This window comes from Aspergillus alliaceus (genome assembly GCF_009176365.1).
Source record: "Aspergillus alliaceus strain CBS 536.65 unplaced genomic scaffold BDW43scaffold_10, whole genome shotgun sequence".
Lineage (NCBI taxonomy): Eukaryota > Fungi > Ascomycota > Eurotiomycetes > Eurotiales > Aspergillaceae > Aspergillus > Aspergillus alliaceus.
Window position 1 is genome coordinate 685,291 of NW_022474693.1, and position 123,137 is coordinate 808,427.

Below are 123,137 nucleotides of genomic sequence, written 5' to 3' on the forward strand. Positions count from 1 at the left end.
ATGAATGAGAGACACTATAATGTCACCTCCATCATTCCACTTGCTTGTAGTACGAAGAAAGGCGAAGGCCATCACTAGTACCGGCGACGACACGGTGCGGTGACGGATGAATTCAATGGAGGTGCAACGTGGGCGATTGAGCTCATATCTTTTATAGAGGGAAAGAAACAGGTAGGAACGCCAAACGAACTATCAGAAGGTAAGACGTTCCGCTGCTCCCCTTCGAGATGGGAAGGAGCACAAAGACGGGGTGAGGAGGAAGGGGAAAAGAGAAACGAGAACGGAAAGAAACGTCCGGAAAAGTCCAGAAAACGAAGCAAAGAAAAAACGACCGGACAGGGAGTTCAAAAGAGGGACGTTGAGGGGAAGTTGTGTTATTACTGAAGAAGGTAATTGCTTAAGCAGTCACGGGGGTTCACTTCCTACCTTACTTTGGAGATTCTCGGGAATCTCGACCGTGGACTCCCGTACCTTTTAGTAACGATTATAATAACAATAATAATAATAATAACAACAATAATAATGTTGGCTAATAATAGGAGGGAGGAGAAAACCAATCAATCACTTCCTAGCGCTTGGGCCGCAAAGAGTCCCTGGCGAAGGGAAAGTAGTGAGGCTTGTCACTGAGAACAACCCGATTTAACGGTCAAAAGGAACGAGAGACAATTATGAGCATTGGGGAAGAGAAGTCGGCGAGAATCGCCTCATTTCGATGGCGCATGCAGTGTTGACTTGTCAGCGTGTGTTATGCATGTTAACCAACGGAGCTAATTTAAAATCGTAGCTAGTCTCTGACACTATCTATCGTAGGCCAGGCAAGTCTCCGTACCCTCGGAGGAAGTGCACGGACTCTTTCTAGAATCCCAATCGATAGACGGACAAGATGGATATAATTACTCGAAGAATGTGTATATTTGAAGATTTAGAAGGCTAGGGATGGTCCACCCCATCACCGAGTAGTACTACTAGTAACCATGCCTGATGCTCTGCGGTAGGGCAACAATCCCGAACCAATTCCTCGATTCACCTGATCCAACCTTACCAAACTTTGGCTTTCCACGAGTAACATCAGATATGAAAAGTTCATATATATCATAGCAATGACGATAGTAACAATAAATATAAAACCAAGGTAAAGAAATCATTAGATCGATTCAAGCATATTTATATGGGCCGCAAAATGGGCTCGGCCTATGACTGACGGGAGAAGAGAAGCTTCAATTCATATGTAGTGGTATGTCCGTTCCGGAAAGCAGCCCATGCTCATGTTGCGAAAACCAGCTTGCTAGCGGGTGCAAGGCCAACACGAATGAGGATAGCAACACACAAACGGATATATACATGTAGCCCGCAGTTGGCGCACGTGGCAACTAGCGAGATTGCAACTGAATCTCCAAATATTAAACCCTTCTTTACTCCATGTAATGTCGGATTGATTAACCTACATTTACAACTTAGCATTGATGCACAAATCGCAAGAAAGATCCAGAGTCGTGCACTCAAGGAAAAAGCTTAACCATTCTAGTCAAACATGATATAAACATCGAACAGTGTGATGAGTTGTGTCCTAACATGAGACATGAACCCCCCTAGAACATGATAAATCAGCGCGTAGATGCCCGCTCAAAGAAGCTCAGACAGGAGATCAATAGACGAACATGCGCTTTCCAAAACAAAGAGAAAGTACCGACGAAGGAATGTTAAAAACAAGCCAAAAGAAAAAGCCATCAAGACGTAACGTGACTTAGGAAACCAGACTCGCGCCGAGTGATACTACTCGAAGGGTATCAAAGATAATTTTTCTCGCGACAGAAGGGCGAGGAACCATGAAAAACCAAAAAGAGAAGAAAGAAAGCGTTACACAGGAAGGCTCCATCCAGATCACAGTAGGATCAAATAGTTTGATGGAGCAATACCGGTATCTCCATTGGATTTCCTGGCCTGCCACCACCTGCCGCTAACATCCGACACTTCTAATATCTCATGCTTGCTGAAGCTGATCTCGTTGGCGTCCTCCGGATTTGCATCATAAGAATAGATTGCTTTCGCCCGGTATGGGTATTCAGTCGGTTGGGGAACCTCGTCGCCATTGGGATTGGTAGGCAGATTGGCGTTCGACGGGTTGCCGAAGCGTGGTTGTGATGAGCTGCGATTTTCCGAGCCAGGGGCACCGCCTGGGTAACCCGACACGGGTGATGATGTCTCGAAGCCATTGAGTTGTGCCGATGTGTACATTTGGGGTGCTTGGCTGGAAGTGGTCTCTGGTCGATTTCCGAACGCGGTAGACATAGGCCTGCCATTTGCATACGCTCCAGGGTGCTCCTTTTGAAGAGCGAAAGAATCAATGAACCCACGATGTGAGGCTTGCGGCGTCGATCCGAAGTAGAACATCCAGATGACCTAAACAACTCTTAAGTCACGAACGAGCCCCCAGAAGACCAAACCGAGACTTACTATCACCATCGACATGAGGATAAAACCGGCACCTGCAGCTTGTGACGCTGAATCAGGGCGATATACCAACGAATTCACGCCAAGTGTCGTAATTACCATACCCGCGGAAAGATATCCCACAATCTGCGGCTCATCAGCTTTGGTTTTGATATGGACAAAGGGTGCCAATGGAGCCATACCGCCACACCGTAGACAAGGCCAGTGTCCGTGCCAAATACGAATGTCATTCCAATAATAAGGCACAATGAATAGGCGATTCCCCACCATGAATAGGTGGGATAACCCCGGACGTTAATAGCGGAGACGATTGAAGATATGATTGTAATGACCCATGCTAGCTGGAAATGAGGCTCCATTAGCAACATTCATCAGCGGGGGATCACTCCGCGGCCTGAGACACGTACTATCGAGATGGAGATGGTGGCGAGCGCGAACGGGTCGCCGAGGATATTGCTTGCACGGAATCTCGCCATTCTTCGAGTCTCGCGATAAGGGCTCGGTTTATGAAGCGATGGGGAATGTGCAGAGTATGCGACCATGAATGTGGTATGACAAAGGCGAAAGAGGATATATGAGGCGTCGACTTTGGTCGTTTGCTGTTGGTATACCCAACTTCACCATATGACCTAAGATGTATATTCCGCGCTGGCCCGTATGACGGCGGTGAATTTATATAGTTGTTCCTTTCTCGCACTCAGGCAAATCCAAAGGTCGATCCGATAGTTTTTCGAGATACCAGTTGCCGCTTCGGACAATATAAGCCGGTTAACGATCTAGTCAGCGTCGAACTACCAGAGAGTTAGTTGTATTGTTTTGGTCACGGACGCGAAGGACGGAGAACATGTAGACCAATTGGTAGTGGGTCAAGAACATTGTGAATGACAACAACACGAACCATCAACTCGTGTTTAAAAAAGTAAAATAAAATTGGAAAACAGAGGCGGTCAGTCAGCGTAGATGCAGCATACCTTGGGAGGTAAAACAAGAGTATTGACAAGGAGGTTGGTCAAGGTAAAGCTAAAAAATAAAAGATAAAACAAATAAATAATAAAGATAAAAAAAAATTATCTCCAAGGACCACTATATTCTGAGACAGCGATCAAGAGATGAAAAAGCGCGTCCCTTGAGAGGTTGGGGTTGATGGAAGTTTTAGAAACAAGAAGGCCCCTTGCAGGCAACAAATGGTAAACAACAGCACCTGGCTGGAGGAAGGAAAGACCAAGATGAAACGTTAGAAGGATGACAGAAAAGGAGAGAGGGGAAAAAGAGCGGAAACGAGCGAAAAGCCGATGGCGTAAAATCGGCTGAAGAGTGAATGAGTGATAGAAAGGAAACAAAGATGGGGAAAGTGAAGCCCAAAACGTGAACAAGTCGACTTACTTCGTCCAGTCGGGAAAAGGAGAGAAGATGGGCGGGAGGGGAAAGAGTGAGGACTAACTGAGGCAGCAAGGCAGACATAAGAGGACCACTTGGCAGGTTTCACACCCACTGGTGTTGGAACGTCCACGCGAACCCCGTTTCCACAAACACACAGACGTCGGCTTATTGGTTGGATAACCGGGTTTGGCCCCTGGCCTAGAAGATCGAGAACGGGAAGCGACTGGTCCTCGACGTAACTTGAGTTTCTGGTCGTTACTATTCTTATGCAATATTTTGTCGAATTTTTATTTTTATTTTTTTCCGTCTCAAAATTTGTTGATTTTGTACCTTAATACTGTATGTTATGATTCTAGTCACACAGAAAGGGGATTCTTGTTCACTGTTATGAATCTTATGAATATTTTCGGGCAATTAAATGACGCTACCTATCATTCATTATGACTGGAGACCCATGGGACTCCAAGATTGAACGAGAGATCTTTCTAATTAAAACTGCCCGAATGGATCCTCTCTTCTCCGCTCGCGACACGCAACTCGGTCTTTGCTTTAATTACTGCTAGTGCGGATAGTGGATTCTTCTCATTAAATTCTGGCCAGGGCTGAGGCTGAGAGGTGTGGCATGAGTGGCTTGACGGGATCATAAAAGAGTAAAGGATCAACACAGTATCCAATTCTCGTTTCCACACATGGATCCTGATTTACGGAACATTGCTTGTAAACCTGCACGAGTAGATTTTAGAGAAATTACCGTACTAGTACTGATCCCTTTGGTGCAACGTGCGAATTAATGGGGAAAGAAAAAAAATAGGGCTATTCACATGAATATCGAGACTTTGAGGTACATAGAGTAATATCCATGGTTAATAATTGAGCATCCATCAATATCGACGCCCTGGAGCCAAGAAACCCTCTTTCAAATGATCGCCACTTCAGGTTTCATCTTCAACAACGGAGCCAATGGAGTCTATCTTTTTGGTTGTTATCAAGCAACGTTCCGAAAACTGTAATGTGGACGCAGATACACTGCCTTATACTCGATGATAACCTATTTTTCTGTCGAAATCTAGACCCGCAGATCTATAAAGACCCTTTTACACTCTCCTGGCCGGATAGACAATCCATGCAGTCTTCATTTGCGGAGAACCTGGTTAAATTGGCGATAATAATAATGCTGCATGATGCCCATCAGCCAAGGAATTTTACAAATTAGCGCTGAGGCGAAATATATTATTATTATGAAATCCTATTCAATCCATATCTCCCCAGAACGGCATTTTCGGCAACACCCCAACTTCTCGGAGCCCCGGAGGTATGCAAGGGTCTATAAAGAGGTCGTAGACCTTTTTATGTACGTGCCTTGCACCGTCATTTTTGCTTTCTCTCGCTCCGACTGATTATGCATGCTTACTATGGACATGAGTAACTGAGCGGTCATGCACGAACGGACCCCTGTCTTGTTTCGTCGTGAGCCGTCTTTCATTCTAAGTAATTCCTTTAGTCTAGCACGGTGCGCGGATGACTACCCCCGGGATATTGGAATCGTCGCATCTATTACGGAGCACTATGTCTTGTACCTTGCGCTTTCTGCAGGGGTTGCAATCGCCTTCTAGGCCCGAAGAGCTCCATATCGTAATTTCGGTCATAACATGCACATATGTAGGCTGTAATTTTATTGCTCTAAGATCCCGGAGATTATGTGATAACCCACAACAGTATGTACAAGTAAAATGACGCGCTGCATCAGGGCCACAGCGCGAAAAGTCCTAACTCCAATGTATCATAAATCATAATGCACACGTCCAAGAGCCACCCCTCCACTAAGTTGCTCATAATTCCTTCGCCCTTCGTTCCCTCACTACTTCCTTCCTCTTTACTTCCCGCTCCACGTCCTCCAGGCGCCCTTCCCATTCCGCCCAGCATTCACCACCGCCAACCAATGCAATCTCGTACCACCGCTGTAAAGCCCGCGCTGTTCGTACTCGTAGCTCCGAGACCTGCTTTGCCTGTTCCTCTTGTACATGCGCTAATTGGTCCAATCGCGGCTGAAGCTGGATGAGGGAGGCCGATGTCTGCGCATCCGGAATCGGCAGGTCATTTAAGGATGTAAGTCGGGAAGCGGTCTCTGGAAAAGCGGAGGCATACGCTAAGACAATTGAGGCGAGGTTCTGGGTAGTCAGGTTTTCTGGGAGGGTTTGAGATGGTGTTGGGCGAAAGAGGTCAGGGAAGCGGTCATCTGGAACGGCATGTCAGTGGTGTGTGCGTACGATTGTACTCATAAAAAATGTCTCGTACGAAGGAGAAGCACATCCCGCACTGCGGGGATATTTCGACTTAGATTCTCGAGTTCTTGTTCTAACTGAAGAAGACGGCGCGAGACGCTTTCATCTAATGAAGCTGGTTTTGCGGGTGCGGTGGGAACGCCGGTCCAGTTTGCATCTCCTGTGAGAAGATAGGTAAGTCGCCGGAGGCGAGACTCGAGCAATTCAATTGTCGCACCGGCTACTGTGTCATTTTCGAGGGCCATTGTGTAAGTGTAGTGGTTATCAATGAAGAGTGAACTTGGTTTGTTCAATCGAACCCATGTTGGGGGGGTCGGATGCAAACATGACATACAAACATACCGCGTTGATAGAATTGATGACATTGCACCTCACTGCTATCTTGCCAAATAACAGGAGGACATCAGGCTGGAGTTTTCTTATCTACTTAACCAGTTAAACTGAAGCTGTTTACACGACCTATACCTAAGTATGTATTGCTTTGTATGTATACGATCACACGATCACACCCAATATATACATCTGGTTGAAGCAGCCGCATTGTCCGATTCTTTACTGCTCCCATGTGGGATTAGTGCTCGGCGGATATTGCACAGGACCTGCTGTACTACTCTGACCGAGTAAAGTCCGCCCACTCCGTTCTTGCATTTCCAGACCGGATTCCACTGCCTCATCAAAATTGGAAACTTGATAGTCGAATACGTTCACGTTTGAAGCGGCCAAGGTAGCCTTTTGCTGATAATCTGGGGCCAGTTCATTTGTCTCTGTGCCCTCGCTGGGGAGGGCAGCAGAGCTTGAATCCTCATTCTGACTGTCAGACACATTCTCCTTCTGTTCTTGTTCTTTGAACTCGGCAGCAAACGCCATATTGTCTGCATTGACAAATTCCTGTCATGGAGTTAGCACAAGGCGTCACATTTATACATATTGTATATACCTGAAGTGGTGAGGGGGCTGGCTCCTCTCCAAATTCCATAGCATTGCCATTAGCGTAGATAAGCAGAACATTCTTGGATTCTTCACGAGCCGCTTTAAGGACTTCAACTTCTCGAACTTTGCGTGCCGTGTATCCAATTACATCGGCATTCTTGGTAGAAGATGTATCACCCTGCTGCGACTCTGCCGACTCTGCTTGTCGAGCTTTTGCATCGTCCGTCGAAAAGCTGATACGCCACCACTGCCACTCATTGGTGGTCGTAGAGTTGTTGTCCACTATCTCTTCTTTGTGGGCGCGAGGTCGTAGTACATAAATTACATGTGGCTCGGTGCAAACGCCTCGTAGTGTGTATTTATAATGAGGCACTTTCCCTGAGGGGTTCGACGGTTCTGTTAGGATTTTGGTGTAGCTACGGAGAGTTTCAATAGCGTTCTCTCGCCTTTGCACCAGCTCTGATGGAATATTAATGTGGAGATACCATTGCGGATAGAATGAGGGGCTTACCTCGTAGCTTATCCTCAATTTTACTAGAGACTTCTCGCAGCTCATCTGCTAAACGTCTTGCCTCCTCGTTCGCCGCCTCTGGACTCAAAGACATCCCACTGGCGCCATTTGCAAGGCTCTTGGGTAACGTTAAAGAGACGGCAGCAGCGGTCTTATCTAGTGTTTCCTTAAGAGTCATCCCTTTGTGCATGGCCGACTTCGACGCCGAGAAGCGGTTGATTAGGTTTTCTAATTTGGAGATACCGTCATAGTCCTGAAGTCTTTGGGCACGAAAATCACGCGAGAAGTCCCGTGCGTCAGCAAGATAGCGATCGGGGTAAAATACCACAGGGATTTTGACGCCAACGGGCTTTGTACTATCGGTGCTTTCCAATCTGATCGTAAATATTTCACCTACATGCTCCAACCATACGTCGTCGAGCTCCTCACCAGGTCTGTCTGACCAAATGGCGCGATCCAAAACTTCATAGAGCGTTTGACCAGGCTCGGGATCCACGAATGACTCAAGGATGAAGAAATCTTTATGAATCGGCGTGTCATAAACCGCAAGAGGTCGTTTATATGCCTGGGATGAGAAAATAGTCGCCAACTGATTTCCGGGATCCGCTCGGATAGCGGCATCTTGCCACGTTTCTAGAAATCTGCCTATGCTGCCTTCCGAGTCGTACGTAGACATGCTCTTCAAGTTTACAAGAGCATCCACACTACCAAAAGAGCGCTCTGTGTGGTCGAGAAAGGCGACTAGCCTCTGCGTCTCGGATATGATGTCATCCCAGTCTGTGTCACCGTCTTGTGCATCCTTGATCGTTACTATTTTTGGCAGGTTGATGGGCTGTCCGTTCCACCACTGAGGGTCGTGCCCATAGTTCGACAGGATCCTATTCCTCTGTAGGAGAGCTTCCCTTGCTAGGGGTATAGAATGGAGAATAGTCAACAGCCCGCCTAGATATAGGCTGTCTTCTGATGGACGAAGAAATGCGGGTTCACCTTCCACTCTCTTACGGTCTCCCGGGTCAGGACTAATAACGATCTCGCGAGCACTGGAATTGAATAAGGTCATCGCCCATGCACCTTCATCGTAGTAGTCACGAGTGGCCCGGCCGAAGTTTGGCTGCTTTGAAGTTGTAACACCTGTCTCTTGCTGTCCAAGATTTTGATTCAGTGACATAGCTACTGCTTGTTGTAGCTCACGCTCCTCCTGTTCAGCAAGCGACAATCCTTTGTTGGAATCTATCATTGTCCGGAGAGGTCGAAGTTAGCGAGATTGGTACAAGTTCGTAGTGAGGTGGTCTCACCCGCAGTGTTCTGTGAAGGCGGAGGGTTTGTCTGTTGATACTCAGGCGTTTGTGCTCGCTCGCTCAATGTAGTCGGTGGGCGCGAAGGGGGAACTGAGTTGGGAACTGGATCGGAGTGCTCTATATGAAACGCTACGAAGGGACACTGGTCAGTAAGCAGACCTATGTGTTATGGTCAATCGGACATGGACGGACAGGGTATGTTCGGGTCGTTCAAGTAACTGGTAGTCTATAAAAGCACAGAACCTGGTCAGCCAAGAAGCCAAAGTAAGAAGGTGCACAAAAAAGACGCGAGGATATTACCTGTGTCTGCGGACCCGTGGGATCTTCGAAGTAGGCATTGATGGCTTTGTTTGAGTTGAGGTCATTGGCCTAGAGTAGGTGATACGGTACTTAGTACACAAAGTATAGTAAGGATCGAGGCTGTGGTCGGGTGAGGATGGATACGCGACTTATAACTGACTTTAAGAAAGCTGATCGCCTGTTCTCGACTTGTGCTTGTGAAGCTCACAAAGTTCGCAATTGCTTCCTCTGTCGGTTCGGAAGCCATGGCGGAGCTTGACACTATTAACAAGTAGGACAAAGATGACGGCTCACACAGGTGGAAAGTGAGAGTTGTTTGAATTGGTAACGGAGACAGGCACAGCCTTTCTCTTCAAGTACAAGGGGTAACAAGACCGCAAAGCATCCGAGTTATTGTTTGAAAGCGCTGAGCTTCCCCACCACATGACATGCGGCCGCCAAGACCTGAGAACGTCACTTTTCCATTTGCAGATAAACTATCAACAGTAAGGGTTTATTTAGTAAATGACTGGAAAATTGATAACTATACATATGATGAATCAAATCATTACGGAAGATGATTATTAATTATAAAAATGGAAACATATATATGTTATGGGCCTCTTTCTAGAAATGAACCAGACTTTTCTAAATTGGAATTGCAAGTCTCAATCATTCTTAAACTGGTCACGAGGACTGGTGGATTTGTTCTCGAAAAGCCCTAGATGCTAATATTAGCATGATTGATTTACTTGATTATACTCCGTAATCTATCCAGACTAGGTATGAGATCTACTCTTCCGATAAGGTGTTGGTCGATATGTGAGTAATGCGAAATATTAGGAATAACCTAGAAACAAGAAAGAACTACCATGATCCATAAAAAAATAGGGGATTTATGTTGCTCTGGATACAAAGAATTCAAGTACGGCGGTTCTAGACTATAGACTCCATCCGGTACTATTGCTTTTTCTAGGTTCATAGCTTCTCCCAAATTATCCGGCAGATTAATGCCTAATAACCCAGGCTATCCCCATTGTACTCACGACTCCTCATTTCTCGCAATTCCACCAATTCCTTTCGGTTCTCTCTATCCTACTATTGATTTTTTTCCCCTTTGATCCACGAAACGACTGAATTCGAATTCAAATATAATTGTTTACAGCATCCGACTTCGCTCCCGTGTCTATGTCACAGACCTTCCACCCCTCCATCAGCCCCGCCAGAGGTCAGGTTCTTTCTGCGTTGTCGGCTCTCTCCAGCGCGCTCCACTCTCACCAACCCTGAGCTCTGCTGTGGGGGAGAAACTGCTCTCTGTCCGTTCCGTTTCGATTTTGTTTCTAATTGGCGTCTATCGAACCTGACTTAATTGTACCTGGGCCCCGCGGCGAATCATTTGACAATTTTGAATTTTCTGCCATTTCGCTTTCCCTCAAGAATCTCATACGGTCGGAGTTCACCCCCGAGAACCACTCAAAATCCATCACGTCACGTTGTTCTCCCCGACCCTGCCGAACCGCTGCTGTCCGTAAGGATGGCCGCCGCTTTCGACGACGAAGATCTCTCCGTTCCTCTTCCATCATTCGACCGCGATCGCCGTCGTGAACGTGCTCCTGGAACGACTCCCCCGAATTCGACTTTCCCTGGTGTGACCATGCCCCCGCCGTCACGGCCGATCGGAAGGGGCGGCGATCCTTCGATGCAGTCCCCTGCGACCACGAGGGATATGCAGCGCCTCGATCAGTACCAAACCGTGAAGATTTTAGGAGAGGGATCCTTCGGAAAGGTGAAGTTAGCTATTCACCAGCCTAGTGGTCGCCAGGTTGCCCTGAAGATCATATCTCGGCGCAAGCTGCTCTCGAGGGATATGGTTGGACGTGTTGAGCGTGAAATCCAGTACCTTCAACTGCTCCGTCATCCTCACATTATCAAACTGTATGATGCATGACCTCCACCTGCCCTCGCCTCCCTGAATTGACGAGTGCGCATCAAGGACTGACAGACCCATGTCTATGATAGGTACACCGTCATTGCAACTAAAACCGACATTGTTATGGTCCTAGAATATGCCGAACGGGAACTTTTCGATTACCTGGTGAAGAGAGGCAGATGCAACGACGCCGAAGCTCGCAAGTTCTTTCAACAAATAATCTGTGCTGTAGAATACTGTCATCGCCATAAGATTGTCCACCGTGATCTGAAGCCAGAGAACTTGCTTATTGATAGCGAGAAGAACGTCAAAATTGCTGATTTTGGACTGAGTAACATTATGACAGATGGTAACTTCCTCAAAACCAGCTGTGGTAGCCCGAACTATGCAGCACCCGAGGTCATCTCAGGGAAGCTTTACGCGGGGCCTGAGGTGGACGTCTGGAGCTGCGGAGTCATTCTCTATGTGCTTTTAGTGGGTCGGCTGCCTTTTGACGATGACTACATCCCAGCCCTTTTCAAGAAAATCGCCGCTGGCAATTTCCATATGCCTCCTTATATATCTTCCGGAGCCGCTCGGTTAATTAGGTCAATGCTACAGGTGCACCCTGTTCATAGGCTTACAATCCCTGAAATTCGCCAGGACCCATGGTTCCTTCAAGGTCTCCCTAAGTATCTTCAGCCTCCTCCGGAGGAATTTATCGCGCCGGGCGTGGACCCAAATAAGGCCATTGATCCACGCAAGATTGCGCCAGGGAAGCCCATCTCTGTTCAACAAAAGATCCACCAGGTTGCCATTGCAAAGCTAGAAAGGAACATGGGATATGGCCGCGAAGATATTGAAGATGCATTGAGAAATCCCGAACCGAGTGCGATCAAAGATGCCTTCTTTATTATTGTTGAGAATGAGATGATGCAAACAAACTGTGAGTCTCGAGGAACATTACTTATCTCCCTTCTCACTCCTAAAACTCGGACATGATCAGGCCTTTTTTTGCATGAGATTTGTATATTAATCATATGCCTTAGCGCCCACTGATGAGAATCTGATGCCTCCTGCGTCTCCGCCACCTTCGGATCGGAAATCACTCTTGTCAGCAGCAGCTGGCCGGACCGCTGCTGCTCATTCACAAGGAGTTCCTCCTGGGCCTCCTACTAGAACTCGGAGCGGCTCACAACGTCAGCCTTTCCAACTACATCAGCCGAGTGGTTCAGATGACTTAGGAGAGGCACGCGTCAGCCATGTTAGGATCTTGCCCACGAGTTTACCTTATGTTCATGATCAATTGATGGAACAGCGTGAGCGGGAACAAAGGGCTCGCGCTGCGGATCGCTTAGCAGAAGAGCGGGCTCGGTCAGGCTTGGATGCCCATGAAGATCCGCATCGACCTGGTCATGATGGCAGCTCTTTAGATGAACAGGAGGCAACGGCGAAGGCCCTGAAGCCTCATGCTCGTAGCATTGTCGATTTGGATAAACTGCGCCTTGAGCCGCCCGAAGCCCGCAATGCCCCTCACCAGCCTAGGAGAACTCGGAAATGGCAGTTTGGGATCCGATCTCGTAATCAACCTTACGAGGCAATGCTTTATCTTTACAAAGCTATCGCCGCACAGGGAGGGCGATGGGAAATACAACCAGCCGAGTCAGGTAATTGTCTACAGCTAGAGCCCTTGGTTTTTCGAAGTTAACCATTCTGTCTGCTAGGCAATCCAATAGGTGACCAGACTGCAGATGAACCCACACCGCTCCAAAGTAAATATCCTGACCTGCCCTCGGACTACTATATTCCAAAGGATCCGTGGTTTATACGGGCTCGCCTTCTCAAAGAAGGCGTCAAAGCTCCTGGCTCGTCTGCCAGCGTGCAAAGCAGCAGGAGTGATATTAGTGAACTTCGTCGGCGATTCCACTTGAATGCTGGGCCATCCTCAGTAGATGAGAAAAGCCACAGTCCTAACGAATACTCAAGTACATCAGGGCCGTCTTCTGCTTCACAGCATCATTCAATCCAGCGTGTGTCTTACGGTGTCTGGGTTTTTGTTGATATCCAGTTATATCAATTGGAGGTAAATAACTACATGGTGGACTTTAAGTGTGATGGGTACCAAAATGTGATCCGCGCAGAAGGTGATACCGAATGGCACCCGATTAGCAAAAGGTTCCGCGACCAGGAAAAGGACATCACTAGCCCTTACCCATTCCTCGATGTTGCCTCGGACCTTGTGGCACAATTAGCGGTCGCAAGCTAGACTTATGGCGATCTGGTATGAGAATTGATTGATCGGCGTACTGGGGGAAAATCGGTGCATCAGGCTTGGCGTCTTCATTCTTTAGCTTTTTATATTTTCACTACCTTTGCTTGCTATGTTAACGGACGAAAGCGCGCTTCTGTCTTCTCGACCCACAAAAGAAGTTGCAGGTTCTTGGGTATATTAGCAACCAATTTCACTGTTCATAATATTATTATCTATTTGTCATACATGCCTGCCGTTGGAAATCAAACTATCCCCGGACCCTGGGGACCTAGGATATCTCACTTCGTCCACTTGTATTCTCCCACTTTTAGGTGTTGAATTCCTCCAGGGTGTATACGCACCGCCGGCTCCTGATAGGTAAGATTAGGAATTCTCTGGAATAATTTGCGTCTAACAAATTCAGGGGTAAGCAGTAAGCTTAACCCCTAGTTATATACCAAGATCGGCAAAGAAACGAAAACGGCCACTCATCTATCCCGGAAATTGAATAATGCCTACAAGCTTTCCTCTCAAACTGGTAATAATATTAACCTAGTGAGCATCTTCACGATTAGCTCCGATGCTGCGGATAGTATTGACGTCTAACCCGGACTGACGACATAGCTCGAGTGATCTAGGAGAGAGTGAGTGGGCCTTCGGTGCGCCCAGCCTGGTTGGACAGCGTTCGATGATCAATGTCCGAACTACATTAGGAAGGTCAGTCATCCCAAGCCTAGAATGATAGCAGGCACTTACGGGGACATTACCCCCGAGCCGTGCGAGCATGAAAGCGAGCAGTAGGTCGCAAGGACTCCCTCCTATGATCAGAATAGGTACGGTAGGCTTCCCTATGAGCAGATGGATGCCGAGGTTCACAACGCATCTCGGTATCAATTTTCGTTCCATAACGCACGGGTGCTGACCGAGATAGACGATACACAATATTCCCCAACCGGAGGTTTGAAAAACTGATTGCTCGAGAGTTGCCGAATGATGGCCTCGTGGTGGTGCGAAAAAAATCACTCTTTCGTTGGGTTGGTCGATATAAGTATATGAAGATGACCCTCTCCCTGCTCCTCAACTGAGGGAACTGACTTGAAGGCTTGTGGGGTTCAAACACGGTGACTGTGTTCTGGTTAGTATCGAGGATCGCTACACACAGCGGGTATATACGGTGAGACATACTTACTTAGTGGGATGCGACGGTGCTAAGAGTGCCGTTAGAAGGTATTTAGGTATAGAGAGTGAGGGAGAAGTCTACCGAGCAAGGGGAAGGTTGGCAGCGTTCTACCAAAGGGGATCGTCTGAATCCTGCATTTGAAGTCCTCGGTCATGGATCATAGAAGGGACTAGCTCGATAGATGGCTTTAGCAATCTTCCGGCAGCTGCACTATTAGAATACTCAATATATGCTAGAATAGTTCTCCAAGACCGTCAACAGCTCTTTCTCCTTGTTAGTACCCCACGGGGTTAGCGGATCACGACTTACTCCCGCCCAGTGCGGGGGAACTTGTTCTGTTCTCTCGAGTCTCAACCAACATCTCCTTATTATCTCCTAGTACTGCTCCCCAAGGCACTATTGCTCTTCCTTATAATATTGACTGACCATTTACCTTGCCACGAAACCTTGGAGCCGAATGACGCGCATCCTTGAGAGTACGGGATTAGAACCAACTCTCGGTGGCCGACGATGATCGACGCCAGGCGCAAGGCAAAGAAGCGCATGCGTACTTGTACACCAGGGATCGGGCAGCTCGTCGAGACATTGAGAAGGCGAGAAGGGAAGCATTCAAGCATTCAATGACCAGCTTATGGTGTGCTACAAAGCTGAGAGGCCAATTAATCCTCAAGAATTTAATTCAGTAGGCAATGACCTTGCTCTAAGAAACGATATGACATCGTCCGTCAATATTCAACCACAGCTCCCAGAGCAAAAGTTCACTGTCCACAGAAACTGCAACTTATTCTCTCATGGACATTGGTTCAAATGAACGTCGACATCAGCATATACTCAACGAGCCCGGATTTTCCACGCTACGTCCCGTAAATAACAATTCCATATATTGATGCTATATCTCAAAAGTACGGAATAAACAAGTACCTCTCAGAGCAAGGAGCAGAATACTTAAGCCAACTGTGTCAGCACGTTCTCGATTTTGGCTCGACTTCTATTCTCTCCGCCAATGAACAGCTCAAGCGTATCCTTCAAACTTGTGGCAGCAATAGGGTCTGACTTGATGGCGTTTTCCAGTTCCGCCCCATCATTGGCCAGGTAGTCGACCCCGGTCCTAGCTAATTTGCCATCCCATTTTGCGGCGGCGAGTGGATCCGTTGCCGCGAGCCTTTTCAGTCGGACTGGGGTCGGAACTGAGTTCTGATGATTTGGATGTATGGGCTTTGGCACACCTCCACCCGGCTGCTTAGTACATTGTATGGTAGCTTGGAAAGCTCATCTAAAACCTGCGATGAGATAGTGGCTGAATAGCAACCCATTTCGCCCGCAGCCATGGCCTCCTTTGCACTGATAAAGTTGTTTTCACTCCATCATTAGCGGGGAAAGCAACCCCTCTAGGTATGGAAGCTTTGCTTAGCGTTCTTTATCAATGGTTGTTGCTTTCCAGTTTCCTTGGGCAGACGGCGGTACATCTCCAGCATCTGCAAAATACGAGCTGACATGGTGTGCTCGATGGCTGGATCCTCGACATCAGGCCACAGGCTGAGGTCATCGCGTGCACATACCTCTCGGCACATTGCCAGTGAATGAAGGGTGTTTTCTTGCCGTTGTAGTAAGGGCTGATATACAGGCAACTTGTCTGGCTGGCAGCAATAGCTTGTAGCAGACTGAAAAGTGCAGTCCCTAGCGTCGCGATTCCCTCTGTCTTTCAAATAGGGCCCACTCTCAAGGTAGGACCAGTACTGGGAATTTTGATACAGAATCTATCTTTAGGAATGCCGAATTTCTCGAAATCCCTCGCGTATAGGCGGGAGTGTTCTAGCATTTTTGACGATGGTATGCGTTGGATGGAAGGTCTTGCAAAAGAACGCGGCCTTTGGTATTTCCAATATTCCCTTTGCTCATGAGACAAGCCTAAGGGGTTTTGTACTCCTCGAGCTTTTCGAGTCAGGTGGGGATGCTGGTGTCAGCCATGTTTTTCCGTGCTTATCTTCTAAAGTCGACTTCAAGAGATGAGAATAAATTGTGAGCACCAAGGAGCGCAGTCAAGCCATCCTATATAAATGGACGAAGAATGCCCCTCACGGATATTAATCATCTGTTCAACACCTTGGGTGGTACATAGACAGTTCAACGGGTTATTCAGATGTAGAGGCCAGCTGTACTGGTGCACCTGCACAGTACGTTGGTCCCCGAGTCCAAAATGGATCGTGTCTGAGAGTTCCGCCAATTATGTGACTCTTCTCGGAGAAGAGCTGCATCGACTACACAATCGTCATACTAGAAACATACAGGACGTATGATGCCTGTACAGGGCCATATGGAAGCCGCGCCTCAGACATCCCCAGCAGACGCCGTTGAGTCGGCATTATACAACGGGCCATTGGACAGAGCTATTCCCGAAGATGATGTACACGAGGGAGTGACGCACAGGGCATTCTTGGCTCCAATAAGCGTCCATGGTCGGCCTTCTAGCCAAAAATGAGAGACCCAACGTTATTGGCCCTCTACGGTTTCGGCCTACAGAGAACGTAGTAGGCTCAGCCCTGGGAACTTCCCCGGATTCCTGTATCCCGTGGGGAAAGCCCTAATTGGACAATGAACAATGGAACGGAAGGGGAGCCGTGCTCACTGGATAGAAGTTAAACGTTGCAAACGCTGAAATTGAATGTTTCCACAGCCGTTTCGAAATCCTGTATCATTGAAATTTGTAGAGAATGCAGAATTTGCTTAGAATGAATAGAAGCCCTAAGGACATATATCTTAAAGGCTAGGAAACGTCTCTATCAACATATGTGGGAATTCTCTTTTGGGCCGGGGTTTGGGGAGAGGGGGGCGCTACAATTACAAAGGAATGTATCGATCTATACTAGCCTACACTGATTGGCGGAAATCAGAAACTAAATGAGCCTGACTAATTTCCCTACCATGGAACTCGAAATTTTTTATACTCCTGCAGTATTCAGACCTGCATGCATGGCTCACTTGACCCCACAGTCTAGCGGGCTGGTCAGGCCCGGGTTTGAAATCACTGAGCTTTCAGATGGGTGTATAAATACGTGTGACCTTACTACCAAGTGAGAAATACGTCTATGCTCAGACGTCCAACTCGTTGAGCTGAATGTATTGGCGAAGCTGATCTTCTCGTCTGCTCTTATTACCACATTGAAACCAAGAATGACGGGAGGCAATGTAAGTACGACCAAGAAACTATCAAGGCGAAACAGAACACAGACATTGAGGATATCGAGCAAGCAAAAGAGCCTAGAGTCAGATCTGCAAGCCATGGGCGCAACGTTTATGCGAGGTATGTACCTAGCGACCCATACACTTGAATAACGAAGAGGGTTTGACTTAAAACTACACAGAATCTACAACCGCTAGTTGGAATCCCCAAGGAGATATTGTTTCACAATGTAACCAATTACTTGTGAACTGCATGGTCTGGATGACAAGATACCCATCTTCAAGAAGGCGGTCTTAGCGGCCCAAAGACCGCATGAGATTGAGAACATCGAAGAGCTAGATGAGGATGATAAGTACCATCAGGAGGGAGAGCACGCGTATGACCTTCATCTACTTTGCAGGTTGGGCAAACAGTGCTAATATGTCTTTTACCAGACGGATGGCATTTATCGAGAAATCTATATTTCACCATTGCATTACGCTCACTTGGGTCTGCTATTCAAGGATGGGACAGTACCGGCGCCAATGGAGCCCAACCTCTCGCATCTAGAAGAGTTTGGAATTGCTGACAACCAATGGCTGATTGGGGTTATCAGTTCTGGGTAAGTCATTTCCACGTATAGCTTCTGTATCTTGGCTGGCTTTATTTGATTTCGAGGCCAACTCTGTTCGGTCTTCTCACGTATGTCTGTGAAGCAAGTGGTCGACATCATTCTGTGCTAACAGCCCCTAGAGTGCATGGGCCGCTGACCCGCTGAATAACTGGCTCGGCAGACGAGGGACTAACTTCGTAACTGGGTTATTGTACGTTGCGAGCTTTCCAGCTAAGAGACCAAACAGTGCTAACCATGGTGGAAAACCGTGTATTCCCCGTTCTGGCGCAGGCTTTTACCCAGAACAGCTGGGGACGCATGCTATGCCGTTTGTATATGGGCTTTACGTAAGTGTTACCGTACCGGTTCTTTCGATATCACGGCTCTTCACTAAAGGAAATTACCCGGCAATGGGTGCTAAGATCTCGACTACCCCGGTCTTTAGTGCGGAAGTTAGTCCAGCCTCAATTCGTGGAGGTCTTGTCACTGACTTCTAACTGTGGGTGGCGTTTGGTATTTTGTGTAAGGTTTACTTATCTTGTGGCATAAATAGACATATCCTGAAGAGAGAAGTGGGTTTTGTTCCAACCTGATCTTCTACCGTATCGGACGGTTGGCATGGCGTTTTTTAGCTTGTAGCGGCATTTCCTCCCGCAATTCCGATTTTCGTCTTGGTATGGTTCTGTCCTTGTACGTTGTACTTAAGGATGTCTATTGTTATTTAGGACTGGCTAAGGCAAACTATACAGAGACTCCACGATAGTTGATGAAAAAGGCCGCCGCAGAGAGGCATACCGATCCTTTTGCCAGCTGCGAAACAGCGAGCTCATTGCCACGAGAGAACTGGTATAAATTCCTCTCCCAGACGAGAGCACGCACATCAGCAGCTAATACGTCCTACCATAGTATTACGCATATTACCAGGTATTAGAGGAGAAAAATGCGTTTGAGGGAAAGGCCATCTCTACCCGCGCTTGGGGATTGTCACTATACCCCGGCTGCGGCGAGCGATGATCCCCAAGCGCAACCGTTGTAACTAGCCAACAGTTCTCAGGCGTGATGAACACCATGGCCTTCTACTCCTCCACAATTTTCTCGGAAGCCGGATACTCCGCTAAAGTCAGTCTGTTGGCCTTAATGGGATACAGACTCGTCATGTTCATCTTCGCCTTTCCAGCAGTATGGACGATGGACACATATGGTCGATGCAATCTACTCCTATTCACATTCCCATACATGGCGTGGTGCTTACTTGGCGCCGGTCTATCCTTCCTCATCCCCTTTGAGACCAACGCTCGAGTCCCACTCATCACATTTTTTCATTTACCTATTCACTGAATTCTATGGACCCGCTAAATTAACCTCCCACCCCACATTATGAAGCAGAAGTACTGATCTATTGCAGGAATCGGCCCAATCCGTTCAATATAACTTAGCGAAGCGTTCCTCCTATCCCATCGTGAGCTTGGTGCGGCTTTCTCCGTCTGTATCAATAACGCGGTCGAGAGCGCGCCTAGCCTAACATTCCCTCCTCTTCTGAAGGGTTTAAGCCCAACTGGAGGTTTGCCACCGTGACCCACGAACCACCCTTGCAAATGCTAATACGCTCAAATTAGTATTCAGTTTCCGCGTCGGACTGAACGCATTCGCTTTCTTCGTCATCTTCCTCATTGTCCCGGAAACGAAGTATACTACTATATATGCTAGTTCCTGATAGCCTCAACCGCTGAAAAAAACGAAACTAGACAGCGTACTCTGAAAAAGCTAGATTATGTTTTCGGCGTGCCGACCAGGAGACATATCTCGTATCACGTTAGGGCCTGGCTGCCGTAGGTGATCAAGAAGCGGGTGCTATTTCGGAGAAAGGAGAGGTTTACCCGCTCTATCAGCCGGGAAACTGGGGGCGAAAATGGGCGGTGAAGTTGAGGGCGGGTTCTGTTACGGAGGTATATAGGAGTAAATGAATGTTCGGAGCCAGGAAGAGAAAAAGGAGGTATGGCGCGCTGCTACGAGAGGTGAGTTTCTGGGATGAGGTCTTGTTTGAGTTATGTGCTATAGGTAGTATGCGGCAAGGATTATATCGATGCATGTATGTACGTGCTAGGTGTATGCATAGACCCTGCAGCGCGATTGTGGAGAAATATGATGTATCACTGTTACCTTGCAAGGATGTTCGTGGTGGAGATCTTAGTCCATGGTTGTTCTAGAATGAACATCAGTGCGCACCTCTCGTTATAGTGCTGGCTAGGTTGTGTCATGGTATCTACGTGGTGCCTCTTTTGTATACTTTTGCCAGGCTCTAAACATGGATGTATCCTTTGCTAGAGAAGGTGGAAGAAGCCCCTGATTATATTGTAATGAACCTTTGTATTTCCTTCTATATATAATGCAAAACCCTATTCAGAGTCCGTTGGTTACATCAAGCGATGTAATACATGCAATAATGGAGAAAGTAGTTGGACTACGACCGTCAAGCAGCCATCCTGAACAATACAAACATTTTAGTTCCGGACAGATCTAGCTTTCGCTCTGATGGGAAGTCCCAGCTGCCTTAGGCAGCATTACTATATGCGACTATTCTGAGAGGAGCCTTTTTAAAGGAGGAGCGCGATACATGTGTACTTACAATTTAATTCCCTCATCGGGCGGCCATCCACAGCTAGGTCTATAGGCGCCTTCTAGACCTTCCGAGCCAGGTATACTGAGACTAGCTGTCGCAGAGTGATCTTTGCAGTTACGTGAACGTGTTTACCAGGGCCGATAACACGGTAAATGGGCGGCAAGCAAGTAAACGCCTGGTTCGATGATGCTTTACTTGATACAGGTAACCGATGTCCAGGTTCCATCCTCAAGGGAGCCTTGGTAGGAGAACGCGACACATCGCAGGATGGATGTGTTCGTACCTCTAGGCCAAGGATGAGTCCCTTGTAGTCACAAAAAGAAAGGTTAGGTGGATACACGCTTCCGGTTAGGGTTGTCAGGATTAGACCTATCTTGGCTTGTACGCTGACCTGGAGTTTCCAAATCACTGGCTGAGGGAGGATAAGCATGAAGAAGTCGAAGGATTACGTTGGGGAGCGTTTCCCATTGGAAGAAGAGTGCTAGGTCAGGGCAGTGTCCTAGGATGCTCTTGTCTTTTTGAGGTTCTCGAGGGCGATGTAGTCGAGAGCGCCGGTAAGCATGTGGACCACATCCAAGGCGGCAATTAGGCCAAGTCAGACGGAACAGACGATTCGGTGAGATATCTTGTGGAAAATACGAGGACATGGGGAGAGAATGATGACCCGAGGGAACAGGCGACCGAGTACAATACGGGGAATACGGGCAAACCTTTCGCCTATGGAACTAGAGGTTGCGCGTCGATCACTCTGACAACTTGAGATGCCACCCGCCGTGTCCTTACTGCACAACTGCACTCCTACTGATCCCTCATCCACCAGCGGAATCCTTTGACCCTCGTGCATGAAAAGTGGACTCACGTAAGACAAACAGTAAGTCTCGGCAACATCAGAAACTCATCATCTATGCCGAAGGATTTCTCACTCAGATACACCTGGGGAGGAAGAGCCATTGAGAACTTTAGGGGGATTGAATCTGTTAAGCCGTATCGGATTTATATATATGGTAGGCCTGACGGCCGTGGCCCCGGCCCTTCTGCAGAAGATTAACATTTGTACACTGCTGTCTTAGCAAGTCCACGAAAATGTCAGAGCCATTGGTGCGTGGTTCAAAGAACGACACTTGGTGGCATTATTTGTCGAAGAACAATAATTCTCCGGGGAGTCCACTAAATCTGCATACTAAAGCAAGCTAAGCGGGGATCTTCATGCGCCACCCTAATGTACTGACAGGGAATTTCCTCGGATCATGATGGGGCAAGATTCCTGCAGTCAGCACCAAGTGGGCTTCTACTTTGGATGTAACCTTCCAGATCCCCTCGCCGGACCCGCAGGGTCATGAAGCGTTGAAGCGAAAGCAAATAACTGACGCCGGATAATACACAAGTGACCTAAAATTGCCCCATCCTGCGCAGCAATGGCATCTCTAGTAAGACCACCAATTGCCCCAATGGTGAGCGTCAGGCCAACACGAACCCCCACCTCTCTTATGGGACTTAAAATGGCGATTAGGACGGGGCCTAGACCGGCTCCGCCTCCAGAACCGACACCTAAGGTAACCGCGAAAGTCAAGATTGCACCGTTGCATGAGCTGGGGAGCCATGGCGCCAGGACGAGGGCGGCAGTGAAGATTGTCATAACTGTCATGATATTAAATGCACCAACCCGATCAGCGATGTACTTTGGGGACTACGCATCCCACGAAACTAACGGATATTAGCTGAGGACTTTAAAATGATCCCACGGATAATACAGGTCTCGTTACCTAGCGCCATTCAGTATTGGAATGAGACTTAGCGCGAGGCTCGGAGACATGCCGTGGTGAATAGACGCTACTGCCATATAGTTGAGAGGAACGAACATAACCCTTGCATATACGTCAACATATATGCAAGGGGTACGTGGAAGGTCCACTTATAGTAGAGGAAATAACAGGCTGCGGCTAAGACACAAAAGTTTTACCTCACATAGAGGTCGGACATAATCCTCAATTTCGAAAGGCCACGGCCGATGCACGCAGTGACGAGGAGATTGTTAGATTAGCGAAGATTAACACGGCTAGTATGAGAAATACGCAGATTCTCATGCTCTAGTTAAAGCTTATTTGGGGAATAAGGTGCTCGACCATGAGAGGGGAAACAACTCAACCAAGACAAGACCCCCTCGCAGTCAGTTCAGAGGCAATGGCTTGCTTTCGCGAACTACGTATAAGACTGCGCGCGGCCCCCGTGAACCAGCTTCTGGTAAGTCTTTCTCCATCGTAAAAGAAAAATCTGGACAGGAGGAGCCGTGCTTACAGCGGCCATCGAAGGGATGAGTGAATATTAAGGTGTAACTGAGGCCCGAGCCGGCCGACCGACCGACTTGACTGAGCATGAATCGGTAGTGTTCGTGTGACAGGCCGCCCATCATGAGGCCAAAACAGCGAACAAAGGGTTACCAAGCGCAATGGGGATGAACAGGTTGGCCATAGTTGCCGAAAGGCTTGCCCGCTATGGGGGACGGTAACATCATAAAGAAAACTATATCGTTAGTACGGATTATTATGAGTTCATAGAGAAAGAGAGAAAAAATGAATGCCAGGGAGCACCAGCCAAAGGAGGCGAAAAGAGCCGCCAATGGCCCTGAAACAACCAGTCATGCTTTTGGCGCTGCGTTCGGGGTTCTGCTCTGTTAGGAGGAGCATCTGAATGTTCGGTTTCCGTAGGAGGGAAGCCGAACGGGATTCCGGACTTCTTGTGGTGGTGGAAGAGGTCTTCGAGAATAACGATAACGATCTCCTAGGCTTTGGACGAAAACAGAGAGATCTTTGTTTATATAAAGCTATATTTCCAACTAACTTACTTAAGGCAAATAGTACATGCTGAAGGTCACATGCTCTCGTATCAGTCAAACTTTTGAGTACAGTCGACCTGCGCGCCCTACGGTTCCTTCAAGTCCCAACCCCTCAAAGTCAGCAAACGATAATAACAATGTCTGTGAATAACTTCCAGGTGATCGAGCATACAGTTCCTGGTTGTCATATCCGAGAATATGCGGGCAGCACAGCTGGTCGGCAGGAAGAAGTACTGCACTTACATGTAAAGCAATATACACCACTCGATCAACCAAAGCCGCCCTCTCCCGATGCGGTTACAATCATTGCTGCACATGGTATTGGTCTTGCCAAAGTATACACCTATATTTTGTCTTCATCCCATGTCGGCTGGGTAGAGTACTGACCCCGATGTAGGAGCTATATGAACCGCTGTGGGACGAGGTCTTGCAACGCTCCAAGCAGAACGGCTTCCAGATTCGCAGCATCTGGGTGGCGGACGTAGCAAATATGGGCATGAGCGGTGTTATCAACGAAGATAAGCTTAGCACTGACTGTACGTCCCACCGCTTCATCTATAACGAACCATTCCCTCAGGAATCCCTCCTTTTATCCTTGTAGGCTCCTGGTTGGACCATCCGCGCGATCTCCTCTTAATGATCAATCATTTCCGGGATCAGATGCCCCGGCCTCTGGTAGGGTTAGGCCACAGCTTTGGCGGAACCATCATGTACGTTTTATCTAGCACCTTGCCCCTCCAATTGACCTTTGAGGTTCTGATATAGTTTTGATTTTCCTAGGACCAATCTTGCCTATTTACATCCGCGTCTCTTTACCACACTCATTCTTCTAGATCCAGCCATCCAGCTGAATCCACCACCCATGGGTTTTGTTTCCGACCCGCCAGGACCTATTAATTTCACTTTATACCGCCCGGATGTCTGGCCAAGCCGCCAAGCGGCCACGGCAGCTTATAGAAAAATGTTCCCTAAGATGGACCGCCGCTGTGTGGATCGCATGGAGAAGTTTGGATTTCGCGATCTCCCCACAGCGTTACATCCCGAGCTTTTGGAAGGCAGCGACCCTTCCAATCCACCTGTGACTCTCACCACCTCTAAATACCAGGATCTGCTAGGACAGGCCCGCGCGAACTTCTCCGCACGCACGCCAGATGGTCGAATCCAGGTCGACCGTTCCACTCATGCGGATATGGATCCTCTTGCCGCTTTTATACCTGTGTATCGCCCGGAACCACGCAGCACATTCCTTCGACTCCCAACCCTCCGACCATCGGTGTTGTGGGTTTTGGGCGAGAAAAGTTACCTGCGGCTTGATGAGATCCGTGAAGGAATCAAGACATGTGGCGACGGCGTTGGAGGCAGCGGCGGAGCCTCGCAAGGGAAGGTAAAGGAAGTAGAGATATTAAGGGGGAGCCACTTTTTCCCATTTGAAAATGTGGCCGAGACCGCCGAGTTTTGTGCTTCATGGCTGGGCCAAGAATTGCTGAAGTTTGTTATCGCGGAGAAGGAATGGGCCAGGCAGAGACATGAAATGAGCAAGCGCGCCCATCTTGTCCTTGGTGAGGATTGGTTCAAGACTATTAAACCTATGAGCGCATTTCGCCCCGCTAACAAGCCAAGAAAAGAGCGACTGTAACTGTATCATCATTGGCTTGAGATGAGGACATTTTCCGTGCGGTGTTTATCGTAAATAGAGATGAATATATAAGTCCCCTCTTCTTTACGTTGCCGTTAATAAATACGTGGCTGATATATTATTATAGCCGATGTATCTCGAGTCATAGTATAGAGTAGGAAGTACTTCATGCATGTACACTGTAGACTGAATTGGATGCATGAAGGATGCGTGATTTTAACACAGTTACATGATACCTTAAACTACTCCTATTTATACATAACCCTTATAGCCTGCTCCGGAATTGTACTACTGGCCCTTCCTTACCTACCATGAAGTCATCTTTAATCTTGTATTCGCCGTGAGGACCAACCCCAATCTGCTCCATTCCTGGTGCAAGCCTGAGATCATAAAGCCACAACGCCCTGGCAAGACCCACCTCAAGTTCCATGAGCGCGACACTTCTCCCGATGCATGCCCGTGGCCCAATGCTAAAAGGTGCAAATGCGTCTCTCTGCCGGGCGAGAACCTCCGCGCAAACACCCTCACCCTCACGGTCTGCACTGCCCCGAAGATACCACCTACTGGGATCATAGACGAAAGGATCATCAAAATAGGCGTCATTGTGGTGTAGAGAGTAAGTGGGTACTCCGACTATGGTCCCAGCGGGGAAATAGTGGTCTATGACACGCAGTCCACCAGGCAAGACCTCTCGTGGAAGGTCCATTGGGACTGGAGGGCATAACCGCATGCTCTCATTGAGACAGGCGCGTAGGTAGGTCATCTTTTGCATCGAGGGTCCGGATACAATGGATTCCACATCTGGGAACGCATCCCGAATTTCAGATGTCAATCGTGCGAGGACCTCTGGGTGTTTACACAGAAAGTAAAATGTGGCCGCTAATGCAGTGTTGGCCGTATCAAATCCTTCGCGGGTTAGCAAATCTACATAGAGAGTATCGTGCACGAATGTCTTTCTATCATACCGGCCCCGAGGAGTAGGTTTGCTTCTCCAAGCATCTCCATCTGCGAGTAACCTTCCCCAGTTTCGGGATCCCGCGCCTGCTGCAAGTAGTATATGATATCCCTGCGTTTGCTAGTTTCTTTATTCACCGCAAGTCTGTCCGTTAATTGTTTGCGGGAAAAGGCAAGCTGCTTCTGGCGATCCGCTGAAGTGCCACGTCTAAGGAACCACTCCACTCCAATGTGTCGCAGCACTGGCATCTGCCCGCAAATATTCAGAGTCCGAACATTCAACCCCATCAACGGAATAAAAAAGTGGTTTTTATCGCTGGAGGAGGCCTCGAAGCTTTTTCCGAAGCAGACCTCTCCCAACACGTCAAAGACCATACATGCGCTCCAGTGCGCCATGTCCTTTGGCGTCGACCAACCGTGAGACTTCTCCTTGGCATTGTCGCCCAGACCTTTGCACCATTCTCGAATCGCTGAAAGGACGTGTGGTTCCATACCGCGCAGGGCTTGGTCGGAGAATGCCTGCGACATGACGCGCTTTTTCCGGGCATGCACTGACTTGTCCACGGCGTTGAAAATACTCACGCTGTAAAAGGAACTGTACCACCTGGTTTTCTGGACGTTGGCCTGATGGCCGTAGATCGCTTCTAGGGCTTGCGCATCGTTGATGGAAATGTGGTTTGGGCCGTATCGGACAATCCGTCCGTGTCGTTTGTGCAGCCTGTATAAATCGGCATGACGGTTGCTCTTAAAGGCTTGATAGATTGTATACAAGTGGGTGAACTTTGCAAGCAGGGGGCCAGGGTATTTAGCTAGTGGATGAAACCATATTTGATGGACTATATAGCCAGCGACCTGGATTGGCTCTATTTAGTACGAAGTTTAGCGGGAGAGGGAACAACTTACCAAGGTGGCTATGATACCAAGGATGCTGGCGCTAGGGTTACTGAAAATTGACATCCTGATATTGGGTTTCAGACCTGGCTTAGGAAATCAGCGCAAAGAGGAAGAATACTAGCAATAATATAAGTAATATTTGTGCTAACGATCGAATAAGGAATATCGGTATTGGACTTTAATATACTTCGCGTGACGATGAGATGCGAACAGGCGCTGGCGTTATTTCCACGGAGCGCCATGCATTAGCACCGTTGACGGATTCTATTTGGTTTGGGGGCCAACTATGACTTTCAGTCTGCTGGAATAGCCCTTCATGAAGAGGATCCACTGACATGCCCGTCATTCCTCACTCCAACTGCTAGGAATTCTAGATTCGCCGAATTATATAGTATCTATAAAGAGAGACGAGAGCATTTGGCTTTCCAAACTTGCTTATTGGATTCATATTCATCTACCCCGTACAACAAACAAAATGCATTTTCTGTGTTTACATGGCCTTGGGACCAACACCCAGGTAGCCCTCCGCCTCTCCGATTGATTAGTGACCAGAACTAACAACTACGATTCCATTCCTTTCTAGATCCTTGAGGCGCAAACTGGTAAGACTCTCTCCTCCCGCGGGATGAAGCTCCTGGCTGAACAGGGCGAACAGCTGCTCTCCGCTATGAACTGGGCGATTCGCACACTTATGATTATGCCGAGGGAACGATTCCACATGCTATGGACCCTGGTAAGGATTCGGCAACGCTAATACTGGATGGCCTATGCTCACGGACCGTTAGAAATTGCAACATATTTCCCCACCCACGATGACTGCTTCGTGTATTTTGATCCGGGCAAGCCTGAGTCTTTCACTGCGGCTCTGAATAACCTCCAAAGTTTTATTCAGCAAGAGGGTCCATTCGATGGCATTCTGGCCTTTTCTCACGGCGCCCAGCTGGCCGCAGCGTGGCTCGCGAGCCAGAATCATGCTGACCACCCTATCCGCTGCGCCATATTTCTCTCAGGTGGGATCCCTTACGAACTCGTCTCCAGTCCGAATAGTGGGACGCCTGTCATGCAGCCCATGGATCCCGATAAGACGGGGACTGTTGTGAATATTCCCACGGCTCACATTTGGGGTCTGAATGATAGGCAGTACCCGGGAATGAGCGAGGTACTCAGCAAGCTGTGCAAATCGGAATGGCGCGAAATCTTCATTCATCCTGGAGGACACGAGGTGCCAGGGGCAAGCGCAAGAGAATCTCTGGTTGGGGCGGCGCAGGCGATACGGAAAACCATTGGATTGGTGGTGACCTTGCAGTAGCTGCAGTAGTGCGGGTAAGCGAGTGATGGATCTGAGGTAATGAAATCTCGTTCGCTTAATTAATATCCGATCCTTTCGAGCACCCAATCAAGGGCGTGCCCCATATGCATGCACATGTAGCTTTATTACTCTGAAATTGAACTTTCCCTTTTCTCTGTCCCTATGGGAACGTTTGCTACGGGGTATATCAACCTCCGACTCGCAAATGAAGCTGGAACCGTGTGGCCTTCGGGCTTGTTTGGTAACTCATGCATATTAGTCTACCTGGGCCCAATAATTCCATCAACGGCATCACGTATAGTCCCCAACTGGCATACGCAGTCCTGACCCACGTCTGCACCAATGTGACCCTCTTGCATTATCTAGCACCTCAAGTTCTCCATAAGACGTGCTCAGCGACTAACCAGGTTGCATCTAGCGATGATAGTCTCACCGGGACCTCTTCTCGACAAGAAGAGTCACTATCATTTGATTGCGGAGTCGTCGTTGGAAGGATTGTGGAGTAAGACAATTTGAATGCCGTAGAGGTCAGCTTGGGGGGTGGGACCCTCAGATGTCATGTATATATGGATAGAAAATCTTTGCCTCGCCTTTGGAATTCAATTACAGTGTGGGTGTGTACTTGTTGCCCCTACAAGGCTTTACTGGAGCCGAAGATATTATCAGCCAGCGCATTACCTACTCTAGGTGTTACCTTGTCACACAATAGCCATGGCACCCGTCCGTCTGGCCATGGGCTTGTCCATGGAAGAAGACATCCTGGATCCCATCGCAATTGTTGGATTATCCCTTCAGTTCCCCGGAGATGCTACGACTCTCGATGACTATTGGGAGTTAATGATGCGAAATCGTTGCGTCTGTCAGGAATTCCCCCCAAACCGGATCAATGGAGAGAGTGTGAGTTACTCTATTTGATTTAGCATGTATGTAGGAGCTTATAATAACGAATTTGGGCCCAAATAGATGCCAGTAAAGAAAGCCCACTTTCTAACAGAGGATGTAACGGCATTTGATGCGTCGTTCTTCTCCGTGTCTGGAACAGAAGCAGCTTCGATGGATCCACAACAACGGCTGCTACTGGAAACAACCTACCGAGCTTTTGAAAACGGTATTACACACCATAGTAAGATCAGCCAGTACGGGCTTCCGAGCTAACCACCTCTGTACCAGCTGGAATTACAATGTCACAAGTCAATGGATCGAACACGTCTGTTTACGTCGGCTGTTTCACAGATGATTATAAGACATTATATGAGAAAGACGTGGGTGACAAAGCCCCATATGCGGCAACCGGCATCATGCCAACTTTGAATGCCAACCGACTAAGCTGGTACTTCAACTTACTCGGACCAAGTGTCAATGTCGATACGGCGTGCTCCAGCAGCCTTGTTGCGCTGGACCTTGCCTGCCAAAGTATCTGGTCCGGTACTTGCGATACGGTACGTATAATGTACCATATGTGCGCTGATGTGAGATGGGAAGAGAGAAGCTGATATCCTGCAGAGCGTTGTTGGTGGCGTGAACCTTCTTCTTGCCCCTGATCTCTTCCACACTCTTTCGGGGATGAATATGTTGTCCCCGGAAGGTCGCTGTAGGAGCTTTGATGTGCGTGGAAACGGGTATGGTAGAGGGGAAGGAGCCGGGGTGCTAATAATCAAGCGCCTTCAGACTGCCATCCAGGACGGAGATACTATCCGAGCTGTCATTCGATCTACAGCTTCTAATCAGGATGGACATACTCTCGGGTTGACCCAGCCGAGTCAATCCTCGCAAGAGCAGCTGATTAATTACTGTTACAGCAAAGCAGGATTGGAAAAGAGTCGGACAGGATATGTCGAAGCACACGGCACAGGGACTCCGGTAGGAGACCCAATTGAGGCCAGAGCGCTGGGGTCTGCATTCCGTGAGGGTCGAGACCCACGCAACCCACTCTACGTGTATGTGATTCATGCATTACTATTGACTAGATCATTCCTGACTGTGTGTAGAGGATCGGTCAAGTCAAATATTGGTCACTTAGAAGGCGCTAGCGGCATAGCTGGAGTCATCAAAGCAATTGCGATGCTTGAGAGGGGTATTATTCCTGCTATCGCAGACCTCGATACAGTGAATCCGCAGATTGATGAAGAATACCTCAGAATTCGGGTAAAGAACCAATCGCCACATTGAGTCATTGGACGCTTCATTAATAATGATCAGTTTCCTAGAACGGCTACAGTGTGGCCTAAGGATGGCCTGCGCCGTATATCAGTGAATTCATTTGGATTCGGCGGATCCAATGCTCATGTTATTCTAGATGATGCTTATAACTTTCTGGCTGAACGCGGGCTTGAAGGAATCGCGTATTCCTCACCAGCAGAGCCACCACCACTGCAGCCACCGGGTCTTCGGGCACCCTTGGTTGCCCGGAAATTACTGCTATATCGACAGTGGGGCAATAACAACGACAATGCAACCCCCTCTAACACACCTGTAATCCTCCCAATTTCAGCAGCGAACCAAGCCGCTGTTCGTCGCACTGCCTTGTCCTATAGTGAGTACTTTGAGAAAAGGGAAACTGAAAATTTAGATTCGAATGAGCTCCTGAAAGTCTTAGCGAGTACGCTCGTTCGGAGGAGAAGCAATCTACCCTGGAGAGCATTTGCTGTTCTTAATTCCGTGGAGAAGCTCAAAGACTTCAAATCGCACCTGTCCACGCCTTCTATAGCTACCACAAAGCCAAAGATTGCCTTTGTTTTTACCGGCCAAGGAGCACAATGGATTGGAATGGGGAGGGAGCTCATGCAATACAGCGTCTTTCGCAGGAGCTTACAGCAAGCAGAGGCCTATCTAGAATACCTAGGCTGCGAATGGAGGCTTCTAGGTTAGTGTGCTCATGGTTAAGGAGACATTACCATGCTCATACCATTTATAGAGGAACTGCTGGAAAAGTCGACAAGTAGCCGAATCAACGAGCCACAAATCAGTCAGGCACTATGCACAGCCGTCCAGGTTGCCCTTGTTGAACTTCTGTCCCATTTCAATGTCCGCCCTAATGCTGTTATTGGGCATTCGTCGGGAGAGATTGCCGCAGCGTGAGATAATATACGTCTAGAGAGTGGATGATACCAAGGTCTGCTGACATTTGTATAGATATTGCTGTGGGGCTATTTCTCGGGAATCGGCTTGGAAGATCGCTTACATGCGTGGTGTCCAGGTATCCAATCTGTATGAAGGTAAAGCCACGATTCACGGCGCAATGATGGCTGTTGGGCTCCCTCCGGACCACGTATCCAGGCTATTAGAGGACAATGGCCATGAATATAGCTCGTTGAAAATTGCCTGCTACAACAGCCCATCGAATGTAACCATTTCAGGTGATGAGCGAATGATCGACTCGTTCAAGCTTGAGCTGGATAAACTTGGAACATTCGCTCGCAAGCTTAAAACGAACGCCGCGTATCATTCATCTCATATGAATGTAGTTTCTGAAGCCTACAATGATTCCATTGGTTTTATTAGCAGTGGAGAATCTCGCTTTCAAGGCCCTACCATGGTCTCTACCGTTTCCGGGAAAGGGGTGACATCGCACGAGCTACGAGAACCATCGTACTGGGTGAATAACATGGTCAGCCCTGTGAAATTCTCCCAGGGGTTTGAACGGCTCTGTGCGAAAAGGATTGTGAAGAAAATTGACGGAAGCCACCGGGGTATGTTAAAAATCGACGCATGTGTGGAAATAGGACCTCATGCGGCCCTGCAGGGGCCAATCATGGAGATCCTCGCGTCGAAAGGAACACAGATGGCTTACCTATCAGCGCTCCAGCGGAATGCTTCTGCCACGACGACTCTTCTTGGGACACTGGGCCAACTTTGGTGCCTCGGATGTGGTCCTGATCTAGCACGGGCCAATCAATATTCAGATTGCACCGCTTCGATTTGTGACCTCCCACAATATCCATTCGACCACTCGCAGACGTACTTTCATGAGAGTCGAATAGGCAAGGCTCATCGCCTCCAGAAACAGCCCAAATATCACCTTCTAGGGGAGCGTGTCACGGATTGGAATCCTCTCGAACCACGTTGGCGTAATTTCCTGAGCGCGTGGGATCTCCCGTGGATCCAGGATCATAAGGTATGGCCGTCATGCACTATGCAATGACTGCAGCTGATTTATATGCAGATAAACGAAGTGACACTTTTCCCGGCAGCCGGTATGATGGCCATGGCAGTTGAAGCCATATCGGACATTACCGCCCTCCCACGAGGCGCTTGTGGCTATGAACTTCGTGATGTGACGTTCTATACCGCTCTTGCTGTCCCAGACAGTGGAACAGGAGTGGAAGTGCAATTCACCATGCATTCCCAAAACCAAAGTGGGACAAGTAGAGGGCAAGGCTGGTCCAACTTCCGGCTATGTGCCTACATAAACGATAGATGGGAAGATATATGCCTTGGGCGTGTCCGTATTGAATATGAAATGGAGGCTTCGGAGGTTGACGAAGGGCTGTCGACAGAATCTTACCTCAGAAATACCCAACAACACTATACCTCTCTAACTAACAGCAGCGAGCCTGTTCACATGAAAGACTTCTATTCTCTCCTACAGAGCTGCGGTATCAATTATGGGGATTGCTTTAGAAATCTGAAGAAGGCTCGATTTTCTGGCTTCGAGTCAGTCGGTGACGTCTCGAACTTCCCATGGAGTGTGAAGGGGAAGGGAGAGGCACAAGGGTACACCGTCGTTCATCCATGTGCGCTGGATGCGTTCTTTCATCTAGCCTTGGTGAACTACACACAGGGAGGAAAGGTGAAGAAGCCTACCATGATCCCTTCGCGGATCCGCAGGGCCTGGTTATCTAGTTCGGGAATAGATTGGTCAACTGAAGAGCCCCTGAGGACTATGTCTAACATCGTCTCGCAGGATAGCCGTGGTACTGAATGCGAGCTAACTGCTTTGCGATGTGATTTCTCTAAAGTTATCGCCCAGCTTGAAGGCGTCAATATGACCGTTGTGGACCAAATTTCAGATGAGGCAGACACCCCAGCGGAAGAGCTGCAATTCTTGAGCCCTGTCTGGCTGCCGGACATCGACGCGATGGAACCCAAGGAAATACTTGATTACTGTGAGGCTGAATTGCAAGATAATGCGGAGCCCACGGAGTTTTATCGTCGACTGTCCTCTCTGCACCTTAATTGTCTCCATCAGGCTTTGCAGGCTATCCCGGGAATGGGAAGGTCTGACAGTTCCTCCCACATGTTGCAATATTTCAACTGGGCCAAGCACTATTTTCAAGACAAGGGTAATCATGAAGCAGGTGGAGCAGAGCTATACCTAGAATATGATAACGTGTACAGTGATGAGGATGTAAGCTGGCTTGAAAGTGTCAATGCTCAAGGAAAGGTCCACGCTCTCGTTGCACGCCATCTGCAAGAGATTTGGCTATCGGAATTGGATCCGCTAGAACTGTTGTTCAGTAACAACTCAATTCTTGATGATTTCTATGCCGAGCTGAGCAACAGCACAAACAGTTTCAAGCTACTGGGGAGATACCTGCAACTCTACTCACACAAATATCCTAACGCAAGCTATCTTGAAATCGGAGCGGGAACTGGGGGCTCAACAGGCCCAGTACTCAATTCCCTTGTGCATAAAAGGAACCGACTGACTCCTTGTGAGATGTATAAGAAGTATACATTCACTGATGTCTCAGAGGCATTCTTTGAATCTGCAAAGGAAAAGTTTTATGAGTTTTCGAACATGAACTTCAAGCGTTTGGACATCGAAAAATCCCCACTGGGCCAGGGCTTCGTGTCCGAATCATACGACGTAATTATAGCGGCAAACGTCCTCCATGCGACAGAGGACCTGTCAGCAACTCTGAAGAACGTCTCGGAGATGCTGCGCCCGGGAGGAAAGCTTATTTTATATGAAATAACAAACCCAGAGCTAGGAAGGACTGCCTTCGTTATGGGCCTTCTTCCTGGCTGGTGGCTCAGCAGAGAGTCATTCCGGTCCCAAGGGCCATGCATCAAAACTCAGGACTGGCACGACCTCCTCCAAAAGAATGGCTTTTCCGGGGTGGACCACGAGTTCCGCGACTACAAGAGTGATGAATGCCATGAACTGAGTGTTCTCATTACCACCAAGGCTCAACAAGAGGATGTGCCTGAGATGCTGAGGGTGGACATCGTCCCTCACCCCAGGCCCTCAAACAAATCGGCTTTCCCTATCTCACTTTACCGAGGCCTCGTGAATCAGATAAACGTTGAAAGCAGGCTCGTTGATATCCAAAAGATCCAAAACATTCCCATCCATCCAGATTCTGTTGCGATAATTCCAGACAGTCCCAGCCAGTCATACCTTAATGATATGGATAGTCAAGCGCTTTCTCAGCTTCAGCAGCTTCTTAGGTTGTACAAAAACATCGTATGGGTATCATGTACGGTCGGCGACGGTTCGGCAGATCCTAAGTACGGCATGGCTAGCGGTCTGGTCCGGTCCTGGCACACGGAGATTGAGGGAGCAAGGTCGGTGCGAGTCGGGCTACAAGGCAATGAAACCCCCAGTTCAAAGCAAATTCAATACATCTTGACAGCGACACGGCACATGATGAGAAGCAGCGCTGAAACCTGCGAAATGGAGTATGAAGAGCAAAGCGGCCTTCTTCAAATTTGCAGGCTCCGGAGTGATGAGCAATGCCACGAAGCGTTTGTGGACAGTTTATCGGATATGGTTCCCTGCACACTTCCCTGGAAGGATGCGCCCCCCTTAAGGCTTATTGCAGGAACACCCGGGCTTCTCGATAGCTTGCACTTCGTCGAGGATATTGCTGCCGTCGAGCCACTTGCTGATGATGAAATCGAGATCGAAGTACGCGCCATGGGCGTGAACTTCAAGGACTGTTTGATTGCACTTGGACGAGTCCCGGGAGACAAACTAGGAAATGAATGTGCGGGAATTATCAGCAAGGTCGGATCAGCTTGCCAATCGCAGTTTCAACCGGGAGATAGAGTATGCATGTCCACCACCGAAGCGTTCAAAACGTACGCACGCAGCAAGGTACAGTGTGTCTGTCGTCTACCATCGACGATCAGCTTTGTAGAGGCCGCAGCAATCCCCACCCAGTTTGTGACGGCATGGACATGCCTCAACGATATTGCCCGATTGGCGAAGGGAGAGGCCGTTCTGATCCATGCGGGGGCGGGAGGCACCGGTCAAGCAGGAATTCAAATCAGTCTGTACCTCGGCGCGCAAGTCTTTGCAACGGTTGGTTCGAAGCGCAAGAAGGAGTTCCTGATCTCACAGTATGGAATACCCGCCAGTCATATATTCTACAGCAGGGACACCTCTTTTGCGAAAGGACTCAAGAGTATCACCAGTGGCCGTGGAGTGGACGTTGTGCTGAATTCGCTTGCGGGTGACAGCCTCATGGCTTCTTGGGAGTGCCTGGCACCTTACGGACGCTTTGTAGAAATTGGGAAGAAGGACATCTTGGCCAATTCGACCCTCCCCATGCAGCCATTCAGTAAGAGCGTCACATTCTCGGCATTTGATGGTTCGATATGGATGGTTGAGCGGCCACTGGAGGCCCAACGGAACATAGAGATAATTATGGGACTCTTTGAGCAAGGTAAGTTGAGTACTACGAAGCCGCTGACAGTCTACGACGTTGCGAATATTGGTACGGCCTTCTCCAATCTTGTGGAAGGCAAGAGTATCGGAAAGGCTGTCGTAGAAGTTTCACCCTCAGCACCTGCACCGGTAAGTTCACTTCCTTAAGGCTAGCAGTACCAAGTCTAAGAGATTATAGAACGCCATAATCCGAAAGCCAACATATTCCTTTCAGGAAAAGGCCACGTATGTTATCGCAGGTGGATTTGGTGGTCTTGGTCGTACCATAGCAAGGTGGATGGTAGACAAGGGCGCCCGCCACTTGATCATTCTATCGCGCTCTGGTCTTCGAAATCCGACATCTGTGAGCCTGGTGGAGACGCTCCGGAGTATGGGGGCTACGGTTGCGGCGCCTGCATGCGACATCGGCAACGAGGATGAGCTCCGCAATGCCCTGGCGGAATGCAGTAGAGCCCTGCCCCCCGTTCGTGGTTGCATACAGGCATCCATGGTTCTAAGAGTGAGTATACTTGATCTCATTCCTGTATTTTCCACATCTCTGCAGTACTGACCGTCCTCCTTTAGGACATGCTTTTTGACCAGATGCAACTTCCCGACTGGAAGGCATCCACTGCACCTAAAGTCTCTGGATCCTGGAACCTTCACACCCTTCTCCCCAATGACCTTGACTTCTTCATTCTCCTCTCTTCCGTGTCAGGGATCATTGGCCATCGGGGACAATCAAATTACGCAGCGGGAAATACATACCAAGATGCCTTAGCCCACTATCGTGTCTCGCGTGGGCAAAAAGCAATTAGCATCAACCTAGGCGCTATGATCGACGACGGATACCTTGCCGAGAACATAAATAAAAACATAAAGGACAGGCTTCTAGGGACAGGGGCTATGCTGCCAGTGACCCGTGAGATATTTCTGACGCTTCTAGAAACCTACTGTAACCCGTCACTGGGCGTGCTCGGGCTCGGTGGCTGCCAGGTCGCATGCGGAATCAACACACCGCAAAATATTCATGCCCAGGGGGTGGATGAGCCAGGTTGGCTTCAACGACCATTGTTCGGTGCGCTGTATGGCATCCGCAGCCAATCAAATAAATCCGGAAGTGATGGAGACGGTTCAGGAAAAGAGAAGCTGCGCGATTTCAGACAGGAATTTATCGACTGCTCAACCATACCCGAGGCTAGCCTCATCGTTACCGAAGCTCTTATCTCCAAACTATCTCGCAACCGATCCCTCGTTAACTCTACGGATGCCGAGATCGACATCCATAAGCCCATCGCCAGTTATGGTGTGGACTCTTTGTTAGCTGTGGACATCCGGAGCTGGTTCAGAAAGGTCTTCCAGGCGAACGTACCAACATTCGAGATCTTGGGCGGCACCAGTTTTGTGTCTATGGGCGCGACGGTGGCGGGGCGGAGCGCGCTGAAGAGGAAAGAGGAAATGACTACCTACTGATGTGTAGGTGCATGTACTTCGGACATCCACCTGTGGTCGTGGCCTTTAGCATTATTCATTGATCTGCCTCCCTCGACTGCGGATAGTGTTATGTTGCTTTCCTTTGATTACCTAGGAGGATACGTGGCATTCACTAACAGCACTGCCACTGACGGGAACAACAATCTGGGGTTTGCTGAGTCCAATTACCTGTTAATGGGATCCCGGTATGTGAAGTATATCAATTTCCTATCATTGCCATGTTCATTCGTTGTTCGTTTTTCCATTAACTATCCATATTTTGCCCCTGCTTTCACATTACAACTAACCCAAATATAGTCTCGACATCGGCCAGCAAACCCGATACCTTCCATTGAAGGGCATCCTCGATAATCATGAGGAATACTGCATCAACGGCTGTATTCTGATCGGGCATGGTAATCCGGCATTATTTGCTGCCATATCTTACCCACCTAATAGGGGTGGATTTGATAGCGGCGGCATGATCTACCATCTTCAAGATGAAGTCTTGAGAAACTCAGGTGCTCCCCATACTGAGGTAAAATGAACTCTTTACGGGCTCTGTATTGGCATGAATGAGCAGATAGACTTTTCTTTCATAGATACTGGGGTGTACTAAGTCTTGATCCTTGTAATATAAGATCATACTGCTTCGATATCTAATTAACCTCATATACTTGCCATTAACGGTATCAACAATTCATCAATTTCCTTTCACATCCCTTATGCCTTTGACATAGCCACCTAACTCCATCCCATCTGCCATTCCACCTTGCCTTCATTGAACTATTAGCATCCTTCACTAGTATATAGGCCTTCATCGAGTTCTCACTATCCCTCTAGTAGGTGAATTGGCCAACTCCCGTCTATTTAAGCGCTCGTTTCACCCCTCATCTTTCCATCCATCGTTCTACTTCTACATCCTTACCATATGCCCATCGGGTATCCCAGTATTCCTTAGTTGTGAGTAGCCTTCCACTACTTTCATATCTCACAATCTCATTTCCATGGCCCCCTGGAAATGGATTTCTCAAACTAGTTTACGTTACAGATATCGTTTGATCGGGTGTGGTAAGTAGCCATATTATTCTCCTGAGAGTGATGTGGAGTGTGATGCTCAGGATTTCATGTAATACGGACGTCCGATCATAATGTGTTATGCCATTTGTGCCCCGATGCGGCTTTCTTGCCGTGGCGTGATTGCTAGGATGTAGAGCACGATGACTTCGTAGCTAAAATTGTTATCGACCTTAATGCATGAAGACATATTTCCTCAACTACGGCAGCAGATCAAAGAGTAGATTTATCCTCTTAATATAGGAGTAAGTCATCGCAGGGCATATTCTATATTATCGGCCAACACTATAGAATACCAGGGAATCAGGAATCCGCAAATGGCATCCACGGATAAGCAGTTTGCCGCTCTCCACAGCGCGGTGTGGGGAACGTGTGGGGAGAACGCCACTGGGGGAATCATCCGATATGGGGAAGTATAATATGGTACAGCATTTTAAAGACTAAGACTTTTCCCCTCTTCCGACGCTTCTCATTCAATTACAACTCCTACAATTGATACGCAACATGACGCGCTTTCAACTAGAACAGCCGGCCGGCGAGTACCGTCAATACCTGCCGGATCTGAGCTTGAAACGGTTCCAGGTGATGCGCACTCAGGATGCCCATGAATATGCCCATGATTTCAAGACATTGCGCAATCCACCATGGCTGCATGCTTTATATATGCATTGGTTGGACTTACTGCAGGAACCATTTAAGGGGGTTACAACCGACGGTATAGTGCGTTCCTACAGTTGCTGTTCCCTAGCTGATAGTTGGTAAAGGAAATGTACGGCCTGGTCTCTTCGCATTGCAAGATGAAGAGGTACCCATCGATCACATTGTAGAATCAGTTGAGTCTTTACTATCTATAGTAGATGACAAACAATACCAGGCACTATCATATCACATTGACTCGCCCGATTGGCGCACATGGTCAAACCCCGAATTCCTCCTTAGCAACAAAGGCCTCCGTCTCGACGAAGTCAACACCGCAACCCGCGACGCAATTCTCAACGTGTTAAAGGCCACACTGTCGTTGGAAGGCTATGAAAAAGCCATCAAAGCCATGCGCGTCAACCATTTCTTAGGCGAGCTCGTTGAATCAACGAAGGTGATGAACGAGTTTTCCTACAATTTCGTCCTCTTCGGGCGCCCCTCTACTACTAGACCTTGGGGCTGGTCATTCTACGGCCACCACCTCTGTTTGAATGTGTTCCTATACAAGGGACAGATCGTCGCCTCTCCGTGGTTCACCGGCGCAGAGCCCAACGAGATCGACGCTGGTCCGTATGCAGGCACCCGCATCATGCAGGTCGAGGAGGAGCTCGGTCTCCGACTCATGCAGTCGCTAAGCCCGGACCTCCAGAACAAGGCCCGCGTGTATGACCAAATGCACGACCCCGACATGCCGCCCGGACGCTGGAACCGCGATGACCAGCGGCACGTGTGCGGGGCGTATCGGGATAACCGAGAGGTTCCATATGAGGGGATCCTCGCTTCGTCACTCAACGATGAGCAGAAGAAGTTGCTTTACGGGGCCTTGGAACAGTACCTACTGTACCTGCCGGCACAGTCTCGGAAGATGAAATTGGACCATGTGCGGCAATTCGAGTCGGAGACTTATTTCTCCTGGATTGGTGGATCTCGGGATGAGGATCCGTTTTATTATCGGATCCAGAGTCCCGTTATTCTGGTTGAGTTTGATCATCACTCGGGTGTATTCCTGAACAACGAAGAGCCGAAGAAGTTCCATATCCATACTTTGCTCCGCACACCAAACGGTGGTGATTATGGTTATGCGCTCCGGCCGTTGATTCCGGCTGTGGAAGGATTAGTGGGGAAGGAGATTACGTGGAAGCCGGCTCTTTAGATATTGCTGGTATATGATGTGATGCAATAGATGTATATATGTTTCAGCGAAAAGCAGAGTCAACCCTCCTAGTCTCAGCATCAATGATGGACTTTCATCTTGCCGAAAGGCCCACTCTATACAACTGCCGTTATACCCGAGTGATGTAGGTCCACCTGGCATTGGCCAGACCATGAATTGCGTGTAGAGGATTTGCCACAGGAACGTACGATCAATGCATACTATTATCCAACCCGTGATATTGTCCGCCGCCTACAAAATCTGAGCTCGGATTTCCCGAGCGACTTGGAGCATTTTGCGTAATACGGCCCTACTGTCGGGCTCAGACTACGACCGAACTTTGGTCTGGCCCTGTCCTCTTGTCCCTCGCCGTTACAAAGAGAAATAGCTGTGAAGCGTCGCCATAGCCATCTATCGTCCCATGATCAATATCCCAATGCATCCTCAAAGATACCATGAATCACAACTGCACAGTAATATCTTTTTCAAAACCCAATTGTCTCATTCAACGCACCCTGAACCAAGCGAACAATACCCAAAAGCTGTGTACCAGCCGCCTGGAGCTATCAGCCATGGAATACCCGATATAGTCGGCAATTCCGACCCCAGCACGTCGGCAAGGCATTCACTACCATATAATCTGGCACGGACAGCTACTATGTAGAAGCTCGTAATCAGGGTTATTTGAGCTTCATTAAACCCACAGCACCGCCCTCCAAAAGCACCCTTAGTGTAAATCGAGTGAATGCCCTTTTAACTCAAACACCAAAACATCTCCTCAATGTTCGATTACATCTACCGTCTACTCAGCAAGCTATCAGGAGGACAGGGAAACAAAGATCAGGAACCAGCAATGGTAAGACCACCTTCACCAAAAACTAATCCCCCCCAGGTCCCCACCGCAGCCCACCTCGACATCACAATCGTGGGCGCAGGCCTCTCCGGCCTCGCAACAGCCATATCCTGCGCCTCATCCGGTCACACAGTCCAAGTGATCGAGCAAGCGAAGGAACTAGCTGAGGTACGTTACGCATACGTATTCCAAATCCAGTCCGATAGATAGTAATTAACATCAACATTTACAGATTGGAGCAGGCCTCCAAATCACTCCCAACGCCTCCCGCCTCTTCACCCACTGGCGTCTCCCCGAGAAGCTCTGGACCTCAGCCGCCGAACCAACATCCCTAACAGTCCACAAATACACAGGCGAGGTACTCGCGCACGAAGACTCCTTCCACACGCACATCCGGGCGAAGTACAACGCGCCGTTCATCGATCTCCACCGCGTGGATCTCCAGCAAGCATTATACGCCCGCGCAAAGGATCTAGGCGTAAGATTTTATCTGAACGAACGGGCTGACTGGGTTGATTTTGAGACTGCAACTGTGTTCACCGTTTCCGGGGGGGAGTATAGGGGGGATTTGATTGTTGCGGCGGATGGGCTTTGGTCGCGGTGTCGGGAGTGCTATTTGGGGCGGAAGGATGATCCGCTGCCGACGGGGGATCTGGCGTACCGGATTGTGCTGAGAGCGGAGGAGATAGGGGATGCTGAGCTAAGGGCTTGGGTTGAGAATCCGCAGTGCCATTTTTGGGTTGGACCGGGGGCGCATGTGGTGGCTTATTCGTTGCGAGGTGGGGAGATGTTTAATATTGTGCTTTTGGTGCCGGATAATTTGCCAAGGGGCGTGTCGAGGCAGGTTGGGTCTGTGGGGGAAATGAGGGGGCTTTTTGAGGGGTGGGATCCTGTGTATGTTTTGTTTCATTTTCATTTTTATTTTATTTTTTGTTTTTACTTATTCTATTCCCCTTGGAATGGACGGTCACTGACGTGGGCTGGATTTACTAGGTTGAATCGGTTTCTTGGATATGTGGATACAGTTGATAAGTGGAAGCTTATGCATCGTATGTCCTGTGTTGATCTTGGTTTTGTTGAGGATACGGTTCCTAACCTGGTTTGCGAGTAGATGGCGAGATGGAGTCGTGGATCAATGACAAGTCGAATCTTGTGTTCACGTATGATGTCCTCTGCTTCCCCTTTCTAATTGACTCTATGTGTGTTCTGACCATGTCAGTGGTGATTCTTGTCATCCGATGCTCCCTTATCTGGCCCAGGGTGCCAATTCCTCTCTCGAGGACGGTGCCGTTCTCGGCGGTCTTTTGGGCCGCATGAAGAGTAAATCGCATCTCCCGGAGATTCTCCGGTTATACGAGAGCTTGAGGAAGTCGAGGGGTGAGGCGATTGTTAAGGAGACATTCAAGCAGGTGCGTTCATCGTGCATCCCTCTCTGTATCTGTGCTCTGTGGAAGGAGAGGGAAAGGATCTCCGCCTAGTTTAACATCGAAGCTAATTGACACGCCAGAGAGACGATTTCCATATGTATAACGGACCCGAGCAGGAAAGGCGAGATGAGATATTCCTGTCACAGTTAGGGAAGGATATCAAGGGGGCGTTTCCTAGTCGATGGTGCGTACTCTTGCCATGTTATCCTACCTCTTTTGGTTGATTTTGGGGCAATAAATCTGAGGCTAAAGTATCGTGCGAGCAGGACATGTCCTAATGTCCAGCCTTGGTTGTATGGGTATGATGCGCTGCAGGAGGTGGAGAAGGCTGTTGTGCGGAATCCGGAGTTATTTTAGAAGAAGAGGTCGAATCTGCAGCTTTCTTTATATGTTTGCATGTATAATTTGCTAGTGGGTCTAACGAATTTCTTGATACAGTGAGATCTAACTGTAGGACTATGTAATGGCGGCTTGGGGTGATGTACGTACAAGAAAATACGACTACAGATCATATCACGCCCGATATCGTACACTCAATTGTCTAGCATAGGCAATCCTCCTATATCATCAAAGAGCCGGGCGATTCCTTCGACCGAACAATCCGGGAACCCGAAACCATGGGCCCATTCCTAGTATCCGTCAGACTTAGAATCCCAAACTAGAGTAAGAATAGAAGCCACATACCGGTATATCAAATGTGCCCTGGCTAGGTGTCTCCGCCGCTAACGCTGCAACACTTCCCTCGCCGTTCCCCATGCTTGATTGGGTATCTGACAAGCTAAATTCCCTAAGATAACGCTTGATAATCTCCACGGACTTCCGCGCCACGACGGATTCGTCCATTGCTTCCAGGATCTCCAGCGCCATCTCCACAGAACGTCGCAAAGGAATTGTTTCAGAGCACATGCCGAGCTTGGACATGGGAAGTAGGAGGGTCGATGTGGCAAACATCACATATGTTGTATTGTACCACCTATCAAACGAGGTTAGGCAGGAAAAACACCACAAAGATACGATAACAGAACATACCAGCACCGGAAGAACGTGTGTATACGGAAGATATCATATATTACCTCGATCGTTTTCATCGCAGCGTCAAGGCACTTTCCAATAGTTTGTTCCAGTTCAATTGGTGTATGTCTTAATTTGCGGGTGAAATGGCCCAGGAATGGACGAAACAATAGCACTTTGACATTGTAGTACCCTGTTCCAGTGAGTGAAAATTCCATATAACTCGTAGGGGACGGCTCACGAATGCCTAAAACTAAGCGCTGCCTCCGTGCCCACTTTGGATCTCGCAACGCATTTCCTGACCCTCGTTGTCTCAGGACATCCGGCTTGATTCTCTCCGGAAGCCTTAACATCCACCTGTCCAGTTCACCCTCGATTTGAAGCGCTATCTGTAACTTGTCCTGCAAGGTGATACGCGAGTGATAGATCTGCACAGACACTTTCCGAATAATTTGTGCAAAATCAACCATCCATGGGATGATGGCGTATTCGGAATCGTCTCTTTCTGGAAGAGCCCGGTTGTGGTATTCATCCATTCCCAAGGTATCAGGGCGGCCAACAGAAAAGCTCATCTCACTTAACTCATAAGTATATGCCACAAAAGGGAGTGCAAAATAGTAGCAAACTCACATTTCTAGAGAGAATAGGCCCCTATGAATGATTAGTACTTATGCCTAAGAGCAATACAGGCGTACCTACCACCAGGTTTTTGAGATCCAACCAGATCGCTGCTCCGTAGAATTACGCACTTCCCTGTTGAAACCAGCAGCTAGGCATGTGCGTATGGCAAGACCCAAGTACATATAAGCCACTAGCAGACATTAGTAATACGATACCACCACCGGAAGGAATACTCACAGTTCGGATTAAGCTCATTCTGACAGATTTTGGCCTGTGCAGAGTTAGTCAGGCCAGGTACACGGGTTAGGGCTATCAGCCACGGTTACCATAAGGTACAAGCATTGGACTGTGTCCAAATTATTCGAAAACTGTAAATAATTTAGATAGGCTTGAGTCTCGCCAAATAACTTCCGGCTCCACTCGAAACGCGTTAGTCCTCCAAGTCTCTCTTCGTCCCAAACACGAACCAGGGCGCCAAATGAGAGAACACTCAGGTACAACGCGACAAAGCTCGGCTCTGGTTGTTTATTCCGGGTGAACCATAGATCATGGGCCCGCAGGCAAAAGTCCTCTTTGTCGATCAGAGGATGTATAAAATGGATATTCTCAAAATAACCGTTCATGAACGCATGCGCCTGCTCAAAATAGTAATTATGCTCATGAAGTGCCGCAGGTTGTGCCGGACCAGCCGCGCATGAGGTCGAAAAACTTGGATTATGTAGCGTCGAGACTATAGAGTACTCCGGCACACTTGTGAGAATACGTCGCTCTTGCACTTGTCGGGGCTCATGTTGCCTCTGAAGATGGCCTATCAAGGCCGCCGACGATGTGCTTCCGTGATATTCGATGCCGTTGGTATGGTGGTTGAGCTCACTGATTTCATCCTCGACGGAGTCCCCCGCCTCGTCGTGATGGTCGTAAGATAGCGGCGCCTCTTCTCTTGGGGTGGAACCATGCCGAGGCATAGAACATGGGGTTGCACCTATAATGGAATGGGGCACTGGCCTGGTTTCAGGATTTGCCACTACTTTCTGAGACTGGGGAGAGCGCTGGGAAGAAATTTCGGATTCCGCCATGCGAAGCTTCGCAGTGAGCTCATCTACCTTCTTTTCCAGATCGGTAACATAGCTGTTCAGTAATTACTAAACGCCTGGTCATCATACGTCAAAAGCTTAGACTTACGTGACCGACCGATCATTTTCACGTTGTCGGTAATTCCCTTGATATACGCAAGGGATGTCGCTTTCTGCGCGGGTTAGATGTATTCGCTCACGATGCGTCGGCAAGCCACTTACTCTTACAGTGCGAGCAAGGGTATGATTCATCGCATTTATACTTCTTTAGTCTACACCTGTCGCAGGCTTGAGCAGCACGCGGCCGCTTCGCCCGAGGTGGAACAGATTCATCCACAGAGGTACGAGTTGATGGCGATCGCTGAGTCTGACGGTGCATCATCCATTTATAGTCATATCCATAGCATTACTATATGGTGTGTATGTATGTATGTATTTATTGTATGGCGGAGGGAGTATATGTATGCTAGGATGTGCTTTCTGGGGAAAAGATACAATTACAGAGAGTGTGAAAAAGGTGGCCGGAATTGCCGAATTCCGACACAAAACACCCGTCACATGACCCCCTCCCCGCGGGGTGCCTAGCGGGGATCTTTTATTAAATATGGATCAATTTAATATAGTTTGAGTGATCCAGTTGCTATTCGGTATAATGACTAGCGAAAGTAGGCCTAGGTGTTGTTAGTCAAATTATTGAGGGTCAATACCTACATTGAGCTCCTTTGTAACGGATCCGATCTTCGTCGAATCCCATTCCAATTCCCACTCAGGCAGAACAACGCCTTCAAATGGCCTTTCCAGCCTATGCACTAGGCTTTCAACACCATTGCCGTTTGTAATTGGCCAAAGGCGTACGTACCTGCTATAAAAAAGAGGACAAACGCTTGACCTGCTGGGATAACCACACTTTCGCCTTCACGGAAGATGGCATCCATCGAGCCCTTGAGACGGATGATCAGGGTTCCCTCTTAAAACACACAGGTAGTGATCCTCGTCATGGAACGTCGTATATCTCGACTGTATCGAGGTAGTATATTCATTGGATGATTCAATGCTCGAAATTTGCACAGATCCCATTGCCCTGGGTGGTCGTGATGAACGGTCGAGCCATAACACCTCCCAACATCCACCGGGGGCCCGTGTTGGCACGTAGATTAAAGGGCTGTGAGGACTCCGGAAGCCTTGCATCATTTTTTGTCCAGTCGCCCAATCCTGGGGGTTGATAATTTAACAGGAAATTAATATCAAACCTTTCCTTCGCAGCCATGACCTTAGGTATCAACAGGGACTTGAGATTGCGGCTGTCGCCCTGGGGAACCAGCAATCCTCCTTCATAGGGCTCGGAAATGTATCGGAAGAAATCAACCCAGTCACCTGGGGTGATCAGGCTGTAGATTTCTGTATGTGGCCCTAACATTTCGGGATCATGAACAACGGTCTAGAATTGGGTCATATATTGTCCTCATTTCATGAAAGGATCGACCAGAATTAAGTACTGGTGGCACATAAGCGAAGTCTCTCCTGGTCCCATGATGCGACATTTATCACCATTCCATAATTTCAGATAGCCCTTGGCTACTAAAAAGACGTCACCGAACGTGGTTATGGCAGTGAAATCCCGGAGCATCGGACAACACCGCACCACTTTGAAAAACAACCACCAAGCCATTGATCTGCTTTGAGGATGCCAAAATGCGAAAAACACCCTTACTGCCCGGGATTGTGATACGTTCTCCTTCCAATTGAGGAATTGCGTAAGGAACGCTGGACCCAGGGGGGAGTTTCGTCCACGGCAGAGACACAAGGGGGTCTAACGACGATGATAATGAGAGAGTTCCCAAACCCAACTGTCAGGTGAGGTGGAAAGCCACCAGTTGCGAAAGAAGGGTTTCACATATATTGATCGGTTCATGTAGATCATTGAGTGGGGATTCATCATCGCTGGTCCATCCGCTTGTTCCCCGAGCTCGGAGAAGCCGTGGACCAACCTGCCGGAATATCCGATGCCCGAATTTGTTTGGCAGTTCGTAAGTTTACTATGTGCAGATATCAAAGGTAAAGTAAGGCTTAAAAAGTCGTATGACAATCTGAATTCGGATTCTACTCAGGGATAACTCGCAGAACACAACCTCTCCTTCCCTCAACTATACTCCCTTTGTTGCCAGTATGAGGCGAGTGCAAATGTCGAGAAAACATTGGCATATATGAACACTGCATAATGGCTGGTGCAGCAGCAGGAAGGAAAGGCTGGATAAAGGGCAAAACAAACAAATGGAAGGAGAAGTGAGGGGAAAACGCGGGAGTTAGAGGGGGGCAAAATGAAAAGAAAGAAATAAAATAATGAAACGAAAGCACAAAAGGACATATATTCGAGTGATATGCTTGGCCGAAGTGCCCCCTTTCCCCCCAAGAGAAGTAGCCCTCCAAAAGTTACTCCTATTCAGTCTCAACTACGGCAACGGTATTCTTAAACACCAATCAGCAAAGGCAAAGGCAATGTCTGCCTCCCAGTCATGATCCCACAATATGAGTGGCTTTGCGTGTTTGTGTATTGCTCACTCTTTCATCGCCATTTCCAAAACATCTCTATTTTCTGCTTTACTGAGCGCCATGTTGGGAAGAGATTGATGTCGAGGAGCTTCTGCTCAGCGAACTAGGAGAACTGGTAGGAGACGATCTGGGGGTGGAATGCTGGAGCGATACTGTACTTTGAACTGCCGCTTCCGCTGCATCCGGGAGGCAGTGCGCGCATGGGAATGTCTCGATACCAGTCCCCTTGCAGTCACTGCATATTGATGCAGTTCTAGGGAGACTTAGTCTAGTATCAAAAGGGTATGTCTGGTAGGGGAGCAAACCTTGGGCTATGGCCTGCACAATTCCTGCAACATATAACCATGCGCCCGCCCCCTGTACAATAAATGTGTTTGGGATCCAGATTAATGCCTGGGACATTTTGGTGGGCCATATTTGAAAGAAAGTAATACTGGGACCCTGCCACCGCAAAAGCAGAAGAGAAACAGACGGGGCATACGAATACTCTGGGGAATCGCTGGAGTCATTTTGCGTGAAAGGTCTTACTTAAATACTCGACCAACCGCTCCTTTTCGACTGGGGGGTATACTTTATGATCGACAAATCGTCGGCTTAGGCATTCGTAAAAGGCCAAGCACTAGAAACGTAAAAGGAAAAACAGAAGGATAATGCCAGTAATGAAGCCAGGCTGTTCCTTGCACGGGATTATTGTCATTTGCTCTTATATTGGAGCCGTGGTACTATGCCAGACAGATTGTACTACCACGTTTCGAGTCAACGGATGCTGATGGAATGCGTACTTGCAATGTCAAATCGTTGTCCAACATTCTTTGTCGGAGAATACTAGAAAGGGATCAGCAGGACATCAACTCCTGTAACAGGCAGTGTTGTTGCTCGGCAAAGTCGGTATTCTTGATTTTCACCTTATATGAATGACACGGATACGGGCAATGTGGCATGGTCCAGGGTTATCAAATGACCGCATCATCGGCTCCAGGTGCAATAATAAGCAAATATTAATGCCGGTTAGCTATACTCACACCCAACAGATCTTTTAGTCCATGCCGGACAGTGGGAAGTTTGAAGCACCATTAACCCATAGATTCGGATCAAGATCATAGTTAGTATTCCGAACATTACCAACCGGACCGAGGGCGTATCTGCAAGCTGCGCCTAGGGCGGGTCGGGATAAATGCGGCACCTTGGAAACGATATTTGGTTTTATTAAACGAAAGAATGCGTTACTTGTCATGGATGTACAAGACGGGGATTAAGACTAGAGGCATGGCAGCCACCGAGAGCTGTGTTACTCAGTTTGTGAGCAAGTATGTACATAAATACTGACCGCTTCATGTGTCCGGTTCACTGCTGCCCACCAATGAGCACAGGGATATGCGCGCTTGATGTTCATTTGTATATGGGTGGAAATCCTCGAGTAACTCTAGACTTGATCGTAACACTAAACAATTATGGGCATAAAATGGCGCTTGCGGTGGATGTGATCAGTCGTCCATGTTCAGGATTTGCAGGGTCTGATCAGGCGCAAAGTTGAATAATTGTTGACAAATCTTTCAGTCGATGGATTAGAAAGCCACTGAGAGTAGAACTGCCTAATTCTGTCTTCTTGGCGAGGGGGTCACGAATCCTTTCATATCCAACGTGTATTAATGCATGACCTCGCAACGTAGTCGCGCTGCATTCCTAGTCGGGCTGTGACGGAAGGTCAACGGCTAATACTGCAATGTCAGACGTAGTGTTATTTCCGATTGGGTTAGATGGAAAGTGTGTGGTTTGAAAATAACAAAGTCTGAAACAGAAGAAGGCTGGGCACTGTAGGGATCAGCATTCGACCGACTTCGATCTGAGAAACCGTCATAACATCAGGCAATAGACTAAAGCCAGGAGCAGTTCCCAAGATAGAGAGACATCGGGTACGTTTATCTCGTCTTCGGCGCCGAATCATCCGCACTCTATCTTGATACGGGATGCGTCGGCATGCAAGTTGCCGCCTACCATAAAAGCCAGAAAGAATCGATCGGAGTATAGCATGCTGATCGTCTTAAACGGCTCGGTGATCTTTGTGCTGACTTTGACATTGTGGCAAGAAAGAAGCCCCTGAACTAAACCAATCAGAAGCATGTAAGATGCTCCCGAAATTGGATGAGGTTGTTTATTGGCCGCATGTAAAAGGGTATTCCTGGGCATATTATGAAACCAAGCCTTCGAAAGGTTGCTCTCAATTTCTCTGTACGATGCCGTGTGAAGAGCCTTGTCACCTCGCAGCCGTCCGGCGTAAGGGCTTTGCCCTGTTGACGACGGGATTTGGTTGCTATTTGGAACCTTAGATCCACTTGTCCACGATAAAAAGAGAAAATAAAAGGCCGAAATGCTACAGCCGCCCATGTGGTATTTCGTATCCCTTAGAGGGAAGCAGGACCGATCGCTCGATTGCTTTTATTGGACAGCCGAGAGTGCGTGGCTTAGTGACAAGGCATACCAAACAGCAATCAGATAGGGTAGGACCTCATGTGTATACAAGGCTAAAGACCGATGTCTGCAAGTACCCGTGGAAATCACTCGTATGCAACCTGGAAACTGGCCCGGAGCGTGCGCCATCCTGGGTACTGTGTGCCTTCGAGTTGCCTGCGAGCCAGCACAGATCGGCCGACGCGTGCTGCGGCTGAACTGAATCCGAAAAGGCATCGCAAAAGCAACTGCTTTGTAGGGTGGAACTGGGGGTAATCATACATGTTATATCACCTGACGAAGACTTCTGGCCGATGTCACACAGAAAAATAAGGAACAGAGACTCGAGATGCACACCGATCACCTGAACCCTCTTAGAGAGAAAGATGGAGAGATATTTTGAGACAAAATGATATAGGTTGTCGATTAACGGGGGAGTATAAAGTTCCAAGTTTAAACCGGACCTAAGAATAGCCGGGTTTTGCATAAATGGATCCAATCCGCTTTCCGCATGAGTCGAGGTATGACCGGGGGCTTGGGTCTAAAACCCAAGGGCAAGGCTACTACTACACGGCCAGCAGCCGGTCAAAGGTACGGTGCATCCAACCCCCTGAAACTAGCAGATGAAGAGCAAGGTACTCCGTGCTAGCGGTGATTGCTATTATCGGCCTAAAGGAGATACATATCAAAATATCATATAGACGAATGGCCTGGCCAGCGATTATCTCCGATCCTAACCCCGATCGATAATTCCGAAGAACAAATAGCACATTCCCCTCCAATAAAAGCCATGAACAAAAGAAAACCCCCAGTTGAGTGATAGTGTATCATTATCGTAAAAAGTCATATCAGTCGCCAAGAAAAAGCCCAATTCATATCAACGAAAGCCACTTGAGTGTTTAGGAAAAGTAATCGGCAGGAAGCGAGGCGAGGACAGCAATAGTGCCAATTGCACCTACCACCGCGCCCACAACAGCAGTAGCAGCATGGCTTCGGAAATTCGCTATTCCGGAAGCCTTCAACCGTTTCGATGGTCTTCCACTTTCCGGGACAGGAGGGGTGCTGCTATCGGCCTTTTCAGATTCGTGCGTGGCACATAACTCAGTGAGCTGTGATGGCATATTTCCAAGGTCAGGTACAGTGGTTTGTGGCTGGGCATCAGGGAGGCTCAATTCCACCTCAGAGGCAGGCTCTTCATCGACCGAGTAACTAACTTCAGCACAGGGGCAGACATCCTGCATGGCAACGGCATCATCCATCTGTGAATCGAGACCCGCATCCTCTGCTTTCCTCTTTAACCGCTGTCCTTGGGTAGCGGTGATTTCTAATGCCGATGGGTCAACAGCATCAAACGTGGATGCCTGGATGCTGGATTCTTGTCGACGTTGGATGTCCAAGAGCGAGGCGAATGACAACCCTGTCTGGTCATAGCTGGGGACATCGCCCGCTTCCATTTGGGAACTCTCAACACCAGTAGCACGGGTCTCTGTGACTCTGTTTCCGGTAGCAGTAGCGGTAGGGACAGCACCGTCGGCCCGGCCAATACCATTTATACCATTGATGGAGCAGGGTGGCGAGTTGACAAAGGGGCCATCTTTGTAAGGAATACGTGGGCTGCGGTGTTCTGGGAAAAGGTATACCGGGCTCTGTGCAGTGAGCGATTTCCATTTCTCTGACGCCTGTGCCATTGCATTATTGATCATTTCATTGTTGAAGCCAGTCAGTGAATGATCAAATAATTTTCCGGTTGGCTGTATAGGGAGACTGGGGTCCGCCTCGTTTTTAGCGGCGACCGGCCTGGAAGCATTCTGCTCATCAACGTTCGAAGAGGGAGCGTTAAAAGGGGAGATTCCAACTTCGGGATGAGCGTCGGAGTGCCTGGTGACATCTGGTGAGTATGCTTCTCTTTTGCCTGTCAAATAAGATTCCCTATCCGACACATCATAGACGCCACAAGTTGTGTTTGCTTGGAGAGCCTGGTGAGCGGTCAGATATGGAGTAGCGCTCAATCTCACAGAAATTCTATCTGAATCAGACTCATCGCCATCAGAGTCGGATTCAGAATGTAAATTGGGCATGGAGCCGTCTGCGGAATCAGCATGGCCGCCGTCCTCGCCCTCCCAGTCACTAGACTCGGCAACCGACTGTTCCTCAGAGTCTAGGGTTAACGCATTATCTGAATGAATTACGTGGTAACTTTCGTCTTCGAACTTATTGCTTGCCTCCTCTAGGGCATTAACACCTGGGGGGGGTGTCATTCTTGGAGTTGCAAGAGGTTGTTCGGCTTGCTTGTCATCCACATCAATCGGGCTTTGCTGTGATCCGATGAAGTCGACACCCTTAGGTGGAGAAGTGATAGGGGATGAGATTTCCATAACCGAGTTGTCATCTGATTCTGAGCCAGGATCTGAGCCCTCTGACTCAGAGATACTCTCAGCAGCCGTTATTACTGGGTCGTACATCATCTCATCATCATAATCATCGTCATCGTCGGGAACACAGAATGTATTAGTTGTCTGTTTTTCGAAGTGGCCATCGCTATTATTTAAGGCAAACTCGGGACTATCTATCATGTCAGTGGGATCAATAATAGTTATTCGCGCACAGCATACCCAGATTCTAGCCACCGCTGCTCACAGCGAACTTTCAGTGGAGGAAAGGTCTCTTTAAAAACCGGTCAGTATGCCTCCAGAGTTTCCTCAAATAACAGACTTACCATGACCACGGACAACCTCTGTTCCAAAAACTACTTCATCGCCGCTTTCAACTATAATATCCTTGCCAACAGGCACCCTTTCGCCATTCACCCAGGTACCGTGCATAGAGTTGCCATCACTGAGGTACAATATCTAAGCCCCACATTTTTAGCATAGTTCGAGGATCAAGACCCAGAAAAGAATATATTCCTATTACAGAGACTCTTGGCTATCATACCTTCTTATCCAGACACACACGCAATCGTGCATGATTCCGTGACATCACGCGAGAGTCAAACAGTCCATTATTACCCGTAGGAATGAGGTTCTTTTTCTCGCGTTTAGATGCACGGCCAATTTCAACACGATCAGAGTTGGACGTGAAGATTAGGGAACGATATGGCAGGATATCCGATCCGTTGAGCGGGAAAAGGGTGACGATAGCTGGAATGTGGGACGTATGAGCGTATTAGCCAGGAGAGATTCACTAGTTAGTGAACTTGGATTGAAGGAAGATTTACATACCCTTTGCGTCAGACATCGCGGCTTTATCCGGCAGGGGTAGCAGGTATAGTTGAGGCCAGTGTCCAGGAAAACAAATATCCCCCGACTCGAACTACAGCACCATAGTATTTTAGTAGCTGGTGTAGCAGGTACTCTACTCTGGAGCCAGACAGTGACGGGGGTGTTGCTGGAAGTAAAATAGGAAGACAGGGCGCCGTCGAAGGTGGAGAGGTAAGAGGGAGGGGCAGGAACGGGGAAGGCTGCGTACCTTACGCAATCAGGCCGGCCTGAGGCTAAGGGACGGTCGCTGTCAGGCAGAGAAACGCGATAACCTCTGGCTTATACTATTTTGCTACGTAGCAAGTGCAGGCATCTGAAAAATGACTCAAGTGAGGGCGTTCGTTTGATAGGCGGAATGTTGAGTAGATCAGGCCGTAGGCAGGGAAGTATGAGCCAGCGATAAGAGGAAACGAGGGGGAAGGAAGCCCCCCGTGTCAGATGATAGTGCAGTTTAGAAAGCAACTGCAGGAAGAGGTATTTATGATCTTCACTCGAATACAAGACTCGGTGAGTCACGAACAAAGAAGATGGGGTTTGAGGTTGATGAGTTGGTGAAAGGGCTGCCTTGATGATGACGCTGATACGCAAACCACTGATAGGCGGAAGAGTGGGGTTTCCGTCCGCCCCGTCAGGTGGACACCCCATGACCATATCATGAGCTGTTTACCTTAGGGTGGAACGCTGTAACCATATATAAACCTCAGACCGAGTGTTCTTGGCCCATGGTTGCGAAGCATCAGATTCATTCACAACTACAAGAGTATCAATGTGGCTTTCCAACAAACGCAGGTCTAGACCATTAAATACCTACTAATCTGGAGAAGGGATTCAGCGTAAACTCTTTTTAACATGCTTCCAACTCTTCCATTGGCTATGATACATAATTCCGTCCCGCCTTCTCAGTGAAACTTGACACCGCAGGCGTAGGACATGCCTTCACTGCTCTCCTGCTCATTTCAGTCGTTCTTCCTCCACAAGAAAGCCCGACGCTGCGTCAAAAAGAAAGTGAAATATAACTAGGGGGAAAGAACAAGAACGAAGGCGATCCCCGTTGTATTACCTGAACAAGGGGGCCGAGAATATATGAAAAACGGGGGAAACAAAGATAGTAAGTACATGCGCAGGTGAAAAGGCTCCGGCGCCCTAAATGTATCAGAAGAGACTCAAAAGAAAAGGATTATAGCCAGACATGAACCCTGGGCCTGTTCGTTCCAGCTGAGGTATGGAGGTGGGAGAAAGGAAAAATAACAAACACTATTAACCCAACATGTACGTCTTGGTCACTTCAAATCCAGAAATTAAAGGAAACATGTCTCAATTTACAGACCCGGGGGGCCACCGAAGCCAGCGCTCATGGTCTGCAGGCGTGCAGCGAGCTGGGGATATTTCTCTTGCACTTCGAGCTGTGTTCGAGTTGCCTCTGCGTATGAGATAGCGTTAATGATCTCGGCTTCCGTACGGGCCAATTCCGCGGCCCTTTCAAAATACTTCAGGGCCTGGGAGATCTTGCCCTGTTGCAGAAGAAGCTGGGCCATGGTTCCCACGGCGATGTCACACTCGGGGTCAACTGTGGCAGGGTTAGACAATAAGGCTAATTTGCGCATAATCATAGCAGCAGTGACTTACTGATCAAAGCTTTCTGGCACAAGTTTTCGGCTTCTTGGAAGTCGTGCTTCCACTGGAACAAAGCAAGCGCCTTGTTGATGAGAGGCAGAACGTTAATTCCCATTGGCTTGCTCTGTTTCTCCATCTCCACGGCCTTGTCGAACTTCTCGATGGCCTCGGAGAAATTCTGTTGGTCGAGAAGAAGTTCACCATAGTAGTTATAGACATCTGGAACGTCCTCAAAGTTCTTCACCGACCTCCTGAACGTGGCCATAGCGGATGCGACAGATCCCATCTTGTATTGTGTTACACCGAGCTGGATATGGGAGTAGATGAAGGTACGGTCAAGATCGATTGACTTCTGGTAGTCCTTAGCGGCTTCTGCGAACTCGCCAAGGATGAAGTGAAGCTGAGCGCGGTGGTAGTAGATGTCAGCGTCGTCCTTGTTGTGGGAGATGGCGAGCTCAAAGTCGTCCAGGGCGGCATCCTTGTTTCCTATTCATTCCCCGTTAGAGTGACATCCGTGACCATCTTTACTAAAATTACTGGATACCTACCAAGTTCAAGGTTCAAGCTAGCACGCTTTATATAGCTCTGAACCAACGATGGCTGAAGTTCAACGCTCTTGTTGAGATCAGTCAGGGCAGCTTGGGCATTGCCTTCGAGGTAAGTGAATGTAGCTCTCAAGTTAAGGGCCAGAGCCTCGAATTCACCGAGGTCGCCAAGTTCCAAAGCCTTTTCAAAGGCTCCAGCAGCCGCCTCATAGCCATCGCCGGTTTTCTTGACCATTTCAAGGAGACCCTTGCGCAGCTGGCCCTTGCCAGAATCCTCGCTCAGTTCGACAGATTCGGCAAGGCCTTCTGGGAGGGGCTTAGGACGGAAGCTTTGGAGGTAGTTGGACACAAAGGTCGGGCTAGGGAGCTTCTTTCCCTTGGCTTCCAGAATGGCTTTACCCTTCTGTTCCGCAACCTTCTTCAAAAGTCTCTCAAGGGCAACACGGCTCACTTCGTTGGAGAAGCCGTCGATGATACAGCTCGCAGTGAAGTCGAGAAGAGCCTCGCTGAACTTCTCAAGGTGTTCATATGCAATAGCCCTCCGGTTCAGGGCCTTGACATACTCACTATCCATTGAAAGGGCAGCGGTGGTGTCCTCAACGACCTTCTCCCATTCCGACAGGACGTTGTAGCAGGCAGCACGGTTGGAGTAGAAGACGGGGTCAGGTTTGCAAATAATAGCCTTTCCGTAAAGTTCGATCGCTTTATTGTAGTCTTTAGAGCCGTAAGCCTTGTTGCCGGCAGCCTTCAGCTTTGCGGCATAAGCTTTCCGTGTCTACAGTTCGGTGTCAGAGCCAGTCTCCATCTATCACCACAACACTATTAACCCACCTCTTCCGACAGCTGTTCAACAGTAGCTTCATCGACTTCGGGAAGTTCTTCAGGGGATTCTTCGGCCTTCTTCTTCTCTGTGAGATCATTAGTTCAAACGCCTATGTTTGACGGTCGGAGACACGGAATGGTCAGACATACCATCCTGGGCAGCAGCAGCCTTGGCCTTCTCCTTCTCTTCAGCCCTCTTCTTCTCCTTCTCCTTCTCCTTGCGTCGCTGGTTCTTGCTCTTCTTCTTCTCTGTAGGCTGAGGAGCTTGAGCAGGCTTGCTCGAGTCGGAAAGATAATAGACAACACCCGCACTGGTCACGACGACGGCGACACCAGCAATGGTATAAACAAGAGCCTTATTTTCCGACACCCATTTCGAGACACGGTCCCAGATCGATGCTGAGGAAGATGGTGGAAGAGAAGCAGTGTCAAGAACCACGTTCTTCACCGGTTGAGGTAATGGTGATTCACTCGACATGATGAACCAGCTACTAGTAGGAACCCGTAATTCTCGATCCTATCAAGTTCTGCATCGATTAGCCAGCGTTCCATTTGGTAAGACGGAACCAATAAACGAAAGAAATATGATTGAAAGAATTGAGGAATACGAACTGGTCCTTAATGCACGGCAAGAGCCTGTCGGCAGAAGGGCTGCTTTTTCAGGGTTGGAAGATGGAAGGAGTCGCGGCTTTGAAAAGTTATGCGTTTCTGGTGGTCCGGCGACGCAGCGGCTTTCCGCCCGAGCAGCTCCTCATGCAACGCAAGCCAATCACACCCACCACAAAGGGCTGCTCAGTGCCTTGTTTTCTCCACACTATCACCGTCGAAGACGAACGTTAGGAAGCCGGATTCAATGGCCGATACCGAATGAGGTTCTACCACGTTTAAACGTCTCCAATGTTTTCCATCTTTGTTCCAGTATGACCGGTCGCGTGCTCTGATGGATCAAATCTGGCACTACTGAGGCTCTCGTCCATGGATGGCCTGTTGAGCCATCCTAATATCACCCCCTACAATCTGCGATTTTAATAGAAACATCGCAATGACGTCCACTCCAGCGACAACGTACGCAAGTACATTTGAAATCATATCTTCTCTTCGTTATGACCCTGCGATTCCGAATGCGATCGGCGAAAGTGCTTCAGACTCCCATCTCCTAACTACGCCCTACTACCTTTTACCTTTCCACCAGGATCGGCTTCTTAACGCGGCAAAATGTTTCAAATGGAAAAAGGCGACTGAATTTTTAGAGCAGGATCTGGCTCAGTTCGCTCAATTCCTGGATACATTCATACCGAACAAAGCGGAAGCATGGCGTCTTCGTATTGTTATTGACAGCAGCGGAGCTTGCAAGGTCGAGGCTCATAAAGCAGCAACAATTAACCCCCTGACCCTTCTCATCCCTTCCAAGGAGATCTCGCACCCAAATATATGGCATGTACGTGTTGATTCGGAGGTTACAACACCTTCGGCCTTTACTACGCATAAGACTACGGCACGTGGGGACTATACAGCGGCGCGGCATCGGGCGGGGATCCTTTCGCCACAGGAGCAAGTAGAGGTACTTGTTGTGAATCCGAACGACGAAATCATGGAAGGGAGTATTACAACCCCATATTTCAGGCGGCGCAAACCTGGGTTCGAGAAGGACAGCGCTAGCAAAGGGGCCGGGCCAGAATGGATCACACCACCACTTTCAAGTGGCGGCAACGCAGGCACAACAAGAAGATACGCCCTGGCACAAGGGTTCTGTACGGAGGAGGTGGTCACAGTGGCAGATTTAAAGGATGGTGAGGAATGCTGGCTCAGTAACGGTGTCAGAGGCTTTATCCCTGGTAGAATTGAACTGGCTGGCCCGAAGGAGTCGAAAAGCGTCCCATTACCGCGGTAATATGGGGAACCATATCATCCCAAACCCGAGCAAAGTTTCAAATTTCCTTTGAAGTTGGCACTTAGTGTTCCTTTACAGGGTCTATAATGAGGAAAATGCGAAAGGATATTGTTAGGTGGTCATTGGTCGTGTAGCTGCACTATAAAGCATCTCTAAACAGAATCGTCTAACGCCACGGTGGCTCGCAAAAATGGCTTGCCTTATTTCTTCTTCTCAACAACGATTGGGTTGGGGTTACCTACCCACTCGAGTGGGCGAGGGCGCATGTATTCCTTCATAATTTCCTCTGTTACCTGAGCCCTGCGCTCCTGGAAACCTTGAACATAAGTCTGCAACTCAGCAATGCACCTCTGCTTCATCTCGCCAGTTAGCATTTCTCCCTTCTCGTATGCGACACGAATGCGCTCGAGTTCTTCATCATCCTCCAGGAAGAAAGTAAGGTACTGAAATGGAACGTCGACCTTGCTGTTTCCGCCAAGCTGACGCTGCAGTTCGGCTGTGTCCTGGCCACCCGAGAAGGCATATTTATTGATCTTATTCTTAATACGGCTGGGGGTGTCACTCATGTAAATAGCCGACGTATCCACGCTAGCAGACATTTTTGAGCCGGGGCCTTGAAGGGCAGGGAGGAAGATTGCGTGAATCAGCGACGGCTTCTTGTACTTCATCTTCTCAGCGTTCTCACGGCATTGGCGGAAATAGGGGTCCTGGTCGATAGCGCAAGGGATCAGACATGGGATAGACGAGACTTTCTTCCTGTCCGTGCCAAAGATATGGGGGAAGCTGGTGGCAAAGGCCGAGGCGGATTGAGTAGCACAGAAGTGGAACTCGCCGATGTTGTTGCTGTCGTTGAATCCAAATGTTCCCTTTATGGAGTTAATGGTAATTCGCTTGGCCATCCTGCACATGTTCTCGTAGAAAGCACCGCCAACATAGTCAAAATCGCTGAAGATGAATGTCTTCTTCATGTCAAAGCCAACAGCGATAATATCCATAGCGTTTGCCTTTGTATACCTCTTCGCGTCATCGACATCAATTTTCTGCGAGTGCATGAATTTCTAAAAGCTGGTTAGAATACGAAAGAGGACCGTTCAGAGTTACGTAGGATATAACATGCCTCGTCGTCAGTAAGCATGATAACCAACGGACAATCAAAAACGTCTTGTAACCATCTATAAAATACAGCATAATTAGTTATCAATTGCCGAACACTATTAATGGATTCTCAGATACACACTTGGTGAATTCGAAGGGGATCGTGTGTCCCACGTGCATGCTGTCGCTGCTAGGTCCCCGTCCAGTATAGAGGTAAAACGGCTGTCCCTTTTCATAACGATCAAGGATTGTAGTTAATTCACGATGGCTGAAAACGATCCCCCTGCGCATAAATCGGTGAGGACGATGGCCAGTGACTTTCTCGAAACGTTCAAGCAAAGCCGGTGTAATAGGAGTGGCACCGAATTCTCGCACCAGCTTGTCATAGTCAACTGGTAAAAGCTTGCCGGACTCATCAACACCGCCAGAGACATCAAATGGTGTAATTATCTGTCCGACTGCCTGGGGCTGAGGCGCCTTCTCGGCAAGGCTCAAGGTCGTGAGCGCGGGGGGCTGGCCAGGTTCGTCCGCCATCTTTAAGAATTGTGTCTATGGAGCGGCAAAAGAGACACTATGAAAGAGGACCTAGTAGCTAGAGCTCAGTGGCACTCTAAAATATAGGAAGGAGATAAAGACCGAGGTCTTGTAATGACGTTGCTGCCGCTCACAATCTTAACACCGATATATTTTGTCCCTTCCCCTCCAAAAGAACAACTGATGAGTCATCATACCTGAATGCAAAGGTGTGCCATCATTGGCCTATTATTTTAGATCACGTGAAATCAAACGGCTGACACCCCGCGTCACGGATCAGGCTAGCGCCAGAGCTCTAGAAGCTATCAGAAATTCTTCCACTGCTGAAAGGAGCCCTGGTCCGAGCAGAATTGTCCGACCACTGAGAAAGGCGATTGAGCAGACGAGCACCCAACAGCCCAGCGAGCATCATCTCATCGCCACAGCCCCTCCATTGTTCCTCCCATCATTCACACTGTCTATATGCATCTGTAAAAATGAAATTCTTCGAAAACGTATTTACTTACGACTACTCCTTCCCTGCTGTCTCTCTTGCCTATTTCCTGCGCTATCCTAACCCATACTCTCGCCATGTCTTGACGACCGACGTTATCGATCGTTATGTCGACCCCAAGACACAACGTCTTCATACAATTCGTCTTCATTTGAAGAAATCGAAAGTCCCGTCCGGCATACTCAAATTGCTTCCTAAGGGCATGGGAGGATCCGACAATTCTGGCCAAAGCTACATTCTAGAGACCACAATCGTTGATCCCAAAGAGGGCTGGATGGAAAGTGAATCTCGCAACATGGAGTGGACCGGTATTCTCAGTGTCGTTGAAAAACAAGTTTACCAGAGACTACCAATTGAAGGAACTCTTGATAGTCTCGAAGGACTTGCCCTTGACGACAAGAGAGGCGAGCAGACTACCGTCAAGACAACAGTCACGTTCCGTTCTCGGTTCGGACAAGGAAAGCTACTCGGAAGAAGAAAGGCAGAGTCAATCGGTGATCATAATGCCGAGGTAGAGGAGGAAGCGCCCAAGAGAGGCTTCTTCTCTTCGCTATCAACCGCAGGTATTCAGCGGACAATTGAACTCATTGGCGTGAAACGAACTCGAGACGCCGTTCTCAAGAGCAAGCAAGGAATGAATGTCGTCTTGGAACGTTTGCGACACGGCGGGATAGTTGGCGTTCTCGAGGGAATGCGTCAGGATCGGGAGGCGGCCTTTGGACACGAAGGCCCTTGGAAGCGCGCTTGGGTCAGGGGACATGCACATATTGAAGACGATGACAACTAGTCTTCGTTGACTATTCGGGAAGCGGCGAACAATTTGGGAAACTTATATCCAGCATTCAAGCATGGAGCTCTGGCGTTTGGGATTTTAGTATTTGACACTCTCCTACAGATTCGACCTTGCATTTGACTCTCAATTTTTTTTTTTTTTTTTTCATTCTCCTTTCTATCAACACTATCAGCACACCACAGACATGTTTTGCCGGCCATGTATTCCACGAGGATGTTTTACGAACAAAATGTCGATTGTATATTAGGATATGGACAGGCAGCCGATCGGTGATTTCACTCATTTTGTGGACACCTATTGTACTATACACTATGTATGATTTTTTTATTTACTGTGGCTACTTTTCTCTCAAATATACTTGATATTGGTGCTTTTATTTAGTAACTGTGAGACAAAATAGATTTCGTAGCTTAATTCATACCCATATTGAACAAACGATCACAGGGGTTGCTAAACGAAAATTTGTGTCAACTTAGTAATACCAAGAAAATGCTTGGTGTACAGCATTCAGAGTGGTTTTCCACCCAATTTGCACCTCCATTCTACAACCCCTTGAATCAATGTCTATTATGAAAGGAAAAACTGCAACTCAAAAATAAAGTGAATACTAGAGGGAATGAATAAATAGACTTGACACATGACAATCGTTACTGGATCTCCAACACCTTCCCACAGCTAGACCACTGGGGCCTCTTGACTAGCATCCAAGAGCGGTTTATTCTAGCCTATTCTGAGGCCAAAGTGAGTCCACTTGACAAATTGGACAACGGGTATTTTTACACCACTTATCTACGTATAACTAGAACAAGAGAGAGGCAGGATATTGGCGAGCACTGCCACGTGATACGTCTCACGCGAGACCTTGTTTACTCCCCACGCGTATTACAAATCTTGTGCTGTTCTGGTCAGTTCGGTCCTATACATAAATAGTCAAGCTGAGATGGAGAGCCGACTACCTACGCGCGATACGCGCAAGCGGGAAAGCGACAGCCATGAGCCGAGTTCTACCTCCAAACGACCATACGGAGCGACGATGGATCCTCAAGCGCTCAGGGGTCTGGGCGAGGCCTTGAAGATCCTACCCGTGCCCACTGATACCGATGACCTTGAAACAACATCAAGAAAGATGCAGGATCTCGCGAGGGTTGTCATGGAAGGCAATAGCCTGGCGCTCTGGACGGGGTTGAGAATGGCACCCAAAACATCGTCCAGGGATCCAGAGGCTTCGGCGAAAGCGCAGATGGCTTTGTCTGAACAGGAGTTGTATGAGCGCTGGGAAGAGATGCAGAAGACCCGCAATGGCAGGAATGAAAACGATACCCACCCCGATAAGCATAAGCCACTGGTAATCCCAGAGTTCGATTGGGACAAGAACAAAACATCTGTGCCTACAGGGGCACACAGTGTTAGGAAATTTACACAGCGGGCAGCAGCTATGGACATTGTCTGGGGCCACCAAGGCGCCACTCCCGAGCATGCATCGTGGCTGACTTTTAATATGCCTTCCATGCTACCCCTCATCAAAGCAATCACCAAAATCTCTAATATTCAGAAACACATTCAGGACGCCGATCCTCTAGCCGGCAAACTGACAGACATGGAGGCAGCAGAGATTGAAACAGTACGCAGGGCAGTAGCGATCGCAGAGGGAAACAGAATACGGGAGCTTGAGAGGATCCGCAAGCTGGCGAAGTCCATCTGTGAGTCAGCTGCAGTCCTCAAGTCTCGCGCACAAGAACTCGAGAAGTTTGAAAGATAGCGTGACCCCCTTGGCTATAGTTAAGGGATGAAGCCTGTCTTAATTGCTTAGGGAATACAGACACGCGCGCGCAGAAGTAGGAAAAGTGAGAAGATTTCCCAAACCCTTCGTGTCATCCCTTATCATTAACCCAGTAGACAAGGGTAGATACCGGAAGGAAATGAGAATCCGAGATATGAGGTCTCCAATCCTACTTCTCCATCCGGATAGCCAGCGCCACAGGCAATTACTGGATCGAGCAATTCCATATCGATGACTGGAGGGAATCACCCGACCGGCAATGACGCAAGGGTAAAGTGACCTGAAAAGTCCAACGCATCCATTATTGGCCGTCGGGCTTGTCGGATATTAATCTGGGTCTTATCCACTCACATCCGAGGACGCCAAACCCTAAGGGAAACAAATCTCCATTCTGTCTGCTGTTCCGTCGTTCTATCGAAGAAATGGCAGAATTGCGGTGACCTCGGTTTCTGTAGTTAGGCTCAAGTCTGATCTTGGCGTACATTCCCATCACCTAAGAAGGCAATTTTAGTAGAACTAACTAGCTTGTCGGATTCCTCCTAACCATGACGGCATTTTTCAAGGAGGTTGAAATCCCAACCGCGGATGACCTCATGGCTAAAACCGTTTACGGAGTAAACATGCTCGGTATTTCTGTACGTCGAGATAGAAAGTCAGGAGATGGCCATAGCGTACCTACATACTTACAGAGTATGTACTGCACACCCCTTAGAACGTACACCGTGGTGCATGGCAGATGAGTGAAGCCAGGTCGTCGCTGCATAGCAGTACTTTTGGCCAGGATAATGATAATCCCCATGCAGCTGAGATATGTAAGAACAAGTCAGGAATGTCGGTCGTCGTCGAGGTTCTTCTAACCCTCAGAGGAGTAATACTATCGGTATTGAGCGATTTTGGCTATTTTCCAGAGAGCTTTGGAAGCTATTTCCGAGAATCATCATCAATATCTTGTTGGGATGATAAAAAACCATGGCAGCTTGGCGCTGATCAGGGTTGTACAGTAGTATCTCGGCAATCATGAGGTCGTATTATTACTCTATCGTTATTATCATCACAATCGTTCAGGTGTTGCTAGGGCCTCTCGATCCAGGGATGGTAATAAACGCTAAGGGGAACCCCGTTGGATGCCCGAAGAACTACTAGAGATAGGAACCATAGGAACCATAGGGAACTATGGTCGCTTGGAATTCTCAACGGAGATTAGTCTTGAAAATTCGGATACCCCATCGGTTGAAGTCCCAAAAGCTGGATGGAAAGCTGGTTCTGTGACTTTATTTTCAATTTTTATTTGTTGGTTTAAAGATTAAAAGAGAAAAGAAAAGAAAAGAAAATTTCCCTCTCCTTGCTCGGAAGGTATAGAAATCTGCTTTGTATTTTGCTTTATTCTTTTGGGGCAGTCAAGTGCTCTCTATCCGATATTCTTGCTTGTAGGAAAGCGGCTGTGCAGTAACAAGCAACTAACTAAATCTCGTGATGTTTGCAGAGATCCAAAAAGGTGGGAGGAATGCAGAAAGTTCAGGTCAATACTACACTAATTGTGATGGGTGGCAATAAATGAAGTACAGCACTACCGATAGCACTCCAACAGTGTTCAACCTGGAACACTGGTATGAATTGTACAGTAGCACGGCCGTTAGTGTGATCGGTGGGATTACTTACAGCACTACCTAAATAGTTGGGTCACGGTCTATCCCCCAAACCAAGTTAGTTAAACCACTCCTTCCGTCGTTAATCAGGTAATACTAGAGATTTAATTAGACATCGACCCATCAGTAAGTATTATTGGCTTACTATTGTTTACGATTGCCTCTAGGGTTCTTTTATTTATAATTTTTGTTTTTTTTTTACTAATCTCTTCTTCCATCTGCAAAAGTGAGTCTCCGCGAGATATGCACGATGCTTTTTCTTTTCTTTTTCTTTTTCTTTTTCTTTCTTGCACGCCTCTCCCCTGTTTACTGTGAACCGCGCACTGTAAGGCCTAGTAAATAAGAACAAAGGGATTATTTGTTATCTCATCTATAGGAAACCTAGGTATTTAGCATTACACCGAGAGCTGCCTTAGTAACCGAGCTCGAAGGATTACCACCTTCGTACTTCTCCGAATACCGAGTTCGGGCGTCCCGTCGGTATATGACTACGACTTAGGTAAGTTGCGCGCGTAATGATACAGTAAGGTAGTTTACTAGCTCAAATCTCAAGGGTACCTTCAATCAGCTGGTGGCTGGCAGCAGACGATGTAGAGAACCCATTGGTCCCTCAGGACCCTCCGAACCCTTGGAAGACCGAAATATGTGAGGATGCGGCGTTTTCAGTGGACGCCTCCTGGCACCCTGGTCGGATCAACCACCGGAACTGCCGCATTCGGAGAGGAATATGCGGGGACTGTCTGTTAGCGTCAGTGACCAAGAAGGGCCAAGAATGCCTCCTAAAACGCCAGGGAGCCAGCGAAAGATGAGGTCTCCTCTAGCCAATCCGGGATCCACACTCCCTGTTTCACAGGCAAGACAATAATAAGTTGCTGGTCACAGAAGGAGTGAGAATGAGACACAGAGAAAGAGAGACAGCATCGACACTGATTTGCCTTCTATGATTGTACCGCTTGATTTTATTTTTATTTTTTTATTTTGCCTTTTGCAACCCTTCATCTATCTGACATTAGTTTCCTGTGGCCCCCCTCCCCTCCCCGGGTTACAGCCTCTCTTTCTCTGCTACACACCGTCATCAGTTAGGCCTCTTATTCTTCCCCCGTTACTCCCGTCGTGAGGATCTGTCGTGTTTCCCAACTGGCGGAGGTTCCCGACCCGGACCTAATTACTCTATTCCCCCGATTCTGACAGCAGGGAAATTTTCCCCTCCCTCCTAATTCTCAGTACGACGGTCGCCTGGTTTAGCGTTCTTTCACATTCCTTGGCTTTTGGACTCTGGGCGAAAAGCGTTTCTTGAGGAGTCTGTTCTTGCTTCCACGACGAACGGGAACCTGCCGAACGGGCAAATCAACTAATCAGATTCGGAGTCAGGACGAGTGATGAACCGCTGAGGATAGACTCTCTTGACATTTATTTCGATTCTGTGGACACGGTTTGGTATGCTCTAGAAATTATTGAACGCTATTACCGTGCAAAACCACCCTGGTGTTCGTCCCATCCCTTCGGCCACCCTCCGAGCTTCCTCCTATCAACATCTCGGCTATGAGCATGCCAGTCGTACTGGCCGCTGCTCCTCTGATATCGTTGCGCTTCTGAGGCTACTCGGTCATCCTCGTGGAAACGTCCTCGCTCCAATAGTCGGCAGGTTTCAAATGGCGGACCCTTCGGGAAAGAGGTCGACATTCCGACCATGTTTGGCTCTCCTGGCGATGTTGGCAACAACCCTGCAACCAGGCCTCGCCCAAGTCTGTTCTTTCTGGGACGGCGGGTGCGTTGATCCCTACGCTCAGACGGCGGTGACCTTCGACTTTTCTCCTCTACTCCTAGACGATCTTACACTCTATTATGCATATGATGCCAACTCTCGGGGGAAAGGCAATGAGCCAATGACAAAGGCTAGTTTCTGGATGGGAACTGAGGCACACCATATGAATAGTGCCGTTATCGATTCGAATCGCACATTGGAGGTCGGTCTGCGTGTGGGGAACCTAACAGGCACGCCTTCGGGCGGAACTAATGGATGTGATGGCGTTTGGGGGCCGCAGTGCTCGATGAACCTGAAGGAGACATTGAAGGAGGCAATATTTCAGCTCTCTGTCAAGGGGGAGTACTACACTTACCCTCTAGAGACTGTCCTACACGAAATGCTTGTTAATCCGCCCGGCCTTCCTAACTGCCCACCACCATTCTTCGATGTCCAAAGGATTCCTGTTCAGCGTACGTGGAAGGTTCCTTGCTTATATGACACTGGTCTGCTTTGCTCTATTACTAACACTTGCTAGCGTTTGCTTCGGAAACGGTGAGCGACAAGCTCGCTAGGATCAAAACATCCGGGTCCAGCGACAACCCCTGGAAGACGTGGTATATCGACAATATGACTGCAAAACAGCAAGCAGATCAAGTGGCTGTCGCGATTATCAGCCGAAGTCCCTCCTACGACAGCCCGCCTCTGAAGAGTAAGAATGATGTTCAGATTGAGCTGGTTTGCCTTCAGGCTCCTTCAAGCGGGGGCTCGTCATCAAACGAAGATGCCACGTAGTTTTCTTTTGATGTTAGGTCTAAATAACCTAACACCTTCATTACGAAACCATGAAACGGGCCACCATTCTAGACAACATGCTGGATAGCCTTGCATAGCGGTGCTACTGCAGTCCGTTGCTCTTCGATCGCATATCTAGCGTTTTGACACACCTGCCAGCAAATTGCCCTTATCAGGGAAGACATGGCCAGATATGCTCACGATCTATACCCGTCCGCAGCAGGCTCTAAATCACTGGGACCGCGTCCATCATCGCAACAAGCGTATAGTCCAAAGCGATATTGCTAGCGGGTTAACCAGTCCTTGGCCCGTTATACAAGCAGTACCCATGCCATAGGTCATCGTTGGCAGCCTCTGTCATAGGCTATCAATTTTAGTCCTACAGGACATAGTCGACTCTCGGTTCCAATTACATCAGAACCTAATGTACACCTCCGGGGTACTACTATCGTGGCCCGAAATCCGGTCACCGCCCGAGGATCTCTGTGACCAAATCATGGAAGGGTTATTTAGTTGCCCATAGGAACCGGTTTATATAAGTCACACCTTCTCCACTTGTCGAGAGTTGTCGTCCTTCGCAACCCTGATCGACTTATACACATTTGTCAAGATCAGATCAAAGCCATCGAATGCTACCAACTTCTAATCACAAAGTCAGCCAATCCGTCTTTATTGGTTTCAACTTCCCCGGTACCGCGAAATGTCGAAAACCAATGAACAGATGGTTCCAGTTTCCTCAAGCCAGTTCCAGTGCCATCGCTTTTTAGGCCAGGTACATTGAATTGATATGTGGCTGATTGGAAGACACATTCATCCCGACATGAACCCTCCATGAATGGCGTAATTTACTCGGTCATCGCTGTAAAACCCTATTGCATACCCCCATTTATATGGGTTTCCATCCGCATCTTGTGCTGCATAGTCATAGACCTAGTGACGATCGCCAATTTCCTCATCAAAGGCGGATCCTTGCGGGGAAGAAAGAGCAGGCATTATGGGAGCAACATAGGGGTTCTCCTCGACATAGGGGCACAATCAAACAATTAACAAGGCGCAGTTTCCTGAAGTAGACCACAATAATATAATCATTCCATAATATTTTCGTTTTTTCTCTCGTCTCGGGGCAGTAAAGTAGATCTATATAATAAAGTTTCACAGTCGATGCGAATACGTCGGCAGCCAAAACCTTCTATACCCAAGTCTCCAGAACCCTCGTCTAGTACAAACCGGAGGCTTTCGACGTCTCATGACATCATGATCTAACTCTTGGCTCCATGAGGTGATAATCACTTGCGTCGATCATGAGCTTGACCGTACCCGAGACAATAGATCTACGCCTGGATGGGTCTCTGACTAATGTGATATTCGAATCAAGATTTGAGCGACGACTATGACAGCCGCGTCTGGACCTGATACTGATGGTTTTCAACGTTGTAGATGATAATGTGTCGCCGACTTTGAGGGAGGATTAGAGTGGTTATTCTTGTCGTTTGTGTAGATCATTGATCATTATGTAATTGTGCTATACATCGTTAAGTTAGTTACATAGTAGAGTAGAGATATATATTTCCGTAGTCGGTCTACGCAGAACAAAGTCTCAGGCTTCAGGGGATAATTTTTCAATGTAGAATGTAGTATATATTGGCATAGCTTCATCCATATTTATTAAAATTATCATGCCCATATTTACCTTTTGAAAGTCTTGCGATTGCTTTTTGACCTACTGAAGGGAAGTATTGTATGTATTATGTACTACACCGCGATATCGTTAACTGGGCAAGGTTGTCCAATATAGTCGAATGAGTCCAGGGATACAAGGCCAATATTTTCTACAGAGTACTAGTAGTATTTGAACATGATCGTTTTCGAGTGATGCCAACTGGTGGCTATATAAATAACAAGCAAACGCTCATTGCATACTAGGTAAGTATTAGGTACTATAGTCGTATTGTCGGGATCGCCAGCTTTCAAACATAACGAGGCTATCGAGAGTGGAAGGAAAACAAACTATCAGAAAAGGAAAGGAAAGGAAAGCAAAACAGCCTGGGGTAGTATAAATCATTCCTATTCGGTTACCTACTAAGTATAGTGTCAGGTACAAAGTGATCGTTGGTTGGTGGATGCTAAATAAACGGAATCTGACCAATAGAGTCCTAACTGTCAACCGTGGATGCGAAACCCGCTCCATGTTTACAACTCCATTTTCACGTCTATCCCTCTCGTGTCCAACACCACGCTGATTATCCATTGTCTTATGATTGACTATGGATTGTATTACGCCATTTTTTATCCTTGTAATATGTACGTATTAGCCGTGACGCCTGCTCCACAGAAAATGATTTCCTAAGCTCACAGTGTCCAGTCGATCTAAAGATCAGCGCCACGTGCGTCCCTTTTTCCAGATATGGAAATTTCAGTATTGGCTCACCTGCTAGGGATAGAAGCCCACCGCCAGCCCAGTATTAAATTTTGAATATCCCCGCAAATTGGGCAGTCATGTTGGTATTCGCTCGTTCATCCGCTGCGACTACCTTGTCAAGGGCCGTGGGCGTCTCAATTGCACCAATTGTATCCGATATAGCGAGTACACTGTGCCTGTCGGACTGATGGTTTGCACGTCCCGTCTCATCACAATGCAGGCCGTTCTGGCTGGTATCAGCTCAAACCTGGCTGATGCTTTTGCTGCCTCGTCACTTCCTGGGGTTCCATCCTATGTAGCTCCGGCTGGTTTTCCGACCAGCGCTTTCTCGTGGGTTTTTAATCAAATGCTGTCCCGGTCTGGAAAAGATTCTCACAAGCTTGAAACTTAGGTCTTACTATTATCTTCCAGCGAAGCCAACTCAAGAACCACAGCCAATCATTCATGATCCTATATTGAATATCACATTTCCGTACAACCTGACGAATCCTGATACTATCCCGAAGGAGAATAACGACCCCATCTTCTTCCCGGAGCCGTCTATGGATCTATCGGAGCGTGAACAGCATGCATTGATTGAGGCAGTGGTGGCCAATGTCACCCAAATTATCACCGCAAATAATACAAGCAGCAACTGCACCATCTGCAAGGCAGCTTTGGCCGCGGCAAAGCCGGCTGCTTGGTCTGCGCCAATACTAGTACCCGAGACTATGATATCTCTGTGTAAAAGGTTCAGGTTCCAGTCGGATGATACGTGTGAGGAGAAGTACACTGCGGCTGCTTTTGGGGCCATCTGGACTCAGGTTCTCGCTTATGCAGATGTTCAGGGTCTAGACGGAGACTATATCTGCAATTCCCTGAGCAGCACTTTCTGCAGTCAGCCTCAAACGAGTCCGTTGGATGTGGCAGATCTGTTCCCAAAGCCAAAACCGGCAAACCCACGCGTTCCTAGACCTAGTGGTGAGCGAATCAAGGTCCTGCACTTGTCGGACTTTCACCTGGATCCGCGCTACTCTGTGAATTCTGAGGCAAACTGCTCGTCGGGAATGTGCTGCCGGAGTAACCTCTTCAATTCCAACTCAGAGGATCAAGTTATTCTTCCAGCTTCCGCATACGGGTCGTACAAATGCGATACACCGTATAACCTTGGCCTTGCCGCCCTGGAAGCTGTTGGTCCTCTGACTGGAACCGACAAAGTCAAGAATCCATTGGCTTTCACTTTATATACAGGAGATCTCGTTTCACATGACAATCCTGCTACACAAGTTGATAGGGCCTACACAGAGTATACAGAAACCAGTATATACGGTATGTTTAAGTCGTATCTCTCAGGCCCCGTCTTCGCAGCTTTGGGCAACCATGACACGAGCCCTGAGAACATTGAATCCCCCCATGGTCTTCCAGGGCCATTGGGTCAGCAGCAAAGTTGGAACTATGATCACGTTGCAGGGCTATGGCGGCATGAGGGGTGGATTGACGAAGCTGCTGTCCAGGACGCAAAGCTTCATTATGGAGCATACAGTATCAAGTCTCATCATGGGCTGCGCATTATTACCTTCAACACGGGTAAGCGAAGATTCTAGTTAATTTGGGCAATGTGATACACTGCTGACACATGACGTCTAGATTTCTGGTACAAGTCTAATTATCTGAACTTCATCAACACGACGAATCCAGACAATTCCGGTATCTTTGCCTGGATGATTTCTGAGCTTCAGGAAGCAGAGGACCGTGGTGAGCGTGTTTGGCTTGTTGGCCACGTTCTATCTGGATGGGATGGTTCCAATCCTCTCCCCAACCCCACAAACCTCTTTTACCAGATTATAGACCGCTACTCCCCTCACGTGATTGCAAACATCTTCTTTGGCCACACGCATGAAGACCAGTTTATGGTATACTACGCAAACAATGGCACCGTGCGAAATGCTGGAACCGCCTTGACCACTGGCTGGATTGGACCCAGTGTAACACCCCTAACAAATCTCAACAGTGGTTTTAGGTTGTACGAAGTGGATACGGGAGACTTCAACATTTACGAAGCGTACACATTCTTTAGCAACGTTTCTGACTTCAGCTCTCTTACGAAAACTGGCCCTGTCTATCAGTTTGAATACTCCACACGGGACACATACGGCCCTGCGGCTGGATGGGACCAGGAGGCTCCCCTGAATGCAACTTTCTGGCACCGGGTTACCGAAGCCATGGAAAGGGAGGGGGATCTAGTCACCTTACAGAATGAATTGCAGGGCAGAATGAGTGTCAAGAGTCCCGCGTGTACGACTCCGGAATGCCACAAAGCCAAGATATGCTACATGAGGAGTGGGAGTGTCGCGCTCGGCCGGCAATGCACTCAAGGGTGAGTTTACCGGGTCGATTTACGTTGAATAGCATGCTGACAGAAGATACAGGTATGGGTCTGTGCAGAGCGCGTTTAAGCCATCTAAGAAGTGAAAGGCTTATGTATGTACAGTGTATGTGACCATACTATGATATGGATTTTCATGAAAAACTACGGTATGGTCGACTACTACAGACATGCTCAGTGATAAGACAATGCCAATGGTCAGAAATGGTCAGAAAGACCATCCGTACGTCATCCCTTTCGAACTAGGGAGCTCGATGTAACGGTTTGAGCCGTCGCAAGTTAGCGCTGCATTATCCAGTAATCGTGGAGGCTTCGTAAGTCAGCCAGGGAATCCTATACTATGTCGTTCGGGTTGGTCTAGGAACAACTTGATTTTTCAATATTGAACTGGCTAGACCCTGGTAGGCGAGTCACGCCACTGGCGCTAATAGGGAGAACGGTGAGGGCTTGTTTGACCACACCGTTCGTGAACATATCCTTAAATTCGGTAGTCCGATACCCTGTGTGAACATGTGGAATTTTGCTACTTTTCTCAACTGCGTGCCTTTTCTTCGAAGAGCTAATAAACCGGCATTGGTCATTCTGGAGACTTGGGGTAACTAAAGAAAATTGATGAGAATCATATATCTCGAACGAATCTGACCGTATGCGTCGAAATTCGAAGCGCCAATGACTGGTCAAAGGATAGAGGATGTGTGAGGAACCCTGGATCTATAGCTGATGTATAGGGTTTCATTGGCCGTCTGTTTCGAACGGATCGTCATCAGAGCGGACTTAGGGTTCAAGGAAATGGTGACGGCATTTACGTTTCATATCGGATGGAGGCGGATGATCCATAGGTTGATGGGCTGAGTTGCACGGAGTATGGTGTTGCCTGCATTAGGCGCTCTGGGTCGATATGGTTGGGCTTTTTTTTATATATGCATTCTATAGCGTATAGCGCTAAAAATTAGTATTATTTGCTGCAGAAATGCCTGACAACTGTTTCTTCAGGAGGCACTGCTGGATGGGAAGTCATAGAATATAAATACACATACAATGATCAAGCTCCATCTGTAGCACCTTTTGGCCATGTTCTTTTTTTTCTCAAGAGTGGTTCATTGCCCACACCTGTCCATTGGGGGAAAATTTTCTTGTGGTGGTGATTTCATGATTCGCATGACGTCGCAGCCATCCCGCCGCATATCGTCATCGGTTTCCCGGACATTCCGCAACATACTTTCCATAACAATATCAACCCCCATCGTCGCCATCCCTACATCTCTCTCCTCGGTTCACGACTCCGTCAAATAATCTCACTACAGCTTCCCATATCATCGCGCTTCTTCAGCGATCGAGATTATCTCACTTTCGCCGGGTATACGATACACCCCGACGCGCCTCCACGCGACTGCCCGAAACCCATAGCAGCACATACAGAGCCTAAGCTATCGAAATGGCTATGAACGGGATTCAGCTCGGCCTGCGGGTGTGGGAGGTATGTCGCCCTTGACGAATCTACCCGCATCAGATGGTGTGAGATCAGCTAACAAGATATGTCTCGGAACAGTTCCTTTGGACCCTACTCATCATGGCCCTCGTCGGTAACATGATCGCCGATTCTTTTAGCGGAAACCCTGCAACCGTCAACTATACCATGTTCGTTTCGGCATTTTCGATGTTTTCACTGTTCTACTTGGTGCCAGCATCCTTCAACATTGACTGGGCCATCCACCCAATCTTCATGATCATCCTCGATATTCTCAATGCAATCTTCTTCCTCACTGCCGGTATCGCCTTGGCCGCCAAGCTTGAGTGCCACAGCTGCAGCAATGATGTACGTGCGATCCACAAACTACGTGATGGGGAGAAGCGCATCGTGGGATTCGTGTTATCGGCAGACCCACTCACTATGGGAGATCCACCCGCTAATCGTCGATCATTTAGGAATACACCCTCCACAATGAGATCACCAACGGCTCTGTGCACCGGGAGAAGCGTTGCCGTGAGGCGCAGGCATCAACTGCTTTCCTCTGGCTCGGCTGGGCTGGATACACAGTGTCCGTTGTGCTCTCATTCTTGATCTCTCGCCGGAATGTTAACCTCCGGCCCCGCACGGGCCCTGCCCGTGGAGCCCGCCCCAGCATGGCTCAGGTCTAAGGACGATATATCTCAAGGAAGAGAGATTATCATGGAAAAAGCTGTGAGATGGTTGTTCTCAAGGATTTGGTACATAAACGCTGACTGAATTGCTTCCGACAGGGTCTACAGTGCAAACTGTGTGGCATCCCCATGATTCTCTAATTCTACAATATGTGCGAATGGACGCGAGTCCTATACATCACATTCAAGTCAATAACTGCACACGATATGTATACGCTGTCAACGCTTTGGAAACGTCATCGAAAAAGAGAGGAATGGCCATCTCTCCAAAAATTACCATGCTAGCAAATTCATACTAATCACATACAACGCTTAATAATATTCTAGGGTTTGGTGGAGTTGTGGACCTATATTTTGGTTATCTCGTCGAGCTGTGGGAGAGAAGCGGAGAGTGGGATATGGAGTATATTGGGTCTTGGATAGGATGTGGTGGTCGGAGGATAAAGTTTGGAGTTTTATATTTTGTTCTGTTATATCTTCGATATCGTAATGTTAAATGAAGCTTGGCTTAATGATTCTAAATTATCCATTGCAGTTGCAAGTCGTAAATTGAGATGTGTGCAAAAGTGGAGGGCAGGGTTGCTCACTTTACGATTAACATCATGAACAAATCTCCCGACTTCAGCTGTCTTGCCTTTTTCCTTTCCCCTTTCTCTGGCGCCCGCCAGCTATATTATCTAGCCTTTTGAGGTATCAACCTGCCATTCGAAAATGCAATAAATAATGAAAGCACTAACAAATACGATAACTAGGAAATCAATCATGAGAATATCCTCATAGGATTGACAGCTCAACATCGGCACTCTGTCGCTGTACAGTCACAATGCCACTCTTTCGGACCTCTTCATTTGCCTCTCCAAAGTATCTTCCTGAGCGGAAGCTGCACTCTAGTGTTAGATCACTATCGTCCCATAATATTAACCGTCACTCACCTCCAGTGGAGATTAGCCCGGACAACATTCTGGACTCCACGGATGTACTGCTGAACCTCCGAGTCGATCCCCTCACCCCAACTGGGCAGGTCTGCGAGTGCAAGGTACCAGTCACGGTAACGGGTGAGGAGCATGTCACCAATGTGGTCAAATGCCATCTGTGCCGGCATACCCGCACGTCGACAAATGGCGATCATATTGTGCGCTACGCCCTCCTTCTACAGTTTCCAGTAGGTTAGTGGGGTATATCTCCAGATAACTAAATTTTTCAAATGTTCAATGGGAAACTGACCTCCTCTTTGCAATAAGAGAGAATATCGTTTTGCCTATTGTTTCTGAGCGCCTGGTCTACCTATCTTTCAGATCAGTACTTACAGCAGGACCAGGTCGATGCCGATTCTTTCGATCTCTTGGACGCTCCTCGTCTTGAAGACTGAGTCTGGGATGTCAAGTTTGTGGGCATATCTGTCCATCGACAATCGTTATTACACCGATGTTTCTACGCTAGCTGGGCTGACTTACTCAACTAGGGCAAAGAGAGGTAAAACTCCGGAAGACCGTCTGCGTAAAGCAAGCATCTCGTCGAGTGTCGGGTATTCGTCCCTAGAACAATTGTGAACTTGCTCAATGGCTCCACTGCAGTAGTCCCTCATCGCTTTTGCAAACCTGCGCTGGACACCTTGAATATCTTTAGTCACAGCCCAAGGGTGTTCTGATGTTGGAGGGTCGTACCAATTGGGGAAGCCTATGATGCCTTACATGTTAGCATGCTTCTCCTGGTAAGGCAATAACGAACAAAAATTCTGGGGGCTACCCTGGTAAGGCGATGCCACACGGAATTATGGACATGAACTAAAGGGTTATCCTCATTATTGTCTGATGCAGCGCCATCATTTCGCATGCCCGCTAGCAGACTGTTGACCAACTGTTGAGCTTGTACGGGGTCATCTTTGAGGCCTCCATTGTCAAACACTGGAGAGAACTAACTTAATCTCCTGCGCACAAGGACATTAGAGTGAAGGGAATACTTACTATCATCGAACGGAAAGACCTATACGCGACATCGAGCAGTTTCAGTCGGTTGACGTCTTCGAAGGGCATGGGCAACTAAAAACCGTTACACATACCCAGTTCCCCCAATCAAACACCGTCCGAAGCTCTGAGGGCAAAGCATCTGGTACAACAATTGAACAGAAATACGAGAAATCGGTTTCGGTTATAACTCTCCGTTTTCTGTCGCCGAATGCGCATATCCTGCAATGTGCTCTCAGCTAGTGCTGCATGTTACGTCTTCTGCAGGACACACTGACCTTGATATCCACGACTCTGATTCTACTTTTACCGTTTCATAATGAACATTGGTCACCGGTTTTTCCGACAAGAAGAGCACAAACATTTTGGGAAGGCGTACGGAGATGTGGTCATCTCTGCGTGCTACTTTTCGCCGAGGCAGGATCAATTGCTGGGGGATTTGCGTGATATCCATGGGATGATCTAATGGACACTCTGGTTTACAACTTCTGAAGAATAGGAGTAGGGAACAAGGAAGTACCCTGTCCATTGCTAGCGCCCTTTAAGTACTGTGACTGTGATGCAAGCATCTCATCTAGCTTACTTCTCTTGTCACCAAATTCACACTTTCGTCCAAAAAGAGGGCCAATTTAGCCTCGGGTTACTTCAGCGATGAGCTTTACGAAGTGCTTGTTACCTAATTCTGATGCCTGCAGACGAGATAAAGAAACTGAATTAGTCCGTGATCACTGATCGTCACAAGATAGCCGCCGATATTCTTCGCCACGGGGGCTGGGAGCCACAAGCTATTGATCTTTGAATCGGCACCATCTTACCTATGCTGATCATGGTTCGTCATTCGAACTGTATCTGGAATTCTATTCGTTGCCCAGAACTGAGTATTCGATGTATCGAAACATAGGTCTCACGGATATGAAGTCCGATGGGCCGATCCCTGGCCAATTGGGGATGGCTCCAGAATTAATGGATTTAGCGCGCCTGAAAGAACGAGGCATGGTCTGCATCCGTTCCGAGGGAATGGCACCAGCCACGTATTCTTGCATATAGATATACTTTCTTTTTTTGGGATCTCTATCACATAGCCCATCCTTCAATCCAAGATACTCACCATCATCCCCACCGTGCTCCATGATGTAGCAATATCACACCTGATCCGTGCTCACAGTTCCACATCATTCATTGGGCTTCAAGGTCCTTGCCACCAATATCTCTCTTGTATAATTTCCCTCTAAGGCCTAGAACAGCCTCGGAATGACAATCTTGCATCCGTCACACGATGCAATTCAGACACCGAAGGCCTGACAAATGTGGAGGCAGGCCAGATACTCTCTGTTCTCCTGGGGAAAGGGGAGGACGGACTGGGTAAACTCAGCTGAAGATTGTCTGAACCTTGCCATCTGTGCTAGTCGTAGCGGCTGTCGTGATTCTGTAGCAGGGTAGAAACATATAAGATGATGGATCTTGCCTTCAACTTCGCATCAAGAACTAACTTGATTTACGGACGAAATGAACATTGCTCCTCCCTCTTACTTGAACTCCAGTGATCATATCAGCAAATGGGGCTACTCGTTTGCTTTTACGAGCGACCATCTCTCTATGGAAAAGACAGAGTCACTGCGTCAGCAATATGACACTTTGGGCGCTGCTGCTCTGGAGAGACTTCAATCCATACGATCTTCTTTGGTTGATCAGAGCAAAGCAAACGGGACGAGTCCACCCTCAGGAGATCTCTACACTATCCTCCGAGATCGCCACGGGGAGGACGAGGTTCTAACACGGTTCTGGAATGAAACCCACACAGTCCCGGACTGGGTTGATTGGGAGCAGCTCGAGCGAGGTCAACGGTTCTTCCATCGATATATGATTGCCAACCTTGTTGGTTTCGCATTACAGGGATTCGTAGCGGAAAACTCCGTGAGACTTCTTCCCTGTTCAACGTGATTTATGCTTAGGTCTGTGAGACTAACTCTGAACTTCTAGGCAGCCTCCGGCGTAGTGGAAGTCCTTGTCCGAACCGGTAGTTTCTCGACCCGTATGTTGCTGAAGCGATTACTAGAGACCTTCCAATGGTTGATTCAAGTGACCTCTGACCTTGCTGCCATCCAACCGGGAGGCGAAGGACATGTTGCAACTGTTCGAGTCCGACTCCTCCATTCGTCTGTCAGACAACGCATCTTACATCTATGTCGAACAAAGCCCGATTACTTCGACATCGACCGGCACGGTGTCCCCGTGAATGCCCTAGATAGCATTCACTCCATTAGTACCTTCTCCTGCAACCCGATGTGGCTCCAATTGCCGAGGCTTGGAATTTCCCCATCCCCCGATGAGCTCAAAGATTACATCGCCCTATTCCGATACCTTGGTTACCTTCTCGGGACGCCAACATCATACTTCGAGTCGGTAGAGAAGGGCAAGTGTACAATGGAGAGTATGATAGCGCACGAGCTACACACCACGGAGACATCGCGCGTGGTCGCTTATAACTTTGTCGAATGCGTAGCGAACCTTCCTGCGCCGTTCCATGTCTCAAGGAAGTTCATCGAAGCTGGTAGTCGGTGGATCAACGGAGACGAGATCTGCGATGAACTTGAGCTCGGGAAGCCCGGGGCTCTACATCAATTGATGTTCGCAGGCTATTGTGCTCTTGTCCGGGGGCTTGCCTGGTTGCAACGGATGGTTCCTCGCTTCGATGAGTACATGATTCAGGTATGTTACACTTATCCAGATCTGACCAAGTGAAACAACTCACTTAAGGTATACTAATTTGTACGCATAGCTCTCCCGAGATCTCTTGTATCAGGGAATAGTACTACGAGAACGCACCCGTTTCGACTTTAAGCATATCCCTCGAATGGGCAAGACCACCGGAAGGGAAAGGTGCTGCTCGGACAAAGGAGACAGGGCTTGGAAGACGGGCCAGTATCCCCTGTATCTTCAATCCACTTTGTACGATCTTACAGATATGGGGTATTTTGAAATATTGTGTGTCGTTATTGTTACTCTAGTGGGGGCACTAATGGCTGGGTGTGTGATCAAAAGTGGATTGTGGGTGCATGAAAGAACGCGAGGCTTGGCTATCTAGGCAGACATGAGGGGCTTTACATGACTCGGTGGTTGAGTAGGGGGGGGGGGTTAGGGTACAGCGTACAGGGATGTATAGTAAAGGAGTGTTGGTTGTCTTTTATACTGTATGTTATAAAACCCTGGTGATGAAATATAATTCTCGACCAGGCGGTGATACAAGGATAACCCCTCCACCCCACTTACCACTAGTAATTGCTATCACCCTGCACCAAATAGCCAACTCTAGAGAACACGCCTCAAAATACATTTCTAGCGTTGGCATATACTCGGCATCTGTGCGGGCTTTGACCTTTTGAGTTCAATAGCTGGAGTATGTGAACTTGGATAGGTATACTGTTTTGAAAGTCTCGGACCAATAGAAGCATGGAATTCTGTTGGATTGCGTCTGGTGATGACAAAGTACTTCAAGTCAAAACGCTGCACACCGAATTTAGAAGAATGATTAAAATGAGGCGCAAGTTTCAGTTGTTTGTTGAACCAATCGTTGCGACAGGGTTTTTGCACTTGCTGGAAAGCTTGGCGGGAAACTACCGGGAATGTATCGCTTGGCGGAGAAAAAAAGGTATGATTCAAGTTTTGAGTATAATTCGAAGGATACTATGGAGGACGAATGTAGTAGCGTATTATGTATGATTAGTATATTATTTTATTGTTGTTGTGGTAGGGTTGAGCCGAGGTCAGGAATTGTGAGTGTGGGAAGCACCAGTTCTCAATTATTCTCCGAAGAACCCATTTAATAGGATTAGAAAAAAAAATTAACTAAATTAAAAGTGTCTTAAAAGGCCAGGTGGAAAATTACTATCAGAGGGAGGGTGAAGTTGTTCCTGACAGAGCGGGGCAGACAGAGAGAAAAATGGGAGGGAGGGAGAGAGAAACAGCACCGTCAAAAAACCCCCTCCGCGCGGCCCGTGCAAAACAATTCCTCCAGAAGCTCTGCGAGTTGTTGCTTTCCCTCCACAACTCCTTATCGTGGCCTCTTCTCTTCCCATCACCATCCAGATCACACCGCACACAATGGCAATTAAGTGAGCTTGACTCGCCACTTACTGGCACAGCGAATGCGCTAATATTCCCCATCTAGCTACTTGATTCTCCTCTCCCGTCAGGGCAAAGTGGTTCGTGTACCCTCGTGGCCCACCTAACTTTTTTTTTTTCCTTGACCGGTCCGGAAGTTCGGCTGGGGACTGACTAAATTCTTTCTTCCAGCGCCTGGCCAAATGGTTCACAACTCTTTCCCCAAAGGAGAAGGCCAAAATCATCAAGGATGTGACTCAACTCGTCCTGTCCCGTCGGACAAGGATGTGCAACTTTCTCGAGTATAAGGGTACGGAACCAGCTACAGACCTGCCATCTCACAGCCCCCCCTAACCCGATATATCTATCTTTCAGACTCCAAGGTCGTCTACCGCCGTTATGCCTCCCTGTTCTTCATCGCCGGATGCGCATCTACCGATAACGAGCTGATCTCCCTTGAAATCGTGCACCGTTACGTCGAGCAGATGGATAAGTACTACGGCAATGTCTGCGAGCTGGACATCATATTCAACTTCCAGAAGGCATACTTCATCCTAGATGAGTTGCTGTTGGCGGGAGAGATGCAGGAGAGCAGCAAGAAGAATGTTCTCCGATGCATCAGTCAACAGGACAGTCTCGAAGATATGGAGGTGAGTTACTGACCGCTGTATACTGCTTGGAAGTTCCGCATAAATGAGGACAGGGGGTCTGAGGGGACTGCGATCGGATACGATTCGTACTTATCCTCAGGGCACTGTCTATGCTACTTTAAAGTGTGACCATTCTTATGCTTGGTTCTGTTTGCTGCCCCCCTCCTGGTTTCTTGGGCTTGTGGTATATATTCTCGCGCGTTGCTGTCTCGCTCCACGTTTACTATATAACCCAATTGTTTTCCTGCAATCCCTTTTTGCCACCGCGGTCGTTTACTCATCTCGTGCGTTCCGATCCTCCTTTGACCGGTTCGTCCATCGAGGCTAATATGGTTTGCCCCCTTCTAGGTTGAGGAAGATGTGGTTACGAAGATTATGTAGCGGCTTTTCCCGTTCGGCAACTGGAGCGTTCCTGTGTTACTATATTTGGATTTCCGCTTTAGGGACTTTTGGGAGGACATATTGGCGTTGGACGTACATAGGCGTTGTTTTCTACCCTGTTGACGACAGACTAATTAATTATACCACATGGATTCTTTTCAATTGCCGCAACCAAGGAAAGGATTCCCAATGTTTGGGTGTCCCAAGACCCGAGTTCCCCCCCCCCCCCCGTGAGGTAGGTGGATGATATCACTGGCCGACGGGGCTCACACGTGACCCCCACCCGGCGCAACGCGCAACTCACCCAAAAGGCAAGGCCCCCAATTGCCGTATGATAAACTCCATCCCCCAGTTTCCCTCCCTGGGCCTCTTCCCATCGCTACTTTCATATCACCTGCTGTGCCATGGCTATTAGGCCGTGAATTATTCAAACCACTCACTTGTTGTCTATTGAATATCCGCCAAACGAGTCACTACGCCAGTGGCCAACTCACAACCTCTTATCTCCGATCGGCTACGTTGCAACCGACGTGGACGCTGCCTTATCATCGCCAAGGATACCGCTGATCCCTAGTCCTGCTGGTTGACGCAAGAAGCACCCCTTCTGCCTTTTCCAGAGTGTTGATCGTCTGCGTTCCCTACTTGCGCTTTCGATATATCGGTCGCGATCTTGACCGTTATTGTCAAAGATGAAGGTTGGAATTCCATATCTCTACCGGGATCCTATGATCTTCACAAGTAATTTCAGTCATACTAACATATAACTTTCGCTAGTTTCTTCCCCTTCCCGAGATCGAGGACGTTACGAGTTCCCTGAACTTCGATACCGCCGATTGCCATATCCTTGGAGGTTGCGACCTTTACACGACAAAGGCCGCACGCGCCGACCGTAAATTGTACAAGAACATCGAACAATCACTCGAGGCACAGTATGAGTCTGTTCTTCGCCTGTCCGCATCCCTGTCACCACCGAATGCGTCGGACGCTGCTGCCTCGCTCAACCTATCGCGGTCTAGTCCCTTCGGGCCCCTGAGCGACCATTCGAGCCGGAGGACATTTGCCTACTTGATCGCAACGCTCAATGCAAGCCACCCGGACTACGACTTCTCTCATGTGCTGCGCCCGTCCGACTTCCATCGTGAAAGGAATCTCAAAAGGGTGATGAATACGATCGATACTACATTATTCAATCTTCGGCCGCGAGAAGCCATCGATCTTGCGCCTCCGTCCCCGGTTACAATCTCCGGGTCCTACAACGCTGGGGCTTCCGCTACGTGGGGTCCAAGAATGTGGCGGATCATTGATGAGCAGCTATCGCTGAAGGAGTGTTCTATCTACACTTATTCCCCGGAAGAAGATCCGTCCGATGCAGACGACGGAGCGATCTGGAGTCTACATTACTTCTTTTTTAACCGTATTCGGAAGCGTGTTTGCTACCTCTACCTTCGAGCAATCCCGATCCTGAGTCATACACCCAGTGAAGGACTCGCCACACCGACAGCAAAGAGGACATACGACGACGGTTATCTGACACCGGATCTCGGATCAAGCAAGCGAGCTCGCTACTGGCTCGGCGAAGGTATCCAACTGGAAGACGAGAGCGATTCCGACCAAGACCACGCCGGCAAGCCAACCCGACCTGTTGTCGATGAATACGACAACTACGTGCTCAGCGACGAGGAGTTCCGATCCAGATCCGGCAGCAAGGGCACGGTTCGTGCCATGAGTGAGGAGATAGCCGACTCGATGGAGGTTTAAATTACGATTCAACTTGTTACGACTTGCTATTGGCTTCCCTGCCTTACCTTTTAATCTTCGGCTGTCACTCCCTTTTTCTTCTTCAGTTCCATATGAATAGTTTCCAAGTCTTGCTTTGTTCTTTTATAACTTCTTTTACCGCATCTACTTAGGGTTGGAGGCGTTCGGTGACCGGCAGGGATGATAATAGGCCGCTCCTGCTGAAGTCGTTGTTGTGTTGGTTTTGTTGATTTTGCGCTGCATACCCAATTCGTTGTGGCGCGCCGAGGGCGTTGACATTGCGTGCTATACTTGCCGTTCTTGTACTTATGAATCTTAACCCAATGGACTGATAATGTGATTTGGAAGCATATCTACCTAGCGACTGAGTCGTGGTCCTATTGTGGAGCAAATCTCATGGTAAACCCACAATGATAACAACAGAAGTCCAAGAAAGGCTAAAGATAAAGGCGAAGAAAGGGAGCAATCCAGTACATCCCCCCATTTCCTCAAAAAGCACACCATAAATTTCTAAAATTAAAACACATACCCACAATAGGAAAACCCAATAGACATACACATTGTCTTGAGGCTGCAAAGTAGGGACCATAAGCAAGGTGGCCCGTGCTCCATCGGGGAAAGCTGTCCGTTCCCATACTGTACAATCAAGCAAATACAACAAACAGCACCAACCCACACACCTACTTACCTGCCTACCTTACTTACCCTCCTACGCATCCCATCCACTATACAGCAAACAAAATGACCGACGAAGAGGAGCGCACAAAGGCCGAGAAGCTGGCCGCCGCCAAAAAAAGAGTACGTCCAGCCCAGCCCAATACTTAGCAAGCCAACCCGGACTCAAAAGAAAAACGACAACTAACGAAAATACCAGGTCGCCCAACTCCAAAAGCAGAAGAAAAAAGCAAACAAGAAAGCCTCCGTCTCTGAAACACCTACCACCAGCAAAGGAGATTCCCCGAAAGAACCCACCCCCGAAACTGAAACTGCGACCGAAAACCAACAACAACAACACGAAGAAGAGCCAACACCAACACCAGCAAGGGTAGAAGACACAAAGGACACAAAAGACACCGACACCGACACCGCCAAGTCACAACCTACACCTCCCACCCAAGAACAGGATGAGAACACAACACCTACACCCGCATCGCTCGACGCAGGTGTCTCGCCGCAGCCTGCGAAACACGGCCACGGCCGGCAGCCTTCGCTGTCGATCCAGTCGAAGATGAGGTCGTCTTCGTTTCGGAAGGGGTCTGTTTCGCAGGGGAGTGCGTCGCCTTCGCCTTCTGCGATGCTTAAGTCGCCTGCTCTGCCGCCGTTGACGGCGGATGGGGAGTCCGTGCATGAGGTTTATCGGAAGCAGGCGGGGCGGATTGAGGAGGTGGAGAGGGAGAATCGGCGGTTGGAGAAGGAGCTTGAGGAGGTGATGGGACGGTGGAAGAAGACGGAGGAGCAGTTGGAGGATATGCGGGAGGCGAGTGTTGATGTTGTGGAGTTGAGGGGGAAGTTGGAGAAGGCTGAGGTGGTGGTGGGGGAGGTTGAGGGGTTGGTGAGTTTCTTCTTTCCTTTCCTTTCCTTTATTTTTTATATCTTTTTTTTTTTTTAAATTTGGGGTTTGGTGGTGTTGGTACTGATGGTTATGTTATTAGAAAGCGGAGATTGCGTCGCTGCAGAGGCAGAACTCGCATTTGCAGAAGACGCATCGGAGTGCTGCTTCGCCGGCTTCGGCGGAGTCGCCCCCTGCCGATCTTGTGCAGCAGCTTGAGTCGAAGTCTGCGACTATTGAGGCGATGGAGCTGGAGATTTCAAATTTGCGTGCTCAGCTTACGGATCAGGCTACGGCTGGGAGTGCTCATGAGGAGCAGATTAAGGCACTGGAGGAGAAGTTGTCTGGCAGTGAAGCTGTGCTTGAGAGCACGCAGCGTGAACTTGCTGATACTAAGAGTGCCTTGACTCGTGCGTCGGAGAAGGCCGTCAAAGAAGGGGTGGATAAGACCTCTACGGAAACCCATATCAAGAACCTGGAACGGGAACTCGCGGAGGCGAAGCAGGGCAAGACGGAATCAGAGAAGAAGATTGAAACTCTAGAGAAGAAGATTGAAGCAATGGGCAACCTCCACAAAGAGTCTGAGACACGACACCAAGCGCGACTGCGTGAGAGCGAGAAGACCGAACAAGAAGTAGCCCTGCTACGAGGTCGACTAGCGAGCGCTGAAAATGAAAATCTCCGACTGAAGGAGGAGCAGGAGACCCTTCGCAAGCGCCATGCTGAGGGTGCCGATGATGACGGCATCGACGAGCTCGAGGATGAAGAACGGTCCCGGCTCGAGCGCCGGATTCGTGACCTGGAAGGCGAGATTTTTGACCTCCGTCGAGGAGTCTGGAAGGAAAGACGTCAGGAACTTACCGGCGACCACGAATCGACTCTCTCTTACTCGTCGAACGCCAACCAGGCTGCTAACACATTCGATGATGTCGACCTCGTCGGCGGAGCCCCCGAACACGCTCGCCGACGCAGCATGCGACAACACTCCTCCTTCTCGACCGTCTTGTCTAGTGGCTTCGCGGCATTCACCGGAGGTAACAGCTATGGCAACAAAGGGCACGCGGTCTCGAACAAGCCGCACCCCGCTGCTGCACGGGGAAGTCTTGAGCTCCTATCTGAGGAGAACTTGGACGACGAATTCGACGAGGCAGAATTCGCACGTGCCCAGGCCGAGGAAGAAGCACGCAAGCGTGTCGAGTGGGTCCGCGAGATCAAGAAAAAGCTCAAGGACTGGCATGGCTGGCGATTGGATCTGGTCGACAGCCGGGCTGGAGCGGAGGGAGCCGGCGTGGGAATGGGCGAGATTTTCGAGATTTAGAGCTACATCTCATTGCTAAACTGCTATCTTTCCATCTATTGTTCATGTGAAGGCTCAAGGTTATGTTCATGTTCGCGGGAATGTGGTTGGCTGGAGTACGGCGGGTGCGTAGATATGATATCCCAATTGATGATTCTTTATCCTTCATATCTTTCTTTCATCTTATCTTTTCCTCGATGGCTGTACTGATATCTACTATTTAATAAAGTAAAACCACAACAATATACATAAAACAGCCCAGCTATCTAAGCTACCAAAAACCAACGTTTACTAAATAAACACCCCATAACCCTAATCAACGAACGCAAAACACCAATTAAATTCAAATCTAAAACCATAACCAAAACCAAAACCAAAAAAGAAACCATCTACTCCTCCGCCAACTTCCCATCCAGCACTCCCTCCGACCGTCCCCTCCTCTTCCTCCTAACAAGCTCCCCAGCCCACCCCGCAATCTGATAAACCCACCCCCCAGTAACCATCACCCCAGAAACGGTGTTAACGAGGCGTATCAACAGCGACAAGAAACTACCCCGCTCCTCACTGATCATCAGCAGGATCGGCTCGATGTTATACTTGAAGAAGATGCCGGGTATGTAGTAGGGAGATTCGGGGAGCTCGGCGGCTTGGCTAGTGGCCGCGTACTGGTTTGTGAAGATGACGTTTTTGGAGTGCAAGGGCTTGGAGCTGAGGGTGCTGTCTAGGGCGGCTTGGTGGCCCTTGGAGTAGATGGTGGGGACGACGGAGAGGAAGTATTGGTACTTGTAGTAGTGGGATTCGGTGGTTGCGATTGTTTTGTCAAGGGGGTTGAGGAGGGTTGGGTAGTGAGGGCCGAAGGAGAGTTCGGTGATCATGTGGGAGAAGTTGAAGGCTGAGGGAATATCGAGGTTAGCATATCATACCATACCATGCTATTGCAGCACAAATCGAAAACACGATAATACCAAAAAAAAAGCAATCAATAAAAGAAGGAAAGCAAAGAAAGAAGAAAACATACTCCCATGGTCCAAATGTCCCCCCATATCCCTATACCCATGTCCACGGGCCGTAATATGAAAATCCCCCTGCACCTTATTCCCCTCCAGACTCCCATAAATCCGACAAGAATCGGCCTTCTCCCCCCACCTCAGCTTCGGGCCCTTGGGGAACTTCCTCCTCGGATTCCTCCGCACCTCACCAAGCACATGTCCGACTTGGGCGTCCTCCTCCTGCGCCTCGAGTCTACTCGCATCCTCCTGACTAAGCGTTTGATACTCATGATCGGAATTGCGCTTGTCCATCCAGAGCTTCCAGCTCGTGGGATCCTTCTTCAGAAGCTCACCGGCCAGAATCCGGTCGCCGGAAGCATCTTGGATGTTGACGTGGAGCGCGTCGCAGGGCATCTGGACGACGACGTCGAGGTTCAGCTGGAGGTCATGTGAGACGCCCTTTTCGACGCTGAAGTGGTGGTTTTCGGAGCCCTTGAACCAGGTTTTGAATTCGGAGAGGGAGAAGACGGTGCAGATGAGGAGGATTAGGACGGTCCATTGGCCGCCTCGCCGGGAGGGAGCTGTGTAGGAGGGTTTGGTTTTGGCTAGAATGTGCGTGTTTACGTTAGGAGGGCTTTTCTAGTAAATTTTTTTTTTATGATTCTCTTTGGGATTCTTTGGTTTCATTCAGACGTACGAAATGCATCGAATGTCTTCAGGCCAGCCTGCAGCCCGGACTTCTCTCCGAACGCATCCTCGTCGAGGCCACGCGTTGCGAAGCCATTCATGACGAATCTGTATGGGGGGCTTGATAAATCTAGTAGATCAAGGCATGAACGAAAAAGGAAGAGAATGGTAGATGAATGGGCGCCAATTTGGGCCGGGATCGGGGTGTTGAAGAAAGGAAATTGAATTGAATGGTCGGCGGAAAACAATGGAGGCGGAGCGCTTGAGGCCAAGTATTTCAATTCGTTGCTTAACCGGAGATCTTATCTGATCTACCTTTTATCACGGACAACCTTATATAAATTGTTTTTATGTAGTTCTGTATAGTAGGAAATTGCGATGGCTCCTGTCCATTCCCTTGAATATCCAATTATATGGTTTTTTACGCACCGGAATTTGTACTTTTCGTAGATTACGTGTTTACATTTTGTATTCAAACTCATCTGCTAGTATAAGAAGTATTCAACTGTAACTGGGCTGCTACATCTCGAGTGGCCTTGATTGGACTGGCGGCTACAACGTGTCTTCGAAATAAGACGAGATAAACATTGAATATGGTAAAGGAAAAACAACCCGGAAGAGCCCAAAAGCCTGACGCCTGCTTGAGAATGCGAAAAGCAAGACCTTTGCGAGAGTAGTTTATGGGGAACCTGACTTCATCAAATACGCACACTCCCGGAAAGCCACAGTCGAGTGGCCATAAACAACACACCTGAGAGGGCCAAGGAGATACCTGTGAACAATTGCATCGTCAAGTAATCAGCCCCTCCAGTATTTTCAAGCAGTTTTCCCGCAATTGGGCCTGTTGCTAGGACTGCGAACGAGGCAATGGTGATGCAAATTCCTTTTGTGAAAGAAAGTGGCTCATGCGTCAGTGTTGTATATCAAAAGGCACCGGCAGCAGGAGTACTCACCGTTCCAAGAGCCAATGGCTTCTGGTGTCGGCGCCAACGCGGAGATACAGGGCGAAAAGATTGCTTGAAGCGCACCAGAGGCAATTCCATACACTATTGCCCATACTATCACACCTGCACTACTTTGGCAACCAATCCACGCAAAGGCAACAGTGGCACAGGCAAGAGTGGCCACTACAAGGGAATTTAAAAAGCCTAGACCAGAGTCGGCAATTATGCCTAAGGCGTAGCAGCCTAAAAAGCCGCCACCATTCAAGATCGCTGCGTCATAAAATCCTAGGCTTGGCGATGCTTCCAGCTGGATAGCATATGGACTAATGTAAAACTTGAGGATACTATTAGTCAATGATCATGATTACTAGCTTGTGGCTAGCTACTAACCCATGGGACGTAAAGACCTAAATCCATAACGAAAATTGCAATGGTGAGCAGTATCGTTCGACGATCAGTAAAGTATCGTCGTATAGGTAGGGTTTCATGTTCCTGTGTGTGGTGAGTGAATCGATGCTGAACAAGTACTGTAGCAGCACCCATTATAGCTAACTGCATGAAGCCGATAATGCGCAGAGTCCAGCCGAATGACACGCCCTCAAAATTAAGAAGTCTGTTCGCTAGAACCGGCCAAATTATACCTGGAATTTAGAAAAGAATTAAGTCACAAGTGGTTCCATAGTTCAGTGATAGAATGACATACCTCCAACCATCTGGCCAGACATAACGAGGCCAACGACAAACCCACGGCGTTTTAAGAACCATTGGGACTGAGCAGCCAATGCTGGAGTAAATATAAGACCCATCCCAAGCGAGACGCAAAATCCCTGGGAGAGTAAGAATTGATAGTACTTGGTTGAGATAGAGGACATGATATTGCCGAAAACCAAGAAGAATGTTCCTCCTGCGAGAGGCAGAGCGGGTCCATATCTATCAGACAGCCTCCCAGACCACATTCCGAAGAAGAAACAGCCCCAGATCTGGACGCTGCCGATCCAGGCAATATCAGATGAGCTAGAATTAGGCAAGACAGTAGTCTTGAAGTAGCTCTGGAAAACAGAGGCTCCACTCAGAAAGCCGATACTAGCAATGAAAGACAAGAATCCTCCTAGGACAGTGCGCCAGGCTTGGATACCACCATCCGGGAAGTTTTCAACGTTCTCAGTAGCTGCCTCATCGAAAGCACCTTCTTCCTCATCCCTGGGGACGAATTCAAGGTGATGGTGGTTTGCTTGAGGTTCTACCTTTTCACCTCTCTTGCTCTCTGTGGACATCGTATAAGTAAGTATATAGGAGATGAACAGATCAAGGATAGTTTGCTGCCCAGCTCTTGATAAAACAACGCGAAGGTAACTCACTTTTTTCACGAATATAGTAGACCCTAAGAGCCCATCTTATAGCTGGGGAGGATACGAGAGAGAGGAATAGATTAGTTTGACTACCCCCACAATTCCAGAGGTACTACCGATCCGGATCCGCGGCTTATTTGACTTTAACTCAAACCCCGCGTTATGGTTTTGGCAGAAGTATCTGGGGTAGCTGTTCATCATCAGTCTTCCGGCCAGTAATCTAGTATTGAGTTCGGAGGACACAAGCGCTCAAGCCCCTCAACCATAATAGTTGTGTCTCTTGTCCCATCATACATTGGTATGTTCACCTGGGCATTCAGTAGGTCTTTAAAAAAAATGCGAGCTCTCTACCAAAGGATGGTCGTCGAGTTCAGATTTTCAGCCCAAGTACATTCCTATAAGATACCAAAACAATTTCGAAGGAAACTAATTATTAGAAAGACCCAGCGGGATAGAACGATGTAGACGGCAACCTCATTTGGGCACAGTATGTACACAGGAGAATGGTACATGAATGTGAGACAAGATTGGGAAGTCTGACAACTGGTTAAGACAATATGGAAAGCATTGTACATATGACCCCAGAATTTGAGAAGCTTGCGTTTTTCTGACCAAAATCAAGATAATATACTGTTTGGCAGCTGCGCTAGGTGCTTCACAACTGGAGAGAGGACGGTCGAGTTAGGCCTTTTCCTTGGCCAGTGCGGCAGCAACCTCACGAGCGGCGACAACCGCCGTCTGCATGGCACCCTCGATGAAGCCGGCGCCGAGGGAAGCGATATCACTGCCTGCAAAATAAATCCGGCCGTGGGGCTGCCGCATCAGAGGTGCAGCCTCTGTTAACATACCGGGCCGATACCATCCCCAGCCACCCTGGGAAAACTCATCGGCTGCCCAGTCATAGCTAGCTGTGTCGACGACCTTGATGTCCGGAACAAAAGCCCGCAGGGCCGCTTCCACTGCATCATGATCATCCGCTTTAATAGCGGCGGCATCCGAACAGATACACATGATAAGTGTGTCGCCATCGTGGCGCTTCTCAACTCGCGCCGAATTGATCGGGTGCTTTCCAGCGGGAGCAAAAGCTATGAATGGCTCTATTTCGCCTTTCACTCGTACATAGATCTTGCTTGCCACCACAGGATTCTTTTCCTCGATCATGATCCGCGCTGCTTCGGGCAGTTCCGGGGTAATAGTCACGTCTCCAAGAGTATTTATCGGTAGTGCGGTAATAACAAACCGGGCATTAATCTTCTCACCGGAGCGTGTTGTTACTGTTGGGTGAGATCCGTTGTCTGAAATCGATTGGATTGGTGTCGATAGGCGTACTGTAGCTGAGGACTCGGCCATAATCGCGTCAGCCAGGCGTTTAGTACCCCCCACTAAATGCCAGAAGCTGGCCGTCTCGAAGAAGCCACTATAATCTCCAAAGGTTCCAGAAACACCCTGTAGGAGCTGCGCAATACCCTGTTCACTATAAGAGTGAACGAGACCTGACATGGTACCTTTCAAGACATCGGATTCATAAGTGGATAGCTTCATCGATTGGATACGATCCTGAATCGACTGTTCGTCGGATTCAGTGGTATTGGTGACTTGGAATGGAGCCGGGAATTTTTCGCGGGCATCGCCAACCAGTTGCATCATAAGCGGATTGACCGTCTCGAAGTACTCAGCAGCAGTACCAGAGTGTACGGAGCCATCTGCCAACCAGTAGGTCTTTTCTGAATTGAGAGGCGGCAAAATTGAAATGTCATGGCGCTGTAACTCATGCCAGATGGTAGGATGCGTCCAGTGTACATAGGTACCTCCGAGCTCTACCTGATCACCGAAGGCCTCAGTCGTATAGGTTCTCCCGCCGATTCGGTCACGTCCCTCAAGGAGAACCACGGAATGGCCTTTCTGGCTCAGATCGCGGGCAGCAAGGATGCCAGCCAAGCCGGCCCCAATAACAGCAACATCAAAGAGTTCCTTCATGATTGCAATGTTCGGCGCGGGGATTGAATTGAAGTCTTGGATTCAAGAATAATGCATCTTCCAGTACGGTTGCCCCCAGAGCTTTTATAAGTGTGTTCTCCTAGTATCAGCTTAATCCCCTTCGGGGCCTGATCGACTGAGGAGACTAATATCATGGATTTAGAGTGCGGAAAGCAACATCACTGTGATTCCGTGTTGTGTGGCTCCCTGGGCAACTTTCTTTCACACTAGCCTTCGTACTACTGGAAAGCATAATGCGAATAATTGAAGTTTCCGGTGGAGCACCAGCATGGTCCCACTATCTAAAGATATATGATGATACTACGGTGTTTACTAGAGCTATAGCGCGGTCTTTCGCACATCTTTTCATCCCGGGAGCTTTAGCTCTGAGAAGCACGAGGTCCACCTAGTGAAATCCAGTGGCCCGGTGCCCCCTGAAGATCAGCGTTTCATTCCATTAGTTGCTATTCTTGCATATACTAGTACTAAATAGAAGTAGCCCCTTATCTTATCTGAATACCATGGTATATCGGATGGGTTTCGACGATCCTTAACCCTCCCATCCTGTGGATCAATATCGAAGCTATGGGAAACCGGTATTCTAGTTTAAGAGATTAGAGTTTTTTTGGTTTATGCAGAATTAGGCACGATTAATTTCGGAGCATAGCACGCCTCTATCACAAAAACGCGAATGGACACAGTATACTATTAGGAGGTGGAAACATGCATACTTTCTCAAAATCTCTTTTTAGAGCCGAACGTCGAAATTACAGACTGGGCAAACTGTACGTTGTACTGAGTACAAGGCTAGCTGATCCAAATTCCCTCCTGGTACACACTCGTAGATCCATTCCTCTCGTAGGTGTCGATTTGCTCCTTTCTAGCTCTGCTGCCTGATGGGCTTCGTTGGAACAGGCTAAGACAGAATCCCTGGCTGATTTCTAGATCCCATTGGCTATTTGCAGTGTATTTCTCGTTTACCTTGCCGAATTCTAAACAAGATCTTCAGGCCAAGATTAGCTCACAGATTGTTCTACGGATCTGCCGATCATAGTGGTAGTTCCCAAAAACAGAATTAACGTTCTGGGGACTTTCGACCTAATGGCGCATCCTCTAACTGGATAGGGAGTTGGTAAGCTGCCAATCATGTGCCCGGAACATAGAAAATCACTGGGCCCACTTCGGGCCGAGACGTTCGGATGTCTGAGATATTATAACCAGGTGGGACTTGACCCTCCAGAACGGTTAAAGATAATTACAGTTAGCGAGTTCGGTACCGAAGAAAGTGGCTGCACCGGACACCAGAATATTCTACGGAGTCCGAGGATGGCTCGAAGATCAACGAGGCCAGAGGTCTCGAAATGTGTAAGCAAGGTCGAAGGGATCCGACGCGCAACCTGTTTTTCTTTCTTTTTTTTTTTTTTTTTTTTAGCACTTTTTTCGTAGTGCAATGTTGCCTCGGTTTTAACTAAGATTAAAAGCACTCTACACATGAGACACACAAAGCTTTACCTAATATGATACATGGCTGGCCAAAAGCAGGTGAGAACGCCGGTCATTATCCCAACATGCGGCCTAGTATCAAAAGTCGCATGATTAGTCACTTCAAGAAATGGTGGTGGGCACATTGCATCGCACTTGTCGCAGTCGTACTTGTCGTTGCCCTTCCTTTGTACGCTTGGCCATGGTACATTATGATTGTCAAAGTTAACTGATCGACTGTGATTGCCCTAACAGAATCTACGTCCTTTATCCGAAAATCGCACGGGCTGGTATCAATGATTCCACACTTGATATCACATCAATGGTCATAAGCAATCCCACACCGGGCTCGTTTCACCTAAAGGCAAAACAGATTATTGGAACGAAGAGTTCCTTTCACCCAACCATTCATGGATTCAAAGCTCAGGTGAGCCGTCCAGAAGCGGCAAGCGCCTTCGCAGCTCTGCAAATACCGGGGCTCAAGGCGCGAGATAATGCGACGGTGTCCGTAGACCAGCGCCTCTATCCGACTGATCAAGAAGAGTTTGAGACATTGGTAACGGATTTCATGATCAAGAATGTGGTTCCGTTACATGTCCATGGCAAACCTGCCTTGAGGGAGGGAGGCCTCCCTAAGATAACCGTGACATATGATAAGACAGTCCATCTGAAGGGTACACACGCAGCTGATTATCCTGGCCTTTCCTTACCGAAACATACTGATAGGATACAGGCTTTAACAGGCTCCGTGGATTCAAGCTGTTAGACTTACATATGACCAAGTTCGAGGCCCGCAGAATAAACGTTGAAGGAGAGGTTCTGATCCCCAACGCATCTGTAATAACAATTTCATTAGTACGTAGCTCTGCAAGACGCAACCCTACTCGCTAACTTTCAACTCTAGGGGAACATAACAATGGACCTATCCGCCTATGGGACCGCAATTGGCAAGTGTTACCTGTCCAACTTGATGCTCCGCCCGGGCCAGAATACTATCCCTATAGAAGCCAACGTGGATGCCACTGTCTTGGCGGAAATTATTCTGAAGAACGGGGAGAGGTGGATCTTGCCAGTCGACATCGCGGCTTCAGAGGGGTCGAGCGTCTATGACGGTCAGGTTATCCCATATTTTTCGAAGGCTATAGCGGCCAATAACCTCACCGTACAGGTGGATTTAAAAAAGACTTTGGGCGATACATTTTGGGATCTTGTTAAAGGAGTGCTTTGAGGTATAATACTGATATTGTACACCCTGAGTTCAAAACAATGCGATGCTTTCCTTGCATGCCTGGTAATACGCGAATGAGTATCATGAGAAACTTTATATGCACAAAAAGCGTGTTTACATGATTACTAAGGCCGCATGGCTGTTTTCCACTTCCTGCCGTATATAGATGAACAACTTGAATGTTTCTTAGCGAAGGCCGGATCCAAACCAGAAATCCCATATCGAAAATCTCCTATTTCCACTTCTGCCTTTCGGGGACTGTGTTCTCATATAGAATACAGCACGAACTTGTGCGAAAACATCAGCAGAGCACTGATATTTACAGAAATTTCTTCTCACTGCAACGCCGTAGCTTCACCTTCGCCTTTGTCCTGCGTAAAGATTTACGCTGTAGTGTTGTTAACCCCTGCTCCGACAGCACCGGAGCCGCGGATGTATAGCTGAGCTGCCTTCACTTCTTGGCGATTAATCCAGATAAATGGATAAATCACTAGAGCGTGGTAAATGGTCGAACTAAACAGCATCATGGCGGATTATTAATAGTGATGCAATAGTTAGTGGACATCTGAAGTATCTTGGCAGGTGGCGCATGGGAAACAGTTGAAAATGCATCCGAGGAGTCCGGCTAGGGCTTGGCTCCTCAAGCATTATGGTGCCATGAAGTCTGAGACGTAGCACCTTTTGTTATAATTGCGTATGGAGAGCCGCCGTATGGAGAGCCAAAATTCTCCAAGATGCTCAATATCTTGATTTTTGGCTTTACTTCCCTTTTGATAGCAACAACTGCTGTTGTGGTCGGTTGCAGTAGGATATTATTTATCTTTTGTCTTATGATTTTTGGTGTATTGAGTATGGCAAGGACAACAAAGGGAAAAGAAAGAAGAAGAAGAAGAAAGGCTAAAAGAATGAACGAGTCGGCAACTGTCCGCAGAAGTACTACGGGAAGTGAGCTAAAGGGGAGACATTCATCACAGAGGCATAAAGTCGACAGTCATACAGACTTTCGAGTCTCTGGGCTGGAAACCGATGTGGCTGTGACGGGTATGTATCGGGCTATTGCCTCGAGGAACTCGGCGCGGGGGCACTTAGACGGCGGACGACTCGATATCAATGTCTGTAGACATACCTTCCGACCGCGAGACATTGTGAGACGAAAATATCGCAGGGCGGAGCCTATACCAACTCATGACGGTGCTCCGAAAGCAGTACTGGTGGACCCCGAGAGGTTCTCACTACATCTGAACATCGTAATCCAGGCAATCGGATCGCGTGGTGACATCCAGCCGTTTATTGCGCTTGGCAACGAGCTTCGGCGACACGGCCACAGGGTTAGACTGGCCACTCATGAAACATTTCGTGACAGTGTCAGTAATGCAGGGTTGGAGTTCTTCAATATTGGTGGCGATCCGACAGAACTCATGGCGTTTATGGTCAAGAACCCGGGCATTCGGGACACACTCCGTAGTGGCGTGATTCAGAGACGTCGCCGAGAGATGAGGGCCATATTCTCTGGATGCTGGAGATCATGTTTTGAGACAGGTGATGAAAGGGGTCCGTTTGTTGCCGATGCAATTATAGCAAATCCCCCAAGCTTTGCGCATCTTAGCTGCGCAGAGAGAATGGGGGTTCCGCTAAACATGATGTTCACGTGTGTCCTACATGGCAGCCCTTATGAATCCGATATTGACTAGGTGTAGGATGCCTTGGTCTGCGACCCGATCGTTCGCCCATCCCCTTGTAAAAGTTCGTGCGCAGAATGCCGAGCCGTCCAACACAAACCTGGTTTCCTACACGGCCGCCGAGGTGTGGTTGTGGGAAGGGATTGGTGATCTCATAAACCGCCTACGCAAGGAGGAGTTGGGGCTAGACCCATTAGACTCCGTCAACGCGCCTGGGCTGCTGGATCGGTTGCAAATTCCATACACCTACCTCTGGTATGCCTATACTTGTCCCGCGTTATACCTGACTATCCTTTTGACGGCAATAGGTCTCCAGAATTGCTTCCAAAACCTCGAGACTGGTCTGACAATATCGATATCTGTGGATTCCAATTCCTAGCGGGAGCCTCAGACTACACCCCTCCGGAGGATCTAGTTGCTTTCCTGGAGGATGACGATCCCCCAATTTATATTGGATTTGGCTCCATAGTTGCTGAAAACCCATCTAAGTTGACAAATATACTATTCGATGCCGTTTGTGAAACAGGGCAACGGGCATTGATATCAACCGGCTGGGCTGGACTTGGGAGTGAAGTGCTTGAGATCCCGCGAAACATCTTCCTTCTGGATCAGTGCCCGCATGACTGGCTTTTTCCGCGTGTTTCCTGCGTTATACACCATGGTGGAGCTGGCACCACTGCCACCGGGCTGCTCTTTGGACGCCCAACGATCATAGTTCCTTTCTTTGGTGACCAGGCATTTTGGGGTTCGATTGTTGCGCGTGCCGGTGCTGGGCCAGACCCGATCCCGTACGGACAATTGAGCAGTGAGGGCTTGGCTAACGCGATCGGAAAAGCGCTGGATCCTCGAACCAAATCAGTATGTGAGGAAATAGGCCGAGCCATTTCCCGGGAAGATAGGGTGAAGAATGCGGTTCGCAGCTTTTATAGGCACCTTGATCCTGCAAAGTTACGTTGCGCAATATGTCCGAACCGTCCTGCGGTATGGTGGGTGCGTGATTGTGGCTTCCAACTGAGTGCATTTGCAGCGTCAGTGTTACGAGACGAAGGCCACATTGGCCCAGGCCGTTTGGAATTGTAAGCCCACCGTTTCCCATTACGTGCCTCAGTTTTTACTTACAGTCCAAGGTATCGGTCACAAGAATACGACACCGGTCGTGATCCAAGAGAGCCTCTCTCTGCATTGGTGGATGTATTCTACGCGCTGGTTATCGATATTATCAATCTCATTGCAGTCACTCCTGTGCAGATGATTGAAGGCACTCGACGGAACCCTCCCAAGCAGAATCACAGCCTGTCGCAACGTGTAAGAAAGTCAACGAAATCACCAGGGCAATCTGCTGGTAACGAGAAGACTGGCCGTCTGGCCGATATCAAAGCCTTCTGTACGGAAAAGAATTCCATGAAACTCATTCCCAAAGCTGAAAGGCGTGTCACCAGACTTACAAAACACGCGCTAAATTTTGTCATTGTTCTTCCTGCTGATCTGACGCTGAGTCTAACCAAGGGTTACCATAATGCGCCTAGATTGTACCATGACACTACGGTGCGTGAGCCTCACAGGGTCACCGGCCTCAAGTCTGGGTTTCGAGCGGCGCGAAAGGTACTTTAAATGAGCCCACAACTTATGTCCAACTGTTCCAATGTTAATTTGCTTAGGAATTCACACAAGGCTTCTATGATGGAGTGTCCGGGCTTATCAGACAACCAGCCGAAGGATTCCGGTCTTCCGGTAGCAGTGGCTTGATTAAGGGAATCGGGAAGGGGTTGGGCGGTGCGGTTTTAAAGCCAGCTGCAGGTACGCATGCTATAAACAGGCCGTTGCCTCTCCATGATCATATTTGCTTCATATCTGACCATGTTCTTTACGCAGGCGTCATGGGCTTGCTGGGATTTCCGTTAGATGGACTCCATAAAAGCATTCGCAAATCATTCTCCGAGTGCAAGTCAAAGGAAATTGTCCTACTGCGCATACAGCAAGGGGACAAAGAAGCCCGTCAGGCATCAACGGAGGACCGAGAAAGGGTGATTCGTACTTGGCAAGAACTCGAGCGGCACTCTCCACGGAACAGAAGGGTTAAATGGAAATAGTGTCATCGCGTGTACATAGCACATAAAACAGAAAACAGTAAGCGTATTTTGGAGTTCGCTCTCTGTGTTTAAGCGCCGTGCGTATATATCAGTTAGTCAACTCTGTCCAGCAGACCAGGTCGATAGCCTTCTTGACCATATCTCCGTGCACGATTCAGACAATTGTGACAAATCATGGCTGGTGATAATGCTCAATGCTTGGTGCGATTCTTCTCTACTAAGCTAGCCGTGTATCCCGAAGAGAAGACGCCTGAAGCTGTCTAGATGTGGAGACCCTTGTATGCCGCGTCCCAGAAATTCTTTGACATCCCGTCTATCAGGAAACATATATACAAATGAACTGAAACTATGCCATTGCTGGTTGAACTACTTTGTGAGGAATTCTCTGCTTTCTCCGCTCGACCAAAAACCAACGTTGGCTGAAGATCTAACCTTGCAACTTCAATATATTCAACTGCTACTTTGGCCCAATTACTCGATTTGGTCCCGTAATCTTTGAAGTTTTCAAATTTTTCAACATATGTGTAATCGAGGGCACATATTAAACCTCAAGTCACCATTTCCTAAAGCTTAGACTCGTTGAATTGCCTCCTGAAATCGGAATGCGCGGAGACCGACTTGGCGTTTGCCATGAACTATCGCGAAAGTTTAAAGCACCGTCCTTTCCACCACAGCGTTGGTTCACTGAATAGATAGTACTCAATTCCATTAGTCCCGCAGAGACTGCTGTCGATTTGACTCCGAATGGGCACTGAATAATGTTCACTCCAAAACTTAACCCGCTGGCTGTACGTAGTCTGTTTTTCTTTTGAAACTCCGGCAGCCATTTGCTAACAAGGGTGCTCCAGTGCAGGAGGTGTCAGATGAAAAAGGTAGAGCATTAAGAGACATGACTGTGGCTTGGACTTTTCTTATATGGACAGGTTCGTTGTAGTAGGCAGGAACCAAGGTGTTCACGCTGCTGTGCTGTGGGGTTCCCTTGCGTCTATAATAAACCACGTCGGCGTGGGGCAAAATTACGAACTCCTGGATCTGATGAATGGTAAGATAGACTCGCAACCTTGAGAATTATTCAAACATTGACAGAAGCTACTATTGTATAGGGCTAGTGGCGAGATTGCTGATCTCCCAGAGTCTCTACGACGGTTTACACAGCTAGTAGCCGAGGCGGAGACCAATCCCTCACGTACTGCCAGTGACCCAAAGCCCGTTATTCCGCAAGGAATCGCTTTTTTAAACCAGGATGGAGAGAGCCACTGTCGTTGGGATGGTGATCGGTCCATCCATTTGAACCCTATCATACACTCGTGGCCTTGCGATGATATTCTCCGTCCGCTCACCAAAGCCATCTACGAATTTCGAAAGCTGACCCTCAAGGATGCCGAAAAGGTCACCCCAGCTGATCCTGTTACTATACCTGTGGAGCAAGCGAGAGCATTGATCGAGTGTAAGTGAGCCCTAGGTGTTCGCTAATCAGGTTTCCGTCGCTAACTGTAGCCAAGTGTCCTTGGAGCAGTTAAAAGGTGAAATGTTCGTGGGTCTCGTGGATCCTGACCTAATGAAATCTCTTCCTGCTGTTGTGGATACGATGCATAATAATTATGATCCGTCTATTCTCCTTGTTTACTACCTACTTCTCTACAAAGGCTGTTTATTGCAAAGTGATACATCATGGATGCCGACTCATCTACCTGACCGACTTTATCTGAAATGCGTCAGTATGCTTCCGGCATGGCGTCGCGGAGCTGTCACGACCCCAGCCTACTTCATGGGAGCCCTGGCAATGGTACGTCTCTCCAAACCACGAACTCATTTGAACTGGTGAATCGATCGACCATAACTTGTTTTAGTCTTTCGTCGCAGGTGAAAACCAGGATTACGAACTAAGCTGGTCTCTACACCGCCAGGCATGCCGATTTGCTCTATTGCTTGGTCTGAACAACCTTGATAAGAGTCAAGACCAGATTGTCCATGGACTGGGCTCTGAGTGCATGAGACAGGGTTTTTGGCAACTAATCCAGAGTGACATTAATTTCCGCCTGTTTCATAACGTCCGCCCCACAATATCCGGGTCCGAATGGGCGGTCGACATGCCTTGGCTGAGGGCGAATTCAGACCACGAGAGTGAAGGCTTTCACCCCGTCAGTAGGGTATCATTCATTGTTAACTCTCGTCTCACATTCATTGGCATGGAGTACTTCCGTGCCGTTGAATCTTCCGCTTCAGATCCTCTCTTCGATTTGAAAGGTTGCATAGAGAGAATTTGCGACCAAATTGATGATACAATAGAGGAATGGCAACTTGTTCGTCAACCATGCATAGCATAGTCACCCTGTATGAGCATAAAGTCTAACCTGGAAGGCTGCAGAGAAAGAAGCTTGAACACAGCTCCACCCCGCTTGAAAGGATACTTCTGGCGGATGTGCTCCTCTCCGGGTACAACATGGCCATCATCGTGAACAGCAAGCTCCCTTGTTTCTTCCCGACGGCCTCATGTAACCATTGGTCTCGTGCTGTGGAGGCAGCACGTTCTGCCCTCCAGGTAATGCTGGCTGTCACAGTTCCGGCACCGTCATATTTGACTATCGGGAGACTTTTCTTGCTTCGCCCTTTTGTGTCTGTGTTGACTCTTTATGAAAATCTCAACAGGGCCTGTGATGGCAGTAGAAGATGCGAGGATATCAACTTACTTGACAAGTTCCGGAGAGTATTGGCCACGGGAGCAGTGCTTCAGAGGAATTTGGAGCCTGTTGTAGAAACCCTGAATGCTTTGATACGGCAGGTATGTGCTAGGGATTACAGCCAGAACTTAGAGAATATGCAAGGTATGGCGCTCGGGAGGAGTTCAGGTTACGTCAAAGTCAATACATAAAACTGTCGCTGCTGGACTGAGTCAGACATCCATTTCTATCTGACAATTTCTACTGGTAAGTGTGGCCCATAATTTTTGCTCTCTGGAGCTGCTGTACATAATTCAGATTGTGTTTGGTTTTTTTCTTCTCTTTTCTTTTCTTTTTGCTCGAACTGATATTCGGTGCATTAATCTACCTATTAGGGAGCTACTCTTCTTCGAAAATGGCCATGCTCCTGTTTCCTTCTCGTATGATATCCACATGGAGCACAGTAAAGGATCTGATGTCCTGACATTTGGAACAGTATTCCTAAGCAACACGTACTGCAATGGCCGTGTACCATAAAATTATATATGTGCATCCGAACAAAAACATGTAATCACTTGCTTCACTAATACACAATGGTTAAGCTCGATAGAGCAATTTTCAAGTCAGGTTACTTGGTATTCATCAGTTTGTGGAATGAGTATCCCACCCATCGGATCAAGACAGCCATCTGAATGGTGAGGTGTGTACGTTTCAGATCCTTCTGCAGGAGGAGTTAAAACGCCATCAAACGTGAATCGGTTCAGTACATGCAACGTTGACATATTGACAAGAGCCACCCCTGGATGTACCTCTTGGAGGCCCATCATCACTTTCTGGCATGACTGAAAGTCCTTCATTGCTTGGTGCCGCTCCAGCCCCGCAGCCCTTTTCGTACTCGAGATGTGGACGATCATGGCAATCAGTATACACGTTATCCCCGTGGCAGGCAGATAGCATTCCAAGCCCAGACCGTGTAGTTCTGATGCTAACTGTGTGATCTGGCTAGCTGCATACTTGGTATCATATTCCGAAGAGGAACACAGGTGAGCTTGGTGTAGCACCGCAAGGATGCTGTAATAGAGCATATGCAAATGACACCTTTGAACAGCAATCTGGGCATTACTGTCACTCACATCTTGACGGATACCCCGACGGAATCGACATTCCGGAGGTAGAGTGTTCTTCCAGAGGGTCAGGATGTCCTCGGCTGCGCAGATTCTCCTGAGATATTCTGGACGGCTCTTGGTTTCTATATCCGCCATTGCTGTCTCCGTCTTGAGGCGTGGATTTCTCTTTCCCTGAATAGCCAATACATGGCCGATACCCTCACAAAGCTGACAAATAGAAATGTAAATGATGGCGGTATTTCGTTGGATTTCCACATCGCACGCAAAAGAGCAGTCAGGGACAAGCTGGCGCCCGACCGAGGAGGCACGTTGCAGATCGAAGTCCTTTTTTATCAGCTCCGGAATATCAAAGTTCTCTTTCCGTAATAAAGGCATGCACCGTGACTGGAATGAAGATAAATGGTCCAGCACGTAGCATGCCCAGGCTATTCTTCTGCGAAGTTTCAGGCGGTCAGGGCTATAAGCCTGGTCTGGCTGGTCTTGCAATAAGTGGAGTGATTGGGCTATGGAAATGGCTTTGTCTATCCGATACCATTCCTGTCCCCCGCCGGGAGCTTCCGAGCTGTGATTCATCATGAGAAGGGACTGGAGGATAACGAAGTTGTCAGTCTCATACCCTGACTCGTAAACAAGCTGTCAATCGTGTTAGCTTAAGGAACTCTCCAGAACTAAGTATGAGTCGAAGCAGACTTTTGCATTGCGCGACATAGCCACATATGCCTCTTGCCGGGTTTGGTAGCCAGCTCGTAGAAGATGGTCGAGCGCAACATATTGAATCGCAGAGGCCATGACTGCATGATAAAGAAGCAAGCTGATCTGACCATTTCCACCTTGTTGATCGGCCACGGTGTCGAGCATCAACTGCCAGTCAACGACCGGTGTGCACGGGAAAACATATTCAATGAACGCTTGTAGCAGCACATTTTGGAGTGGATTGCTCGGCAGTGCTAGTGCTCCACTTGCGAGGAGAGACTCATGCCTCTCCTGAGGCATTGTCTCCGGAATTGGCCTGATAAATCCAGGCAAACCGCCAGCGGCACCTATCGTGTCCGATGGCCGGTGATCTAGAACTATGGGATTGAGGAACATTCTAAAAATTTCATCTCCTGTAGTTTTCAAGGTCGGTTCAGACGGTGAAACTGCGAAACCAAAAGTTCAGTGCCCGAACATGGGATCCGCATCCTGGCTGGGTATGTTCCTCAAGCATACTCTGTGAGACTCACATGGGGTTGACTGCGGCACGTTCAATGTTTCTCCACATGCTTGCCGATCCAGTTTGCTTGGTGACAAATGTTTCTGACTCGGCATCTCTCTAGGTGATGTTTCCAGCAATCTGTTCCAAGGTTCAGAAGAACAACAGTCGCCCCGCGAGACCTGGCAGCTCGTTGACATTTTTCGACGGAACACTAATCGGAAGATATGATAATCAGATATGTATATGAAGCTTATTGTAATAGAAGGCAATGAAGCCTCAGCCATCAGGACTCTGCTTCGGTAACAAGCCATTTCTCATTGATTGTGAGATAGACAATGTCTTACCGATAACCGTGGCATGAGAAGGATATTGCGGCGATGCAACGCCGTGATCGTAGATTCCAACAGCCCAGTGAGAGTAGAGAGAGGTGATATGTGCCTTGTGAACGTAGTGATAACCGATTTAAGATTATAGAAATACTATTGGGGATACAACAGATCTTCTGATCGACTGTGGGTCTGAGAGACACAAGCTATTATAGCATTTTAGCTCAGCAGAACTATGCTTGTTTCTGTCCTTCATGGCTTATTTTTATAAGTACTGAGGTTTCCGACCTCACAGATTTTATTCTCCAATCGAGCGTTTAAGATTATATTCGCCGAGTGTACGACTAATCAATGCCGGATTCAGCACCAGCCCTAGTTTTTCAATATCTACCCAATTTAGCCATCTTGGGCGAAACCAAACGCTTGCATCCCACATCAAACCTTTTGACACGCCGGGAGCCATTTCTGAGAAGCCAGCGAATGGGACAACAACTAGGTACTGCAGAGAACCTTGGAACGAAGGATAGGAATATACCTCGGCCTCCGCGGTATCCGAGAAGAGCCCTAGCATTAGACCTTCAAAGACAGCGGATCCGACAGCTTAATCCGATTTAGATTCATTAGTTCGGAAGATCTGTAAAATAGTCTGAACACTAGACCTTAGTAAACCCTGATAATTCGTCATTCCTACAATGGTAGTAACCGGAACCGCCCTCGGAGCCGCGGGTCAGCTCCATGGTGGAAACCCCCGTGGGGCACACTGATTATCATGCCTTAACTAGATACTGCACAGTGGCCTCCATAGTCTGCCTTAACAGCGGTGATATTCCATAGCTGTTGCATCTTATCCGGCATACGGCATCTGTCATGGAAATAACGAAGAACAGGGGATGGCCCGCCGACATGCCGTCACTCTCAATTGCAGGTAAATTGGACCTGCTTCCAGCCGCAGCTTCTATCCTGATCGCCGGTCTCGCTGCTCTCTTTACGGGTCTGAGGCGAGACCAGACCGGTACACCAACCTTCCACCTGCATGTCGCGTACGCCATTCTGCGCAAGGCGAGCGCTCGCCTCTCTCCATTACAGTTCCAGTCCGTCCCTCTCTCCCCATGTTTGCAACCCCATGCCAAAATGCACAAGACCACAAGGTCCAAAAGCTCATAAGCAAAAGGTGGATATCTCCGTCCACGGACGAAGCGTATAAGCAATATATGCAGTCACGAGGGGCCGCACCGCAAACAGTGACGCTGGATCATGGCGCGAAGGGCCATTGGATTGGCGACAAGAATGCACGGAATGTATTGATCTGGTACCACGGTGGGGACTGCCACAAAATCAAGGTCGATATCCTCAAGGCTCCTATTACTAACGGAATGTAGGAGGGGGGTTTTGTCTGCCTGCCAACATTGGTTACTTCAAGTTCTGGGAACGTCTCATTCAGAGTGCGTCCGCTGCGGGCAAGGACCTTGCTGTGTTCGCGGTCGAATATACACTTGCTCCCAACGCTCAATATCCAACACAGGTTATCCAATCAGTCGAAGCCTTGCGATACATTCTGACCGAAACCAACCGTCCCCCGGCCGATATTCTGCTGGGCGGCGACTCCGCGGGCGGCAACCTGGCCGTTGCTGTTCTCTCGCACCTAACATCACCCCATCAGGCAGTATCCAAACTGGACGTACGGGAACCACTGGCGGGGGTCGCCCTCATTGCACCCTGGACATCCCTTGACGTGGACGTAGACGCTGAATATAACTGTCTCGGAGACGTGATCACGCCGGACGTTGCCAAACCCTGGTCGCATGCGTACCTGGGAAGTGCGAAGCATGATTGGTACACCGATGCCAGTACCGCCCCTTCAAGCTGGTTTGAGAATTTAAAAACGCAGCAGATTTTGGTTCTTGCAGGGCAAAATGAGATAATGCTGCCGTCAATTCGACAGTTCGTGGATAAGGTCAAGGTGAGAGAGGAACTCTTATCCACCGAAGGAGGACACAAGCTGACTAGATAGACCGGCTTTTCGTCAGTGGAATTATTTGCTGGGCATCGAGAGTGCCATGTATCCCCCGTATATAATTTGTATGTGGGAGACCACAAAGAAACACATCAGGGGAAGAAGTTGAAGGACTGGTTGAGAGAGCTCCTCTGAGTTCTGGTTCTGTGACTGAGGTAGGTACTTGGCATCAGGGAAGCCTTTGCTAGTTGTGATACAGCCGTAGGAAAGCAGGAAAGACGCATTGCTATTACTAAAACGACATGTTTACTAGTTATATTTAGTATACTTGTAGTACTTGTAGAAATTTGAGCACACTTGCAATGATTACATTACACGTTGGTGTGAGATAAGGTAAAGACTAGCTTCTACAGCATAGAGTAATAAATACACAAATAAAGGCAGTAGAAGAAGGCCCAACTAAATTCAGCCTTCAGTATGTCGGTGTTCGGGGGAAATCATAGGCTAGATCGGAGGGGCACTTCCGCTGTATACTCCTGTTTGATCATGTCACTCAATTTGAAAGCCATGGCCCCAATCACAGCAGTCGGATGGCCGCTGACTTGCTCAGGAAACACACTCGCATCCATTATACGAAGACGGCCAACTCCATGCACGCGACACTGCGGATCAACGACACTGACAGATGGCGAAGAGCCCATGCGTGCGGTGCCCACAGGGTGGTACAGCGTAAAAGCCTTCTCTTTCATGAAGCGGGACAGTTGCTCCTCTGAGATTGAGTCAATATCAGAACTCGAGTACGGCCACCAGTATGAAGAGGACTCATCGTTCTCCGGTACAGGCTCGAGGAATCTCTGCAAAGCTGGGCTACGCATAATTCGCAGGCAAACTCGAAGTGCAGTCAAAAGGACGGCTTGGTCATTGTTGCCATCATCGCTGAGATAGTTAGGATCGATTAATGCTAGCATCACCAGTCAGCTTCAAGCCACGAACCACATGAAACGCGGGACTTACGGTGATCGAACACCTCCCTACTTCGGAGAGTGATCGTTCCTTCACTTTTCGGGCGAAGGGAAATTGGAACAATAGTAAAGACGCTGGATCCATCCATTGGGCTTTCTTCCCCGTGATGGATGAAACCCAACGGGGCTCCAATAATCTCCACGTCGGGAGCCATCTTGCTGGAGGTGTGATCTTCAGGCGATATCCCCTCAGATTGAGACGAGACATGATCTGATGATCGAATGAAAGCAGCTGCCTCACCCGCATTGCTGGTCAGCGGACCACTTCCAAAGAGAAGCCAGCGGGCCAAGGCAGGGAGACCGGAGCGGACTTTGGACAAGTAGTCCAGCGTGACGCCATGCTTGGCCTTGCATATGATCGGAGTCGTACACAGATGGTCCTTGAGGTGTCGTCCTACTGCGTTGAGCGTCTGCACTATCGGTATCCCGTGTTTCTGGAGCTCATCTAGTGGCCCAATGCCACTCAGCAGTAGCAGTTGCGGTGTGTTAATAGCCCCTGCACAAAGAAGGACCTCCCTTCGTGCATGAACCTGGAACCTCTCTGCCCCTGGAGAGGCCTGGGTTTCAACTCCTATTACTATCGGGTCGCTTTTGCTAAGGCGATCAATGAGCAGCCGAGTGACCTGGGTATTACATGCCACAGTTAAGTTTCGGCGGCTGAGGACACTGGGAGGAAGATATGCTGTTGCAAGTGAGGATCGCTGTCCTTTAGGGTCAATAAACGTAGAAAGCCTTGTTACTCCAAGGGAGCTGTTTGGTGTGTTTATATCAGCGGTGGCTGGGATCCCTACTTCCTGGCATGCTGCCACGAAGCCCTTGTCACCAATGTCAGATAGCCACGAGTGTCCAGTCTGCCAGTCCCCAGTCGTCCCGCGATATCGCGTGTCGACGGTTGGAAGTTGCGGATTAGAGGTAAAGCGCTCCATAGATCGGAAATACGGTGCAAGGTCATTATAGCTCCAACCATTACAGCCGTGGACTTGCTCCCATTCGTCAAAGTCCGATTTAGAGCAATGGTGGTATATCATAGCATTCATTGACGTAGACCCTCCTAGAATTCGACCACGGGGCCAATATAAGCTGCGGTAGGCGAGATTAGGCTGCTCCACCGTATAGTAATTCCAGTCGTGCTGGCTATGAAACAGCTTTGGGAACATCAATGGGACTTTCGTTTCGCGAACTTGGGCATTGTCCCCGCCGGCCTCCAGGAGAAGAACAGATACATTCTGGTCCTCGGAGAGCTTACTAGCCAGGACACATCCCGCTGCACCAGCACCAACGATCACTATATCTAATCAGTTATTTAACATCGGCAGGGCTTGGACTATGTTGCTGGTTCACCATAATCATAGCCTTTAAGCATTCGCTGTGCTGTTGTCTCCGTTGCAGGCGGTCCGGACGGTGGCTGTGGGGTTGCAAAATAATGTGGATCATGGGATGGATTTCGCTGTCTAGGCATTATGACGGACACAATATGGGAAAAAGACTTGGATAACAACCTGTTTGTTAAATGTCAGTATTAGATGGCTGCCAATTACGCCGCTTAAATAGTCGAGTCTCCTTGGATGCTGGATCAGTGATGACCTAGTTCACCCCAAGTTTCCACCATTTCCCCAGGCCTCCCCCGTGTCTCCCCGCATATGGGAAGATCATATCCTACACAGATAAAACAGCTACATGGGTTACTGTGTATTTTCCGAGGCTAGAAGTCGCCGGGTATTGCACTTGGCGATCGTGAAGTGGAACCGCGGTTCCGCGGGACACACTCGGCTTTTGTCATAAATCCAGCCCCTAAAATAATAGTTCAAAACACTCCTTGCTGTTCAAGACGTGTGATATTGTGTCCTCAGTGTGGTGTAGGTGGCGTTGAATTGTCTTCTTAGACTGCACTATTGGTTATTGATCCATGGATCTATATATGAACCACACAAGGGGACAACCCGTAAGCATCTACTATACCAAAGCGGGCAACAGCAAACGGTGCAGTTTACCTGTCGGTTGTTGGGTATTTACCTTAAAGGGGACGTCTATGATGGTGTCGCGTTCCAACCTGTGTGGAAGGATGTACGTACGGACCTTGCCTCTAGTTGTCCAATTTTTCATAAGACCAGGCAAGCATCCGGGGGTCTGGGGGGATGATATGAGGGCATTGAGACTAACTTTCGTTTCGCTTGGTGCCAGCTAGAGGACAAAAGATGGGTTGATCGCACTTCCTACGGGTTTATAGCGCGGTTGTTCAAAACATATCGCACAAGATCCTTGCTCCAGTACGAAGGATCTATCTTGTATAAAGAGCCCAATGAATTTGAGACAGTAGCTGGGCGCAATATCGCCTACACATGGCCCTTCCGCCCCCGAGACCAGACCTACATTTTCTTCAGTGGCAAGAAAGGAGGCAAGCTCCTCGCTCGTGCAAATGCGTCACCCGACTTGAGGCCTGTTGGCACTCGCTGGTACAGGTCAGGAACGAGTTGCAAGGAACATGTGTGTGGATGCTCACTCACGGTTGGGAATCTTACCCGAGTAGGGCTATGCAAGTAATCGTTGCTGTTCCATAAACACCCACAAAAGAAGCAAACACTGCTAAGTACGCATTTCACTGCGCACGATGGCGGTGTTCGCTCTTTAGCGCCTTGGTGATTGCTTTCTGAAAACAAGCAATTTTTGCTGCTGAAAGAGGCTTCGTGTAGAGGCTTCATGTAGCTATGAACTTCCCCTCACAGTCGGATTAAGCCCCTAAGCTGAGACATATTCTTTCACAACTAGAGAGGAGTCCATATCCCAGCCAAGTCCCATTGAAAATGTGTTGCATGGCCCTTAATGGCCTGACCATATCAAAAACGCAATAACCAGGTCAAAGGCGCTCCAGATAAATATCCGCTAAACCTCCTTTGGTACCGTAACATAGTCATCAATCATCTCTTATTTGTCCAAAATGACATAGGCAGGTATGGTCGAGAGGTTTGATATCGGCATGGAGAGGAATGCGAGGATAGAATCTTGGGGAGAGGCAAAATGGGATGAGCTGGGTGAGTTGGCTGCTAAAATAAGTGCTTGTAATAGAGGAAACCCTTGACACATATACATCCGATGAAGACCTCTACCGCCCGTACTCATTGATCGGATTTACTCAGCGAGCGAAAAGTACTAAAACGGAAAGAGAAAACCTCCAAGATGGTTAGAAATCTAGTACGTATATGTATCTATATGTACACTGGCCAGAATCTATGAATATTTATAATAATTGGCTATACCCGTCTTCAATAGTATATGCATCGATGCTCTGATTCTAACATAATCCACGACTCCTAACACTCCCACCATCCAAGAACATGGGTAGAGCTGAAAAGTGAAAAGTAAATATACAATGTACTGTAGGAATGGAAAATACCATCGAGTCCATCGATATGGGTGTAACATCAGGAAGATATGGGAAGGGAATGATAAAGAAAAGAGTAAGATGAAAATATAAGTCAGCGAGCGACAATGGGTGAGACATGCAATGTAGAGCAGTAAGCTGGCTTCTGAGGTCGTAACAGAATTGCAAACAGTATGCTCAAAGGAGACAAAACAAAGGCATCATGTAAAAGCATGCAAATGCTCAAGGGTATAAGATGAACTCTTTTCTCGTCCACCTCTATCGGCTCAGTTTGAATCATGAAAGGGACACAAAACCGCAAACATTCCCGACCTCTTTATGCAACTTGATAATCAAACAATTAATATTACAAATATGCAATGTGAAGAAAAAAAAGAAAAAAAGGAAAAAGGGGCATAGGAAGAACAAAACAAGAAAATAGCGGTCAGCTTTATTTAGTCCTCTAATGCAGGTTAGCGGTCCATTCCCCAAATTAATTGATCATTTCCCTCACCAGGCTTGTAGCAGCTGCCGCTGTTGCGAGGTCTGGCTTTCCACTGATGCTCCTACCGGCAACACGAGGCAGAGCTGACCCAGGGGTATTTGTAGTAGTAGTTGTACTTCGTTTGGCAGGCGTAGATGGTTGGACACCACTCACGGTTGAGTGGCGTTTCCCAGCTATCGGCTTGACGGGAGAGCTTCCTGAGACATCTCGGCTGCGGAGAAAGGTGCCGGTTTTGAGACTCGTCCCAGGCGGTTCAGGAAGAGGTCGACCCGAGGACGGCGTTGAGAGAGTATTCCCCCGCTTGGCCGGGGAATTTAAGGTCGCTGTATATGTCCGGGTCCGCGAGGGCGTCTTGAGCCCAGTGATGAATTCATGCCTGAGGGCATCGTGCGGGCTAAGTCGACGAGCCGGGTCCCAACGAAGGCAGCGTGAAATGAAGTCGAGGAAAGCCTCGTCATCGCATTTCAGGGCTTGCCTGAGCTCCTTCGAACTCGGCCGCCGACGTCGACCTTTTGAAGATACCGTCAATCTCGGCTTGCCTAAGGAATCAAAAAAGAGCTTCTTTCGTGTACTCTTCTCGATCAGATGTTTCTCTGGAGGGCCGAAAACCTCCATGATGCAGGCAAGCTGCTCCTGTTCGTTCTCTCCCGGAAATATGGGGTATCCTGTGAAAAGCTCGGCCAGAATACAGCCCAGACTCCACATATCAATGGGCATGCCGTATGACATGCCAAGAATGACTTCTGGTGAGCGATAAAAGCGACTCTGAATATAGGTATACACCTTCTCGTTCTCGAAACAGCTGGAGCCAAAGTCGATGACTCTAATCTCGGAACTCATTGGGTGTACAAGGAGGATATTCTCCGGCTTGAGATCACAGTGGATGACTTTCTTGGTATGTAAAAGGACCAGTGTGCTTAAGATCTGCTTCGTATAACGGCGAATGAGCTTGAGAGAAAAGCCCTTGAAGTCATGTGCTTTGATGAACTCATATAAATTCATTCCGAGCAGTTCGGTGGATATACAGAGATGACCTCTGAAGTAGAAGCTCTGTGTGAAATTGACGACGCTGTGCCGGCGATGAGGATCCCACTCTTTGAGCTTCTGTAGCAGATTGACCTCGATCAAGGCTTGCTGATGAAACCTCTTCTTGTTGCGGATGATCTTGACAGCAACCAAGCCTCCCGTTTTATGATCAACACATCTTAGGACTTGACCAAAGCTTCCCTTACCCAGAACGTCAATGACTTCGTAGCGGTAGGCTAGGTGGTCCCCAAGGACAATATTGTAATCACCACGATCATCATCGTAGCCGAAGTTTGCGGCCTGCGCATTCAAGTCACCGACACGTTTCTTCGCATGTTGAGTTCCGCAGAAAAAGATATCTTTGAAGTCAATAATTTCACCGCGCTCGAATATATTCAGACTTGCCATTCTGAGTGCCTGAGCTGGGCTAACACGTTCCTTCGGTCCGGCTTTGCGGCGCAACTCATCTAATTCCTTCGCAGCACTTTCAAAGTCCTTTCGCTTGCCATTAAGTTTCCGCATCTCTTCGTCAGCAATTTGAATATCGGGATCGACATTAGGATCAGAGGGAGCCGAGTGAGAGGCAGCATTCGACCTTGCAGAGCTGAGGATTCTGTGAACTGGGGAGAGAATCGATGATGCAGAACGGTGGGGTACGGCATCACTGTGGCGTGACTCATTGGAGATACTGGGCTCCAAGGCAAGACTATGTTCACTGCTGAAACTGGGTTTGCGCAGTGGTGAGTCTGGAGCGTTAGACACAGACACCTGGCGCTTTGACTTTAAGTAGGTTGGCTTAAGCGTAGGACTTGTATTCTTCATCGTTGAGAAGTTATTCCAAGTTGCAGACGCTGGAAGCCTAGGTGGCGGCATGGGATCATGCTTTGCGGGGTCAATAGTTGTGTCCGTTACCTGTTGAGGTCGAGAATTGCTCCGATGGCGGGTTATCGTGATATTGTTTTTGACGGAGGAACCGGAAGTACTGTTGTTATCGGGATCGGATGGTGTCGAGATCTGGCTAATCGTTTCTGCGTTGGAGAATGCAGATGATTGAGTCTGGGGCCGTGGGCCTGTCAACTTGTGTGACTGTGACACTCTGGATGAATAATCCGCACTGGCCTTTTGGCGGAGATTATTCATGTCACTGTTGCTCTTAGGGAGCGAGTAGGAGACGTACGGCGAACCGGTCCTTGCGCCGACTGGAGTGTTCTCAAAAGATGCCAATGCGCTGGAACTGCTAGCTGTCCTCAATGTAGGACCCGATGACGTACTCACAACGAAATGTGCGGTGCTGCTCCTCGCTTGCGTCCGTGGTGCAGAATCATCTTCGACAACAAAGAAGTTTGCCTTTGAAGCGGTCATGGGAGTACTTGGTGTCTTCGACACGACCTGACCAGTTGGTGTGTGTGAATTGGCATCCTCCTCTCGATCTTTCATGGCTTGGATCTTGGTCGCCATGGGTGTACCCAAAGGCAACAAATTCAACGGCGGCAATTTCAATGGCTGGAGGTTCCTTTTCCCTAAACTGGCCGTTGGCTTGTGTTTGGATTCTGGGGTCTTTAACGCCCGCTTCGCGGAGAGACTCGTAGTGTCGTCCTCAGTCGTACTAGCTGTAGGGTTGGTGTCCGAGTCCGTGTCTGACTTGCCTTTCAGAATAGCAATATCCACCGGTAGATGCGATTTACGAGGAGCTGTAGGATTCGGTTGATCAAGTTCCCCTTTCGGAGATTCGTATGCCTTAGGGATAGCCGGCACGGGGGGTACTTCTTCATCAGCAGTAGCGTGCTCCACGCGGGGTTTGGGTGTTGGAAGCCTAGACGATGATGCAGCCTGAGTAAGTCTGGTCTGCAATGACCCTCCTGAGTTTCTTGCCGAGTTATGACTCGCGGTCGATGCTAAAGACAAGCCAGAGCTATAGGATTTACGGGAGGGATCAGGTGTGGTTCTGTTGGACGAAGGAGTCACGCTTTTCCGAGGGATATAAGATGGCGATTGGACGCATGACCGAGGACGGACAGGCAATGAGTCGGTCTGAGTCGGAGGAGTATAAGGCATGGGAGGTGCCTGAGGTGCTGTTGACATGCGCTTCATCCGTCGGGCATCAGTAGGACTTATAGTACGAGCGCCAAGGCCCGTCGCATGTGGAGGCATAACAGAAGCCCTCTTCGACGTGGAAGATGGGGTCGCAGCCTGTGCTTGTGCATTTCTGACTGGTGTTCGGACGGCGTTGGTGGAAGAGGATCGAGAGTGATCCGCAGATCCAGATGCCGTTAGGAAGGCCTCACGAGGTTCCCTCGAGGGAGGTTGCATAGATTTGGCCTTGATATTTCGTGTACTTGTCGGAAGTCTCGTTCCATCACTTTGTATCGGATCATGATTTTGCGTGCGCGGGTTGAGAAAGTTGTGGCCCGTGTCAGCGCTCGCTTTTCTGCTCGACAAGCTTTGTCGTCTCGCAGACTGCACGGGGCCCTGCCCTATTGACTTACGCGAAGACCGTGGAGCAGGATTGCTTGTATTCGACGGCTGGGCGAGGCTTTGGCGACGACTCCGAGCAGCCGTAGCCAATGCTGGCGGGCGACAGGGCGCCGAGTCGGTTGAGGGATTGTGATTGGTCACACTTTTCCTCCTGAAAGAACTGCTCCTCAACCGTCTAGACATCCCATTCTCATCATTCTTATTTGAGGCGGAATTGGGTTGGGGGACGCCCGAAGCGGTACTCCCATGTCTGGGCAAGGGAAACTGATTAAAGCTTGGTCCTGACATTATGCTATTGTGAAAGTCGTCGAAATTGACGGGCGTAAGAAAGTCTGCATTGTCGGGGGGAGTCTGGTTGATTTCGGTTTTCGCGAGATTACTCATGCTCGTAGATCGCAGGCTAACATGAGAATTGTTACTCTCCGTGGAATCATTCGTGGAATCGACCGACGAGTTGACGGAATGAAAGAACGACCCGGAATGATTGCTATAGATCATATACATCAGAATCAGACATTATGCCAACAGCCCAGACCGCGAGGCCCCGTGAGAGGTGGAATTAGGGGTAGCAGGGGGACGACAGAAGCGGAGGGGGAAACATGGCGAGAAAATATTCTATCTACCTTCTTCGTGGTGGCTCCTGCGGTCGCGGGCCTTGCGGCGCCTTTTGATCTCGGATCGAGAACCTCCTCCTGCTTGTTACACTTTGGTTTGAACCCCTAGTCTCGGTCGACGAATAGGATGCTTCTGAAAGAAATGGCGTTGAGGCGTGTTTTTGCAGTCGTCTGCGTGCGGGACCTTCTGCTGCAGTACAACGGAAAGACGTCAGCGGGCAGCTGTATATGGGTTACCACCCCCAATCGCACTGTGTGATCCTTACCTCCTGAGCCCGAGTCTTCATTTCGAGACGGACTGGACGACCTCGATTGAACCTTACGCGACTGCCCCTTCCCTAAATGTAGTTGGGCCGACAGCTTTTCCGGCATCCTCAGACTCTCCGACTGTGTAGACCCCCGAACGTGATACGGTTGCACTTAGGGCAAGAAATTGGTGGCTGTAAAAAATGTGGATAAATTCGACGCGGAATCCCAATCGCAATAGGATTCGGGAGTAAATAACTTCTGTATCTCAAACAAAGGAGTGCCTTGACCAACAATGTCGCGCGACCCATCAACAGTGGTTAGCGGTCCATTGCGGGGGTCAAAAGAACAGCAGTCTCTGTTCCAGGATATCGAGGGGGGAACCGAAGGGAAAAGGCACCCTCGGGGGAAAAAGTCGGTCGCTGTCCAATCTAGTTTCGAATTCCCCTGAAGGAAGAAATATCGGCGCGGCGGTGATGTCGATGGCAGAGAGAGGCTCTGCCTGGGGCAGCAGTTCTTGATGGGCTTTTTGGCGGTAGGGAAAGAAAGTTACGGGTCGTATATAAGCAACCGGTAGAACAAAGCAATGAGGGAGGAAAGAGCCAAGAAAAACAATTTCTTGATCAACAAAATATACTGCTTATTCTCTTCGCTTCGGTCCTTGCAAGACCTGCCAGGGAACAAGAAGAGAGAAAAGAAGAAAGAGACAAGAAAGAACAAAATTAGAATAAGGGAAAAATAGAAGGTGAAAGGCGAACGGCAGGTGGAGTCTGAGAAGAAATTACCTGTAAACACAACAAGCCCAAAGATTAACCTTCTAAACAACCATCACCAGAAAAAAACCCCCCTGCTCCTTTTTTGCTGTGAGTGGCCCAGTTGCATGGCTGCAAACAGCACAAACAACATCTAAATGGAAAGTTATAACTCTTGAGACATATTTTACTGGATTACCTAAGTTATACCTCAAGGTATAAGGCTGTCCACTGTACGGTCTCAGCCTAGCGTTGGTTCCATACGGGGCAATACCAAGGCGGTATGCTGCTGAAATATAACCGGTATTGTGCTTGTCATGATTGATACTGATTGGATAACTTAAACTCTACTACTAACTCGGTTTCTCCGCCTTCTAAGTCATTTATGATGCATGTGCTTCCGCTTGCAAACCACCGAGCAAGCCCCCCCCCCCCCTAAACAATCGACCGCGATTGTCCGCTGTCGGAAATGTCTTTGTTTTCTATTGCTTACTTCCGGTAGCTATTGATGACGATATAAATCATGGATGAATATACCCCGGAGGCCATCGTCAACCGCGACGAACCTGTTCCTGTAGTCTCCGTGGGGAAACAAAGGGATGAATCAGACCCTAAGCCTTCCGCTGCTGGGCATCAGCGATCCGCCTCGGCTGCTGGCCGGTCTTTACAAGATAAATTATTCGCCAAGTATGTCTTCTCTGCTCCCTGTTACGGTCATGATTTCCTGACCGGGTTTTAAAGGCTCTTACAACAAGTCATCCCGACAGAAGATGTTAATGACGATTCGGTGGCCGTGGGCGACAAGCGGCCTGTTGACCCCAAACGGCCGGCCTTCAGTCTGCCTCTGATGGCCAATAACTTCCGCAGGTTCAATGCAAGGTATGTCCCGTTGATTCGGGCCCATGGTCTAGACGCGAGCGTAGACTGAGACCCATCACAGAATCGGAATTGTATTTTCATTCCAAACCCGCGTTGAGCGTCTGCTCACCTGGAGAAAATCCTCTCATACAATCTCGTTCCTCTTCATCTATTCTTTTATCTGTTTAGATCCTCATCTTCTCGTAATCATTCCCATCGCGTCTGTCTTACTATTCGTGATGGTCCCCGCCTTTCTGGCGCGTCATCCTCCACCTCCATCAACGTCAACATCCAGCATCACTCCTTATTATTCATATCAGGGCCCCGCACTTGCCCCTGCTAAGACAATTAAACCAGCCCCAGAGACTTCTAAGGATTTCTTTCGGAATATGCGGGACCTGCAGAACGTTATGGCCGATTTCTCTGACATACACGATGCGACCGTTTCCGCGTTCGCACCGATGACGAACTTCTCCAACGAGAAGCTATCATCCGTTTTCTTTCTGCTCTGTACGATGATTACAGCTTTGCTGTTTCTGACTGCGCACCTCCTTCCCTGGAGATATATTCTCCTCGTAGGTGGCAATGCTGCCATTTTGTCCAGCCACCCCAGCCTTCAAGAGCTCTTCCAAAATATTGCAGGTGACCTCACAAATGAAACGGCTGGGCAGGCGCCGAAAGGATATAGTATTGAGAAGAATGATACGATGGACGTCCTGGGATTATCTCTACCATCGTCTCCCTCCGCAACCATGTCCTCGCTGCGGTCGTTGGCCGACATCTCCTTGGACACATATCCTGAAGAACGTGAGGTAGAGATTTTTGAAATCCAATACCGCTCTCTCGCCCCTTATTCTAACTCTCAATGGGACCACTTCCTGTTCAGCCCCATGCCATACGACCCACTCTCGCCATTACGCATTGCTGGAGACCGTCCTAAGGGGTGTCGATTCTTCGAGGATGTTCAACCACCCCCCGGTTGGGCTTGGAAAAGCAAGAAATGGGAGCTTGACCTGGATTGCCGTGAGTGGGTTGTTGAGCGAATGATTACTGGGGTCGGCTTTGAAGTTTCCGAGGGTGTGTCCGAGGAAAGCGCGGCTAATGATGAAATCGGAGGCTGGGTCTGGGACCTTCCTTCTTCCACATCCAATCGGGATAACAGTGGTGTGACCAATGCATTAGGCTATGAGGATTTTGACTCCGACCTGAAATCGTCCGTCAAAGGGGAAATTAAAAAGGTTAAACGGAAGGGAAAGGGAAGGGCATCACAGGATTTCGAGGAGAAGGGGGGCACCGGATTGTCAGTGATGGGGGAATGGAGGAGGCGGCGGTGGGCACGCATAGTACATCGGACCAGTATGCCAAGTGACAGCGACAAAGGACAAACGGCCGGTGAAGGTCGGGATTGATGTCCATAGATGCTATGTCTTGACGGGAGTTAGTTACTGTAAATACTTTTCCTTTATTTATTTCAATACTTTACCAAGGAGATCCTTTGAATATGATCGCCAACCAATGCAAGAGCCATGTGTATACTCCACACCACACCTTATCATCTCGTGCAGGATATAATGCGAATAATCGGAGTCCCATTCAATGCCATCTTCAACTGGCCCACGGCCATGCAAAGTGGATACGACATTTTCAGACATATCAGTGCGAATAGATGTCTTGAGAAAATCCTCAACACACATGGAATTCCTAGAACAACTCAAAATCTAGAGATGCTCCCCGAGCCCTGGTTTGCTCCCGGGCCACTTGACATCCTCACAGAAACGGTTTCTCCATATTGGCCGAACGCAAGACCAAAATTTTGTGACCAAATCTATTTGGCCGACGCTGGCGATAGTTGTCGCGGCTTTCCTTCATGGGTCGCCTTCTTCGCTCCCAAGTTCAGCTCCTGCATCCGTCCGATTGAGTACCCAGACAAAATTCACGACTGACCAGATAAAATCAAATATAATATCGTAAACGCCAATGAGTCTGTGGCTTACCACTGTGTATCTGATGTGTCGAAGAGAAGAGCGCCCAGTATACTTTGAAAGAGCAGTCATACTCGCTCAAAGATATGCTGATTAGTTTATTCGTTGATGACTTTGTCGGCGGGACGGACTACCAAGCATGGCTGGCCGCCGAGTGCTACCATCGCTGGCACTCTCCAGTGTCTAGAGATCTCGTCGAAGTGGCAAGTGTATCAGGTGCCTACTTTTCTGAGCTCTTAGAAGACGGCTTCCCAGAAGTATGCGGTGATTGTAACATGCCAGTCCCTTCTTCACCGGATCTCTCTCAACGCTACACTACCGCTAATTGCTACCTGAGCGTTGATCTTCATCACGGCTAATAGACTATCTATTGGGCTTATGTGCTTTATGGCAGTTGGTATGGACACGACTGCTTGCTGTCAATTCTTGGTGAAGAAAGGACATAAAGTCATGAAGGGACAGGCACTTGGCTTGTTCCATCTTGGAGGATCTTCTCACTGCCTCGGTTTTGGGTCGCGTGTGAAATTGAGTTGGATAAGGGCAGAGAATAACCGGCTGTGCAGATAAGGAAGGCATGGGGCTGTTGATTGGCAGCGTCCAGCGTAGTATTGCCGTGAAAGCGAATGCTAGTTGCACAATTTGTGTTGTTGATAAGAAATGGTATATTCGGGATAACTATGAATGGAAATATCCACCTGGCCACGGTGTTGGTGAAAGCTTGGTCGGGATATCAACAGGCTGTTGGAGGATAGACGTAGCTATATGTAGCTCGCATCTATGCGACTGCCTGCCCTTGGCATCTGAAAAAGTGTAACGTTCAACATGGTACGAGGGCCTCTATAGACTGCTATTATGATTCATCAGACAAGTTGTACCGAGAGTCTTGGATTGAAAGTGGCATATTCTAATATCACTGCCGTATTATACTATAACCTGTGCTAAACGACTGTTAAGTTTGAACAACTCGTGAGGATTGTTATCCTTCGGCACATCCTCAAACTTCAGGTCAACACCCTTCTCAAAAAGCAGGCAGAAAGCCGAGCCACCCATGTGGAACATGCCTATCTCTTCTCCCTTGGTTACACGGTCACCCTCCTTCACCGTGACCTCGCAACTAGAGATTTCATTCATCCCGATGGCAATAAAGCACACCAGCCCCAAAGGCTTGTACTTGGCCTCGACAAATATAAGCGCTCGAGTAGCCACCGAAGCCAGATAGAGCTGGGAAAGGTTGGGACCAGACGGATCTGGCTCGGGATAATTATGCGACATGACTGTGGAGTAATAAGTACCCGGCACAAGCGCAACTTTCTTGATCGTTCCAGAAATAGGTGCATGCCAACGGTGATAGCATGCAGAGCTAAGCCAGCCCTGATAAACGGTACCGAAAACGAAGCGTCGACTTAGCCCGTCATTATTCAACATATCGAAGATTGAGTACGGCTGGCCTTTCAACCAGAACGTATCACGGGCTTGAACCTTCGTGCGGACATCTTGGGGGTACTTTTTACCCTCTTCCACTTGTGGCCCGGCTTCGCATGGACTAACAATATAAACATCCGGCTCGTCGCTTTCATGGACTGGTCGTCGTCCTGGACGGAACCTGCGGATGAAGAAAGCATCCCAGGAACTGAAACCCCAGTATGGCTTTTCGGGGTCGAGCACATAGAGCTCCTCGATAGGCCCATCCCATTGGGCGTAGTCCTTCATTCGGCTGACATACGCGGGAGAAAACCAGCCTCCGTCAGGACTTGTATTGAGATGCTCTCGGGAGGCGGGGGACTGGAGGAAGGCCCCCCATTGATTAATTATGTCCTTAATCTTCTTGTTGACGTCCTTATTCAAAAAGAACTCATTTCCGCTGGGTGTATTCGCTGGCCAGTTCAAGACTGCGTTAAACGGCACAGTAATGCCACTTAGTCCCGAGTTCAGGGACATCACAGATGGTGACTGAAACAGAATGATGTTGAAAATCATCAAGGCCTCATCAAAACTCCGTACATTATAGAATTTGGTGGGATCGTTTTCGAATCGAGGTATTTCGTCAAACATTTTTATGGATAGTTCTTTGAGACCGGGGTCATTCTCGACGAGGTCCCTGAAGTCAGTGATGACTTTCGGATATTTTTCCTTGAGATCAAGAGAGTGCGGTTGGTCTTTAGGATATGATGTATCCTTGAGACACTCGTCTCGAAGGTTGTTGACGTAGTTGAAGACTCGGCTGAGTGGTGGGAGCCACTCGCCTGGGGCAAAAGGGTAGGGCATGTCGGTCGACATTTTCGAGTTGATGGATTGATAGACTTGTAACAGAACGACGAAGGTATGACTACGAGTTATATATAATCCGAAACCTAAACAGTACGCTGCTAGAAAAGCTGAGCACTTATCCTGAGGGGTTCACACATTAAACCATTGTAATTTCCGATTTCTGCATCTACCGTGACAGGAATGACCCTACTCCTCCTTCGTGGCGTCATATTACCATGGACCGTCCCTGAATACTACGCTTACCAGATAAAATCAGCTTAGCTCAAGAATGCGTATATCACCTGCAGCATGTGTATGCTGTACTCCAATTAGATGTCATATCATTAAATGCGCAGGTGATCACATAAGGATAGCTGATTCCATGGCGTAGTTGGTTGATTTCCTGCACTGCTACGTGGGTAGTGTGCAGTGTGGCTAGCTGAGTTTCAGCTCCCGGGGGGTTCCTCACTGCATAGGCAACGGATCTGTAATTGACAGTTTGATCTCACATGTTACTCTTCAAGCTTATGAGACAAAAGTGGGTCTTATTTTTATCTATTATGAGAAGGAAATCGAGTAGCAGTGTCGCCACAGAAACCGAGTACAGTGGCCCCAGAACCGGTAGGTTGCGCTATGGCTGACATTATGCCATTCAGTGGGCATAAAATATAAACATGGAGAATCAGGTGTGATCGACAAGAGCTGAAGTATGTGCAAAAGTACTCAGCTGAAATTCTATATATGCATGTTTTGGCCATTCATGTAGGATACATGTAAAATATAATGTGAGTAGTCTTATGCTCAGGTAGCCCATATCTGGAGAGCTCACATCTGCCATACTTGCATACTCTAGAAAGCGGATCAAAGTGTATTTCATGGAGCGAATGTGACCTTTCAAGAGTGGGTTGCATTGATGCTAGTAGGCAACCCAGCTGAAAACAAGCTGAAAACAAGCTGCATGACAATCAGAACACCAGATCGTCTTCTTATGTCAAGGGCGGTACAGAACTGAGTGGCGCAACCAAGTCCCTGTTAGAAAAGGTGCAATCATACGAGGTGCCAATGCTATCAGTAAAGAACAAGCGACGCCTATGTAATTGATGGATAAGTGGCGTAGACCTTCGGAAAAGTCGGGAACAAGCTGCAGACGAAGATGATAATGCTGTAACAACGGCAATCAGACAGCGAGAACCAAAATATGGGTGTCATCCTCTTTCTAGTACAGGGGATTCCCTATGCACCCTAAAGCCCCTCAATGCAAATACTTAAGTAGCGCCCCTTCTGTCTCCAACTCTATCGGTGTTATAAATCTAACTAAAACTTTCTCCCCCCCTTATCTTATTATACTGCTTCATAGCCTGGCATCAGAAAGGCGTCTAATATTTTCGTTAAGAACATGATGTACACCACATGCCTGCCGTCCCTGGGGGTCGTTGCTCTCTTAGCGGCATCGGTTGCGGCGAAAACCGTGAGTGTTCTCCTTTGGAGTCAACCATTAGGCCTTTTCCATGTAAGGGACAGAGCTGATGAAAACACAGGCATCGCTTTATTCTCAAAAAGGGTGTAGCGGCGATTCCAAAGCGATCCCATGGTCTCAGTGCACCCCTACGTACGGCTAACGTGCCCGAGGACGACATGTTGTTTGCACATCTATCCGACTGACCCTATCTATAGCTTTGAAAACAAGTCAATCGATGTGCCAAGTAGCGACAAGCCCGATCAAGTATTATTTGATTGCTACTTGTACTCGTGAGTGAGACTATGACTTCCTCAACTGATACTCGAATAACACCTTCTAGGATGAAGTCAGATACGACCTGTGAGGAAGACCGTCAGAAACCACCGACCGGAAAATGTACGGATAACCTATATTATTACTCCAAGTGTGTCTTTGTGCCCGCGCCAGGACTTGTAAGTAACTTGACTTTGAGCCCGCACAAGCCTTGTGTGTTCGTCCCTGGATGGAGGCAAGACCAAATAGATGAGAGAACTAATACATATCCCTGTCATTAGGTTTCTCTATACCAGTATCCCAATTTCGAAGGAGAGTCGGCCAAAATCAACATCACTGAGACCAAAGACTGCAAGCCACTATCATTTTCGTAAGATCACATCACCGATTCCTATGGCCAAGGAATCTAACAATTAGCAGGCCAAGTCAACTTAGCTCCGTTGTAGTAGCGGATGGCTATGTTTGTCAAGCCTGGCGGTCAGTCTATCCTTGTTTTCCTATTTCGTTTTTTTTTTTTTTTTTTTTT

At 48.4% G+C, this 123,137-nt stretch overlaps 44 protein-coding genes across 44 annotated transcripts in view; 23 read left to right on the forward strand and 21 right to left on the reverse strand.

Moving 5' to 3' along the window:
* BDW43DRAFT_19972 (uncharacterized protein) overlaps positions 1-334 on the reverse strand; it is a 3,610-nt gene extending 3,276 nt beyond the window's left edge. The window contains exon 1 of the mRNA XM_032039128.1: positions 45-334. The gene's annotated coding sequence lies outside the window, so the exon portion shown is untranslated. The remainder of the gene's footprint in view (positions 1-44) is intronic.
* A 1,547-nt stretch (positions 335-1,881) lies between these two features.
* Positions 1,882-2,993, reverse strand: sho1 (osmosensor SHO1; the record flags this gene model as incomplete). Its single annotated transcript, XM_032044580.1, has 4 exons — positions 1,882-2,400; positions 2,455-2,577; positions 2,634-2,792; positions 2,859-2,993. The coding sequence occupies 4 exons, from the start codon at positions 2,991-2,993 to the stop codon at positions 1,882-1,884; spliced, it is 936 nt and encodes a 311-aa protein (XP_031902906.1).
* Positions 2,994-5,660: 2,667 nt separating this feature from the next.
* Positions 5,661-6,358, reverse strand: BDW43DRAFT_308870 (putative nuclear distribution protein RO10; the record flags this gene model as incomplete). Its single annotated transcript, XM_032046588.1, has 2 exons — positions 5,661-6,067; positions 6,127-6,358. The coding sequence occupies 2 exons, from the start codon at positions 6,356-6,358 to the stop codon at positions 5,661-5,663; spliced, it is 639 nt and encodes a 212-aa protein (XP_031902907.1).
* Positions 6,359-6,571: 213 nt separating this feature from the next.
* Positions 6,572-8,931, reverse strand: BDW43DRAFT_20073 (uncharacterized protein). The gene is made up of 4 exons (XM_032039138.1): positions 8,850-8,931; positions 7,555-8,784; positions 7,051-7,502; positions 6,572-7,001 (listed from the first exon to the last, which is right to left on the reverse strand). Exons 2-4 carry the CDS (start codon positions 8,720-8,722, stop codon positions 6,666-6,668), a joined length of 1,956 nt encoding a protein of 651 aa, XP_031902908.1. The 5' UTR covers positions 8,723-8,784; positions 8,850-8,931; the 3' UTR covers positions 6,572-6,665.
* A 1,734-nt stretch (positions 8,932-10,665) lies between these two features.
* Positions 10,666-13,306, forward strand: BDW43DRAFT_308872 (serine/threonine-protein kinase; the record flags this gene model as incomplete). Its single annotated transcript, XM_032046589.1, has 4 exons — positions 10,666-11,066; positions 11,151-11,986; positions 12,090-12,707; positions 12,765-13,306. The coding sequence occupies 4 exons, from the start codon at positions 10,666-10,668 to the stop codon at positions 13,304-13,306; spliced, it is 2,397 nt and encodes a 798-aa protein (XP_031902909.1).
* A 418-nt stretch (positions 13,307-13,724) lies between these two features.
* BDW43DRAFT_269096 (uncharacterized protein) lies at positions 13,725-14,279 on the reverse strand. Its single transcript, XM_032041183.1, has 2 exons — positions 14,048-14,279; positions 13,725-13,995 (listed from the first exon to the last, which is right to left on the reverse strand). The coding sequence occupies exons 1-2, from the start codon at positions 14,195-14,197 to the stop codon at positions 13,984-13,986; spliced, it is 162 nt and encodes a 53-aa protein (XP_031902910.1). The 5' UTR covers positions 14,198-14,279; the 3' UTR covers positions 13,725-13,983.
* A 1,137-nt stretch (positions 14,280-15,416) lies between these two features.
* On the reverse strand, positions 15,417-15,799 carry BDW43DRAFT_308873 (uncharacterized protein; the record flags this gene model as incomplete). The annotated part of the gene is made up of 2 exons (XM_032046590.1): positions 15,417-15,665; positions 15,719-15,799. 2 exons carry the CDS (start codon positions 15,797-15,799, stop codon positions 15,417-15,419), a joined length of 330 nt encoding a protein of 109 aa, XP_031902911.1.
* Positions 15,800-18,226: 2,427 nt separating this feature from the next.
* On the forward strand, positions 18,227-18,741 carry BDW43DRAFT_308874 (uncharacterized protein; the record flags this gene model as incomplete). Its single annotated transcript, XM_032046591.1, has 2 exons — positions 18,227-18,253; positions 18,385-18,741. 2 exons carry the CDS (start codon positions 18,227-18,229, stop codon positions 18,739-18,741), a joined length of 384 nt encoding a protein of 127 aa, XP_031902912.1.
* Positions 18,742-20,022: 1,281 nt separating this feature from the next.
* Positions 20,023-20,379, reverse strand: BDW43DRAFT_20170 (uncharacterized protein). The gene has a single exon (XM_032039145.1). It carries the CDS (start codon positions 20,331-20,333, stop codon positions 20,130-20,132), a length of 204 nt encoding a protein of 67 aa, XP_031902913.1. The 5' UTR covers positions 20,334-20,379; the 3' UTR covers positions 20,023-20,129.
* Positions 20,380-22,152: 1,773 nt separating this feature from the next.
* On the reverse strand, positions 22,153-22,509 carry BDW43DRAFT_308875 (uncharacterized protein; the record flags this gene model as incomplete). Its single annotated transcript, XM_032046592.1, has 1 exon — positions 22,153-22,509. The coding sequence occupies one exon, from the start codon at positions 22,507-22,509 to the stop codon at positions 22,153-22,155; it is 357 nt and encodes a 118-aa protein (XP_031902914.1).
* Positions 22,510-23,808: 1,299 nt separating this feature from the next.
* BDW43DRAFT_269102 (alpha/beta hydrolase) lies at positions 23,809-25,546 on the forward strand. Its single transcript, XM_032041184.1, has 5 exons — positions 23,809-24,032; positions 24,095-24,233; positions 24,299-24,407; positions 24,478-25,401; positions 25,461-25,546. The coding sequence occupies exons 1-4, from the start codon at positions 23,835-23,837 to the stop codon at positions 25,331-25,333; spliced, it is 1,302 nt and encodes a 433-aa protein (XP_031902915.1). The 5' UTR covers positions 23,809-23,834; the 3' UTR covers positions 25,334-25,401; positions 25,461-25,546.
* A 52-nt stretch (positions 25,547-25,598) lies between these two features.
* Positions 25,599-27,244, reverse strand: BDW43DRAFT_317938 (cytochrome P450; the record flags this gene model as incomplete). Its single annotated transcript, XM_032048612.1, has 3 exons — positions 25,599-26,239; positions 26,299-27,139; positions 27,191-27,244. 3 exons carry the CDS (start codon positions 27,242-27,244, stop codon positions 25,599-25,601), a joined length of 1,536 nt encoding a protein of 511 aa, XP_031902916.1.
* A 496-nt stretch (positions 27,245-27,740) lies between these two features.
* Positions 27,741-28,632, forward strand: BDW43DRAFT_269104 (serine hydrolase-domain-containing protein). Its single transcript, XM_032041185.1, has 2 exons — positions 27,741-27,914; positions 27,967-28,632. The coding sequence occupies exons 1-2, from the start codon at positions 27,905-27,907 to the stop codon at positions 28,488-28,490; spliced, it is 534 nt and encodes a 177-aa protein (XP_031902917.1). The 5' UTR covers positions 27,741-27,904; the 3' UTR covers positions 28,491-28,632.
* A 569-nt stretch (positions 28,633-29,201) lies between these two features.
* On the forward strand, positions 29,202-37,557 carry BDW43DRAFT_308879 (type I polyketide synthase; the record flags this gene model as incomplete). The annotated part of the gene is made up of 12 exons (XM_032046593.1): positions 29,202-29,387; positions 29,454-29,598; positions 29,661-29,929; positions 29,994-30,095; positions 30,159-30,427; positions 30,479-30,635; positions 30,690-31,353; positions 31,405-31,564; positions 31,623-32,604; positions 32,653-36,234; positions 36,284-36,604; positions 36,670-37,557. The coding sequence occupies 12 exons, from the start codon at positions 29,202-29,204 to the stop codon at positions 37,555-37,557; spliced, it is 7,725 nt and encodes a 2,574-aa protein (XP_031902918.1).
* A 1,537-nt stretch (positions 37,558-39,094) lies between these two features.
* Positions 39,095-40,594, forward strand: BDW43DRAFT_269112 (DUF3500 domain-containing protein). Its single transcript, XM_032041186.1, has 2 exons — positions 39,095-39,349; positions 39,399-40,594. The coding sequence occupies exons 1-2, from the start codon at positions 39,139-39,141 to the stop codon at positions 40,484-40,486; spliced, it is 1,299 nt and encodes a 432-aa protein (XP_031902919.1). The 5' UTR covers positions 39,095-39,138; the 3' UTR covers positions 40,487-40,594.
* Positions 40,595-41,267: 673 nt separating this feature from the next.
* Positions 41,268-43,123, forward strand: BDW43DRAFT_308881 (putative monooxygenase; the record flags this gene model as incomplete). The annotated part of the gene is made up of 8 exons (XM_032046594.1): positions 41,268-41,342; positions 41,379-41,507; positions 41,572-42,233; positions 42,333-42,388; positions 42,451-42,499; positions 42,559-42,748; positions 42,847-42,950; positions 43,033-43,123. 8 exons carry the CDS (start codon positions 41,268-41,270, stop codon positions 43,121-43,123), a joined length of 1,356 nt encoding a protein of 451 aa, XP_031902920.1.
* BDW43DRAFT_20232 (Zn(II)2Cys6 transcription factor) lies at positions 42,963-45,957 on the reverse strand. The gene is made up of 10 exons (XM_032039158.1): positions 45,694-45,957; positions 45,581-45,644; positions 44,725-45,526; positions 44,636-44,669; positions 44,477-44,588; positions 44,408-44,428; positions 44,019-44,353; positions 43,796-43,970; positions 43,451-43,739; positions 42,963-43,395 (listed from the first exon to the last, which is right to left on the reverse strand). Exons 1-10 carry the CDS (start codon positions 45,851-45,853, stop codon positions 43,300-43,302), a joined length of 2,088 nt encoding a protein of 695 aa, XP_031902921.1. The 5' UTR covers positions 45,854-45,957; the 3' UTR covers positions 42,963-43,299.
* Positions 45,958-46,519: 562 nt separating this feature from the next.
* On the reverse strand, positions 46,520-46,888 carry BDW43DRAFT_308883 (uncharacterized protein; the record flags this gene model as incomplete). The annotated part of the gene is made up of 1 exon (XM_032046595.1): positions 46,520-46,888. One exon carries the CDS (start codon positions 46,886-46,888, stop codon positions 46,520-46,522), a length of 369 nt encoding a protein of 122 aa, XP_031902922.1.
* Positions 46,889-51,368: 4,480 nt separating this feature from the next.
* Positions 51,369-53,706, reverse strand: BDW43DRAFT_308884 (FHA domain protein; the record flags this gene model as incomplete). The annotated part of the gene is made up of 5 exons (XM_032046596.1): positions 51,369-53,031; positions 53,082-53,133; positions 53,186-53,318; positions 53,404-53,609; positions 53,691-53,706. 5 exons carry the CDS (start codon positions 53,704-53,706, stop codon positions 51,369-51,371), a joined length of 2,070 nt encoding a protein of 689 aa, XP_031902923.1.
* Positions 53,707-54,366: 660 nt separating this feature from the next.
* tom70 (putative mitochondrial outer membrane translocase receptor (TOM70)) lies at positions 54,367-57,392 on the reverse strand. The gene is made up of 6 exons (XM_032041187.1): positions 57,323-57,392; positions 56,861-57,237; positions 56,720-56,796; positions 55,892-56,663; positions 55,356-55,829; positions 54,367-55,296 (listed from the first exon to the last, which is right to left on the reverse strand). Exons 2-6 carry the CDS (start codon positions 57,186-57,188, stop codon positions 55,049-55,051), a joined length of 1,899 nt encoding a protein of 632 aa, XP_031902924.1. The 5' UTR covers positions 57,189-57,237; positions 57,323-57,392; the 3' UTR covers positions 54,367-55,048.
* Positions 57,393-57,512: 120 nt separating this feature from the next.
* BDW43DRAFT_20359 (aminotransferase class IV) lies at positions 57,513-58,701 on the forward strand. The gene has a single exon (XM_032039174.1). The coding sequence runs from the start codon at positions 57,753-57,755 to the stop codon at positions 58,599-58,601; it is 849 nt and encodes a 282-aa protein (XP_031902925.1). The 5' UTR covers positions 57,513-57,752; the 3' UTR covers positions 58,602-58,701.
* Positions 58,702-60,360, reverse strand: BDW43DRAFT_20358 (tryptophan--tRNA ligase WRS1). The gene is made up of 3 exons (XM_032039172.1): positions 59,839-60,360; positions 59,719-59,773; positions 58,702-59,659 (listed from the first exon to the last, which is right to left on the reverse strand). Exons 1-3 carry the CDS (start codon positions 60,228-60,230, stop codon positions 58,802-58,804), a joined length of 1,305 nt encoding a protein of 434 aa, XP_031902926.1. The 5' UTR covers positions 60,231-60,360; the 3' UTR covers positions 58,702-58,801.
* A 238-nt stretch (positions 60,361-60,598) lies between these two features.
* On the forward strand, positions 60,599-61,672 carry BDW43DRAFT_269132 (MSF1 domain protein). Its single transcript, XM_032041188.1, has one exon. It carries the CDS (start codon positions 60,707-60,709, stop codon positions 61,508-61,510), a length of 804 nt encoding a protein of 267 aa, XP_031902927.1. The 5' UTR covers positions 60,599-60,706; the 3' UTR covers positions 61,511-61,672.
* Positions 61,673-62,286: 614 nt separating this feature from the next.
* BDW43DRAFT_20433 (uncharacterized protein) lies at positions 62,287-63,436 on the forward strand. Its single transcript, XM_032039184.1, has one exon. It carries the CDS (start codon positions 62,457-62,459, stop codon positions 63,273-63,275), a length of 819 nt encoding a protein of 272 aa, XP_031902928.1. The 5' UTR covers positions 62,287-62,456; the 3' UTR covers positions 63,276-63,436.
* A 2,891-nt stretch (positions 63,437-66,327) lies between these two features.
* BDW43DRAFT_20492 (uncharacterized protein) lies at positions 66,328-67,897 on the forward strand. Its single transcript, XM_032039189.1, has 2 exons — positions 66,328-67,159; positions 67,225-67,897. Exons 1-2 carry the CDS (start codon positions 66,595-66,597, stop codon positions 67,479-67,481), a joined length of 822 nt encoding a protein of 273 aa, XP_031902929.1. The 5' UTR covers positions 66,328-66,594; the 3' UTR covers positions 67,482-67,897.
* A 1,808-nt stretch (positions 67,898-69,705) lies between these two features.
* Positions 69,706-72,513, forward strand: BDW43DRAFT_20502 (PPN1 endopolyphosphatase family protein). Its single transcript, XM_032039190.1, has 5 exons — positions 69,706-69,782; positions 69,844-70,230; positions 70,292-71,466; positions 71,527-72,256; positions 72,309-72,513. Exons 2-5 carry the CDS (start codon positions 70,088-70,090, stop codon positions 72,349-72,351), a joined length of 2,091 nt encoding a protein of 696 aa, XP_031902930.1. The 5' UTR covers positions 69,706-69,782; positions 69,844-70,087; the 3' UTR covers positions 72,352-72,513.
* Positions 72,514-73,295: 782 nt separating this feature from the next.
* Positions 73,296-74,929, forward strand: BDW43DRAFT_269147 (MARVEL domain-containing protein). The gene is made up of 3 exons (XM_032041189.1): positions 73,296-73,742; positions 73,815-74,081; positions 74,192-74,929. The coding sequence occupies exons 1-3, from the start codon at positions 73,701-73,703 to the stop codon at positions 74,402-74,404; spliced, it is 522 nt and encodes a 173-aa protein (XP_031902931.1). The 5' UTR covers positions 73,296-73,700; the 3' UTR covers positions 74,405-74,929.
* A 252-nt stretch (positions 74,930-75,181) lies between these two features.
* Positions 75,182-76,735, reverse strand: BDW43DRAFT_308893 (terpene synthase family protein; the record flags this gene model as incomplete). The annotated part of the gene is made up of 10 exons (XM_032046597.1): positions 75,182-75,287; positions 75,340-75,557; positions 75,632-75,665; positions 75,715-75,804; positions 75,862-76,018; positions 76,072-76,084; positions 76,154-76,311; positions 76,372-76,390; positions 76,467-76,593; positions 76,650-76,735. The coding sequence occupies 10 exons, from the start codon at positions 76,733-76,735 to the stop codon at positions 75,182-75,184; spliced, it is 1,008 nt and encodes a 335-aa protein (XP_031902932.1).
* A 724-nt stretch (positions 76,736-77,459) lies between these two features.
* BDW43DRAFT_317955 (oxygenase MpaB family protein) lies at positions 77,460-79,456 on the forward strand (the record flags this gene model as incomplete). The annotated part of the gene is made up of 3 exons (XM_032048613.1): positions 77,460-78,285; positions 78,352-79,080; positions 79,151-79,456. Exons 1-3 carry the CDS (start codon positions 77,878-77,880, stop codon positions 79,454-79,456), a joined length of 1,443 nt encoding a protein of 480 aa, XP_031902933.1. The 5' UTR covers positions 77,460-77,877.
* Positions 79,457-80,319: 863 nt separating this feature from the next.
* On the forward strand, positions 80,320-81,732 carry BDW43DRAFT_269161 (AP-1 complex subunit sigma; the record flags this gene model as incomplete). The annotated part of the gene is made up of 5 exons (XM_032041190.1): positions 80,320-80,483; positions 80,540-80,573; positions 80,665-80,782; positions 80,848-81,122; positions 81,471-81,732. Coding segments are annotated over 5 exons (624 nt in total), but the record flags the coding sequence as incomplete, so codon positions are not given.
* On the forward strand, positions 81,728-83,893 carry BDW43DRAFT_269172 (RNA polymerase III-inhibiting protein MAF1). The gene is made up of 2 exons (XM_032041191.1): positions 81,728-82,198; positions 82,278-83,893. The coding sequence occupies exons 1-2, from the start codon at positions 82,193-82,195 to the stop codon at positions 83,259-83,261; spliced, it is 990 nt and encodes a 329-aa protein (XP_031902935.1). The 5' UTR covers positions 81,728-82,192; the 3' UTR covers positions 83,262-83,893.
* A 45-nt stretch (positions 83,894-83,938) lies between these two features.
* BDW43DRAFT_20616 (uncharacterized protein) lies at positions 83,939-86,285 on the forward strand. The gene is made up of 3 exons (XM_032039204.1): positions 83,939-84,059; positions 84,136-84,813; positions 84,914-86,285. The coding sequence occupies exons 1-3, from the start codon at positions 84,003-84,005 to the stop codon at positions 86,126-86,128; spliced, it is 1,950 nt and encodes a 649-aa protein (XP_031902936.1). The 5' UTR covers positions 83,939-84,002; the 3' UTR covers positions 86,129-86,285.
* Position 86,286: 1 nt separating this feature from the next.
* Positions 86,287-87,884, reverse strand: BDW43DRAFT_317957 (endoplasmic reticulum-Golgi intermediate compartment family protein; the record flags this gene model as incomplete). Its single annotated transcript, XM_032048614.1, has 3 exons — positions 86,287-86,999; positions 87,126-87,701; positions 87,794-87,884. 3 exons carry the CDS (start codon positions 87,882-87,884, stop codon positions 86,497-86,499), a joined length of 1,170 nt encoding a protein of 389 aa, XP_031902937.1. The 3' UTR covers positions 86,287-86,496.
* Positions 87,885-88,481: 597 nt separating this feature from the next.
* BDW43DRAFT_298629 (major facilitator superfamily domain-containing protein) lies at positions 88,482-90,001 on the reverse strand (the record flags this gene model as incomplete). The annotated part of the gene is made up of 4 exons (XM_032044582.1): positions 88,482-88,666; positions 88,737-89,061; positions 89,118-89,368; positions 89,431-90,001. 4 exons carry the CDS (start codon positions 89,999-90,001, stop codon positions 88,482-88,484), a joined length of 1,332 nt encoding a protein of 443 aa, XP_031902938.1.
* A 756-nt stretch (positions 90,002-90,757) lies between these two features.
* On the reverse strand, positions 90,758-92,053 carry BDW43DRAFT_308898 (flavin monoamine oxidase family protein; the record flags this gene model as incomplete). The annotated part of the gene is made up of 1 exon (XM_032046598.1): positions 90,758-92,053. The coding sequence occupies one exon, from the start codon at positions 92,051-92,053 to the stop codon at positions 90,758-90,760; it is 1,296 nt and encodes a 431-aa protein (XP_031902939.1).
* Positions 92,054-93,621: 1,568 nt separating this feature from the next.
* BDW43DRAFT_317961 (DUF3712 domain-containing protein) lies at positions 93,622-94,763 on the forward strand (the record flags this gene model as incomplete). Its single annotated transcript, XM_032048615.1, has 4 exons — positions 93,622-93,725; positions 93,791-94,209; positions 94,269-94,390; positions 94,440-94,763. 4 exons carry the CDS (start codon positions 93,622-93,624, stop codon positions 94,761-94,763), a joined length of 969 nt encoding a protein of 322 aa, XP_031902940.1.
* Positions 94,764-95,668: 905 nt separating this feature from the next.
* On the forward strand, positions 95,669-98,532 carry BDW43DRAFT_317962 (glycosyltransferase; the record flags this gene model as incomplete). The annotated part of the gene is made up of 7 exons (XM_032048616.1): positions 95,669-95,804; positions 95,853-96,411; positions 96,461-96,697; positions 96,751-97,518; positions 97,570-98,044; positions 98,101-98,239; positions 98,315-98,532. The coding sequence occupies 7 exons, from the start codon at positions 95,669-95,671 to the stop codon at positions 98,530-98,532; spliced, it is 2,532 nt and encodes an 843-aa protein (XP_031902941.1).
* Positions 98,533-99,238: 706 nt separating this feature from the next.
* On the forward strand, positions 99,239-101,635 carry BDW43DRAFT_269182 (uncharacterized protein). Its single transcript, XM_032041192.1, has 7 exons — positions 99,239-99,320; positions 99,381-99,404; positions 99,456-99,574; positions 99,636-99,979; positions 100,035-100,318; positions 100,383-100,835; positions 100,901-101,635. Exons 1-7 carry the CDS (start codon positions 99,291-99,293, stop codon positions 101,402-101,404), a joined length of 1,758 nt encoding a protein of 585 aa, XP_031902942.1. The 5' UTR covers positions 99,239-99,290; the 3' UTR covers positions 101,405-101,635.
* Positions 101,636-101,815: 180 nt separating this feature from the next.
* On the reverse strand, positions 101,816-103,312 carry BDW43DRAFT_308901 (fungal specific transcription factor domain-containing protein; the record flags this gene model as incomplete). Its single annotated transcript, XM_032046599.1, has 2 exons — positions 101,816-102,952; positions 103,010-103,312. 2 exons carry the CDS (start codon positions 103,310-103,312, stop codon positions 101,816-101,818), a joined length of 1,440 nt encoding a protein of 479 aa, XP_031902943.1.
* A 1,431-nt stretch (positions 103,313-104,743) lies between these two features.
* On the forward strand, positions 104,744-105,989 carry BDW43DRAFT_317963 (alpha/beta hydrolase; the record flags this gene model as incomplete). The annotated part of the gene is made up of 4 exons (XM_032048617.1): positions 104,744-104,931; positions 105,012-105,157; positions 105,220-105,800; positions 105,852-105,989. The coding sequence occupies 4 exons, from the start codon at positions 104,744-104,746 to the stop codon at positions 105,987-105,989; spliced, it is 1,053 nt and encodes a 350-aa protein (XP_031902944.1).
* A 302-nt stretch (positions 105,990-106,291) lies between these two features.
* BDW43DRAFT_317964 (GMC family oxidoreductase) lies at positions 106,292-108,275 on the reverse strand (the record flags this gene model as incomplete). Its single annotated transcript, XM_032048618.1, has 3 exons — positions 106,292-106,755; positions 106,809-108,101; positions 108,158-108,275. The coding sequence occupies 3 exons, from the start codon at positions 108,273-108,275 to the stop codon at positions 106,292-106,294; spliced, it is 1,875 nt and encodes a 624-aa protein (XP_031902945.1).
* An 8,040-nt stretch (positions 108,276-116,315) lies between these two features.
* BDW43DRAFT_298636 (PEX28-32 family peroxisomal membrane protein) lies at positions 116,316-118,059 on the forward strand (the record flags this gene model as incomplete). The annotated part of the gene is made up of 3 exons (XM_032044583.1): positions 116,316-116,479; positions 116,534-116,671; positions 116,733-118,059. 3 exons carry the CDS (start codon positions 116,316-116,318, stop codon positions 118,057-118,059), a joined length of 1,629 nt encoding a protein of 542 aa, XP_031902946.1.
* A 1,494-nt stretch (positions 118,060-119,553) lies between these two features.
* Positions 119,554-120,909, reverse strand: BDW43DRAFT_317965 (phosphatidylserine decarboxylase family protein; the record flags this gene model as incomplete). The annotated part of the gene is made up of 1 exon (XM_032048619.1): positions 119,554-120,909. The coding sequence occupies one exon, from the start codon at positions 120,907-120,909 to the stop codon at positions 119,554-119,556; it is 1,356 nt and encodes a 451-aa protein (XP_031902947.1).
* A 1,313-nt stretch (positions 120,910-122,222) lies between these two features.
* On the forward strand, positions 122,223-123,137 carry BDW43DRAFT_269196 (uncharacterized protein). Its single transcript, XM_032041193.1, has 5 exons — positions 122,223-122,347; positions 122,418-122,488; positions 122,554-122,628; positions 122,679-122,790; positions 122,893-123,137. The coding sequence occupies exons 1-5, from the start codon at positions 122,276-122,278 to the stop codon at positions 122,983-122,985; spliced, it is 423 nt and encodes a 140-aa protein (XP_031902948.1). The 5' UTR covers positions 122,223-122,275; the 3' UTR covers positions 122,986-123,137.

Bases quoted from the DNA above. Each gene is read 5' to 3' on its own strand.
- BDW43DRAFT_20073 (XM_032039138.1), bottom strand. From the start codon at position 8,722: ATGTCACTGAATCAAAATCTTGGACAGCAAGAGACAGGTGTTACAACT. The intron at 7,503-7,554 runs GTAAGCCCCTCA...ATATTCCATCAG, and splicing joins AATTGAGGATAAGCTACGAG to AGCTGGTGCAAAGGCGAGAG. The intron at 7,002-7,050 runs GTATATACAATA...ACTCCATGACAG, and splicing joins CAGCCCCCTCACCACTTCAG to GAATTTGTCAATGCAGACAA.
- BDW43DRAFT_269096 (XM_032041183.1), bottom strand. From the start codon at position 14,197: ATGGAACGAAAATTGATACCGAGATGCGTTGTGAACCTCGGCATCCAT.
- BDW43DRAFT_20170 (XM_032039145.1), bottom strand. From the start codon at position 20,333: ATGCATCGATATAATCCTTGCCGCATACTACCTATAGCACATAACTCA.
- BDW43DRAFT_269102 (XM_032041184.1), top strand. From the start codon at position 23,835: ATGTCTGTGAATAACTTCCAGGTGATCGAGCATACAGTTCCTGGTTGT. The intron at 24,234-24,298 runs GTACGTCCCACC...TTATCCTTGTAG, and splicing joins AGATAAGCTTAGCACTGACT to GCTCCTGGTTGGACCATCCG. The intron at 24,408-24,477 runs GTACGTTTTATC...TGATTTTCCTAG, and splicing joins AGCTTTGGCGGAACCATCAT to GACCAATCTTGCCTATTTAC.
- BDW43DRAFT_269112 (XM_032041186.1), top strand. From the start codon at position 39,139: ATGACGCGCTTTCAACTAGAACAGCCGGCCGGCGAGTACCGTCAATAC. The intron at 39,350-39,398 runs GTATAGTGCGTT...TAGTTGGTAAAG, and splicing joins TAAGGGGGTTACAACCGACG to GAAATGTACGGCCTGGTCTC.
- BDW43DRAFT_20232 (XM_032039158.1), bottom strand. From the start codon at position 45,853: ATGATGCACCGTCAGACTCAGCGATCGCCATCAACTCGTACCTCTGTG. The intron at 45,527-45,580 runs GTAAGTCTAAGC...ATTACTGAACAG, and splicing joins GAAAATGATCGGTCGGTCAC to CTATGTTACCGATCTGGAAA. The intron at 44,589-44,635 runs GTGAGTATTCCT...AATGTCTGCTAG, and splicing joins GAATGAGCTTAATCCGAACT to TGGCTTATATGTACTTGGGT.
- tom70 (XM_032041187.1), bottom strand. From the start codon at position 57,188: ATGTCGAGTGAATCACCATTACCTCAACCGGTGAAGAACGTGGTTCTT. The intron at 56,797-56,860 runs GTATGTCTGACC...ATGATCTCACAG, and splicing joins GGCTGCTGCTGCCCAGGATG to AGAAGAAGAAGGCCGAAGAA. The intron at 56,664-56,719 runs GTGGGTTAATAG...ACCGAACTGTAG, and splicing joins TTGAACAGCTGTCGGAAGAG to ACACGGAAAGCTTATGCCGC.
- BDW43DRAFT_20359 (XM_032039174.1), top strand. From the start codon at position 57,753: ATGACGTCCACTCCAGCGACAACGTACGCAAGTACATTTGAAATCATA.
- BDW43DRAFT_20358 (XM_032039172.1), bottom strand. From the start codon at position 60,230: ATGGCGGACGAACCTGGCCAGCCCCCCGCGCTCACGACCTTGAGCCTT. The intron at 59,774-59,838 runs GTGTGTATCTGA...TGTATTTTATAG, and splicing joins ATCCCCTTCGAATTCACCAA to ATGGTTACAAGACGTTTTTG. The intron at 59,660-59,718 runs GCATGTTATATC...ACCAGCTTTTAG, and splicing joins TCATGCTTACTGACGACGAG to AAATTCATGCACTCGCAGAA.
- BDW43DRAFT_269132 (XM_032041188.1), top strand. From the start codon at position 60,707: ATGAAATTCTTCGAAAACGTATTTACTTACGACTACTCCTTCCCTGCT.
- BDW43DRAFT_20433 (XM_032039184.1), top strand. From the start codon at position 62,457: ATGGAGAGCCGACTACCTACGCGCGATACGCGCAAGCGGGAAAGCGAC.
- BDW43DRAFT_20492 (XM_032039189.1), top strand. From the start codon at position 66,595: ATGGCGGACCCTTCGGGAAAGAGGTCGACATTCCGACCATGTTTGGCT. The intron at 67,160-67,224 runs GTACGTGGAAGG...AACACTTGCTAG, and splicing joins CCAAAGGATTCCTGTTCAGC to CGTTTGCTTCGGAAACGGTG.
- BDW43DRAFT_20502 (XM_032039190.1), top strand. From the start codon at position 70,088: ATGGTTTGCACGTCCCGTCTCATCACAATGCAGGCCGTTCTGGCTGGT. The intron at 71,467-71,526 runs GTAAGCGAAGAT...CATGACGTCTAG, and splicing joins CATTATTACCTTCAACACGG to ATTTCTGGTACAAGTCTAAT. The intron at 72,257-72,308 runs GTGAGTTTACCG...CAGAAGATACAG, and splicing joins GGCCGGCAATGCACTCAAGG to GTATGGGTCTGTGCAGAGCG.
- BDW43DRAFT_269147 (XM_032041189.1), top strand. From the start codon at position 73,701: ATGGCTATGAACGGGATTCAGCTCGGCCTGCGGGTGTGGGAG. The intron at 73,743-73,814 runs GTATGTCGCCCT...GTCTCGGAACAG, and splicing joins TCGGCCTGCGGGTGTGGGAG to TTCCTTTGGACCCTACTCAT. The intron at 74,082-74,191 runs GTACGTGCGATC...TCGATCATTTAG, and splicing joins GCCACAGCTGCAGCAATGAT to GAATACACCCTCCACAATGA.
- BDW43DRAFT_20616 (XM_032039204.1), top strand. From the start codon at position 84,003: ATGACCGACGAAGAGGAGCGCACAAAGGCCGAGAAGCTGGCCGCCGCC. The intron at 84,060-84,135 runs GTACGTCCAGCC...CGAAAATACCAG, and splicing joins TGGCCGCCGCCAAAAAAAGA to GTCGCCCAACTCCAAAAGCA. The intron at 84,814-84,913 runs GTGAGTTTCTTC...TTATGTTATTAG, and splicing joins TGGGGGAGGTTGAGGGGTTG to AAAGCGGAGATTGCGTCGCT.
- BDW43DRAFT_269182 (XM_032041192.1), top strand. From the start codon at position 99,291: ATGTTCACTCCAAAACTTAACCCGCTGGCT. The intron at 99,405-99,455 runs GTAGAGCATTAA...TTATATGGACAG, and splicing joins GGAGGTGTCAGATGAAAAAG to GTTCGTTGTAGTAGGCAGGA. The intron at 100,836-100,900 runs GTTCGTCAACCA...GGAAGGCTGCAG, and splicing joins CAATAGAGGAATGGCAACTT to AGAAAGAAGCTTGAACACAG.
- BDW43DRAFT_269196 (XM_032041193.1), top strand. From the start codon at position 122,276: ATGATGTACACCACATGCCTGCCGTCCCTGGGGGTCGTTGCTCTCTTA. The intron at 122,348-122,417 runs GTGAGTGTTCTC...ATGAAAACACAG, and splicing joins CATCGGTTGCGGCGAAAACC to GCATCGCTTTATTCTCAAAA. The intron at 122,791-122,892 runs GTAAGTAACTTG...CCCTGTCATTAG, and splicing joins TTGTGCCCGCGCCAGGACTT to GTTTCTCTATACCAGTATCC.